Source organism: Staurois parvus, unplaced genomic scaffold, assembly GCF_062004578.1.
Source record: "Staurois parvus isolate SC_StPar_1 unplaced genomic scaffold, SC_StPar_1.0 ptg001051l, whole genome shotgun sequence".
NCBI lineage: Eukaryota > Metazoa > Chordata > Amphibia > Anura > Ranidae > Staurois > Staurois parvus.
The window spans coordinates 2,597,537-2,741,715 of NW_028318847.1; the positions used below are offsets into that span (position 1 = coordinate 2,597,537).

The following is a 144,179-nucleotide window of genomic DNA, read 5'->3' on the forward strand; positions in this document are numbered from 1 at the left end:
CTCCTGGCCCTTTAAGGGTTCTAAAAGGCAGGAGGTGGAGGCAGGTCTTTCAGATCATGTGACCACTGTGATTGGCTGTCACAGCGATCACACGATTGGAAAGCTCCCAACCGCAAGTATGCATTGGAAGCTTACTGATCACTGGTGGCTACCGTGCTGGGAATGTGCAGGGTGTGTACTCAGCACACTAAGTAGTTTTAACAGGGCTGCATATATGTGGCCGGCCTCAACAGGTTAAAACTGTCCTGTCACTGGACAATTTTACACTGCTCTATCCTCTGCAGTACCTTAAGTTTTGCAGTAAAGCCCCATCCTGAGCTTTCTGTTTCTAGTAAATGTGGGCCAAGCCTTGCTATTCAAAATTGAAATGCAGCTGACCAAATTTTACACTACATGTTACATAGCTAGTCTAGCTAAAAAAAGACAAAAGTCCATCCAGTTCAACCATAAAAAAAAAAAGTTATTTGTTCTATGGTTGAACTGGATGGACTTTTGTCTTCAGCCAGACTAAGTATATAATCCTATACCCACAGTTGATCCAGAGGAAGGCAAAAAAACCCAGCAAAAGCATGGTCCAATTTGCTCCTGCTGGGAAAAAAATTAATTCCTGATCCCCCGAGAAGCAATCGGATATTCCCTGGATCAACTTTACCTATAAATGTTAGTATCCAGTTATATTCTGTATATCTAAGAAAGAATCCAGGCCTTTTTGAAGCAATCCACTGAGCTGGCCAGAACTAACTCCAGAGGGAGTCTATTCCAAATTTTCTTTCCGTGTTTGCTTAATCATCTGCAATCTCCTACATCTTGTAGCAAAACACCTGTACTTTTTTTTCTAGTACATTTTGGCCAATTCTCCCTCAATAAAAAAGTCCTACTGGTGGCAATTTTTGCATTGCTGTATCATCTATGGTCTCCTTAACGAAAGCTTGACAGAAATTGACCAGTAGCAGGACCGTCAGTGAGAACAGGGAGAAACACAGTGAATTACTGACAAACTCTATTTTGAAAGTGGGTCTATTATTGTTTGATGCAAAAGCCTGTAACTACTAAAGCTATCTGAAAAAAAAACTGAAAAGAAACTTTAACTGAAAGAAACAAGATTAGGGTGCTGCTGCCAAGCTAATTGTAAAATAAAAAATGTGATTTTTGTATTTACCATTTTGCTTGAGGTGATTGTAGCCGTATTAGTGCACTTGTGACAGAAGTGAAATTTCCTTTAAGAACACTAAAACAAGGATGAATCTGCACAGACATACCATCAAGGAACATAAAGAAGATGACCTTTGCACACCTGTGGGACACCATTTCGCACAACCAGACCACATTATGGAAGACCTCAATATTTTAGTTCTTAAAGGAAATTTCAAATCCACTCAGTAAAGAAAAACTTTTGAGCTAAGAATGATAATTCTATTTGACACAAGAGATAATGGCATTAATTTGGACATGGGATTCCTCAATCATTATCCAACATTTTTATGACTCCCTCTGTGAGTGTTGTTCTCCCCCCCCCCCCCCCCAGTCTTTGCTTTTGCTTTTCTGTGTCTTATCTCTAGGCTAACCTTAGGCTTGTGTTTCTTTCCGCTTTTTTTTTTTTTCTCTCAATCCTCACATATCTTCTAACATTCTGCTAAAACTTTGTAACAGTACTGCTTGGACCTTGAAGAAGGGGACACTCCCCAAAAGCTTGTCCTCAAAATTGTATGTTAGTGCAAATAAAGTATCACGGACAGTACTGAATTGTTTTTGTATTTACCATAAAATCTTTTTCTTGGAGGCTATTGAGGAACACAGGAATTGAGATATGGTTGGGTATATTGCCACCTATAGGAGAATTGGTCACCGGCAAACAGTTTAACTGTATTCAGATACAGTCAGGATGTACAAAAGCAATCCAACTGAGGGGTAGGAAACAAAGAAAAAAAAAGAAAAAACAAAAACTATGTGCCTCACTAGGAGGACTGGGGACCACCTGCAGCAAATGAGTGATCTGAAGGACCAACGTTGGAAACTGATTATATGAAGTGGAACCCCATACCAGATAAGGGAATCTATCAACACATCTCAAAGAGAGAGCACAGAGAATCAAGTTGATGCTGCAGACTAGGACAGAGCAGGCCAGCACCAGAGAGGAATGACTAAACACAGAAGGGATCACTAGGCCTAAGACAGCGAGAAGCTGATCAACCAGAACAGGTGTAACTACCACAAATTCACAAACAGAGAAGAAAGGACCCACAACCTGATATGGCCAGCAGAAAAGACACTGAGGACAATCCCTAGATGGAACAGGTTCTAAGAGGGAACCTAGTATGAAAAGCAGGCCCAGACAAGAAAGACTACATAGAAAGGCCTACAGCCTCACACTCCTAACACTAGGGTTATAGTTACATAGTCTGGCTGAAAAAAGACAAATGTCTATCCAGTTCAACCATAAAAAAAAGTTATAATCCTACACCCACAGTTGATCCAGAGGAAGGCAAAAAACCCAGCAAAGCATGATACAATTTGCTCCCGCATGGGGAGGAAATACCTTCCTGATTCCCCAAGAGGCAATTGGATATTCCCTGGATCAACTTTACCTATAAATGTTATTAACCAGTTATATTCTGTGTATCCAAGAAAGAATCCAGACCTTTTTTAAAGCAATCCATTGAGCTGGCCAGAATCAATTCTTTAGGGAGTCTATTCCACATTCTCACAGCTCTTACTGTGCAGAAACCTTTCTATATTTGGAGATTAAATTTCTTTTCCTCCAGCCGTAAAGAGTGCCCCCTTATCCTCTGTGATGACCTCTATGGTGAATAACTCTACACCGAGTTCACTATATGAACCACTGATGTAGTTATACATGTTGATCATATCCCCCCTTAATCTCCTCTTCTCAAGAGAAAATAAATTCAGTTCCTCTAATTTTTCCTCATAGCTGAGCTCCTCCATGCCTCTTATCAGTTTGATTGTCCTTCTTTGTACTTTCTCCAGTTCCCCAATGTTCTTTTTGTGAATTGGTGCCCAAAACTGAACGGCATATTCCAGATGAGGTCTTACTAATGATTTGTACAGGGGTAAAATGATATCTCTCTCTCTGGAGTTTATACCTCTTAATACGAGAGGATTTTGCTTGCTTTAGAAACCGCAGTTTGGCATTGCATGCCATTATTAAGCTTGTGACGTACCAGAACTCCCAGATCCTTCTCCACTATTGACTCTCCCAGTTGTACCCCCCCCCCCCGGTATGTATGATGCATGCATATTCTTAGCCCCCAAGTGCATAACTTTACATTTTTCAACATTAAACCTCATTTCCCACGTAGCTGTCCAATTAAACAATGCACTGAGGTCAGCTAGTAAGTTGGAGACATCCTGTAAAGATGTTATTCCACTGCACAGCTTGATGTCATCTGCAAAGACTGAAATTGTATTTTTAATCCCAGACCCTATATCATTTATAAATATATTAAAAAGTAAGGGTCCCCACACTGAACCTTGGGGTACACCACTAACAAACCTAGACCATTCAAAGTATGAATCATTAACCACTACTCTCTGTATACGAGCCAGTTTTCTTACCATTTACATACAGATGTTTCCAAGCCTGTAGACTTTACCTTACACATTAGCCGTGTGTGGGGAACTGTGTCAAATGCTTTTGCGAAATCCAAGTATAACACGTCCACCACCATCCCTCTGTACAAAGTTTTGCTCACCTCCTCATAAAAAGAAATCAGATTTGTTTGACAGCTTCTGTCTTTCATGAATCCATGCTGTCTGTTGCTTAAAATATTTTTTTCCAAGGACTGATCTGTGGTCTTTTATTAAACTTTCCAGTATCTTCCCAACTACGGAAGTTAACCAAACAGGTCTATAATTATTTGGTAAAGATTTTTACCCCTTTTTAAATATTGGTACCACATTGGCCTTATGCCAATCCAGTGGTACTATGTCAGTCATTAAAGAGTCCCTAAAAATTAGAAGGGTCAAGGGGATAGAAACCATTAACTAAAGGGGATTGCCTAACCATATAACCAGTTGTGCTAACTGCACAACAGATAATGTACAGTATTAGTACAACTTAATAGCCCACACGAGCATGAGGTGACTCCTGTGACCATTAGAACTAAAGAGTCTTCATGCCAGAAAAAGGTAGGGGCATGGGTCCAAACCCATGAGGGTAGACAGAAATGGAAGGTAGACCACAGCCCCTAACTGGTCAGATAGGAAGCACCAAATTGCACCGAAGATGAAAGTAGAACATCTTCTGACACCCCAAAGTGATGCTGGGGCCTGAAGAAGAATGCTGCAAAGCTTGCCTAATTCCAACCCTAGCAGTAAGTCTAAGAAGCTCCTGATCCCCCCCCCCCCCACACACACACACACACACACACACACACACACAGAGGTACTGCAAAGTACAGGAATCTTACCCAAAATGCCGAGAGCATGAAGAACAGCAGGACAAAGGGAGGTATAGTTTTTTTTTGGTGGATGGAATACCCCCTAATTAAGAGGAGTCAACACATGAATGAATGACAATAGCTGTAGCAAGGGTGGGATAGAGAATGATCAGCTCTGCTGCTTGCTTATCAACCCAATATGCACTTATATACTTCTGAGTGATGGTGGAAGGTCAATGGAACAGTTCCCCCACTGACTGACATATGCAAGGTTGATATGCATGTGCATAAATGCCTGATGGAAGGATGAGTACATCCTGTTGACATATAAAAATGCTTTTCCCAGATCCAGCATCAGAATATCTAAAGGCAGTATTACCACTACCTGGGACTTTGATAAATAATATGCAGGTTTAAGTACATTCTATGGGGATATAAGACTAAGGCAAGCCATAGATGATTCAATTTTATTTCCTGCAACTAGAAATTGCTCGATTCCCCCATTAACACAGTCAATGTTAATGGGAAAATCCCTCCTGCAGCGCTAATGATGATAATGGTGACCCCAAATAATGATAATTGATTAGACTTCACTCCTGGATTTGCCGGATAAGTCACACCTTGCTTGAGAAGGTGAACATCCCTAACGGGACACAGAGAGCAATACAAGTTGACAGGTGTTCTAATCCATCACCACTCGTTCCAAAACTAAAAAAAAGTTTTGCCTTTAGTTATACTTTAAAAGTAGTGGGGGATCTAAAGTTGGTTGGGAAGTTATTTCCCAAGGCAAAGTCTTTGGCAATATGAGTTGATTACTGTACCAAACTTACTGCTAAAGTTTTTCCTGTTTGCACATCGCATCAAAGCTTTTTTCTTCTTTGATATGAGTAATAAACATTTTTTTTGTATTCCTGAATATTACCAGTATACTTATTTTCTGACATTTTTACCAGTTCCTGGCATTTTTCTTATACATAGTTCTTTTTGGTAGATAGAGTACCCTCCTAATTAAAGGGAGTCAACACAAGCAGATCTTAGGATATTTTTATGGATTATTATGTTTAAGTTATTTAAGAAGAAAACCAATTCCCAGGTGAAAGGTCCCATTATGTTCTCCAGACATACTCTATACCCAGTGGAGAGTTAGAGTGTTCTGTGTACTGACAATCCAAGAAAGCACAGGGCCCACCAGCCTGCTGCATAGGATTTGAGGTGCACCCAGCTGCACAAACCTTGCTTTTGGTGCAAAAGCTGGTTGTTAAGCGTTTAGTTTCCTAGGCATTATCTTTAGGAAGGTCAATACAAACAAGTCTAATATTCTCAGCATCATCTAGTATAGGGGCAAGCCAAATTTTCCTGTTGTAGGGGAGACTTCAACTCCTTCCCAGAGGCAAAGGCACTGCAACATCTGAATGGTGTTCAACAGAGTCTGATGCAGGAAACTTGGCCAAGGCCCTATACCCCAATGAGGAGGGAACTATTTGTTCACAACCCAGTTATGGGGAAAATAAATTATCCCAGATGTCTGAAGAGGCTGAAAGATTATGGCACAGATGACTTGGTCTGCAGAGACAGGTCCATAAGGCCTACTTATAACCTGGGCCACCACCACAGATAGGGGGAGCTGAAAGGAACAAAGAAAAACATAGGAAAGAAGGAGGCCATCCTGAGGGGTGTTCCCCAGTGCTCTAACACCTCCTTTGATAGAGGAGAAACATTTGTCTCTGTGCGTGGATGTATGTGTGTGTATATATATATATATATATACATATATACATATATATATACACACACACACAGTTGTGCTCAAAAGTTTGAATACCCTTGCAGAAATTGTGAAATGTTGGCATTGATATTGAAAGTATGACTGATCATGCCAAAAAATGCTCTTTTATTGAAGCATGATGATCATATGAAGCCATTTATTATCAAATAGTTGTTTGGCTCCTTTTTAAATCATAATGATAACAGAAATCACTCAAATGGCCATGAGCAAAAGTTAACATACCCTGGAATGTTTGGCCTTGGTACAGACACACAAGGTGACACACACGGGTTAAAATGCCAATTAGAGGTTAATGTCCCACATCTGTGGCTTTTTAAATTGCAATTAGTGCCAGTGTATAAATAGTCAATGAATTTGTTAGCTCTTATGTGGAAGCACTGACTAGGCTAGATACTGAGCCATGGGGATCAGAAAAGAACTGTCAAAAGTCCTGCGAAACAAGGTAATGGGACTTTATAAAGATGGAAAAGGACATAATAAGATGTCCAAAGCCTTGAATATGCCAATCAGTACTGTTATAGCTAGAGATGAGCGAATCGAACATGACGAAGTGGAATTCGTTCCGAAGATTTGGAAAAATTCTATTCGCGACGAATCTGAAGATTAGCAAACTTCGGATGCACGAATCGAATTTTCCCAAAAATGGCGGCGACATGTGTGGCGACAAGAGAAAATGGACAGAGAAGATGGGGCGGGGATCTCTGGGAAGGCGCGCAGACAAGGCGCGCTGACCCATAATGCATTCATGAGTCATGAATCATGACATGTGATCGCATTAGCCAATCAGCAGCCAGCCAGCCAGCACTGTGTAATGGTGGAGCTATAAATCGCGGCCATCTTAGAATTCTCCATTAGCCTCCGGTCATTCAAGAGAGACAGACCTCTGTGTATTGAGGGACAGAGTTAGGGCCACAGAAACTTTAGGGCCACAGAATCGTTACTCAGGGACACAGAATTGTTACTCAGGGACACAGAATTGTTACTCAGGGACACAGAATCGTTACTCAGGGACACAGAATCGTTACTCAGGGACACAGAATTGTTACTCAGGGACACAGAATCGTTACTCAGGGACACAGAATCGTTACTTAGGGCCACAGCTATCAAAGAATCAAAAATTTAAAGTGACATACACCACTTTTTTTTTTTGGTGGCTGTCGTGCACAGTTGGTGCTGCAGTTTGCCGATTGTGTACAATAAACTGACTTTCTGCTTCACAACCACTATTGTACATTCAAAGAGTTAAATCCATTTACACGCCGGCTGGCGGTAATATTTTTTGGGTGATTAGTGCATTCCAGTGACAGAAACGTACAGTTTCTAGCCAACGGCAAGCTGCAATTGACCGATTGTGTACAATAAACTGACTTTCTGCTTCACAACCACTATTGTACGTTCAAAGAGTTAGATCCATTTACACGCCGGCTGGCGGTAATATTTTTTGGGTGATTAGTGCATTCCAGTGACATAAACGTACAGTTTCCAGCCAACGGCAAGCTGCAATTGACCGATTGTGCTAAATAAACTGACTTTCTGCTTCACAACCACTATTGTACGTTCAAAGAGTTAGATCCATTTACACGCCGGGTGACGGTAATATTTTTTGGGTGATTAGTGCATTCCAGTGACAGAAACGTACAGTTTCCAGCCAACGGCAAGCTGTAATTGACCGATTGTGCTAAATAAACTGACTTTCTGCTTCACAACCACTATTGTATGTTCAAAGAGTTAGATCCATTTACACGCCGGGTGGCGGTAATATTTTTTGGGTGATTAGTGCATTCCAGTGAAATAAACGTACAGTTTCCAGCCAACGGCAAGCTGCAATTGACCGATTGTGCTAAATAAACTGACTTTCTGCTTCACAACCACTATTGTACATTCAAAGAGTTAGATCCATTTACACGCTGGGTGGCGGTAATATTTTTTGGGTGATTAGTGCATTCCAGTGACAGAAACGTACAGTTTCCAGCCAACGGCAAGCTGCAATTGACCGATTGTGCTAAATAAACTGACTTTCTGCTTCACAACCACTATTGTACGTTCAAAGAGTTAGATCCATTTACACGCCGGGTGGCGGTAATATTTTTTGGGTGATTAGTGCATTCCAGTGACAGAAACGTACAGTTTCCAGCCAACGGCAAGCTGCAATTGACCGATTGTGCTAAATAAACTGACTTTCTGCTTCACAACCACTATTGTACGTTCAAAGAGTTAAATCCATTTACACGCCGGCTGGCGGTAATATTTTTTGGGTGATTAGTGCATTCCAGTGACAGAAACGTACAGTTTCCAGCCAACGGCAAGCTGCAATTGACCGATTGTGCTAAATAAACTGACTTTCTGCTTCACAACCACTATTGTACGTTCAAAGAGTTAGATCCATTTACACGCCGGGTGGCGGTAATATTTTTTGGGTGATTAGTGCATTCCAGTGACATAAACGTACAGTTTCCAGCCAACGGCAAGCTGCAATTGACCGATTGTGCTAAATAAACTGACTTTCTGCTTCACAACCACTATTGTACGTTCAAAGAGTTAGATCCATTTACACGCCGGCTGGCGGTAATATTTTTTGGGTGATTAGTGCATTCCAGTGACAGAAACATACAGTTTCCAGCCAACGGCAAGCTGCAATTGACCGATTGTGTACAATAAACTGACTTTCGGCTTCACAACCACTATTGTACGTTCAAAGAGTTAGATCCATTTACACGCCGGGTGGCGGTAATATTTTTTGGGTGATTAGTGCATTCCAGTGACATAAACGTACAGTTTCCAGCCAACGGCAAGCTGCAATTGACCGATTGTGCTAAATAAACTGACTTTCTGCTTCACAACCACTATTGTACGTTCAAAGAGTTAAATCCGGTTTTATTTTTGGGGTGCTTATTGAATTAAAGAGTATGTCAGACAACACGCAGAGGAGTGGCAGAGGAGGCAATGTTTCAGGAGCGAGCAGACGTGGCAGCAGAGGAAGGGGTCGAGGCAGCACTAGTCGCAGCCAGAGGCCAGTGCTCCCGGTGTCATCCAGCGGTCGTGTCTCCACCGACAACCCTGCCGTCATCGATTGGTTGACTCGGTCGTCTTCCTCTTCCCAGGTCACCTCTGACACCTACAGCCAACGGTCGGTGGGTACGTCAGACACAACCGTTAGTTGGCATGGCCCGGGAGCAAGCCCACTGAAATCACCTGTCCTCGACCTGCCCCTGTCCTTTGGTGTTCCCTCACCAAGCGAAGTATCGCATGCTGTGGGCTCAGCCCCACTGTACAGTGAGGAAGAGCTAACAGAGGGCGGTCAGGAACGGGGGGAGACATCCGCCACTTCAGCAGCCAGGCGAAGAAGTACTGGCGAGGAGAGTGGCTCGGTAGCCGGTCTAGAGACAGGTCTGTCTCCTGACCCACACGCAGCCGAGGGGGCTAGTAGTGACGCGGAGACCCTAATTGATGATGATGATCATCAGGCTATTGCTTCCGCATCATCAGGAGAAGAGGGTGCCAGCTTGCCAGCGGGCAAAACAGTCGGTGGGTTGCCCAGGAGGCAGCAGGGTCGCAGCAGTGTCAGTGGAGCCAAACGGCCACGGAGTAGAGCACCAGCTCCACTGCAGCCTACCACCACGGCCAGTAGTGGTGCCGGTGTGTACGGAGGAAGTAGCAGTCAGCCAGTGAGGAGTAGCGGGGGCAAAGTTTCCTACTCGGCGGTGTGGCAATTTTTCGTCAAGCCGCCCGAGGAAGTAAACGTAGCCGTATGTCGACTATGTGGCCAGAAAGTCAATGTTGGGACTACAGCGTTGCGTCAGCATATGCAGCGTCGCCATTCGGTGGCCTGGGAAAACCGTGATAAAGATATGGCGGTTCTGCCTGCCCCAGCTCCATCACCCGCTCCGTTACTTGCTCCGTCACCCGACGTCAATCGCCCTCTATCAGCCAGTCAAGGCTCTAACACCTCTGCTGAGGGGAGTTGTCGCTCGTTGGCATCTTCCGCTCGTTCAGATGCTCCTTCTCCTGCTACTCCTCTTCACGGATTCCGTCAGCAGTCTTTCTTGGAATCCGTTTCCAAGAGACAACAGTTTGCGAGCACGCACCCGACGGTGCAGAAGCTGAACGTCCTCCTGTCCAAGTTGCTGGTGCTGCAGTCCCTCCCTTTCCAAGTGGTGGACTCAGCACCTTTCCGAGAAATGATGGCTTGTGCCGAGTCGCGGTGGAGAGTGCCAAACCGGCATTTCTTCGCCAAAAAGGCAGTGCCAGCCCTGCATTCACATGTAGAAGAGATGGTGGGCCAGTCTTTGAGCATGTCGGTCTCTGCCAAAGTGCACGGCAGCGCCGACGTGTGGAGCTGTAACTACGGTCAGGGACAGTACATGTCATTTACGGCCCACTGGGTGAACGTGGTGCCAGCACAGCCGCACCAGCAACTTGGACAGGTCACGCCGCTTTTGCCTCCACGTTTGCACGTCCTTGGTCCAGCAAAGATGTCCGCCTCTACCACCTCTTCTTCCGCCGTGTCCTCAGCCGCCACCCCCGTGCCAAGTCCCATTACCCGACCGGCATATCACATGTGCAGGGCGCAACGGTGTCACGCTGTGCTGCACCTGGTATGCCTTGGCGAACGTAGTCACACAGGGGAGGAACTTCTGAGTGTAATGAACAGAGAAATCGATGGCTGATGGCTGTCTCCGCGCAAACTGAAAATCGGAACCATGTTGACCGACAACGGAAAGAACATGGTGTCTGCTCTGCGTCAAGGAAGGTTGTGCCATGCGCCATGCATGGCTCACGTGTTCAATCTGGTTGTCAAGCGGTTCCTAAAATCCACCATCCCACTGCAAGACATCCTTAAAATGTCACGTAAACTTTGCATGCATTTCAGCCATTCCTACACCGCAAAGCACACCCTCCTTGAGCTGCAGCGGCAGAACGGAATTCCACAGCATCGGCTGATCTGCGACGTTGCAACAAGGTGGAATTCAACCCTACATATGTTAGACCGCCTTTACGAACAGCGAAAGGCCATCACCGATTTCCTGATGTTACAAGCGGATAAAGGTACTCCCCTGTGTAACTTAGATGTCAGCCATTGGCAGCTCATGCGTGACACCTGCCGCTTGCTCAGGCCCTTTGAGGAGGCCACGCTATTCGTGAGTCGGCAGGACTATGGGATGAACGACGTCATTCCTCTGTTGCACGTCCTGGAACAAATGCTGTTAACAATGGCTGGTCAGGGTGCGGTAGACGTGGCGCACAGATCTCAACGCCACATGACCCCTGTGGGGGCAGGACAGGAAGAAGAGGAGGAGGTAGAGGAGGACATTGGTGCTCAGGAATTATTGAGTGAAATGGGTGGTTTTTCCACTCAGCGGACAGGAGTGGAGGAGCAGGAGCATCTGGTAGAGGAGGAGGAGGAGACAGAGGACCCAGACGCACCGTGGCAGTATGCTGTGGAGATGGAGGCAGGGAGTCCCTCGCATTCCTTGGCACAAATGGCCCATAGCATGTTCGGTTGCTTGCGTAGCGACAGCCGAATAATAACCATCAGACAGAGGGATGACTTTTGGCTGTCCACCTTGTTGGACCCTCGCTACCGTTCAAAAATGGTGGCCTTTTTCACACCTGCTGAGAGGGAGGCCAAAATAAAGTACTATAAAAACCACCTATGTAGTCAGTTGGTCTCTGCCTTTCTGCGCCAACGTCCATCCTCAGACACTGTGGGCCCTGTGCGCTCGCGTTCCGCTGCCATGGCAGCAGGGGAGGGGTGGGGTGGTAGGAGCAGTGGCAGCTCCACCAGCAACGGCTGCCTCAGTCTGCAGTCGATGATGAGTAGCTTTCTTCACCAGCGCAGTGAGGAAACTACTAACCAGCCGCAGCAGCAGCAGCATCAGGTGGACCTGGAGCAGGACCTCAAACAACAGGCTTGGGCCTACTTGGACAGCACCCTGCCAACCGAGGTAGACAATCCCCTTGACTACTGGGCAACGAAACTTGACCTTTGGCCCCAACTAGCTGAATTTGCCCTTGAAAGGCTGTCATGCCCGGCCAGTAGCGTGGCATCGGAGCGCGTGTTTAGTGCGGCAGGAGGTATTGTAACTCCGCGGAGGACACGACTGTCCACCCAAAGTGTGGAGAGACTCACGTTTGTAAAAATGAATCAGGCGTGGATTAGTCTGGATTTCAAACCACCAGTTCCTGACACAACTGACCTAATAACCTAGCCGTTCAGGCCGCTCCCTGAACACCTCGGGAATTGCTTTGTATATCTGTCGCCTTAGAGGCCGCTGTCTGAACAGCTCATGAATTGCTTTCTATATGTGTCGCCTTTGAGGCCGCTGGCTGGACAGCTGATGAATTGATTTGTATAAATGTACCTTTTGTCCGCTGTCCGGACAGCTCATGAATTACTTTTTGTATATAGCCTTCCAAACCACTCTCAGAATAAGTCATGATATTCATGCTGTGTATAGCCTTATAGGCCAATGGTCAATCAAGTCATGATTGTTATAGTGTGTATAGCCTTATAGGCCGCTGTCTTTACAACTTTATAATTCCATGCAGTATATAGCCCTATCGGCCACTTTCTGGCATCCAGTTGCTGTAGCCCCCATCACCACACTGTGCCACGGGCCCCTGTACCGCCTTCTCATACTGCTGCCAGATCCATGCTCTGCCATGTGTGTCTTTGTCGTCTGCTCACGCTGCTGGGTTCCAGTTTTAAACCTAGGCCTGTGTATGGCTTCCGAATACTGCTGCCTCCACCGCCACCCTGCGCCATGTGCCTCTGTCGTCTGCTCACGCTGCTGACGGCTTCCGCTTTTTAACCGAGGCCTGTGTTTGGCTTCCGAATACTGCTGCATCCACCGCCACCCTGCGCCATGTGTCTCTGTCGTCTGCTCACGCTGCTGACGGCTTCCGCTTTTTAACCTAGGCCTGTGTATTGCTTCCGAATACTGCTGCCTCCACCGCCACCCTGCGCCATGTGCCTCTGTCGTCTGCTCACGCTGCTGACGGCTTCCGCTTTTTAACCGAGGCCTGTGTTTGGCTTCCGAATACTGCTGCATCCACCGCCACCCTGCGCCATGTGTCTCTGTCGTCTGCTCACGCTGCTGACGGCTTCCGCTTTTTAACCTAGGCCTGTGTATGGCTTCCGAATACTGCTCCCTCCACCGCCACCCTGCGCCATGTGCCACTTTCAGGTCTCCTTACACTGTTGGTGGGTTCCATTTTGTGATAGGGTGCTGTATGGCCTTCCATTGCTGCTGCCTCCACCGCCACCCTGCGCCATGTGCCTCTGTCGTCTGCTCACGCTGCTGACGGCTTCCGCTTTTTAACCGAGGCCTGTGTTTGGCTTCCGAATACTGCTGCATCCACCGCCACCCTGCGCCATGTGTCTCTGTCGTCTGCTCACGCTGCTGACGGCTTCCGCTTTTTAACCTAGGCCTGTGTATGGCTTCCGAATACTGCTGCCTCCACCGCCACCCTGCGCCATGTGCCACTTTCAGGTCTCCTTACACTGTTGGTGGGTTCCATTTTGTGATAGGGTGCTGTATGGCCTTCCATTGCTGCTGCCTCCACCGCCACCCTGCGCCATGTGCCTCTGTCGTCTGCTCATGCTGCTGACGGCTTCCGCTTTTTTACCGAGGCCTGTGTTTGGCTTCCGAATACTGCTGCATCCACCGCCACCCTGCGCCATGTGTCTCTGTCGTCTACTCACGCTGCTGACGGCTTCCGCTTTTTAACCTAGGCCTGTGTATGGCTTCCGAATACTGCTGCCTCCACCGCCACCCTGCGCCATGTGCCTCTGTCGTCTGCTCACGCTGCTGACGGCTTCCACTTTTTAAACTAGTCCTGTGTATGTCTTCCAAATACTGCTGCCTCCACCGCCACCCTGCGCCATGTGCCACTTTCAGGTCTCCTTACACTGTTGGTGGGTTCCATTTTGTGATAGGGTGCTGTATGGCCTTCCATTGCTGCTGCCTCCACCGCCACCCTGCGCCATGTGCCTCTGTCGTCTGCTCACGCTGCTGACGGCTTCCGCTTTTTAACCGAGGCCTGTGTTTGGCTTCCGAATACTGCTGCATCCACCGCCACCCTGCGCCATGTGTCTCTGTCACCTGCTCACGCTGCTGACGGCTTCCGCTTTTTAACCTAGGCCTGTGTATGGCCTTCAATTGAAGCTGCTTCTGCTCCGCCACTCTGCCATTGGACTCTTGATAGTCGTCTCCCCACGCTGCTGCTGGGGGGACTTTTTAACATAGGCCTCTGTATGGCCTTCAATTTTAGCTGCTTACGCTCCGCCACTCTGCCATGGGCCCCTGTACCGCCTCCTCATGCTGCTGCCAGGCCCGTAATCTGCCATGGGCCCCCGTACCGACTCCTCATGCTGCTGCCAGGTCCAGAGTGTGTCATAGGGTGCTGTATGGCCTCCCATTGCTGCTGCCTCCACCGCCACACTGTGGCTCCACACTCTGGTTTTGGCCCCGTGACTGCCCAAATGAGTGAAGTGTGCGGTGATTCTAAGATCGACGGCACTCATCTGCATGTCATACTGACTGACAGTATTATTTCTCTTCCCCAGCAGACTCCAAGGGCATTTAAATTAAAGGTACAGTGTTCTGCACTAATATAAAGGCTCTCTGAAGCCTAGAAACACCCTTTTTATAAGTTAAATTCGCAGCGAATATATTCGGCACAAAGCGAATTTAATCGGCGAATCAGCCGAACCGAATTTTTGAATAATTCGCTCATCTCTAGTTATAGCCAAGGTCAGGTAGACCAAGAAAGATTACAGCCATAACTGCCAGAATTGTTCGGGATACAAAGGGAAACCCATAGGTAACCGCAAGAAAAATACAGGCTGCTCTGGAAAAAGACAGTGTGGTTGTTTTGAAGGAGCACAATATGATGACACTTGAATAAAAATGAGATGCATGGTCAAGGTGCCAGAAAGAAGCCTTTACTGCATCAATGACACAAAAAGGCCTGGTTAGGCATGTCAAGGTGTTGTCAGGGCAAGGTATTGTAACTGGGCTTTTTTGTGGCATTGGTGCAGTAAAAGCTTTTTTCTGGCACCTCAACCAAACAGGTAATTTTTGTTCAAATATCACCATATTGTACTCCTTAAAAACAACCACACCATCTTTTTCCAGAGCAACCGGTATTTCTTTTGAGGTTACCTGTGGGTTTTTCTTTGAATCCTGGACAATTCTTCTGTCAGTTATGGCTGCAATGTTTTTTGGTCTACCTGACCTTGGCTTGGTATCAAGAGATCCCAGAACTTTCCACTTCTTAATAGGGGATTTAACAGTACTGATTGGCATATTCAAGGCTTTGGCCATTTTTTTATGTCCTTTTCCATCCTTATTAAGTTCCATTATCTTGTGTCCACACTTACAAATAAGGGGCTTATTTTGTATCCTGGCAGGTCATTGGATCTTCCCGGTAAATGGCTGTGCAGGGGATGTATCAGCACAAATCTGATCATTGGAGGACAAGAAGGCTGTTCTCCCAGCACAGCCAGCAATATTACCACACTGAGATGGGTGTGCTCTCATGCCTAACATGCTCGGTTTGAAAATAGGAAAGCAGGGTAACTGGCAGGAACACCAGGTATTTCACACAAAGGAATCAATACAAAGAGAACAGGATACTTTTTAATGCAAGTACATGGGACAACACATCTGGAATATGAAATGTTGGTTGTTCAGAGAGATTAGCTGGCCTCTGAGTCCTTCAGGGTGACTGAGAGCCATTCTCTGAGAGCCTAAGAGCACCTACTGCAGAAGTAGATAAAGAAGAAGGTTTGGATTCAGCTGACCTTTCTCAGGACCAATCTGTACTTGTTCATCTTCAAAAGAGTGCAGAAGTGATATTAGGTGGCCTAATAGGCCCCAGATGTCACCCTAAAAAGAACATGTCACTATGCTATCATATAGGAGACTACAAAAGTTAAAATGTGATAAAATAAATAAAAAAACAAAAATTGTAAGGCCCCATGGGCATATGAATGCAGCTGTCCACACAAAGGGTATAGTAATTGTGCCACACATACTAGGTATCACCGTGCACGCAAACAAAAGGTCCCGGCCATTATTCACCGTTAACTCTAAATGGATGGCCTGTAAAGGCTTTCAAAACATCTAAAGACAATTTTAGGTACTGTAGTTTTTTACTGTTTCATGGGAGTGTACAGATTTAAGGCTTGACATATTTGGTATCTATTTTACTGTTAACTTAGTTTGTGTGCACTAAAATTGAGTGCATTTTTAACTGGAATATGGGTCTGATAAACCGTTGTGCTAATATAGTGTGACATAAAATATTTGCAGCTGTCACTATTTTATCCTACAGGGTCTATGTTTTCAGAAAATATATAACTTTGGGGGTTTAAATTGAAACATTACCCATAACAACTTGATGAAAAAAAATCATTTTCTTTAGCAAGAAACATACATTCCACATTAATAATTATGCTATCAAAATTAGTGCGTGCTGTAAATTGCTTCCATGATTGCTCCTGTTTCTTGCTGGAGGCTGCCATGTTGCTGAAGCCCAGAGCCACTGAGCTGCAGTAAATCTTTAGGCTGTCAGCAGATCAACCTGAAGTGACTCTGATTTTTGGCACAGTGACAAAAAATAGGGAGCAACTGAGCATGTGCAGAGCACAGTGAGACAGTGTATTACTGGATTTTAAACAGTATAGGTACTTATTTTTAATGTTTTACATAGCTATACCTGCAAAAGGTAGCCAGCCTGAAGTGATCTAGCATAAATTAATTGTCTGACTAATGTTTCACTTTAAGTGGTTGCAAAGGCTCAAAGTTTTTACCTTCATGCATTCCATGTGCAGTATCCCCCCTAATACTCACCTAAGCCTCCTCTTGATACAGCGATATGCACTGGAGTCTTGGCTATCCCGTGACTCCCTCTCCTCATTGGTTGAGACAGCAGCGGGAGCCATTGGCTCCCAATGCTGTCAATCACTGCCAGCGAGCCAATGAGGAGAGAGGGGGAGGGGCCGATTCACAGCTATATGTGTGAATGGACACATGGAGCATCGGCTTGGGAGTACGCATGTTTTGGTGCCCCCACAGCAAGCTGCTTGATGTGGGGGCACCTGACAGGAGGGAGGTGCTAGGGTTGCCGGCGGGGGACCCAAGAAGAGGAGGATCCGGGCTGCTCTGTGCAAAACCACTGCACACAACAGGTAAGTATAGACATGTTTGTTATTTTTGTAAAAAAAAATGTAAGTGCTTAAAATCACTGTAAGTAATCTTTGACTCGAAAATGTGCATTTTGACATGTGGCAAATCAAACCCAGGTAAATTCTCCACAGCTAGTTACTTTTTCAGGAGGTTTCACTGTTGGGTTTACAGGTGGAAAACATAAGAAGTCACATTCGATATATAGAAATCCTGATCTGTCAGAGTATCACTACGAAGAAGTTCCTCGGAGCCACCTAGCAGAATCAGTGATGGTTTGTATGTTTTAAACTTACAAGTAAAACATGAAGAAATACAGAGGAAAGAGCATGTTACAGACTTCAGGAAGCAAACCCAGTGATCCCACATTTGAGTATCTTTCTGACATCTGACTGCAGGGGATCACATAGAACACAGATTATTGCCCCATATACACGTTTAGGATATCAGACGAATGATCGTCCATTTTTTTCTGCATTCTAGTCTCATATCAAAAGAGAAGAGGTTACTAAAGTTACAAAAATTCTTTGACAGAATAAAACTTCTGAAGAATGTAATGTATTTTTATTGTATTTTTGAATGACTACTGTACTGGTTAAATGAATATCGTATGATCAAAATTTTTGTGCTTGTCCCTTCTATATCTTTCGGACGATTGCTGTGAACAAACGATTAGATTTTCATACAATCGCTTTAAAAGCAGCATTTTTCATACGATATTCTGATCGTGTGTACGGGGCTTAAGATGGATTGTGTGGACGTTCTGATTTTGGTAGTAGCAGTGTCCTCTAGATAGCATTAGTGGTTTACTGATTATTGTGCATATGAAAAGACTGTAAAATCTACTCTCAGATCCTGGTGATTACACCTACTTGCATAGGCACAGTGGGGATAGGAGAGTGGAAAGCATATGGGGTACACCCATATGGTCAGCTGTATGCTTATTCACTGAACTAGGTCTAGACCTTGGTTCAAACCAAAACTCTACAGCTTGTGTGTGCAGCACTGACAGAAAGCACAGGATGTTATCAAGATTTCTAGCAGGACCACTAGGTAATTTTTGCATTTACTGGACAGATGTACATTGCTATATTTACAGACCCTAAGGGACCAAATAATAGATGTTAATAGTTAAAGTTTACGTACACTTCTGTAAGCTAGTGTTTTGCTTTGAGGCTTACTCAAAAATGCCAGTTTTGCCAACTTCCTTATACAGGCTGGGTTCTCTGAGGGAGAAGTGATGCAAACCATCCAATTCTCAAGCACCAATGCTATTAGTTGGCATTTCCTATCACTTACAGTCCAAACACTAAACATAAAATTAGCTGCGACTCTGCAGTTGGATGAATGGGAGCAAAGTATACATTTTTCTGTCTTCTGTATTAGGATTTTTCCTTCTGCTGTTTTATTTATTTCAGGTACTTATATAGCGCTGTCTATTTACGCAGCGCTTTACACAAATATATATTGTACATTCACATCAGTCCCTAACCCTCAAGGGACGTACAATCTAAGGTCCCTAACTCACATTCATACATACATATACTAGGGACAATTTATACAGAAGCCAATTAACCTACCAGCATGCCTTTGGAGTGTGGTAGAAAACCGGAGTACCCGGAGGAAACCCATGCAGGCACAGGGAGAACATGCAAACTCCAGGCAGGTGGTGCCGTGGCTGGGATTCGAACCGACGACCCTAGTACTGCCAGGCGGAAGTGCTAACCATTTAGCTACTGTGCTGCCCCATAAGAACATTCTGATCTGTCAGCTCACCTCATTGCTCATCCACCCATCCAGTTCTACAAACTGTTACAGTCATTATAGGCTGGTAAGGACTCCTGAACTCTTCCACCAGTAAAGTCCACAACGATCTAATATTAATTCAGACTCTGTGTTATGCTGTACTTTTGGGGCTCCAGAAATGTCTAAAATGAAATGTCAAAATGGCTTAACTAAAATGTGAGATTATTCCTTAAATAGGCAATTGGTAAGAATTTGTTGCTAGTTTTTCTAGTAAGAACGCATGTGGCTCCAGCCCTAAGCAAGGCTCTTTTCTCCACTGGTAAGGTTACCAAAGGTGAGGTCTTCCCAGAGAGGCCTTCAACCTTTGGAACACTTCACCTAAAGTTCTCATGAGACTGCCAACTTCTCAAGTTGCATCATGCTTTAATTCATCACTACAAAATCAGTCCTACAGATTAAACATAGCAATAGTGCAATATCCAATTTGAGGGCAAGATTCTGTTGTGCCAAACCATGGACAAAGCGCTAATATTACCTTGCAATATAGGCTCCTGTCTTTTTTTAGGGGGCGGGGGGTTGCAGTGCCTGGATTTATTTATGTAGGTGAAAAGCAACCAGTGCCGATATCGTTATCTTGGTAGTGAAAGAGGGGGACTAGCTACTCCCAAATGACCTCTCTTATGAATACCTCCAAACTCCTGTGCTCCCCTCCGCACCAGAAATGTTTATGGTTTTTGATATCCGGTCTTCATTTGGATTATCAACCATTTCCAGTACATTTTGAATGTGCTACTTTATCCAAGATCTGTCTCCAAGGTATGAGGATTCATAATTTTCTTGGCAATGTTTACTTCATGGCCTTTGAATCTCATATTTGATCACACAGCCAGCAAAATCTGAACAGTCCTGATTAATTAATCAAAGCCATATCATCTCTTGATAGTAACCAGTGGGTCCACAGGCTCTTTCCAACACAGTCCAGGACTTGCTATATTACTCAGAGCACAAAATGGTTTAGATGATCAAGGCAGTCCAAGGCTCTTGCTATCTACTAAATACCTAACGTGAAATCCCTGAGGAATGTATTTTCAGCCATCCAAATATTTTTAGGTCTAGCTGCCATTACATGTTTCCAACATAATGTCTTCAACAATTGTACAATTAAGACCTCAGTTAGAACATTTTTCTGTCACATCAAGTAAGAAGCATCCTTTCCTGCACTCTTCAACAGCAGCACAGAAGGATCTTGGTCACAGTTACTACAAATTCATGGGTTAATTTTTTCCATTTCCCTAATCACCAAATGTGTTGTCTAAGGGCTCGTTCACAATTGACTGTTTTACCAACGCTTGCCAAACGCCCCTATAGCGTTTGGCAAGTTTTGGTCCGGCGTTTGTGGAGCGTTTTTTAACGCTCCGCAAACGCCACATGCGCGGTTTAGCGGGGGTTGCTAGGTGTTTGCCGAGTGTTAAAAACGCCCCACAAACGCCTATAATGAAGTTTGAATGGTGTTACTGCTCCGCAACTGCGTCGCAACTGCACCGCAAATGCCGGCCGGGCGTTTGCGGAGCGGCACCATAGACTAGAATAGGAGGCTTCAACACCTCCTGACTCGACCAGAGGCGTCAGTTTGCCGCAACGCGACGCTAACGCTCCCGTTAGAACAGCACTATGTGCTGCAATGTGCAGAATTGTCCGAGGCGTTTGGGAAGCGGTAAAAACATTTCCCAAACGCCTCTCTGCCGCCTGCACACAACGCTAGTGTGAACGTAGCCCAAGGCCTGAAGTCTTTATATACTGTTCTTTAGAAAGTTCATTAAAAGTCTTAATGGAGAAGAATTGGGTAGCATCCCACACAGCAAATAAAAGAGGAACCCACAGTACAGTACTGATGACAGAAGGTACCCACATTCTAAACTATTTGGAAGAACATCTAGCTCAAAGAACTCAAAAGGTGGTCAGGGCTTTAGCCTTTCCTTGTTAAAAATTAAGGTCGTTGGATGAAAAATATCTTTCTTCCATGTCTGCCCATAGATCTTATGGCCTTCCAGGGACAATGCTTATCCATTTAAAACTTACCCTCACCTATGGTATGTGGAAGCCAAGAAGCCTTGCCTAGTCTTTCCACCTAACTTATGTTTATTGTTTTATAGCTTCTGTTTGAGAAACTATATGTAGTTTCCCCTGTACCTCTTCCCTGCAAGGAAATCCTTCTAGGTAAAGTGTTACTAAACCCACAACAGAAAAATCAGTCTGTATATGCAGTAAAGCACGCTTGATATACTCACTGTGGAGCCGAAGGGGTTAATCCTCTGCATTGTATAAAACTGCTGATTGATCCTGCCTTCTGTGATTCTCCCCTTCTTCCAGTGTTCCCCTCTTATCTCCTGATAAGACATATCGTTTGGAGACACGCTGCACCTGCTCAGTTTGGTGTGTATTGCTAGAGGTTTTTTTTTTTTTTCTTGGGAGAGTGCATGTGATTAGCACAGGGCCAATCAGCACTGTCCAGACAGAGGTTCTGCATCCTCCTACAAGCTTTAACCAGTGCTCTGCTGAACACTGATAGAAGTCAAGTCACAAGACTGCTCTAACTGCTGATGAGAAAAGGTATTTAGCAGTTTATATTTACTAAAAATAATAGCATTTCCAAGCAGTGTGTACTGTGGAAGACCAGATATAGTGAGCGCAGGGTCCTGGGTTTAGTAACACTTTAAAGGAAACCATAGGTATCCACAACCAAAGAGGCCATCATTAAATTATATCTAAGACCATTATTCTTTTTGCATAGGATGGGAAAGCATTGAAACAACTCAGATGTTATTGCTATCTGTAGTCCCCTGTTAGGGAGATTCATCCTCTCTATTTTCCCGGGGACAATTGTCAAAAGGACAAAGTCATAGGAGATGAAAATCTGTCCTCAGAAAAGGAGTGAGGAAATATTACAATGGGGAGAGAAGAAAGTTTTCCCACACTGGGAAAAGATGTCACTGGTTTCCAATGTGTTTCTGGGACAGGGAGTAAGAGGAAGTCTCCGTAATAGGGCACAGACTGCAAAACCAAAAATGTCCTAATTGATTCCTATTGTATCTTAAAGGACTGAAGCTGCCATGAATATGCTTTACCATATGAATGAATCCTCATACAACATACATTTTCAGTACATAGCAGCAATTTTTGAGAAAAATACAGGGAGGTAGAGGGATTTATTAAAAGGACAACTGTACAAAAGTACCGCTGTCCTTTAAAGGCTCCCCCAACCATTTACCAATACTTCGTCTTATAGGACTTTTTAGGCCTTTTAAAACAAAAAGGAGGAAAAAAACTTTTCACTTTTTAATGCCTGGCTGGAAGATATTCTAACATTTCTTCGAACAGCAATCACGAAACGGTCAAATCTTAGCTTTATCAAGAACCAAAATATTTTCTCTCTCTAACATCACCAGAATCTGAAAACTCTGTTGTTCCTAAAAGCCTATAAAAATCTGGGACCATCTTAAACTCAAAGCCCAACTGAACTTTCGGCTACATGTATCAAAAACAAAAAAAATGTCCTGGGGCTCTCTCACATAAGCGTTAACCTCTGAAGAGCGACATGCGGTGGATCTATTTTCAGAGGGAGTTTGACACATTCCCTGGCGCAGACAGATATTGCGAAATTGTCTCTCATGATTCTGAAAGTGAAGAATGTGCCAAATTCATGTACTTGAATTCAGTTCACGCTGAGCCACTTTTAGAATACATGAGATACTCGCAAAATCGGTCTGAGCCAGTTTTTCTCTCTGCACAGCAAAAGAGAGTTGGTCTTAAATAGCTCCACTTTTGAATGTACTGCATTCAATGCGACACAATGTAAAAGTGGCGCATTTTAGAGCTACCTGAATTTGGTGCATGAGTCTCTGTCAAAAGGGTCACAAATGCTTAATGAATTTCGTGCAATACACAGAACTGTCACAGAAGCATTATTGAATTCCCCTCCATTGTCTTCTCTCCACCTGTTTTAACCTCGAATCCCGTATTGCCATTCTGCAACCATGTTCAGTTGCAGCATGGCCCTATTCACTTGAATTGACTGTTTCAGGCACACACAGCCAGTCAGAGAGGGACACAGCAGCTGTCAATCACCGCTGTCGAGGAGAGGCATAGCTTTCATGCTGGTTGTGTGTGCGGTGCTCTGAACAGCTACACCTAGAGTTGTACAGAGAGGAAGCCTGCATGTTGTGGAAGTTCATCCAGGACTCCACCCAGGGAACAATTAAAAAGGGAAGCTTCAAAGAGGAAATTTAAAAATAAAAATTCAACCACATGTGAACTGTTATTTTTATCTGATTTAGGAAAAAACTGACATTAATACTACTTTAACCAGTTCAACTCTTTGGGCATACGTGGTACATCCAATCAGAGAACTGTTAAACACTAGCTGATGGTTGCAGTAACAACCATAAGCTTGTGCTTCATTTGTTCAGCAAGCTGTGGGCCTGAAAGTGAAAGGGATGCGACAACTCCCTAGCTGCCAATCACTTTCACACAGTGGGCGGCACGCCCCCCCATAGTTTCTGAGCTCTCCCGCACTTACTGGGAGCCCTGGACCGCAACCGCCAGCTTCTGTTGGGAGACACATCTGAAAGTGAGACACATCCTTGCCTCACCTGTAAAACAATGAAACCAGAAGAGATGATGATTTAATCACTTTTGGTTTCAGATCCACTATTTCCTGGCCAGTACAGCCAGAGGACACTTCTAACCAAGCAGATCGGTGCTTGGTTAGATGTTTTTAAGGGCTGGGGAGACATTGGGGTCTATTAGACCCCCTAATGCCTCCAAAAAGAGTACCTGTCACTTGCCCAATGCTATCACATAGGATGACTAGATAAAAAAAAAAAAATAATAAGATTGCCGTAACCCACGTTACCTCGCACACATGCCCAGGATGAGCACGTATATGTAAACCGCAGTCGCACCACATGTGACACATTACCACCAACATCAGAGTGAGAACAATAATTCTATCACAAGAGCTCCTGTTTAACTCTAAACTGATAAGCTGTAAAAGCTTTTAAAGTGTCACTCATGGAGATTTTTAGGCACCATAGTTTTTTCTGCAATATCAAGAGCGCATGTTTGGTATTTACTCAGTGCAACCTTATCTTTTAAATTTTACAGAAAATGGGTAGTTTATTGTGTGTGCTTGCATTAAAATTCATTTTATTATATTTTTTCCTGAAAATCTGCATTTAATAAACAATTGCACAAATATCATGTGACATAAAAATGTACAACTATCATCTTTTTATTCTACAGGGCCTCGGCTTTCAGAAAATATATAGGGGTTCATTTACTAAAGGCAAATATACTGTGCACTGCAAGTGCAGTTGCTCTAGATTTGAGGGGAAGCTCTGAAATGAGGGGAAGCTCTGCTGATTTCTATCATCCAATCATGTGCAAGCAAAATTGCTGTTTTTTTTTTTTTTAATTTATTTTCCGTGCATGTGTTTGGGTATTCTTTGCAAAGTGAAGCTTTACCTCATTTACTAAGCTCTAGAGCAAGTGCACTTGCCTCAAACAGTATATCTGCCTTTAGCAAACCAACCCCAATATGTTTTGGGGTTCAAGTAGTTTTATTGCCAAAAATGAAGATTTTTACACATGTGCAAAAAAAAAATGCAAAAACTTGCTCTAGAGCCGAACTGGTTAAAGTTTCATTGTCGCTCCTTGTCAACTACTGGACTTCATATATTGCGTCACAACCTTTAAAGCCTAACTCCAGGTTTGCTTGAACTTCAAGATTGTCTGGACCAACTTGCTCCAACTGCTATTAGCTTCACTAACAGCTTTGTATTTGGTTGAGGGGGAGGGGTGGGAGGATGAGACCATGCTCTCCGTCTTAGCAAATCAGAAGAAGCCCTGTATTCACTCAGAAAATACAAAGCTGTCCTGAATGGCTTAGCCAGCGCCAATTTTGTTCAAGAAATGGGATGGAAAGTCTTTGTCCCATTGCCGGAACACAGCGCTGTATACTACATGTACAGTAGCTGATGGTACATACAGTTTATACAGCGCTAACAGCAAGCATACCTGTGAAGCAAATAGCTGGTTTGGTCCAAACAAACTATTTAAAGTTCAATCAAACCTGGAGTTAGGCTTTCATGGTGCATAACAGTGTAATAAAACTGAGCCCTGTAGTTAAAAGAAATGTAAATAGAGAGAGGCCTCTGGATTAGTTAGGGTATAAGTAGCCCTAAAATCCAACATCATGGTACTACCACAGCAAGGATAAACCGTAACACCCAACATTAAAATGCATTGTGGATTATGACATAAGGGCAACAGAAAAAAAAAAAAAATTACAGCTAGATTTGAGGTCTGCATGAATAAAAAACATCACACATTTTCCTCCACCGCCTTTTTTAATAAATTTAAGAACACATTTTCTATTATCACCCCCCTCCCCCAAATCCCAAGGCCCTTGGGCCTAGTTTAAAAACCAAAATAAAACAAAACCAAAAGAAGCAAAATAAATGAAAACGGAATTTAAATGACCAGAGGCTACGAGTCATAATCCTCCTCCTCCTCACAGCCAGTGGACAGCAATGGAGCTGGCATAGCGGGCAAAGCAGAAGCTGCTGGGGGCATGACTGGAACAGAATGAAACTGTAGGAACGATGGAGCCGGGGGGGGACTAAAACAGAGAGAAAAAACATTTGCAGTGATCAATATGACAGCTTTCTGGTAAAAAAAAAACAAAATATATACAAATCTGTATATAACAGAAGTAAAAAAAGAAAAACATTAAAAACCAAAATTTTAGAAGCATATATACATCAGAGTTTAACATTAAAGTTGTTGTAAACATCTAACGTGAAATATGAATAAAGCAAATTCCTCTATAGTGTGTACTTGTCTTAGTCCAGAGCACCAAGTCACTGCTGAAAAAGCAGCAAGAAAAAAAAAAAAAAAAGAAGAAAAGTGACAGAGGAGGGAGCTCCAGTACACAGCCTGTAAGTGACAGATTCAGCTTTGTTCCAGTGTGCAGGAGAGTGTGTCCCTTCCCTCCAATCAGCTCTCACTGAGCTCTGCACTGCGTAACGTTAACTCCCTACCCCCTGCTTTTCAGAGCTGAGAGATCCTGTTTACAATCTGGACTTTGTTTATGTGCAACCATCTTTCCTGTACATCCATTCAGACACAACTTATGATCTGCTTCATCTCTTTGTATCACCTGAAGTCAGTCACTTCACTGGGTATATAAGTATTTACAAAGAGGATGCAGGTGAATGGGTAATGTACTGCTCTAATACAGTGGGAGAATGGAGATGAAGAGAATAATATGCACATGTGCATAAAGGAGGTGAATGGTTAATATACAGGTCACAGGGAGACAAGCTGGAGTTTAGATGCATAGGAGAGAAGGGGTTAAGGGTGTATGTGAAAGGGTTAAAAGATCCATATTGCTGCTGCAATCACAGGAACGAATACATGATTAATTCATTCAATAGCTCCTGTTTCCTCTCATCTCTGTTATAAAAGGAGGGGAGGGCTCTCAAATTGAGTCACAAGCCTGTTTACATCTGAGATTGCTGTGACTGGTCTCTTCTATGACTAATCATAGTGATCGGAAGGTGCAAAGTCCTTTAGATCAGCTCTGTACATGGTGCCAGTGAATGGAGACAACCGAGAACAGCTCAGTTCACAGGCATTAATGGAAACAATAGCTGGATGAGAACTATTTTTGGAGTGATGTCTTTTTTTTCTTCTTTTTTAAGAATAAAATATGTTCTGTGATTAGATAAGGGGAAATTAGATATGCCCCTTGTCCAATCAAAGAATGCCTTATATTCATTTTCTTTTCAGGAAGGAAGCAATAGCCAATAGTGGAACAGACATCATTAGAGAAAACACAAACAGAGAGGGCAAAAGCCTAGTGCATTATCTTTGACACTTTATTGAAAGGATTAAGAAGACAAATATTATACTCACCCATTTGAGCTAACGGCATGTAAATGCATAAAGCACACAATGTAAGAGTCCTCTCTCTACCTCCAACTGGAGACAGGAGGACAATGCCTACTGACGCGTTTCAGTGACCTAATCTTCTTCCTCAGAGCTATGGCTTAATGATCTCATTAGAGGTACATTACTGGTACCTAAACTAAGGCCCCAATATTGTTTTTGCCTGGAGAGCTTTAATGTGCAGGAAAACAAGCACCAAACCAGTTGTATAGGGCCCAGGAATAATTAAAAAAAAAAAAAAAAAAAAAAAAAAGGAAGTGACATAGTTGTAGTGGATAAACATGAACAGCGAGAATAAAGTGGATACAAAAATAAAAATAGGAAAATAGGAGATGCAGGGGAAATGATGCAGGGTGAGTACAGAGCATCAGAGTGAAGCAGATACATATGAAGAAGTGATACTGCATACAGATGAAATTCTGTAAAGTTAAATAGAAGGGATAGAGCTAAGAAAACAATGGATACACTTTATATGTATGGTGGGAAAGTAATGATATACAGGTCTAAGAGTAAAGAACAATATGTAAAATACAAGGAGTTGGCAAAAGAAAGATTGTGCACATTTGAGATTGTTGTGACTGTTCTTTTCTATGATCAATCACAGTGATCAGAAGGTGTACAGTAGTTTGGATCCGTGACTAACTCATTCATTTGAATAGGGTGCCTAACACAACAAAAGGGACCAAAAATCACACATGCACCATTTTTGGCAGTGCAGAGCATTGCAAGAAAGTACTTTGTCATCCGTTGCAGTGCGCTGTAAAGCAGCTGCAATGGAGTGCCCTCCCACAGCTCTGCTGTCTGCACAGGCTATACTTTTAAAAGGTAATATCCGAGTTTGCAAAAGTGTTTGATGCACATAAACTGGATTTTTATAATCTGTAGATATTGTGGAATATTTTTAAGTCAAAATTCTTGGGCCCAGAGTTCAGCTTTAAAAGATCCTATCAGCAAGCAACAGAGTGTGCTTTATAAAACCTTTGTTTCAGAAAGTCCTGCTACGTACAGGCTTCCTTCTGAAAATAATTTAACTTTAATACTCTAATGGCTAAGCTAAATCCTGTTTTAATTGGGAAAAAAAAGGGTGGGCATACACTAGCAGAATTTTGTTCTAACATTTTTGTTTTAAGGATGTTTGTTTGATTTTCTAAGTGTTAGTGGTGTCAAATTGGTGTTCATGTTCAACCACAATGATGAGGGAATTCGATGGAGAAGGATGAAGAAATTTGTTTGAGAAAAATTTAACAGTGTATGTGATTTTTGTTTGGGGTATGTGATTTTGTTCTGAAGTCCATTCACTCCAAAATCAAGCAAAATTTTTTTTGTAAGACTTTTGAAAGACAGTCAAATGTTCTGAGGATTTTCTTATGAATATTCATATGAACGTTTGTTCAAAGATCTAAAAAAAAGTATTACCAGCTTTAGCCACATACTGCAGTCAGGCCTTTGTAAAGATAAAAAAAAAAAAAAAAAAAAAAAAGGAACACTGATACAAGCACAAGAAAATCTCTCTTCTTTTGGCAGAATCAATATACACACAAGAATATGGTGTAAATGGAATGAGACACACACACTTATTTAAACAACTACATGGTTCCCACATGGCAGCTAAATTGTCTTTAAAAAGATCTAGTCTGAGAAAGGCACAGGGATTTACCTTTGAAATGTCGCATGTGATTGCATATTTGCAGTTGGAGTCATACACATTTCTTCTTCACCTTCTGTATCTGTGCCTTCAGAATCGTCCTGATAACATACAATATAACATATCAAAAATGACTCGGGATACAATAGTGAATAGGAGATCGCTAGCAACTGGTACTAAAAGAAAAAAAACAAAAACAAAAAAAAAAACAAAAACAATTTACCTCTTGTTCTGAATCTGTTTCAGATTGCTTTTTGTCCTTTCCCTTCATAGTTGTACCTCCATTCTTTCGGCTGCTTCCAGGTTTGCGGCCCCTTGGAGAACATAAAATAAATTATTTTTTTTGTGATGCTCAAAGTATGCTTATAAATCACAGGGAAGGCTCAAAAATAATGCCCAATTACACCGTAAAGATAAGAAATGAAGGTGTGAACATCCTACCTCCGTGATACCCTCTCCCCTTCTGTGTGATTGTCTTCTGTCTCACCCTGCATATCTGGGACAGTTGCAACAAGATCCTTTAAGAAATCAAACTGCTGTTCAAGCTCTATACATTGTTTCCTGTGAAAGGCAGAAAAGAGTAGAATGATGTATGTCAGTGGCAGCCAAGCTGTATACTCCAGGGGCCCCACATTTGCCTCAACTTTTGGAAAGAATGGTTGCATACTGTACAATTTTTCCAAGAAAAGAAAGGAATAACATTGACAAGTATGGTAGCCATGTTTATCAGCCTTGTACATCTGAAGAAAAACTGTGCTGTAAGCACAACCGATGATGAGCTACAGGTGCCAATCCCAACTATGACACTCCTTGCAGTAATTAGTGATGCACTTGGGTTTATACTAAATATCTCTGTATGTCTGTGGCAACGCTAGGTTCACATATAGGTGTAAATCACTAGCATCCTCACACACGCAGGTAAAACATACTGCTTTTTACCAGATGCTCAGGGGTACCATTAATTCTTAATGGCACACCCCTTGCATCTGGAAATGCAGCACATTTTTGGGTGTGGTAAGTTGCTTGTTTCAAAAGCGTCATGTGATTTACATGCGGCGGTGGCACCTATAAAAAGGCACAGGGACTGTTTATCAGTGTTTCCAACAGGTACAGCAGCCCATTGAAATGAATAGGCTGCTGTGCCGCACCAACCACATATGTGCTAACCTAGCCTAAGAAAGCTACAAACAATATGGACCAAAGATGTAACAATTTAAAAGTGCAGGATTTAACAAAAGTAACATACATAGTCACTTAGGTGGGTGCAACATCAATGTGATGCTGCAACTGTCCCCTGCCTGCTCTACACCAAGAACTGAGCCATCAAACACTGCTGACTGCTCAGTTCTTGGGTTCGCTCTGAGCACAGAGCGGTGACTGTCAGTCACCGCTCTGTGCTCTACCCCTCCAGCACTCTCTGGAGCATTGGGTTGTGGAAGGGGGAGCAGATAAAAGGCCGAACCAGCTGCCAGTCAGACATCTGGGCAGATCCCTATTTGGATCCCTGCACAACCTGGCTTGGTGACGTCAGTCAACAGCAGACTTTAGCCAGCTGTTGGCTGAAACTGGGTCACAGGAGTGCAGAACTAGGTGCACTCCTGTGACCCACAGGAAAAGCACAGCCAATTAGAGCATTCGCCAAACTCCTTTAGTGTGATCAGCATGCCCAATTATCTCAAATTAAAGATTTTGTTTTTTTATGCCATTGCCATTACAGTTGATAGATCTCATGAAAACCATTTGCATTATTTAGAAAACTTCCATGGATGCTGTAACAACTGAGCTGTCCAACCCAATTTCGACTTAAAGTTGGCCAATTTGATCTTTATCGGTTTTCCTGTACATGGCCAAAATGTAAACAAAACAATCTACTCACCACCCTTGCTGAACTTCAGATTTCTTAGCGATTATCTTATGATTAGATTTTCCCACTTGAAAGTGCGTCTATACCCAAGTTAGTTGTGCATAGAATGGGAAAAGTTAGAACCCCTGTCAGATTTTACTACAGGGCAGCACAGTGGCTAAATGGTTAGCACTTCTGCCTGGCAGCACTAGGGTCGTTGGTTTGAACCCCAACCACAGCACCACCTGCCTAGGTTTGCATGTTCTCCCTGTGCCTGCGTTGGTTTCCTCCCACAACCCAAAGACATGCTGGTAACATCCTCCTGCTCATGTGCAAGAAAAAAAGTCATTCCACACCAGCACACAGGAGAAGATGCTGGTGCTGGAGAGAGACGGGACCGTTGGAGGAAAGATGAAATATGAGTATAAAAGCTGCCTTTAGTTTCGCTATTTTTCTTCTGCTTGTATTGCCATTAGAGAGATTTCCCCTCACTTCCTGTCTTGGGGGGACAACCTTTTTGACAAGACAGGAAGCAAAGGAAACTCTCCAACAGAGCCTGTGACTGCAATAAATCATGAAAGGAGATCTAATCCTTCCCCACTCTATCCCAAACTAAAATAAAGTTTTGGCTACAGATAGAACTTCATATCGGAGAACAGGAGTTGGAAAGCCCTCACACATGCCCATTATAGGCAAAATAAATCTCAATTAACGTTTTGGTTTACAATTGGCCCATCTTCACATCCTAAACAGACAGTTTATATGTCAATTTTAAAAACAAGCCGATTAATTATAGCATAATTGATTATATCAAACGGTAGGGAATTTTAGCTGCAAAAAAATACTGTATAATATATAGACTAAACAAGCAGATGTCACAGGCAAAATAATAAATCCATTGTTTATCTCCAAGTATCTCCTGAGTCTTGTATTAAAAATGGAAACTTGTATATAAAATCAGTGACAGATCATGTCAATCTAAAAAATTACATCAACAATCTTATTTCAAAGGCAGAAAATTCTGAAATTTGGCAGAAGCTGTATATGTATTTTGCCAAAGCAGCATATGATCACTTTACGGGTTATACTTTAGGAGAAAATTAACATGTTTCTGTGTTTTCATTTCAGTAATTTCACCATCTGCATAAATACACATTTAACAAAAGCATCAAGCATTATTTGGACAGCTGATTGTCAAACGGAGGGTGTTAGAGTAAACCTTCGATATAGCAAATACAGAGATTGTCACCACTGACCCCCTTCTGCTACCCCCCATGCTGAGATACTGGCTTTGGACTTTCGGAGCCACTAACCCACAACAAGCAAACAAGAAAAATGGAGACAATTCAGTAATTCTTATCTGCATACATGAAGCGGGTCAGAGGCTCAAAAGTATTAAAAGCGCTAATAAACCCATAACAAAAATAAAATACACTATATTGCCAAAAGTACTGGGACACCTGCCTTTACACGCACATAAACTTTAATGGTATCCCAGTCTTAGTCTGTAGGGTTCAATATTGAGTTGACCCACACTTTGCAGCTATACCAGCTTCAACTCTTCTGGGAAGGCTGTCCAAATGGTTTAGGAGTGTCTATGGGAATGTTTGACCATTCTTCCAGAAGCACATTTGTGAGGTCAGGCACTGATGTCCGACGAGAAGGCCTGGATCGCAGTCTCCACTCTAATTCATCTCAAAGGTGTTCTGTTGGGTTAAGATCAGGACTCTGTGCAGGTCAGTCAAGTTCCTCCACCCCAAACTCGCTCATTCAAGTCTTTATGGATCTTGCTTTGTGCACTGGTGCGCAGTCATGTTGGCACAGGAAGGGGCCATCCCCAAACTGTTCCCACAAAGTTGGAAGCATAAAATTGTCTAAAATGTCTTGGTATGCTGACACCTTAAGAGTTCCCTTCACTGTAACTAAGGGGCCAAGCCCAATCCCTGAAAGACAACCCCACACCATAGTCCCCCCTCCAGCAAACTTTACACTTGGCACAATGCAGTCAGGCAAGTACCGTTCTCCTGGCAACATCCTCATCACTCCAGACAACACGTCTCCACTGCTCTAGAGTCCAGTGGCGGCGTTCTTTACACCACTGCATCTGACACTTTGCATTGCACTTGGTGCTGTAAGGCTTGGATGCAGAAGCTCGGCCATGGAAACCCATTCCATGAAGCTCTCTACTCACGGTTGTGTTAATCTGAAGACCACACAAAGTTTGGAGGTCTTTAGCTATTGACTCTGCAGACAGTTGGCGACTTCTGAGCACTGTGCACTTTAGCATGTGCTAACCCCGCTCTGTCATTTTACGTGGCCTACCACTTTGTGGCGGAGTTGCTGTTGTTCCCAGTTGCTTCCACTTTGTTATATCACTAACAGTTTACCATGGAATATTTAGTAGCAAGGAAATTTCACGGATGAACTTATTGCACAGGTGGCAACCTATCACAGTACCATACTTGAATTCACTGAGCTCCTGCGAGCGACCCATTCTTTCACAAATGTTTGTAGAAGCAGTCTGCATGCCTAGGTGCTTGATTTTATACACCTGTGGCCATGGAGGTGATTGGAACACCTGAATCCAATGATTTGGAGAGGTGCCCCAATACTTTTGGCAATATAGTGTATATTACAGCTTACTAATCATTAAATGTGAAGTCTCCATTAGTTTTCTTTTTTAGGCTTTTCCCACCCCCCAACTGTTTTCCCCTGGCAGTAACACAGCACCTGTATTGGAGTATCCTCACTCTGGATGATGGAATAGACAGCATTGTCAGTTTGGCAGGAGAGGAGTGTTAGATGGACTAGCAGATTTAGAAGCCAAACTCCTGCTAACACTTTAGAAGCAGTTACAGCTGTTTTTTAAACCCCCTTTTGGGATAAAGGTTTTACATAAATAAAAGAGAAAGCTGATCATTTGCACCCCTGTCATTGATAAAAGGTTTGTCCCATTCCTGTGAACTGATACATCTGCAAGGCAGCTTGATCTTTGGAAAAACAACAGACTTACTGGCCAGATCACCAGGAGAAAATAAAAGACTAAAAAAAAACAAAACAAAAAAAAAAAAAAAAAAACTAATGCAGACACCCCATCTAAGATTTGGTAAGCTGCAATACAATGTGTTTGCTTTTGGGTTTAATACTGTCTGAAATAAGAGTCATTTTCAGAAAGTTCAGCAATGGCTGTCCCAATGTTTCTCTCATAACAGGTTTACTTTAAAAATACGAGGACAGTTGCCTGGAATGCACAGAATCTACATAACCTCCTTAACACACACACACACACACACACACACACAAAACTTACAGGTGTGATGTAGTCATGGTCTTGGCACTTCGAGACTGTGTAACCTGACAGGCCTTCTTTAGGAGTGACTCCAGGAACAACTCTAGTGCACGAGCTAGGACTCTGTCAAGGAGTAAATATACCATTTAAACAGTGAACCTTCTTTCAAGATATAATTAACTTGCAAGGGCAAGCTTGCTGAATGCACATGAAAAGGTCTACTGTAACCAGCTCCCCTCTTTAAAGCCATGTTTCAGATTTTAAAGCGGAAAAACACTATGTCCAACCACCACAAGCCACAAATGCTATTTAATTCATTTTTACTATTCAAAGCAAACTCGCTCATTCACCTATCCATCCATGCCTTATTCTACTGAGAAATTGCTTTGAAAAACGTCCCCTAGCAATTCTGCCTGAGACCATTTGTGCAAGCGCAGGTGGTTCATGTAGCAGTTGTTTCTTGGAATCCATCTACCCTTAGCTCAGGTATGCATGCAGAAGGGCATGCTTAGCTGAGAAAACCCCTCCTCCCCACCTGAAAACTTATGGGATGTATGACATCATTTCCCTAGGCCTGAAAACCAGAAAGTAACTAAAGAAATGTACAAAAAAAAGTTTAAAACAAGTAAATATGAAATACTTTCCCATTTACTAGTGCTAGCAGCATAAGGATTAAAAATAGTCAATGTTGATTGAGACAGTAACGTTCTGCTTTAAAACCCCCTGTGACATTATATATTTTCTGAAGGGGGCTTGTAGAATAAATGATAGTAGTTGCAATTTTTTTTCATGATGGTGTTTGTACAACTGTTTATCAATGCTATTTTTTCAGGAAAAAATACACTATAGTAAATTTTATTGCACACACACAATTTAATTCCCACGTTTTTGTACATAACAAAAAAAAACCGAAGAGGTAGTATAGAGGAAAGAGATACCAAATGTGTCAAGCCTCAAAACGGTGTATCTGAAAATTGGTGAAAAATTATAGTACCCAAAAGTTAATGATAAATAAATTAAGTAAATGCCTTTATAGCTCATAGGTTTAGTGTACACCATAAATGATGACCCTAGAATTATTGCGCTCACTCAGACGTTTGATGTGGAATAACATGTGTGGTGCAGTCACAGTTTTCATACACCTGCGCACCCTGCAAGTAACGGTTATTAAGATTTAATTTTTTTTTTTTATTTAACTTTACTACTATCACAAGGAGGCAAGACCCCTACATGATAACATTGGGCAGTGGACAAGTCCCTTTATGAAGACATCAGGGGTCTATTAGTTTCCCCAGTGTATCCCCTGCCCTCTACTGAAGCTAATCAAGCACATATTGTGCTGGATTAACTGTTTCTCTGACTGTAGCAGCCTAGGAATGATAGCTCAAACCGGAAGCCCTAAAAATGGAGTGCTTCCATTTTTCATTTGCAGCAGAGGAGAGCAGGGGTCCCGATGCTCCATTCCACCATTCCACCAGCACTGTGAGAGAACGGGCAACTATATAACTGCCTGAATCACTTGACATGACAGGCAGGAGATGAATGAAAAGAAAAAAAATACAAGCTATGCAATGCAAGAAGTTAAAGCCCAATTGAAGCTTTAGGGCTCGTTCACACTTGACTAATTTCTAACTCTTCCTAAACAACCTATAGACAGGCATTAGACAGGCATTTGGAAAGCGTTTTTTAACACTCCTCAAATGCCCTACGAGTGTTTTTGAGGCATTTGCAAGGCGTTTTCCACCACAAGTGCCTATAATGAAGTTAATGGTATTAATGCACCACAAACACCTTGCAAACGTCTATCAGGCGTTTGAGGAGTGTCACCATAGACTTGAATGGGTGGGTTGAAATGCTTCAACTCCTCCTGACTCGACATGAGGGGTCAATTTTGCCGCAACGCGAAGTGACCGCTTCAATGTGAACAGCACTGTGTGCTGCCATATGTATAACTTTCATAGGCGTTTAAGGAGCGTTAAAAACCCCCCTCAAACGCCTGCAAAATGCCTGACTACAAAGCTAGTGTGAATTTTTTTAGGATATAGTATTTAAATTATTTTTCCCAGGTGTATGTATTTTAAATTGTAAAATACATACTGCTCTCACACAAGGGGTCTCCAGTGGTCTGACATTCCCTGAGAAGTGTTGTTGGCTGGAGCACTGTGCAGTATAAAAAAAAAAACAAAAAAAAGGAGGCTTTAAGATACAAAATACAATAAGATTGTCATCACTAAATTGCAGTGCCAAACCACTTCTAGCTATCACAAGCATCATTTAAAAACAATGATGACAAGATACCTGCTATACTGCAACCCACTTACATAGCAGTGGAAGATAAAAGAACAGCTGTGTGAAAGTAATTTAATAAAATTACCTCATTTTACATTTTCATTCTGCTTCTCCATGAGCCTCAAATGTGACAGCAATATCTCAAGAATGTACTATTTTGCAAGGAGTGGGCAGAAAAAGGAACACCTAATATTCAAATGTTTGATTCAGGCTTTTGTTCTCTTTTACCATTAAAAAAACAAAAAAAACTTATGCAACCTTTCTTCCATTTCAATGCTCCCTGTTTGTTCCTTTTCAAATAAGGGCGTCCCCTATTTGGTAGCCAGAAAGAAGGACCTATATACATGGCAAAACTGGAAGGCAATCCTGATTACAATCCCACTTCCCTACCCCCCTCTTCCCCAACCAGACAAAGGTGAGAAAAACATTAATAAAACCTTCATAAAACGTACATCACTTTGAAGGTGTGCATGGATCTAACAGTGTTCAGGGCCAAAGCAACAGCCAAGAGTGTAAAAAACATCACTAGAGATACATTATTGGTATGTAATGAATGCCCCAATATGTACAAATGGTGTCAGTGAAAATAAAGTAGATACAAAGTAAAATCTGAGAACGGAGGCATGCGAAAGGATGCAAGTGGAGTAGGCAGCATCAAAGAACTGCATGCAGATAAAATGTAAGGTTAAAGGCTCACCTTTCAAAAAAAAAAAATTACAAATGCACATTTTTTGCAGGTAAAAAAAAAAAAAAAGAAGAAGCTTTGTACCCATGATCTGCAGTCTCAGGCTCCTGCAGACTTTCAGCGTTAGCTGTCTGCTTGTACTTCGTACAGGCAGGCAGTTACTCGATGACAGGAAGAATCACCAACTCCCTGGCAGTTCATTAAGAACTGCAAGCAGTCAGCTGCAAAGGCTGTTGGTAATTGTAGTTCATACACAGAACTCTGAGAATTAATGACTTGGCCATGTGAGCGGAGCCCCGCACGGCCCCGTTCTTTTCAAATTGTGACAGTTGGTGCAGGGAAAAGATAAGATCCCTGGCCTGCTTTCACAATTAGAAGGGGGAATCGGAGAGAAACTGAAGGAGTGGGAACATGTTACATGTTCCACCCTAAAAATGGGTGGAACATGTAACATGTTCCAAAAGGTGAACTTATCCTTTAATTAGCAGGGATAGAGCTGAAAGGAGAATGGGTACACTTTATACTGGTAGTTGTGAAAGTTACATAGTTAGTTAGTCTGGCTAAAAAAAAAAAAGACAAAAGTCCATCTAGTTCAACCATAATAAAAAAAAAAAAAAAGTTATAATCCTACACCCACAGCTGATCCAGAGGAAGGCAGAAAACCCAGAAAAGCATGATCCAATTTGCTCCTGCAGGGGAAAAAAATTCCTTCCTGATCCCCCAAGAGGCAAATCGGATATTCCCTGGATCAACCTTTACCTATAAATGTTAGTAACCAGTTATATTCTGTGTATCTAGGAAATAATCCAAGCCTTTTGTAAAGCAATCCACTGAGATGGCCAGAACCAACTCTTGAGGGAGTTTATTCCACATTTTCACAGCTCTCACTGTGAAGAAACCTTTCCGTATTTGGAGAATTAATCTCATATCCTCCAGACATAAAGAGCGCCCCCTTGTCCTCTGTGATGACCTCAGGGTGAATAACTCTACACCGAGTTCACTATATGAACCACTGATGCATTTATACATGTTGATCATAACCCCCCTTAATCTCTTCTCAAGAGAGAATAAATTCAGTTCCTCTAATCTTTCCTCATAGCTGAGCTCCTCCATGCCTCTTATCAGTTTGGTTGCCCTTCTCTGTACTTTCTCCAGTTCCCCAATGTTCTTTTTGTGAATTGGTGCCCAAGCTAAACTACATATTCCAGATGAGGACTTACTAATGATTTGTACAGGTTTAAAATGATCTCTCTCTCTGGAGTATATACTTCTTTTAATGCAAGAGAGGATTTTGCTTGCTTTAGAAATCGCAGCTTGGCATTGCATGCCATTATTAAGCTTGTGATCTACCAGAACTCCCAGATCCTTCTCCACCATTGATTCCCCCAGTTGTACCCCCCCTAGTATGTATAATGCATGCATATTCTTAGCCCCCAAGTGCATAGCCTTACATTTATAAAACATTAAACCTCATTTGCCACATAGTTGCCCAATTAAACAGTGCATTGAGGTCGGCTTGGAAGTTGGAGACATCCTGTAAGGACGTTATTCCACTACACAGCTTGGTGTCATCTGCAAAGACTGAAATGGTATTTTTAATCCCAGATCCTATATCTTTTATTAATTTATTAAAAAGTAAGGGTCCCAACACTGAACCCTGGAGTACACCACTAACAACCCTCGACCATTCAGAGTATGAATCATTAACCACTACTCTTTGAATATGATCTTTTAGCCAGTTTTCTATCCACTTACATACAGATTTTTCCAAGCCCATAGACTTTACCTCACACATTAGGCGTGTGTGGGGAACTGTGTCAAACGCTTTTGCAAAATCCAAATATACTACGTTCTCATAAAAAGAAATCAGATTTGTTTAACAACTTCTGTCTTTCATGAATCCATGCTGTCTGTTGCTTAAAATATTTTTTTCCAGCAAGAACTCATCTGTGTGGTCTTTTATTAAGCTCTCCAGTATCTTCCCAGCTATAGAAGTTAAACTAACAGGTATATAATTACTTGGTAAAGATTTTGACCCTTTTTTAAATATTGGCACCACATTGACTTTACGCCAATCCAGTGATACTATGCCAGTCATTAAAGAGTCCCTAAAGTAATCATAAAAAAGAAAAAAAAAGAAATAGTAAAAGTAAGAGGAGGACAAGGCAAAAGACAGATTGTAAAAGAAACGTTTGCTGGTTTACTAGAGACTGGAGCAGGTCTTCCCATATAGTACTGGCCTTTACCCATTATAGTGGTTCCAAAGGCAGGACATTTTTTACCTTAATGCTCTCTACAAAAAAATTTGAGCTTTACAATTACTTTAATTTTTTCTCAACGATTGCTCTTTTCTTTTACTATATCTTTCATCTGCCATGTCCACATATTTTACACACCGATTTATACTTTCAGTCTTGATGCACTTGGCTGTACAGTGTGCAGAGTATGCATATTCACTCTCCCAGGACTGGCAGCTGATGCGTACAGCCATCCATTGAGATGAATTAGAAGATGCAATTGTATGTAGTTATGTGGTAGGGGGTTCTGTAAATCGCTTGCATTGATGTATTTTCCAAATGTACACTTTCTGCATTTGGAGCATATGTCCAAGCACATGTGGGTACTTTACACAACACCTGGCTCATAACTGCATTCAGTCACATTTCCAAATTCATCTCAGTAGGCGGACTGTACGTGGCAGCTGTGGGCCCCAGGACAGTCATTACATTCACGGTTATCCAAATAAAGTGTATTAATTACTATGTTTTTTGAGACAGCTGCAAAATATACTGTTTTCATTAATTATTATCTATTTACTATTTAAAGTGATTGTAAAGGTTTACATATTTTTTTAAAAGAAAACAACAAACATGTTATACTTATCTGCTCAGTGCAATGGTTTTGCACAGAGCAGCCCTGTCCCTTCTTCTCTTGGGTTCCCTGTAAGCAGTCTTGGCCCCTCCCCCCTGCTGGTACTCTTGTGCACAGCGCTGGATCATGGTGGGCCCGGATGAATATAAGGAAGAGGGGAGGATTGAGGAGGAAGCTGAACACTACAGGTTTTTTACCTTCATGCATAGTAAAAAAAACCTGCAGCCTTTACAACCACTTAAAGTTAGAAATAGATTTTAACCCTAAAGTAAACCATATCAGCTATTAATTGTATGTTTTATGTAATCTTTTAGCCCTATTAAAGGGGAACATTCAGAACTCCTGAAAATGTGTTGGCTTTCTACTGAATAATAATTTATATTAAAAATTTCTAGTGCCTAAAAACTAGATGCCACTTTCCTCCCTGAACATTAAACTGATATGAGATACACAGATATATAAAAAGGCAGCGCTGTATAGTATTTACAAATGTAGATGACAGTAGTAAACTAAAAATAGAAGATCACACAAGGAATACAGTCCTGTATTGGTGCTCGTTGTTTTTCCAGTGCAAATGATAGAAATGCGCACTAACCAGAAGCGTATAGATAATACGCAGATATATAATTAACCTGAAGATTCCCCTCTTTTTCTAGTCAGAGTGTAGATTAGGAACTGGAAAATGTAAGGATGAAGCGCCCTCGTGTGGTGAAGATGAGATCCAACAGGCCAGAAGTGTCCTTGCAGAGATGCATGAAACGTTCCCCCTCTCTGGAGCTGGTATAAGGATCACACCGTGGCTGTAAAGGTTGAAAAGCTTCTCACAGGAGACACAGGGAGAAACTCATAGTGTAGTATGTAAACCAATGTTTTATTCATCAAATAGGCATGGGTAAAAGAATCACAATAGTGCCAAATGCATGTGAATGACTGACCCTTCCAAGATCAAAGATGGCCATCGGGCCTCCATGTGGCGCCGGCGGCGTGATGTCACAACGTCCTGGGCTCCACTGACGCGTTTCTACCTCAGAAGTGCGTGTGCACGAAACGCGTCAAATGGAGCCCAGGGCGTCGTGACATCACGCCGCCGGCGCCACGTGGAGGCCCGGCGGCCATCTTTGATCTTGAAAGGATCAGTCATTCACATGCATCTGGCACTATTGTGATTCTTTTACCCACGCCTATTTGATGAATAAAGCATTGGTTTACATACTACACTGAGTTTCTCCCTGTGCCTCCTGTGAGGAGCTTTTCAACCTTTACAGCCCCGGTGTGATCCTTATACCAGCTCCAGAGAGGGGGAACGTTTCATGCATCTCTGCAAGGACACTTCTGGCCTGTTGGATCTCATCTTCACCACACGAGGGCGCTTCATCCTTACATTTTCCAGTTCCTAATCTACACTCTGACCAGAAAGAGAGGGGAATCTTCAGGATAATTATATATCTGCGTATTATCTATACGCTTCTGGTTAGTGCGCCTTTCTATCATTTGCACTGGAAAAACAACGAGCACCAATACAGGACTGTATTCCTTGTGTGATCTTCTATTTTTAGTTTACTACTGTCATCTACATTTGTAAATACTATACAGCGCTGCATTTTTATATATCTGTATTTATATTGGGATTTTATGTGCGTTTTCCTTTAATGTTCAGCTGCTGACAGTTTGGAGCGCTCACTGTAGCATTTCTTTCTATGATCTGAGATACAAGCGGTACTACAAGCGGTACTACAGTCCTCATCCTCCATAGAGTCGCCTAAAGTAACTTTTTCCCCACATCAGGTATAATTGGACACCTACATGGATTAGGAGATGCTGCTCTCCACATCTCTCTTCCTTTTTAGTAATAAAAGCATGACAGAGGTTGTTACCATTATATACATTAAAAAGCGTACAACTTTTGTATAACATAATGGAAATTTTTTTCTAAATCTTCATTCTTACATACTTTTTTAAACAGCAAGCCCTAAAACATAATGTTTATCAATACACAAGTCAAGCATATCAAATGGATACAAATTATGACAGGAACAGCAGCAGCAACTTTGCCTATTTCTTCATCCGTTTGCATAATCTTCTTAATTCGTGCCTGCAAATAAAAAAACAAAAAACTGTATATCAGAGTAATGACAAAACTAACCTACAATCAGAAGTAACAAAAAAATAAATAAATAAATAAAAAAAGCGCCACACTATATAACAATAATGAACTGTGTACTAGCAGCAAGACCCAACCAAAAAATATAAATAATTTTGGCAAAGTGAACAATATATTATATAAAGGCATGCGCTAAATAAAAATATATATCACCATATAACTAAGTGTCCATAATAAATCTGTGCAAGTCCAAAACAAACTCAAAATATCATCTGTGAATTCATAACACTGTGAATAATCCACCACCAAATGAATTAGATGGACTCACCAGAACTAGATACTGATCAAATTATAGACCAGCACTAGCGCTTGTGCTCTGGGAGCGATGGGTAAACGATGTCCAGATTATAGATGTAGTAATATTCGCATATCCAGGTGATCAAGAACAGTAATCAGCATTAATGAACAGCATCTCACTACCAGAAGCAATGCTCTGCAGCCAAAAATCTCATGATGAATCTCTCCATATACCACCGTATCTCCATGTAAGTATGAGGCACACTCAGGTACAAAGGAAAAGAAATGATGGTGCAGCACATTTAAAACACATATATATTTATTAAAATAACCAAAACACTCACAAAAGGTGTGTCCAAACAGACACCAGCTTAAACAGCAATGCACAACACTGAATAGTGGACGATCCCCGCTCACCGTGGATCACCTCCGACACACACTGGGAAAGGAACGTCCTGACGTCAACACCAAGTAGGTCACGCCCAGCGCGTTTCGTCACCACATCATCAAGGGGCGGTACCACCCCTTGACGTGGTGACGAAACGCGTTGATACGGTGGTATATGGAGAGATTCATCATGAGATTTTTGGCTGCAGAGCATTGCTTTTGGTAGTGAGATGCTGTTCATTAATGCCGATTACTGTTATTGATCACCTGGATATGCGAATATTACATCTATAATCTGGACATTGTTTACCCATCGCTCCCAGAGCACAAGCGCTAGTGCTGGTCTATAATTTGATCAGCATTTAGTTCTGGTGAGTCCATCTAATTCATTTGGTGGTGGATTATTCACAGATGATATTTTGAGTTTGTTTTGGACTTGCACAGATTTATTATGGACACTTAATTATATGGCGATTTATATTTTTAATTTAGCGCATGCCTTTATATGACATATTGAACAAAAAAAAAAAAAAAAAAAAAAAAAAAAAAAACAGGGAATGCATTAAAAAAAAAGTTTTGGAATTTTTTTTTTTTAATTATACTTACTTGGATGCAGCACTGATCCAATGCTGTGTCTGTCCCCCACCAGCTCTAAGGGTGAGAGCTGAGCGATCAGACACTGCTGATCGCTCAGTTCTCCCTGCCTCTCTAAGCAGAGAGCAGTGATTGTCAGTCACTGCTGTCTGCTCTGCGCCCCTTCCCACCCCCCCAGCGCTCACTGGAGAGCTGGGCTGTGGAGGGGGCAGGAGCGGCAAGCTCAGGCTCTCAGCGGATCGCCGAGAGGCTAAGCTATGTGCCAGTCCAGGCTCCTGGGTGGATCTTGTTGGGATCTTTCCTCAGCCTGGACCGGATGAATGACTTCAGCTGGCAGCAGACTTTAGCCCGCTGATGGCTGAAAACGGGTTACAGAAGTGCAGAACGAATTGCACTCCAGTGATACACAGAAGTACAAACAAGCTTTGGTTTTACTCCTCCTTTAATGTAAAAAAAAAATGTTTAGACTTATAACCACTTTAAAGTGGCTGTAAACCCTATACATACTATATGCCCAGTTAAGTGACTGGCCTCAGGTGTTACACAGCAATGAATCAAATCCTGCTACATAGGTGGAACTGTTTATTTGCAGCCCTTTCTTTTCTACATCAGTGCAAAATACAGACTTTACAAAGCTTGTCTGAACTTCAGAAGGCAGGGATCTGTCATTGCACGCTCAGAGAGGAGAGCTGAGTTGAGAGAAAAAATGCACAGCTGAGGCTATCAATCACAGGCTATGTGCTGAGCTCCCCTCCCCTCTATCTGTAGGCGTTGGAAAAACCTTTCAGCAGTAAAATTTGCTTTTATTTGCAAATAGGAGGATACTAGACAGAAGACAGAAATGACACTCAGTGCTTTACATTGAGACTAGTGCACACTATAGAAGGACATGCTTTTATATATGTCAGAAGTTTACAAACACTTTAAAGCCATAATTTGTTATAACATACATTTTCACATACATTTTCTAAAAACTAGGGGATTGCAAGTGATGAATTGTAAATACGGTCTGTGAAAATCATATGGACTTACCAAAAAAAACATCATGCTGCCATCACAAATAATCCCCATTAAGGATGAGCTCAGGCTTGTTCCAATCCAAGTCTAAACCCGCAAGAACTATCCTGCCAGGAAGCTGTCACTGCGCTCTGCCAATCATAATCTCCTGAGGTATTCACCACCTCGCAGCCACATGCACAAGCTGCGTGTATATGTGCGGCTGCGAGGCAAGCCTCAGCCGCTTATGATTGATGAGGGGCACAGTAACTGCTTCCTAGCAGGATAGCTCAGGAGGGTTCAGACTAGGATCCGAACATGCCTGTGCTCATCCCTGATCCTTGTTATTCAGCTTCGCTTAAAGAGTAACTCCACTTATGCTGGGAGAAAAGACCCTTCTGGGTGATCTACATACATTGCAAGGATCTTAAAGTTTGTTGAAGATTCCTACCTGTTTCTGCTCTTAAGACATACAGTGCCTTGAAAAAGTATTCATACCCCTTGAAATTTTCCACATTTTGTCATGTTATAATCAATAACGTAAAAGTATTTTATTGGGATTTTATGTGATAGACCAAAACAAAAAATGGCACATAATTCTAAAGTGGAGGGAAAACGATAAAATGGTTTCAGAACTTTTTACAAATAAATATCTGAAAAGTGTGGCGTGCATTTGTATTCAGCCCCCCGAGTCAATACTTTGTAGAATCACCTTTCCCTGCAATTACAGCTGCAAGTCTTTTTGAGTATGTCTCTACCAGCTTTGCACATCTAAAGTGAAATTTGTGCCCATTCTTCTTTGCAAAATAGCTCAAGCTCTGCTAGATTGGATGGAGAGCATCTGTGAACAGCAATTTTCAAGTCTTGCCATAGATTCTCAATTTGATTTAGTCATGGACTTTGACTGGACCATTCTAACACATGAATATGCTTTAATCTAAACCATTCCATTGTAGCTCTGGCTGTATGTTTCGGGTCATTGTCCTGCTGGAAGGTGAACCTCTGCCCCAGTCTCAAGTCTTTTGCAGACTCTTAACAGGTTTTCTTCTAAGACTGCCATGCATTTGGCTCCATCTATTTTCTTTGTCAATTCTGATCAGCTTTCCTATCACTGCTGAAGAAAAGCATCCCCACGACATGATGCTTCCATTGCCATGTTTCACGGTGGGGATGGTGTATTCAGGGTGATGTTAGTTTTCCGCCACACATAGCGTTTTGCTTTGAGGCCAAAAAGTTAAATTTTAGTCTTATTTGGCAACAGCACCCTCTTCTACATGTCTGCAGTTTGAGAGAAGCCATGTGGGGAACACAGCAAACAGGACTTCTTATGGCTTTCTTTCAGCAATGGCTTTCTTCTTGCCACTCTTCCATAAAGGCCAGATTTGTGGAGTGCAGGACTAATAGTTATCCTGTGGACATATGCTCCTATCTCAGCCATGAATCTCTGCAGCTCCTCCAGAGTTACCATGGGCCTCTTGGCTGCTTCTCTGATTAATGCTCTCCTTGCCCAGCCTGTCAATTTAGGTGGACGGCCATGTCTCAGTAGGTTTGCAGTTGTGCCATACTCTTTCCATTTTCAGATGATGGATTCAACAGTGCTCCATGTTGAGGTTCAAAGCTTTGGATATTTTTTTTATAACCTAACCCTGCTTTAAAAGTCTTCACAACTTTATCCCTGGCCCGTCTGGTGTGTTCCTTGGCCTTCATGATGCGGTTTGTTCACTAATGTTCTCTAACAAACCTCTGAGGGCTTCACAGAACAGCTGTATTTATACTGAGAATAAATTACACACAGGTTGCCTCCATTTACTAATTAGGTGACTTCTGAAGGCTATTGGTTCCACTAGATTTTAGTTAGGGGTATCAGAGTTAAGGGGGCTGAATACAAACGCACACCACACTTTTCAGATATTTTTTGTAAAACAATTTTGAAAACCATTTATTATTTTCCTTCCACTTCATAATTATGTGCCACTTTGTGTTGGTCTATCATATAAAATCCCAATAAAATACATTTACGTTTTTGGTTGTAATATGACAAAATGTGGAAAATTTCAAGGGGTATGAATACTTTTCAAGGCACTGTAGCTACTTGTTTTGTGCAGATTCAATCTAAATGGGAGTGAAGTTTCCATTGTTCAGCTGATGCACTTGCAGTGTTCTAATGAGGAAAATGCAACGCCTGCATTCCATTAGAAGTGATAAACCCTTTGTGAGTATCTCACCACAAAATACATTTTTGCTGCAGAGGATGCCTAAAATCTGATTTGTATTTCAGTGCAGACTTCTAAGAAAATCAGGGATTCAATATCACAACTAGGAAATTACATTTATGGGGAAGTAGTCTACACTAATGATGTATGGACACCTCCAGGTTGCCATATTGCATTCCATTTTACAGAAAATTACAGTGCTGCTAACTGAAAAGGAAGCTGCTTTTTAATAACATTAAAACTACAATATAGCTTGTGAAACAATTGCATATGCTATATATTTATTTGCTAATTTTTCCCGTGAAAATGGAGTTACCCTTTAAGGACATGATTTATTATAGCATAACCTTTTCACACACATTTGCTACAAGGGATTGGAAGTGATGAACTGTAAATAAGTACTTTATGAGATGAATTAGATGACTGCAGGCCTGTGAAAATTGTATGGACTCACCAAAATAAAACATCAAGCCGCCATTACCAATAATCCTCATTAGGGATGAGGCCAGGTGTGTTGGGATCCTAGTCTGAACTCAGCTCAGCTATCCTGCCAGGTAGCGGTCATTGTGTCCTTCCAATCATAAGCAGCCATGCCCCCTGGCACACCCATACAAGCTGCGTATATATGTGCAGCTGCGGGGTCTGCCTCGGACACTCATGATCGAGGGGGTACAGTGACAGCTTCCTGATGAGATCTCTCAGGTGGGTGTAGACTGGGATCCGAACATGCCTGAGCTCATCCCTGATCCTCATTCAGTTTTAGTTAAGGCTCTGTTCATACCTGTGCGATGCAGGAACACAAGCAAAATCATGCATCCTTTTTTATGCAGACATATTACAGTGCCCTTAATTGTTAATAGCACACTGACGCACCTCGATAAAGTATGGGAAAACACATGGTAACAAAGTGACATGATGTGGTGCGATTTATTTGAAAAAAAGTGCTTGCACTTCTCTTGTGCGATTATTGTGTGTAAGACAGCCCACGGAAATGAATGCCACACCAGCACAGAAGTGATCAGAACACAACAGGCGACCACAAAAAAATAGTTATTCCAGTATTAAACCTGCATAAGAAAAAACTATTAATAAATGCTGTATTACAGGCTGTTCATACTCACTCAACTATGAAATTCGTTTTCTGTGTTCTGCAAAAAACCTGGTTGATCCTGCTGTCTCCCCCTCCTGTCCATGTCTCAACTGAATTTGGGGATTTTGCAGAGCAGTGTTGGCAGCTACTGCACATGCTCAGTTTTCAGTGTATTTCTGCCCTGAGCATTTCCTCCCTAATACATCTGAGCAGCCCATGTGACTAGAGTCACACATGTGGGTGTATACACAGTGGTGAATGACAGCCCACTCCCTCCCTCCCTCCTCCTTCATGCCCACTAACCAGCTAGAGGGGCATGACACAGCCTGTGATTGGCAAAAATCTGCCCACACCATGTATTGTAAAAAAAATAAAAAAATAGATTTCAGATATATATTTGTATGATGATTTCAAACAGTTTATGGATATTAATTCTATATTTTTACTCTGTATCCCAAAAGCGCATTTTTTAAAAAATGTTTTTATTATGATGAACATATGACCAGCAGCAGAAGACTTATTAAAAAAATTTAAATAAATGACAGTGCCATCATCCCCATACAGAAAGAGAAGGGACTAAACATGGAGCACATGGATACACAATGAGTCAGCAGCTGTGGCAGCTTTGAATGAGGGAGTATTATCAATCAAAGCCATCTACCCAACATACACTGATCAACCATAATGTTATGACCACTGACAGGTAAAGTGAATAACATTGATTATTTTGTTACAACAGCATCTGAAAATCAGTGGGGTATATTAACCGCTTCCCATCCGCCCTATAGCAGAAATACTGGTACAGGCCGGCTCGGGTGTATACATACGTGATTTTGCAGTTGCGGGTAGGGGGTGCGCGAGCACACGATTAACCCTTTGATCGCCCCACATGTTAACCCCTTCCTGCCCAGTGCCATTAAAACAGTGTCAGTGCTTTTTATTAGCACTGATCACTGTATTGGTGTCACTGGGGATGTCAGTGAAACAACGTCAGTTCCCCCCAGTGTCAAAATGCCTGCCACAGTCCATCAATAAGTCACTGATTACTGCCATTACTAGTAAAAAAATTCCAGTATTTATACCGACATTTGGAAACGCTATAACTTGCACTTAAACCAATTAATTTACACGTATTAGGGTTTTTTTTTTTAGCAAAGACATGTAGCAGAATACATTTCACGCAAAATGTATGATGCAATTTGATTTTTTAATTGGACATATTTAATAGCAAAAAGTGAAAAATAGTTTTTCTCAAAATTGTCGGGCTTTTTTGTCTATAGCGCAAAAAAAAAAAAAAAAAAAATGCACAGGTGATCAAATACCACCGAAAAAAGCTCTATTTGTGGGGAAAAAAATGACAAATGTAATTTGGGTGCAGCATTACATGACCACGCAATTGTTAGTTAAAGTAACGCAGCTCTGTAATGTAAAAAAATGGCCTGGTCAGGAAGGGGGTGGTAAATCCTCTGGAGGGCAAGTGGTTAAGCAGCAAGTAAACATATTGTCCCTAGTGCTGATGTATTGAAAGCAGAAAAATGGGCATCACAGTTTGTTGTGTATGGGGTTTGAGTAGCCACAAACTGGTCAGGATGCTTATGCTGACACGTGTCCATAGCCAAAAGTACCTACAACGGGCTAATGAGCATCAGACCTGGACCATGGAGCAATGGAAGAAGGTAGCCTGGTCTGATGAAGCACATTTTCTTTTACATTGTGTGGATGGCCGGGTGCATGTGCATCTCTTACCTGGGGAAGAGATGGCACCAGGATGCAGTAAGGAGTAAGGGAAGAAAGCAAGCTGGCAGAGGCAGTGTGAGCCTTTGGGTGATGGGAAATCTTGGGTCATGTCACTGATATGGATGTTACTTTGACAAGTACCACCTACCTAAATATTGTTGCTGACCTAGTACACCCCTTCATTAAAATGGCATTCCCTGATGGCAGTGGCCATTTTCAGCAGAATAATGCACCCTGCCACACTTAAAAAATGGTTCAAGAATGACTTGAGGAACACAATTATGAGTTGCTGACTTGACCTCCAAACTCTTCAGATCTTCGTCCATTCGAGTGTCTGTGGGATGAGCTGGAAAAACAAGTCCAATCCACGGGGGCCACACCTCACAATTCAAGTGGAACTAAATCATTCTATCATTTAGAGCCAAAGAAGCTGCCATCTTAGCTTCTGTTTGATCTGCAACGGTCATGGTCCTACACATGTGAACAGTTATGTCTTCAGCCACTTGATGGTTTGGCAGTTGACTGCACAGGCAAATGTGACATTTATTATTCACCGCATCCCAGGAATGTAACTATTTTTTTTAAACTGATAAACTTGTGGGGTTCAGTTTCCATTTTTAGGATCCATTTACACTAGAACGCAGTGCTCCGTGCTGGTTTCCAATCACACTGCCGTTGGATCTACAGTGGGTGTCAGAGCAAAGTTAACATCACCCCAAAAGCAGTGCACTTGCCCACATTGGACAGCATGGTATTAAAGTACCATGTGATCTGGTTGTAGTGCGTTTCCAAAAGTACTGCATGCACTACTTCTGGTGCTATTTCAGCCCATTCAAAATGCATGGTTTGAAATTGCACTGCACTACATGTGAACTGCACAGCATTCCAGTGTGATTCACATGCAGTCCCTAGTAGCAATGGGTCCTAAGAGAGAAGTGTGAGATTTCCAAAAAAAACAAAAAACAAACATACTCAACTAAGTAGATGCAGCATTAGTCCGGTGCTGCATCTGTCCCTGGCTGCCTCTGCACTGAGTAACGAGTGATCAAATACCGCTGATTGCTCAATTGTTGGTCTGCACTGAGAAGAAAGCCAGCGACTGTCAGTCACCACTCTCTGCTGTGCCCCTCCAGGGCTCATTGGCATGCTAGACTGTGGATGAGATGGGAGCGACAGCCTTGCTGAGAGGCTGACCAACTGCCGATCAGGCATTTGTGTGGATCCCAACATTAAAGTCGGGATCCCTCCAGAGTCTGTACCAGCTGAGTGGCACCAGCAGACAGCAGGCTCCTGTGCACACGTGATTTCCAGAAGAAGTAGGGCGAAAAGAGTTGTGGCCATACTTCTCCTTTAAAGGATCTGCTACGGACAGCTTGGTGTCAGCTACCGCATCATCCCTTCAAAGGTCTAGAGGGCTGTTTTGGGGGGCAAAAGGGGGATCCAATCAATATTAGGTGGATGGTCATAGAGTTATGGCTGATCACCGTATATTATCTGCACTGACCTATGGGGGTTGCCGCCCCCCCCAGTATTGCCCCTTGATGTTAGGAAAGAGGATCATATACAACAGCCAGATACGTCACTGCAACAACAAGGTGTCCCTGAAAATGGAAAAACAGCAGAACACACATAGACTGGGAGCATGGGAAGGTAGGATGAAGGGGAGGGGGCATCTACAAGCCATGACCCAGCTGAAGGGGGCAGGCGGAGAATTACCCCATACAATACACAAGGGGAGAGCACTCGGCTCACAGACACAACACACGAACCAGCCAAACAACACTGCACCGGGAGCCTGAGCACAGCATTTCCGGCATAGCGGTACCAGCAAACCAGAGGAAAGGAAGACGGCCTCCAGTCTCATTACAGGCCTCAAACCCACCGGCGGGAAACGCGCATTGTACTTCTTCTTCTTGCTGGGCATCCTCCACCGATAGGGATCCCGAACACCGAGGAAAGCAAAGGCGAAGAACAATTCACTGACCACAACTGCCGAGAGGACTGTCAGGATTTGTCCGCAAAATGGTGTTTCATAAAGTTCATCCTGTTGTTTAAAAAAAAAAACCCACACACTTCCTAGTGCATTGTAGGGTGAATGTAAGTGCACAATAAAGTTATTCTGTAGAGCGCTTCCGGTTTCTGAAGGCTCCCTTCCGCTTCGACACGGACTTTATAAAAGTATAATTGAGAGGAAACAGAAGGTGTTTCCTGTGTTGTAGAATTTCGCGGAGCTATGTTAATGGACACTTTTGCCTTCAACAAGTTTCCGGTGGAATGGGAATCCCGGTGTTAGTGTATTGTGTTCTCTGTTCTTGTTAATAAAGTTTTATATATCCTCAACCCCCCCTACAATCGATCGAATATGGCTGCTGTCGCCTAGGTAACGGGGCCTACTACTGGAAGTTTGATCTGGCAGACATGACAACGGAGCCTTTCCTGCAGTAAGTCGCCTGTGTAGCTGCGTCTGGGGTCTATGCTGTGGTTAATGGACGGCCTTTTGTTTCCTAGTAGTTGGTGCTGTGCCCAGAAAGGTGCTGTCTGGACTCCACATAGCTAGGGTTAGCACCTCATCCCTTTAAAACGAACACAGGTTCTGAGGCTAATGTAATACAGATAAGGTACTGACTTTAATTACCACCTTCATCAGCCTCAGAACCTGTGTCATCAGTATGTGTTTTACAGGGATGAGGTGACAACACTACACATAGCATGTTCTCATGACATATTTCCAGCATTCCTCTCCTGTGCTGTTTTTCTCTTTTTTTGTCTTATTATCTTTCTGTGTGTCTTGGGTCTCCTGGCCCAGTGCTGGACATTCAGTACTTCACCAGACCTCCTAAGGCCCCTTTCACACGAGTGTTCCATTTTTTTTCATCAGTTCAGCCACGTTTTTTTCTAAGAAAAAACAGATCAGTTCACATCAGTTTGTCGTCAGTTTATGTCTGTTTTCCATCTGTTTACATCCGGTTTTTGTCCGTTTAGCTCAGTTTACATCAGTTCTTTGTCCATTTAGAACAGTTTATATTCATTTTTGGTCCATTTACAACTGTTTTACATCAGTTTACATCCATTTTTTCATCCGTTCCATTTTTTTTTAAGGAAGAAAAATAGGGTTTTCTTCCATTCAAAAAAAAAAAAAACGGATGTTAACGGATGCAGACATTAATGGATGTAAACATGATCATCCATTTACATCCGCTAGTCCATATAAATACATGGGTGTCCGTTTTTCATTCGTAAATGGACAGATGAAAAACGGACATATGAAACGCCCGTTTGAAAGGGGCCTAACTGTCACTTATTTGGAGCCAAAGCCTACTTCCCTCCTCAGCTGACACTTGTTATCTAGTGTGATGTATAAAATTTGCTGCAATCTACCTCCCTCCCATGCTTTTTTTTTTTAAAGCTGACCTTTATAGAATTACAGAAAAAAAAAATTCTTCGTCTGGCTGCACCCCTTGCTGCCATCCCCTCCTAGGCAACAAAGCTGTTTTCTATTTGCTGCCTCCTGGAATACTGACATTAGATATCCTGGCAAGCATTACCATTCATGTACACAGATACAGATCTCATGATGTGTCATTGGGGGACAGGCTACAGGAGCCAGGGTAAGACAGCCAGCTCCCTGTGACATTAACAATGAAGATGGTGGCGCAAGATGGGATCGGGGGGTGGGAAGAAGGCAATGCTGGATCTTTTGCGCTTGTAAGTGCAGTAAGCCCCCTACATACAATCATTCAACTTGTGGCATTTCAAAGATGCAAATACAGTCAGGTCCATAAATATTGGGACATCGATACAATTCTAACATTTTTGGCTCTATACACCACCACAATGGATTTGAAATGAAACAAACAAGATGTGCTTTAACTGCAGACTCTCAGCTTTAATTTGAGGGGATCAGGTGAACGGTGTAGGAATTACAACAGTTTGCATATGTGCCTCCCACTTGTTAAGGGACCAAAAGTAATGGGACAATTGACTTCTCAGCTGTTCCATGGCCAGGTGTGTGTTATTCCCTCATTATCCCAATTACAATGAGCCGATACAAGGTCCAGAGTTCATTTCAAGTGTGCTATTTGCATTTGGAATCTGTTGCTGTCAACTCTCAAGATGAGATCCAAAGAGCTGTCACTATCAGTGAAGCAAGCCATCATTAGGCTGAAAAAACAAAACAAACCCATCAGAGAGATAGCAAAAACATTAGGCGTGGCCAAAAAAACTGTTTGGAACATTCTTAAAAAGAAAGAACGCACTGGTGAGCTCTGCAACACCAAAAGACCCGGAAGACCACGGAAAAACACTGTGGTGGGTGACCGAAGAATTCTTTCCCTGGTGAAGAAAACACCCTTCAGAACAGTTGGCCAGATCAAGAACACTCTCCAGGAGGTAGGTGTATGTGTGTCAAAGTCCACAATCAAGAGAAGACTTCACCAGAGTGAATATAGAGGGTTCACCACAAGATGTAAACCATTGGTGAGCCTCAAAAACAGGAAGGCCAGATTAGAGTTTGCCAAACAATATCTAAAAAAGCCTTCACAGTTCTGGAACAACATCCTATGGACAGATGAGACCACGATCAACTTGTACCAGAGTGATGGGAAGAGAAGAGTATGGAGATGGAAAGGAACTGCTCATGATCCTAAGCATACCACCTCATCAATGAAGCATGGTGGTGGTAGTGTCATGGTGCGGGCATGTATGGCTGTATATTTATTGATGATGTGACTGCTGAAAAAAGCAGCAGGATGAATTCTGAAGTGTTTCAGGCAATATTATCTGCTCATAATCAGTCAAATGCTTCAGAACTCATTGGACGCCGCTTCACAGTGCAGATGGACAATGACCCAAAGCATACTGCAAAAGCAACCATAGAGTTTTTTAAGGGAAAGAAGTGGAATGTTATGCAATGGCCAAGTCAATCACCTGACCTGAATCCGATTGAGCATGCATTTCACTTGCTGAAGACAAAACCGAAGGGAAAATGCCCCAAGAACAAGCAGGAACTGAAGACAGTTGCAGTAGAGGCCTGGCAGAGCATCACCAGGGATGAAACCCAGCGTCTGGTGATGTCTATTCGTTCCAGACTTCAGGCTGTAATTGACTGCAAAGGATTTGCAACCAAGTATTAAAAAGTGAAAGTTTGATTTATGATTATCATTCTGTCCCATTACTTTTGGTCCCTTAACAAGTGGGAGGCACATATGCAAACTGTTGTAATTCCTACACCGTTCACCTGATTTTGATGTAAATACCCTCAAATTAAAGCTGACAGTCTGCAGTTAAAGCACTTCTTGTTTGTTTCATTTCAAATCCATTGTGGTGGTTTATAGAGCCAAAAATGTTAGAATTGTGTCGATGTCCCAATATTTGTGGACCTGACTGTATGTTCACATGTCCAATCATGTAAAGCTGGGTACACACATCCATGCCTTTTTGTTTTTTATTCATTCAACCCAGCAAGCTGAAGGAAGAAATTGACAGATCACCATACCAACACAAGCAATGTTGGTGGGGCAATCTCCTCCGCTGTGCCTTTGTGTTCTGACAGGGGTAACCCCCCTCCCCCACCAGAACACATTAGCTGCACTTGCAGCCATTGTTTGAAAGTGCTGATCTTTGTTGGCTTACGAACAAGCTCCTGGAATGGAACTTGTTCATAAGTAGGGGACTTACTGTATATTGTTGCAGCATAAGAAAAACACCAAAGGTAAATGGGGGAGAAGTAGAATTCCAGGATAACGCTAACTATGTTTAAAGGAGAAGTAGGGCCAAAGCTCTTTTGGCTCTACTTCTCCTGTAGGTCATTTGAGTGCACTTCATTCTGCACTCGTATGACCCAGATTCAGCCAACAGTGGGCTAAAGTCCGCTGTTGTCTGACATCACAGATCTAGTCCATACATTGGAGAGATCCTGGCTTTAATGGGATCCACTCAGAAGCCTAGACCAGCAGCTGTGAGCCTGAGCCAGCCGCTCCCACCCTCTCCACAACCTTGCACTCCAGTGAGTACTGGAGGGGTAGAGCAGAGAGCCAGTGGCTGGCTGCTCACTGAAGAGCAGAACCGAGGTGGATCGATGCTTCATCCACCTAGGTGAATACGTTTTTTTTGGGTTTTTTTTTTTTCAAACCCCATTCTTCTCTTTTAAAAATGTTCACTCCGCACTGCTGCTACCTATGCTGTCTAACCTTTGCAAGAAAGATGCAGATACCTATTTTCAGCCAACTCCTGTCCAGTCACATGATTCAGCTCTCCTGTGTCAATCAGCAGCTGCTACAGTGGAGAGAAGGAAGCACAGTCAAGGGCTGGGACATGGGAGCCTACAAGTGATGGTATGGCTCCTGAAATTCCTACCCATTGTCAAGCACTCCCTCTTCTCCCCTGCAGTCACTGCTCACTAACACAAGGGATCATGTGACTGGACAAAAAGGAAATGAAATTAGGAAGGAATACAGATCTTTTTAGGCAGCATAGGTAGGAAGAGGGAGGAGGGAACATTTTTAAGACTAGTTGGTGTTAGGCAATGCGCAACATAATGTGCACTAAAGTGGTTCTAAAAGCTGAAGGTAAAAAACCTTCAGTGTGCAGCTCCCCCGTCAACCCCCCCCCCTCCTTTATACTCACCTGAGATGTGTACGAGAGAAGCTTTTCTCTAGGTCTCTGCCTCCTCATTGGCTAAGACGCAGAAGCAGGAGCGATTGACTCCTGCTGCTGTCAATCACTGTCAGTGAGGAGAGACAGGGTAGAGCCAAGTCTCGCTCTGTGTGACTCATAGAGCATGCATGCCCGAGTGCCCCCAGAGTAAGCAGCTTGCTGTGGGGGGACAGAGCAGGGAGGAGGGGCCTTGAGTGCTGGCGGGAGATCTGAGAAGAGTTGGATAGGGCTGCTCTGTGCAGAACCATTGCACTGAGCAGGTAAGTATAACATGTTTATTTTTTATTTTAAAAAAAGAACCTTTACAACCACTTTAGGCCTGTATTCACACCTGAGCAGAATGTAACCCTAGTGATTTTGAAGCTTTTTTGGGCATTTTACGAGCATTGTGCAAGTGTTTTTGCATGTGTATTAAAGAGGAACTAAAGCCTCCTATCCTTTTCAGCCAAGAAAGCTGCCATCTTAGCCTCTGTTTGATCTGCAATTGCTCTAAAGCTGCACATGTGATCAGTTATGACACCAGCTATTTGATGGTTTGACAGTTTGTTTGAGAGGACACACAAATGTGACAGTATTGCCAGCATGCTGGGAATGTAACTGTTAAATCAATGGATTTAGTTCCACTTTAAAGCAGTATTAAATCCAAAATCAAAAATGTTTTATATTGCAGCTTACCAATCATTAGATGTGTGAAATATATAAAGTGACATAGAATAGTGATCTGACACCAACTCTGGAGAAATGAGCACAGGACACAGCAGACAGTCCTTGGGGGGTTAGGCTTTCCATACATTATACAATATTCTTTAGAAAATTGCTTTAGATCTACCAAAAAACATATAATATGAGGTCAAACCTAAACAACACTTTCAATTGTATCCAATTAGGCAGGCCCTTGCACTAAGATAAATCTAAAGGAAATTGGGCAGAAATTGGACAGAAAATTGTATAGTGTATGGCCAGCCTTAGTGTTAACTGTATTAGCAGATTTGAATAGAAATAACAAATTGAAGCCAAACTCCAACTGACTCTTTATAATCGGCAAACTTTTTTTTCCTTTTGGGATAAAGGTTTTACATTAATAAAATGATAATTTTAGTCATCCCTGTCAGTGGTAAATGGATGGTCTCATCCATGTAAGCTGATACATTCTGCTAGCACTTGAACATGTGAAAATCAACAGACTTACTGGCTGGATGACCAGATGAAAATAGAAGAAAGAAAGCCAAAAAAAACTAATGCAGCCATCACATCTCGGTAAGCTGCAATATAACATATGTTTGCTTTTGGGTTTCATAATGCTTTAAGGTTCAGATGTTTGTTTCCTGTGCTGTGCAAGAGGGGGAGAGTTTTTTCAGGCTCAAAAATTCATACAAATGTGTGTTGCATTTATACAGGTACTGCCTTTGAAGTCTATACAGGAAAAGATGTCTGAATACGCTCAAAAAAAGCTCATGCACATTTCTTAGTGTAGATGACTGACTGTACAAGTGTGAATAGGAACAATGGGATTCTGCATGTTGAGCGTAGTCAGGCATAGAGAAACAAGCTGAAAAATGCTTTAAACATGAATGGTGGCAAAAACACCACGACTGGGTAGCTGTGAAAGGCCAGTATAAAGGAAAAGCAGTAGTGAAAAAAAGCACTTTTGGGTTTAAAGTGTGGCTGCAGCTTTAATGCAGTTTCACCTATTTCGTAACTTTGCCAACTTTTAGCCCCCCAGTGCATGCTGATGCTGCTTAATCACTTGGCAACCGCTCTATAGTAGAATGACGGCTACAGTGCGGTTGTCCAGTTCTGGGAGGGCATCATATGACATCTTCCTAGATTGCGCGCCCCCAGCGGCCACAGCTGACTACGTGATGTGGTAAAAGGCCAATCACAGCGGCCTTTTACCACGTGATCAGCTGTGTCCAATGACATAGCAGATCACCTGGTAAATACAGTTGCCGGTTATCGGCTGCACTTTCCTCACGCTGTCACAGCGTGAGGAAAGTACTGCAGATGACCAGCAATTGTCAGAGAGCAGTTTGGCACTGATCATAAGTGCCGCCAGTCAGTGCCCATCAGTGCCACCCATCATTGCTGCATATCACTGCAGCATCATCAGTGCAGCCTATCAGTGTTGCCTATCCATGGCAAACTCATCAGTGCCCACCAGTGCTGCCTATCAGTGCAGCCTCATCATTGCACATCAATGAAGGAGAAAAGTTACCTGTTTGCAAAAACTTTTTTTTTTTTCCAATTTTTTGCTCTTTTTTTCTTATAATGAAAAAAATAAAACACCCAGTGGTGATTAAGTACCACCAAAAGAAATCTCTATTTGTGTGGAAAAAAGTATTAAAATTTCATATGTGTACAATGTTGCATGACTGTGCAGTTGTCATTCAAAGTGCGACATCCCTGAAAGCTGAAAATTGGCCTGTGCAAAGGAGGTAAAACTGCCCAGCAGGCAAGTGGTTAAAGTGGTGCTAAAGCCAAAATGTTTTAAAACATAATGCATTCCCTGTGTTAAGGTAAAAAAAAAACATGTTATATCTTGCTGTCCTCTCCCTTCACTGTGTGAAGAGGAAGAGAGGGGAGAAGAGATCCAGCTCTGTACATGGCTGCAACTCTTCTCCCCTCTCTTCCTCTTCACACAGCACTCAAGTAGCAACAGAGACAAATGCACTGAGTGCCTGTGGAATGTGTATATGGAGTACCTATAGAGCATAGCTTCATAGACACACTCGACTCAGGAGCAAGCCTACACTGGGGTAGATTTACTAAAACTGGTGCACTCAGAATCTGGTGCACCTGTGCATGGGAGCCAATCAGCTTCTAACCTCAGCTTGTTCAATTAAGCTTTAGCAATAAAACCTGGAAGCTGATTGATTTCTATGCTGAAGTGAGCCTGATTTTGCACTCCAGCTTTAGTAAATAAATCTTCTCTGTGTGCCCCCATAGCAAGCTGCTTGCTATGGGGGCACACAGAGAAGAGGAGCCAAGATCGCCAGCAGGCCGTTCTATGCAAAACCATTGCACAGAACAGGTAAGTATAACATGTTTATTATTTTAATAAAAAAATTACTTTTAGTAATCCTTTAACTATGCAATGACGGCCAAAACAAGATTTATTGCCAGAACGCACTTTTGCAACCTTGGCATGTGTTGGTAAAACTGTATAAATCTTTGCAACTACTTGTGAATTATACCTTTTTTTTCCTGGTTGAATTTTGCCATTATTTGGTGATAAATGTTAATGACTGTCTTATGAAAACTGGCCAAACAAATAATTTGAACTGTGTATTTCCTGCCACTACCATGACTTACCACCAAGGAACAACTGAAAATAAATTCTCCTACTCCCTCCTGATGTCCATCACGTGTGTATGATATTTGTTGTTTATACCATCAGTCTGGTAAGGGAGCAATATTGCACATTTTGCTGCTTTTTTTTTTTTTTTTCATTTATCCTATCTAAAACTGCATTCACACGACTCTTTGTCGTGGCGGAAAAAACACACAAAGCTCAAAAAGATGCATGAGCTACTTTGCCACATTTGATTCATATTGTGCAGCCCATTAAATTGAATGGGCTGCCCTATGTGTGTAGCTCGACAACGCACACAGTATATGTACACGCTCACAAAATACTTTCATGTGAATGCAGCCTAAAACTCACTAATGGTCCATACACACCAGGTGTGGTGGGACTGCATTGGGTGGCTATTCCAGCACATTCCCACCACAAGACGAGGCAAAATGCTTTGTCTCCTATGTGCCTGGTTCATACTATCGTGTTGCGGTGGTGTGTCCTGAAAAGAGTATGGCTAGTCTCTTTCTCCAGTGTAGCGCACTGCTGGGCAATCCACCGTACTGTGTGGAGGCCAATACAACTGTATTCTACAGTGCAGAATTTAAAATGGAACAAGGATTCTAACTGGTTGTTAGGCGTAACACAAACTTGTTTTATTTGCACACTTTTGATATATAGCTGCAGTAGCCTCATGTGAAGGGCCAGGATACACATACATTTGTAGTATGCTTCTGATAATGGTTTGAGAATCACTTTTTGACTGCTGTGAAGTGCAATGTTTGGATTTGGGTTTGAATTGTGAAAATTGCCACTCATTACAAGTCCAATTGCCTGTGTACACTAATCCTAAAAGTGACAGCACGCATTGCAGAATCTACAAGGAAAACACACCACAGCAAACAATAAAGTGCCATGACTCTTCTTTCATGTCTAAATGTCCTTTTTCCTCTGATCGTCTTCCAGGACAGCTACTTGACAAATGAATGGCTCCACCTTCAACAGGAAACACAAACCAAAAAGAGGTTAAAAGACCCTCCCACCTTCTCGTCCTCCTTTTCATTGTGTTTTCCGACTATCCAGGAGTTCACTTCGAAATGTTTGCTTTGTTGTTTCCCTGGGTCTGATGATTGTGGTCATCAGCACCCCTCTATGTAGTTTGATCACAGTCTCTGAGCTATGGCCTTCCTTCCTACCTGAAGGTTCCTTTTCTGCTGTGTTGGATCTTGCCCTCCTTCCTCCGTGAAGTGTTGGAGGCACTCCATCAGCTTCATTAGCTGTTCTCCTAATGGCTAGGAGAACAAGATGGCGTGTCTTTCCACCTTTAATGAAAGTTTGGTATTGCTCCTTAGGCAAGGTGTATCGGGGCAGACTGGGGTGGACCAAGATGGCGTCCATTTTCTCTTCCTGGATGCCCTTTCTGCGGGGTGACTGAAGCATTTTCTCTTTGTATTAGACTCAGCCACTCTACCAACAGCTCTGGTCTCTCTGCAGCCCCAACAGAATTGAGGAAGGGGAAAGGGCAGATGTATGAGAGGTCACTACAAGGGCAAGATCTGGATCTTCTGCCACCAGATCAGCACTGTTTAAGGTAAGCTTATGCTAATGTAGTCATATGTTTACCTTTAAGGGGGGTTGTTACTGTTTTCTTAAACTTTGGAATATCCCTTCTTTTTCTTTATTATTACTGCAGAAAATACTGTTAAAGAAAAAGCGTGCAATATCAGCTCTCAAGTTTTTACAGTAAGTCCCTAAGGGAAAGCTGCCACTGGTATTAAGAACTTTGTGTATTCCATGCGACCTTAAATCGTTTCTACTCTTTCCCTCCTTCCTATCTATTCTGTCTAGTGCTACTAGGTAACTTTTTCTGATAGAGGAGACTGAAGAATTTCAAGATAAAATGTATAGAGGGTTACAGGAGCAAAAAATAGTTGGACCTTTTCCATCTATCAGTCTCTTTAAGAAATGATGTTCTGTGCATGCAAAGAGCTCGAGAAAAAGCTGTTTGTGTTTAGGTCTTATGAGCACTGTGTTCCTAGTACCCAGCACATCTGCTAGGAGGGTAGGAGACTTGGAAGCCCTGTCATGTAAGAACCCATACTTGATCTTACAAGGTAGGGTAGTTCTTAAAGCCAGTCCATATGTATATTCCCAAGGGTTTTTTTTTAGCTTTCCATAGTTTCAAAAAGTGACTCTCCCAACTTTCTGCAGTACCCCAGAAAATCAGGATGAGCGGTCCAGTTTTTTAGATGTGAAAATGTGTCTGGAGATATTTGGAACTCATTAAAAGACAAGTATTTTTTCTTTCTTTAAATCATACTTGCCTAGGTGGATGCAGCATCGATCCGATGCTACATCTGTTTACCGACACCTCTAAGGTTGAGAAACGAGTGATTAAACTCCCCTCCGCTCTGAGCATCAGTCACCAATATCTGCTCTGCCCCCCTCCAGCACTCACTGGAGCGCAGCGGGAGCTGCTGCCTCAAGCTCTCAGTGGCTTGCTGAGAGGCTGAGTCAGGTGCCAGTCCAGGCTCCTGTGCAGATCCCAACTATATGGCTATGATCCTTCCCCAGCCTGGACCGGCTCTGTGATGTCAGCCGACAGTGAACTGCACTCTTGTGATCCAGAGAAGTACAGCCAAACGAGCTTTAAGGAGTTAAATGGGTCTAGTCATCTTCTAACTCTTTTTAGTGGCTCAAAGAGAGTGCTTAAAGCCTTCATAGATTTCAAAGCCAGAGGGAAGCAATCCTTTCTGTACATAATATGTAAATAATAGGTTTCCAGTCTCCAGGTACAATAAAGGCACATTCCACAAGATCATTGGTTACTTTGTGCACTGATATTTCAGGAACTTCTCGGGAACCGATCTCCAGAGCTATGGTATGGTCAACAAATCGTATTTTTTTAAGCGTTACCGAGCTGAATTGTTTACCAGAGAAGATTTGGCCTTCAGTAGAAAGAAAGGTTTTACAAGCTGTTGTCCTTTCCTGAGGTATGATAAGTTTCTTGTTTTATCTCCTTGAGAAGCTATCCTGGAAGATGACCAGGGAAAACTACAGTTAGACTTGTGTAATGGTATTTCCAGGGGTCTTCCAGGACAGTGTTTATATTCCCACCCATGGTTTCTGCTTTATGGTTTTACGCTTTGGTGTTGGCATGTCATGATTTCCACTTGTGCACTTTGGTGACAGTTCTTACTTATATGACACTGAGGGTGGGAGGGGCTTTTAACATCTTTTTGGTTTGTTTCCTGTTGAAGGTGGAGCCAATCATCTCTCAAGTAGCTGTCCTTGAAGAGTCCCAGAGATACTGTTAATGGTAAGTCTAACTAGTTTTTATGCAGTTACATTACTCCAAAATTAAATATTTTGTGCATCCATTGATTACCCCAGTGTCATATAACCTTGCATCTGTTTCTCAAAATCATTGATTTTTTTCAGAGGTAAAGGAGATAAGGCATGGGAATGACCTATGCTTCTGGCAGAAGACTTTTAAGACACAAAAATATGGAAAAGGTGCAGCCAAGAAGGGTAGCACAATTGGATATTACAGGTCAGATATTTTAGTCATGTACACGTGTGAATACTTTAAGTAGAACTGAAGGCAACACTTTTTTTTCCATTTTGAATATAGTAAAGGAGGGCTATAATGTCTGTCAGGTTTTCTTTTCATTTCTTTTTATGCTATCTGTGTCCCATAGGAAATCTATTTCTTCATTTGCTGCCCCTTAGCCAAAACAGGAGGCGAGAGGAAATCCTTTCAAAATGAGGGAATTCCGGGGTGTCACAGGGTCCCCTAGAACTAGTATCCTTGGAAGATTTCCCCTCTATTACTGTTCTGGTGTCAACATAAAATTTGGGATTTTATTTTACTTTCACTTTTGATGATAATGGTAAACAGGACAAATAGGAACAATATAGACAAATGGAGAAGGTAAATCTCCGTAACATAGGCACAGACAGCAATAAAAACCTGACAGGTGTTTTAATCCCTCTCCACTCTATACAAAACTAAAAAGTGAGTGAATCTTTGGCTGTCACCAGAAATAGTGTCCCCATTAGAAGGCTTCCCCCCTCTATTCCTGTTTTGGTGACAACCCAAAATGTGAAATTTTCTTTAATTTTCACTCTCAGTGATAATAGTAAACAGGACAATAGAGAGGGTGAATTTCCGTATCTAAGGGCATATATGGCAATAAAACCTGACAGGTGTTCTAATCTCTCTCCACTTTATCCAAAAATGGTTGCTGACTGATTTGTAGTTTGAATGAACTGCTGTACTTCATTCACACTGCCTAAAGCTCAGGAACTGTCTGCCTGTGCAGAAGTACGGGCAGCAAGCTCTAGGCATTGTGTGCAGAAGTTTGACATTGCATCTACGATGAGTACAATGCTCTGCAGGCTCCTAAGAAAAAAATAATGCACATTTTTTTTTACCTGCAAAAATATGTGCATTTCTATATTTTTTCAAAAGGTGAACTTAGCCCTTTCAGGAGCTGAGGAACGCTTTACTGGCTTAGAGAAAAGCTTCAAGAAACTTGCTGAAAGCTGTTATTCAAGTTGAAGCCTGTATGGTACAGGCTTAACAAATTCAGCCATCTACACAAACAAAGGTGGATGGGCAAATTCTTCCTCCCTCCCCCACTGGGACATTGTATTCTTTTTTTTTTTTTTTAATATATCTTTTATTAAATTTATTACAATACAACAATCAACCATAAATTGTTTATTACAACATATATATTCCCAAAAATAAGAAAGAAAACTTTAACCCCATTCCCAACCCCCTAATCCCTCCCCTCCCAATACTATTACCCCTGTCTGAGTAGTTGTTACCATCTATTTCCTTCCCTATTTACCAACCTATTTACCAACCTATATCTACAACCCTATATTCTATTATCTAGTTAACCAGTTTGAATCTCCAACTCTGCTACCAGGGCATCGCTTATTTTAAGATATTTTTCTGTTGTTTTGAATTCATACCATCTACTCCAATCTTTTCTAAATTTTTCCATTTTGTTTTCCTCCATATGGTGTAACTCCTCCATCCTATTAATATATTCGATTCTATCTATCCAGTCTCTCATTGTTGGAGGGTTCTGAACCTGTCAAAATTTGTGGATTAAACTTTTTGCCGCACTAATCAGATGGTATAATATACTATTTTTACATTGTTTCACTGATATCTCTGACTTATAAAAAGACACAACCACGGATCCTTCTTAATAGATGTCCCCAAAATCTCCTGTATATTTTGAATTATATCTTGCCAAAACACCTGTATTTTTGGACAATCCCACCAAATGTGAGCCATCGTCCCAATTGCCCCACAACTCCTCCAACACAATGGTGATATTTCTCCTTGTTGTTTATGTGCCACACTCGGTGTACAATACCATCTAGATAAACATTTATAATTCATTCCGACTGTGTTCATAGTCATCACAACGTGCATTAACTTAAACATTTTAATCTTCTGTTGGTCGTTTATTTTTGTACCCAATTCTCTTTCCCATTTATCCAAGAAAGATGAAGATTCAGATCCTATCAATTCAATTAAGATCTTATAAATCTTAGAAGTTATATGTTTGTATACTATCTTGGAACTCAACATTTTTTCAAATGGATGCATGTCCTCTGGCATGATCAGGGGTTGGGGGAGCTTTGAGAAAAATTTCCTAACTGACAGTATTTCAATTCATCTAATACAAAAAATAAATCCTTTTTACTCTTTAATTCTTAAAAAGTGCATAACTTCCCTTTTTATCTACTATATCCTTTAACCGTGCATTTCTATCTTTAAACCATTTCCCTGAAATATTCCCTCTCCCTGAAAGAAAAAAAATCTGTATCCACCAGTGGCAATAATAATCAATTGTACTTCCACTCCATTGACGTGTGCAAACCATCCTAAATTCTCAACACCTCCCCTGTCAATGTGCCACGATTTTCATCTATAACCCAAAACCTTCGTGGGATCCAAATGATTCTCTCTAATTGTGTATTACTTAATATACCTTCCATTTTAACCCAACTTTTCTCTTGTGAATTATGTGTCCAATCAACCACCCGTGATAATAACACTTCCTCATATTTGGCAGATTTAATCCTCCTTTCTCTTTGTTGTAACATAAAGTTTCATACTTAATTATTGGTTTCTTATTAGCCCATATAAACCTCAGTATCAATTTTCTTATTATCCTAAAAAAGAATCCGGTTAAATATATTGGAAGCATTTAAAACTTGTACAGGATTTTTGGGACTGTTACCATCTTAACCAGATTTATACGCCCAATCCATGAAACCCATCCCACTGAGAGTCTTCTCAATTCCTGTAATATCTAATCTCTTACCAACGCCAAAAATTGTTCCAGGGAGAAGACAAACAACAACGGGGATAATGTACAACCCTACCTGGTTCCATTAAACATTCTTAAACAGAATTAAACATAAAACAAAATTAAACAAAAAACAAAATTAAACAAAATTCAAAACATTAACAATAACATATAAAGCCATCTATAACTCTTCCCCAAATTTCAGCACCAATCTTGTCTCCAAATACCACCCAAACCGTACTCTCTGCTCCTCGCACGACCTCCTGCTCTCTAGCTCCCTTGTCTCCTCTTCCCATGCTTGTCTCCTGGACTTCTCCAGAGCTTTCCCCATCCTCTGGAACTCTCTACCCCAATTTATCAGACTATCATCTACACTGCTCACTTTTAGGCAATCTCTGAAAACCTATCTCTTCAGGGAAGCCTATCCTGCCCTCAGCTAATAATGGAATCTTCTAGTCTTCCAACCAGTCCATCCCCCACAGTTACTACCTTTTGTACCACTAGCCCCTCCCTCCTAGAGTGTAAGCTCCAAGCAGCAGGGCCCTCCTATCCCTCTTGTATTGAACTGTATTGTTGCTGTATTGTCTCCCATTATATTGTTAAGCGCTGAGCAAACTGTTGGTGCTATATAAATCCTGTATAATAATAATAATAATTCTAAAGGTCCCTGACGAAGCCATTGACCTTCACAGCTGCTGATGGGCTATTATAGAGCCATTTTATCCAGCCAATTTTTTCCCCTAATCCTATTGCCTTTAACGTATTTATCATAAATCCCCAATCTACCCTATCAAAGGCTTTTTCTGCATCAATTGACAGTATAATTGTCAGCTGCCTGCCTTTTTTTGCAAAAGGAGCAGTGTTCTTATACCATTATCTCTTCCTTCCTTTCCTGTGATGAATCCCACCTGATCTAGATGTATCCACTCCAGCATCAGTTCTTTCATCCTGGTAGCTAGTAGTACTTTTGCGAACAATTTAATATCAGTATTTAATAGTGATATAGGTCTATAGCTAGCGCATTGTGAACTATCTTTCCCCTCTTCAAGAATAATTGTTATATATACGTGCAATGATTCCTCTCTCACTTCTGTTCCCTCCCCCAATGCATTCATATACCTACAAAGTTTAGGGACCAGTAACTCTTTAAATTTCTTGTAATACCCCACCGTATAACTATCAGGGCCAGGGCTCTTTCCTCCTGCCGAACTCTTCAAGGCCGCTTTAATTTCATCCTGGGAAATTACTCGTTATAGGGATGCTAATTTATCTTCTGCAATTCTTGCTAACTCTGCCGCCTTTAAGAATGCTTGCCTACTCCTCCTCTTTTCATCCTCTGTTGCTTTTTGATTTATAAGGTTCACCTCATAAAGTCTACTATAAAACTTTTGAAAAACATCAGCGATACCAGTGGTGGAATAGATCAACTACCCATCGTCATCCTTAATTTTTTATATATAATTTTTTTATTTCTTTTCATCATAAATTTTCCTGGTCTATTCTCCCACTGGTATCTTTCCTTTGACACTCTATTAAAGTATTTCCTGTTCTAATAGGTCCTTCAGTTCTTCTCTTTTTAAGGGTAATCTTCCAACGCAAATCGATATCCTTTAGTTTCCTGTCTTGGTCTCTCTTTTTTTTTTTTTTTGTCCCTGCGGCAATCAAGATTCCCCTCATATAGGCTTTATGTGCCTCCCATATAGTAGCCACTGTTAATTGCTTGGTTTCATTCAGAGCAAAAAATTGCTCTAGCTCTTCCCTTAACCTCTTCTCTATATCGTGGTCTTGTATAAGTGTCCACATAGCCCTCTTATTTCCCTCACCTCCCAACCATAGTCTCGTCGTGACAGGGGCATGATCCAAGATGGACATAACCTCTATGGGACATTATATTCTGACAGCCACTTATGCATCTATTGGAATACACTGATCTGCAGCTGGTTGGCTGCACCTGCTGTTCGAGGAGCATTTTCCAAACAGTCCTTTCAATAGTAGTCGGTCAAACCTTCAATTTCTGTTGTGCAGGAACAACCACAAACTGATGTAAATTCTGCCAGTCCCTGCTGAACCAGCCAAAATTTGTTCAGTGTATAGCCAGTTTAAATTCTTGCACCTCACACCTGCTCAGTTTCACTTAGTGTCCTTGCAAGAATGGATATCTCTTTTCTTTCTACTATATTTTTTGCTTGAATTGAAAGATTTATTTCTACCACCAAAAGCTACTGGTGGATTCAGGCCAGATATTGGAAATCTAACAAGCACGGGTTTTCTCAGTTAATTAAAGGACAAACTCACCTTTAAAAAAATAAAAATAAATGCACATTTTTGCAGGTTAAAAAAAATAGTACATTTATTTATTAGGAGTCGGTAAAGCACTGCACCCCGCGAACTTCTGTTTGTTGGTGCAATCTCAGGTTCCTGCAGACTGTCAGTATATCTGTCTGCTCGTACCTTGTACAGACAGGCAATTTCACAATGACGGGAAGACTCAAACTACCTAGAGTGCTTCCTAGCAACATGGTAGTTCATTAAAAGCTACAAGCCATCAGCTGCAAAGACTGTTGGTACTTGTAGTTCATTAATTCACAGATCTCTGTGAATTATTGATGCAGCTGTGTAGGTGGAGCCCCACAGGGCCGTGTTCTTTTAAAATTGTGACAGCGGGTGTGGCGAGAAGATCCACGGCCCACTGAAACAATGGGGGGAGAGGGGGTTTGGGATCAGGGAGAGGCTGTAGGAGCGGGAACATTCTGCATGTTCCACCCTAAAACGGATGGAACATGTAACATGTTCCTAAAAGTGAACTTGTCCTTTGAGTATACAGGTGTTCTCTTATGATGGTCCTGAAGTCCGTAATGAAAAACCCTTCTGTGTTCCCGTTAGCACAGGACTCTGCTGTTTAGGTTGTGCCAGTTACTGGGACCAAAACTGTGGCAGTTTGTCTGTACCTGTCTCGGAAGATTCATTTGTTAGGGGCTGTAGCAGGTCTCTTGCTATCGGATTATTCTTTTTAATGTATCCAAGTTCTTTTTTTCAGTGTATGTACTAATTCTAACAGAAATGGCTGTAGCTGGGTACTATGCGAGAGGGACAATCCTGTTTCTTCAGCCAGGACTACTTTGAAGGAATTAGCACGCACATGCGCTTAACTCCTTTTCTTCATGCAGTTTGTGCTTAGAGAGCATTGAGGAGTAATTTTCCTCACTTGTGCCATGGAGCTCACGTTAGGTTTATTGCTGGTTTGTGATTAATACAGCCTTTCTCCTCACTGTCCACAGGACAGTGCTGGTGCTAACAGTGCAACAGGCAGTGTTTGTCCACCTTTACTGCTTGCTCATTGCAGCAGAGACAGGCTAGTGGTAGAGGAAACGACCCATCTGCAGTGTCGGTGCTCACATTATCTTGCTCCTGTGTATCATCTGATATTCTCCAGAAAAACTGGAACCAGATAAAACTTATATATCTTTTAAAGTGAGATTTATTTATAGTGAATGTAAAATGACTACACCAGCAGTGCAATAAACATGAAATGCATGAACTAAATGCCAAAATCCAGAAACCTAAACAATTAACTAAATACATTATATTGCCAAAAGTATTGGGATGCCTGCCTTTGCATGCACATGAACTTTAATGGCATCCCAGTCTTAGTCTGTAGGGTTGCACCCAACAGCTTCAACTCTCCTGGGAAGGCTGTCCACAAGGTTTAGGAGTGTGTTTATGGGAATGTTTGACCATTCTTCCAGAAGCGCATTTGTGAGGTCAGGCACTGATGTCAGATGGGAAGGCCTGGCTCGCAGTCTCCTCTCTAGTTCATCCCAAAGGTGTTCTCTCAGGTTAAGGTCAGGACTCTTTTTGGACCTTGCTTTATGCACTGGTGAGCAGTCATGTTGGAACAGGAAGCAGCCATCACGAAACTGTGCTCACAAAGTTGGGAGCATAAAATTGTCCAAAATGTCTTGGTATGCTGACGCCCTAAAAGTTCCCTTTACTGGAACTAAGGGACCAAGCCCAACCTCTGAGAAACAACCCCACACCATAATCCCCCCTTCACCAAACTTTACACTTGGCAAAATGCAGTCATGCAAGTACCATTCTGGCATCTGCCAAACCCAGACATGTCCATCGGATTGCCAGACAGAAGCGTCACTCCAGAGAACACGTCTCCACTGCTCTAGAGTCCAGTGGCGGTGTGCTATACACCACCGTATCTGACGCTTTACATTGCCCTTGGTGATGTAAGGCTTGGATACAGCTCCTCAGCCATGAAAACCCATTCCAAGAAGCTCTCTACGCACTGTTGTGCTAATCTGAAGGTCACATGCAGTTTGGAGGTCTTTGGCTATTGACTCTGCAGACAGTTGACGACTTCTGCACATTATGCGCTGACCCCGCTCTGTCATTTTATGTGGCCTACCACTTCATGGTTGAGTTACTGTTGATCCCAGTTGCTTCCACTTTGTTATACCACTAACAGTTGACCGTGGAATATTTAGTAGCAAGGAAATTTCACTTATTGCACAGGTGGCAACCTATCATGGTACCACGCTTGAATTCACTGAGCTCCTGAGAGCAACCCATTCTTTCACAAATGTTGGTAGAGGCAGTCTGCATGCCTGGGTGCTTGATTTTATCCACCTGTGGCCATGGAGGTGATTGGAACACCTGAATCCAATGATTTGGAGGGGTGTCCAAATACTTTTGTGTGTGTATGTATATATACACACAAATGAAACATGCAAGGAAGGGAAAAATGAGAGGAGCAGATAAGAAGGAAGCAAAAGAAAACTGGCATACTGGGTACAGAGCAACAGCAGGATCAAGAGCTAATGGCAACAGAGTCTGGCAGCAGCATGACAAACTGGGTACAGGGCAGGAGCAGCCAAAACACTGATGCAAGAAGCAATAGCAGCAGTGGAACTTCTCCCAGCCGGTGTGGCCAGGTGGAGCTGATTGCTGGAACCTGTTGACTGCTGGGAGACAACTGCTGGTGTACACTTAGCCCTCGGTCACATCAAAGCCTATTTTGAAATTGTGCGACTTACAGTGAAGTCGCACGATTTCAAAATCGGGTGACCTGCCGATTTCAGTTGGATTTGCAAGACATCTGACATAGATGTCTATGCAAATCGCAACAAAAGTAATGCATGCACTACTTTAAAAATTGGTGTGGCTCCGACCAAGTCAGAACTGCACCGATATGACCGCTCTAATAGTTGACAATAGGATGCGACTTGACATACAATTTGCAAGGCGCATGGCATGCAAATCGCATGTCAAGTCGCACCCCATGTGACCGGGTTGTAAAACTGCAGTTCTTTGCCCAGGAAGCACAGTGCCACCAGCAGGTGAACCAGGCCATGACAGTTGGGGAAATTAGGGAAGTTTGCAAAGCTGATGCATGGATGCTGGGAGTAGCATCATCAGGTTACAAATAGAGTATATCTGTGTTCTCTACTACGTTTTCTTTGCGTTGTGCCTTCCTGTATTTCAGCAGATTGGACCTCCTTTCAGTCATTCAGGGATTGTTGATTCAGAGGGTTATCATCATGTTCCCCAAACTGAATGACTTGTCTGACTTTAAAGTTTCTGATGAAATCTGTTGAGTCAATTATTGCTGCTCTTCTTTGTGAGACTTCTTGGCATCTTACCTTCCCTGTGTTCAGATCTGGTCACCCTATTGTGGTGAAAGCTGTCAGGACTTACCTCTTGGCTACTGATTGACCCATTTCTTGTTTGTTATTCCATAAACTTCAGAATATAATGCAGCATACCAGCCTTTAAATATGATGGCTGTAATTGTTTTTTGTAAGGCTTTCCTCCCCCTTTTTTAACCTGGTAATCCTGTAATTAACAAACTTCTTGTCCCTGGGTGGCTACACTCACTTCTCCTTCTATATGAAGGTAGCCATACCTGCCATCCAGGTAGTACTTCAAACATCACAAACGAACAAAGGATTTCTCAGCACACTTTAGCAGCCAGCCTGCAAAACAACCTATTTGGTTCTGTCTAACCGTGCACACATTTTCAAATACACGCACAAGCCGCAGTCCCGCGTCAAGAGTCCTCTGTATACTGCGGACCTAACGCTAAAATTTCCAGAGCTTCCACAGTCTGAGCACATATATCTGTGGATAGGTTACTTTTTTTTTTTTTATCATACTTACCTAGGTGGATGCAACATCGGTCCAATGCTGCATTTGTCCCCTGCTTGCTCTAAGGGTGAGAACTCTGCAGTCACATGACCACTGATCTCTGAGTTCTTACAGCTACTCTGAACAGAGAGTGGTGACTGCCAGTCACCGCTGTCTGCTCTGCCCCCCTCCATCGCTCACTGGAGCGATGGGCTGTGGAGGGAGTAGCTGGCTCAGGCTCTCAGCGGATCGCTGGGAGGCTGAGCCAGGTGCCACTCCAGATGCTGGGATGGATCCCGACTTTGAAGTCGGGATCTTTCCCCAGCCGGAACCATCTGAGCGACGTAAGCCAACAGTGGGCTTCAGCCTGCTGTCAGCTGAAAACAAGCCACAGGAGTGCAGAACGAACTGCACTCCTATGATCCACAGGAGAAGTACAGCCAAATGAACTTTGGCTGTACTTCTCCTTTTAAGGGAAGGTGTGCCTGGAGGGAGCCCACCCCTCTTTAAAGGTATAGGGATGCGCGTGACACCCAGCTATAGCAAAATGACAGCAAAGGCATCTAGTGTGTCCCTGCATCCAATTCAGTCAACTGTCCAAAAAATAGCAACCATCCAAATCTATAACCAGCCTTGGCAGCAAGATGCACATCACAAACATGCATTATAAAGAGAGCCATTTGTTTGAACACATTTGCATATATATGCGTAAGCTGCAGTCCCGCATCAAGGGTCTTCTGTATATTGCGAGCCTAACTCTAAAATTTCCAGTTAGGTCCCTGCAACCAATTCAGCCAATTGTACAAAAAACACCTGCCCTGAACCTATCCATTGATATGTGCTCCCACTTTGGAGGCTCAAAATTTTAGAGTTTGGTCCACACTATACAGAGGACCATTGACGTGGGACTGCGGCTTACACACGTATTTGCAAATGTGGGTAAGAATAAAATAAGGAACTTTTACAAATATTCATCAATGTATCTGCCGTACCTGTAGGCCATTTGCATTCCCACTGTAGCCTACTCAAAAAACTCTCAATATTCAGCATAGCTCCATCCTGTCTTGTTCCTAGGATGCTGTAGCTGTTGAATGCGTTCCCATAGCATCACACAGGAGCAATAGTTGTCCTTGTTCAGAACCCTGCGCATGTGGATGCATTAATGACCCTCAACACTGGTGTCATTGGATGCAATATTAACCCTGAAATTAGTGTCTGTGGATGCAGTAATAACCGCTAGCATTGGTATCAGTGGATACAGGAATGATCCCCAGCACTGGTGTCAGTGAATGCAATAATAACCCACCACATTGGAGTCAGTGGATGCAATAATAACCGCTATCATTGGTGTATGTGAACGCAATAATACCTCCTCCAGCATTGGCGTCAGTGGATGCAGTAATGACTCCCAGCATTGGTATCAGTGGATACAGGAATGATCCCCAGCACTGGTGTCAGTGAATGCAATAATAACCCACCACATTGGAGTCAGTGGATGCAATAATAACCGCTAGCATTAGTGTCTGTGAACGCAATAATACCCCCTCCAGTATTGGTGTCAGTGGATGCAGTAATGACTCCCAGCATTGATGTCCGTGAACACAATAACAACCCCCAGCATTGGTGTTAGTGAATGAAATAATTGCCCCCAGCATTGGTATTTTTAAACGCAATAATAACCCTAACAATGGAGTCAGTGGATGTAAAAATGACCTCCCACCATTGGTGTAAGTGGATGCAATAACAACCAATAGCATTGGTATTAGTGAACGCAATAATAACCCCCAGCAACGGTGTCGGTGAATGCAATAATTCCCAGAATTGGAGACAGTGCACACAATAATAGCTCGCAGCATTGGTGTCAGAAAATGCAATAATAATCCCCAGTAATGGTGTCCGTGAACGCAATAATACCCCCAGCACTGGTGTCAGTGGACACAATAATAAGCCTGAATTTGGTGTCAGTGAATGCAATGATGGCCCCCAGCACTGAAATTGAATCTCTCCCATGACTACCAATGCAGGGGGAGGAGGTTAAGTTTCACTGCTAAGACTACAAATGCAGAAGAGGGGATATATGTTGGAAAGTGGACTTCTGTAGCCTCTTTCTATACCCATTCCACCATTGCATTTACAATTGGGTGGGAGGATGTATAGCGCTTCCCAGGGGTTGGGAATTGCAGCAAGATCATAGTTGCCAGCTCAGTGTGGAATTTAGGAACACATCAAATTTCTGAAAGGGTCAACAGGTATTTTCCTGTACTAGCAGTGCTTTAAAAAGACAAAACATGGAGAAATGTGCTTATATTGCAGAGATTTATTTATTTTATTTTGCTTAAACTTTTTACATTGTATCTTAGCAAGAAAATGATACTAGTATAAATTCAGCTTTTCTTGCTCTGTTCTTATTACAGTATGGATAGCACTTGGAGAGCTAAAAAAGCTGGGAAGGAAAATAAAACTAAACAGTAATGTAAAGTAAAATAACATCATACACTCACCGGCCACTTTATTAGGTACACCTTGCTAGTGCCAAGAAAATATCCCCCACACCATTACACTACCATCACCAGCCTGAACCGTTCATACAAGGCAGGATGGATCTATGCTTTCATGTTGTTTACACCAAATTCTGACCCTACCATCTGAATGTCGCAGCAAACAGTTTGTCCATTCTCCTCTGACCTCAACAAGGCATTTTCGTCCACACAACTGCCGCTCACGGAATATTCTCTCTTTTTCGGACCATTCTCTGTAAACCCCAGAGATGGTTGTGTATGAAAATCCCAGTAGATCAGCAGTTTTTTAAATACTCAGACCAGCCTGTCTGGCACCAAAAATCATGCCACATTCAAAGTCACTTAAATCCCCTTTCTTCCCTATTCTGATGCTCGGTTTGAACTTCAGCAAGTCATCTTCACCACATCTACATGCCTAAATGCATTGAGTTTCTGCCATGTGATTGACTGATTAGCAATTTGTGTTAGCAAGCAATTGAACAGGTGTACCTATTGTCTAATCTGTTTTATACTATCTGTACTGATTGCGATTAGTGCTTTGAGTGCCGCATCCGCAATACTAAATCCTCATGCTGGACTCCTTCGAGAGCCCTACATGTGGAATACTTATCTACATTTGGAGAGGCTCCATTTTATATCTTCTCCGCTTTCTGTATGCTGATATAGTGACAATTTTTCCTTAGAGTTTATATTGTCATTGGTCTTTAATTGTTTACTCATTGTTTTCTCTTTTTTTATTTTTTTTAATACATGGCACTTAAGTATACAGTTTAATTCTATGTCTTTCCACCAGTACATATTCTGGAATATTCATCGAATCCCTTGTATGTCTTATTCCTGTTGGTCAATGCAATTGTTTTTGACTGATCCTTTGCTCCTATCTATTCTGTAATAAAATTCTTTGTAAAAGAACAGGTGTACCTAATAAAGTGGCCGATAAGTGTATACCAGCAACCATTTTGATAAATTTGAACTGGTCAAAGTAAAGCACACATTGTAAAAAAAAACATGTATACTCATATCTGGTGGCACTTTTGTTGAAACCCCACCCCCAAGTGTGTTAAATACCTGCTCTTCTTTGTACGCTCTGTTGTTTCCTTCCGCTATACGTATGCCACTGCAGGATGTACCAGCAGGCAGGAGGAACCACAGTTCACGGCATTAGAAGAGGGCATAGTTACAACACATGGTTGGCAATAGGAAAGTATCCATACCCCGTTTATGCAGAGTAGGTTTTGTTTAGTAGTAACAGGGTTACTTTAAAGATAACCTGTCGCCATTGAGTAAGAATCTGAATGTTTTGTCTTTAATGTTTACAAAAGACTGTATATTCTGTTTCTTGCATAAGCAGAACCATGACTGTTTTAATCAATGTGTCACATCTTTAAATGACACAAATCACAAAGCCACGCTGAGATTTTCTGTTGGGGTTGATGTAGTAACATGTCAGGTTTGAAGGTGTTACTTCCCAGATAGAAAGCGCAATTAATTGAGATTTGAGCTGCAGTGTAGACCTGTACTGGCAGGCAGATTATGGGTGTTCTCACTTCAGTTTGTTCTGTGTTGCCCAACACAGCTTATTTAGTATATTGCATATCTTCTCATTTAAATGTATAGGATATAAGCAAAGTCACTGACTCACTAAGTAGTAAAACAAAATTAAAGAGAACAACCCTGTGGCATGTACAATAAACTGAAGAACATCCTGCATGGAATCTATTCCTACAGATCAAGGTGCAAGGCCTAAAGCCGAAGGCAAGTCAAAACCTAACTACGCTTAAATCTGCTCCCACCACCATTCTAAACCTAACCTATCTACCCTGTAAAAGGAAAGATGCCTATGATTACTTATTCTGAAGTTTCTCTGGTCTGGTTACATGACTGGCTTTCAGCGCTGGCTTCAGTGTAGAGAAATGATAGCCGACAATGGATGCCCCATAGTAAGCATATGAGTGACATCACTGCCCAGGCTCTGCAGCCATTGTTAGCAATCTCTCGTCTTCAGTGAAGCTGGAGGGATAATGTATTCGAACCAGAGCAACTTCAGAATAGAAATTCAGGTACACAGAATAGGCTTAGAATGGGGGTGGGAGTAGATTTAAACTTAATTAGGTTTTGACTTGCCGTCTGCTTTAACACATCTGTCGATTCAACAGGATCTGCAACTGTGCTCATTTAAATGTCGTCAATAAATGGATTCTAATGCTCTAGCTGAAGAATGCTCCCCATGTGCTGTCTTCGCTTTGAAGTAATTATGTTATAGATAGGAACTTTCAAGGCTCTTGTACTGTGTCAAATAATGTGATTATTATAAATTTACATTAGTGGATTTTATGGGCATTTTACCCTGTTGATTGTAAATCTTAACCACAATCCATATCCAAAATCCCAAAGAGCACCAAAAATGCATCCAGGTATAACTGTATCATAATTTTATCATTCATCATAATTCAAGTGATTATCCAGTTAACACTAATGCCAATAATATTATTGTGCTAAAAATGTAATACACTTAACCACTTGCCCTCCTGAGGATTTGCCCCCCTTACTGACTAGGCCATTTTTTTGCGTTACAGCGCTGCGTTACTTTAACTGACAATTGCACGGTCATGAATTGCACAATTGCACCCAAATGAAATTTACTTCCTTTTTTTCCCCACGAATTGAGCTTTCTTTTATTGGTATTTGTTCGCTTGTTATGGTTTTTATTTTCTTATGCAAAAAAAAAAAAAAAGACCGACAATTTTGAGAAAAAACACAATATTTTTTACTTTTTGCTATTAACCACTTCCTGCCCGGCCAATAGTAAAATGACAGCCAGGCAGGATTCTCGTGGATCCGAGTGGGCGTCATATAACATCCTTCCCGGATCGCGCCTTGCGTGTGCCTGCAGGGCCGCGCTGTGGCGAGATCTGTCACCGGCTGTGTACTTTGGACACGGCCGATGACAAATCTGTGTACCGGCCCCATTCCCAGTACCATGTGACTTGCTGTGAGCAATCACAGCAGGTCACATGACACTTGTAAACAATGAATGGCTTCCTTTCATGCCATTCATTGTATATAAGTGTGTCTAGCTGTGAATGGTCATAGCGGTCACATGCACAGGCTGGGCCAATCACAGTCCATCTGTGCCATGTGATTAGCCTTTAACAAAAAATCACAACAAAAAAGCCTAAATGAATTGATTGCATTCAGTTAAATGCTTGCTTATAGCAAATAAATTATTGGCATAAATTTATGAAGAATAATTATTTATTTACAAACAAAACGGTCTTTCTTTGTTTATTTAGCAAAAAATAAAAACCCCAGTGGTGATTAAATACCACCAAAAGAAAGCTCTACTTGTGTGAACAAAATGATAACATTTTAGCGCTGAAAATTAAAAATTGGCCTGTGCTGGAAGTGGGTAAAAGTGCCCGGTATTGAAGTGGTTAAACATGTCCAGTAAAAAAAATTTTAAAACTCAAATTTCGTCATAAATTTAGGTCAAAATGTATTCTGCTACGTTTGCTAAAAAAAATTCCCAATATGTGTAAATTAATTGGTTTATGTTAAAGTTATAGCATTTACAAATGGCGGTATATATACTGGGATTTTTTTTGTTATTTTTGTTAGTAATGGTGGCAATCAGCGATTTATAGCAGGACTGCAGCAGGCATTCTGACACTGGGCGGAACTGACTTGGTGTCACTGACATCCCCAGTGATACCAATACAGTGATCAGTTCTAAAAAAAAAAAAGCACCGACACTGTACTAATGGCAATGGGCAGGAAGGGGTTAACAACATGACGGGCGATCAAAGGGTTAACTGTGTGCTGTTTTACATAGTGCTGTGTCCTTGTGCTTCACTGCAAGCACACTTCTTTGCATGGCTGTGCTGTGCACAGCCATACAAAGCAGTGTGCACAAGCTGACAGGGAAGAGAACGGTTTTGTTTACAAACAGTTCTCTGTCCCGTCAGAGATCACCGGCCGGGACCCGGTGATTGACAGCCACGGCCGCGAATGGCTATGTGCGCTCCCCTACCCGGAAATGCAAAACCACGTGTATATATACGTGATTTTGCACACCCGTGTCGCCCTTTAGCAGTATATCTGCTATAGGGCAGTCCGGAAGCGGTTAAAGCGGTAATAAACGCAAAAGAAAACCTTTTATTATATTGCAGCTTACCAATTCTTAGATGTTATGGCTTCATTCGTTTTTTTTTCCAGGGTTTCTTTCTTTTATTTTCACCTGGTGATCTAGCCAGTAAGTCTGTTGATTAGCTTTTTTTTCCTTGTTAGCTGTCCTGCAGCTGTAACAGTTAGAGGGTTGAGATAAGCCATTTACAACTGACGGGTGCTTACAACGATCTGCTTTTATTTATTTAAAACATTTACATTTATGTAAAGCTGTTGCTGTATCTGTTTACAAAGTGTTAGCAGGAGTTCAGCTTCAATTTATTAGTGTATTTAAATCTACTAGTACACCTAACTGTCCCCTCCCCCCAAGACTGACAATGCTGCTGTCCAAAGATGTCTTTGTTGCTCCTCCATCCAGAGTGTAGGCACTCTAATACAGGATTAGTGATATGAACGTGCCATTCCATAAACTTATATGTCCAAAACCAACAGACCAATATCCAAGGCAGCTGTCCCTTTAAGTGCAAAATAACACTATATATGTGAACAAATCAACAGAAGTAGGCGCTAGTCCTTCACATATGAAAACTCCCCCTGATACAAATAGTGCACAATGCAAAAAACACATTTTTGATCATGTGCTTTTTGCATTTTGCACTATTTGTGTTCGGAGGGCGTGGGGGGGGGGGTTTATATGAGAAGGACTAGCGCCTACTATTATTGATTTGTTCACTCTAATACAGGAGGGGTGTCACTGGCCAGATCACCAGGTGAAAACAGAGAGCCTCAAAAAACACTAATGCAGCCCCAACATCTAATGATCGGTAAGCTGCAATATATTACATTTTTGGTTCTGGGTTTAATACTGCATTAAATGTATCAGTTTTCAATACATGGACAAAAATAGTGTTAACATGCAAAACACATCATTATTGATACTAAAAGACCTATGACAAATACAACTGCTTATTTTTTTATTTATATTTTAGGCTCCAATCAAAAAAGGGTGAAACATTTTCAGTGAATTTGTGTATATTTGAACAATTTTTTATGGTGTCTTTTGTAACATAAAAATCTAATGAGACTCTCTTCATTAAAAAAAAAACAAAAACATAATTTGGATCAAATGCAGAACCAAACAGCTAATGCACTTCGCACCATCACAAGAGCTGTCACAGAACGGAAGCTCAGGTGGCCAGAATTCATGTAGAAATTTTTGTAATAGTCCAGTTGCTTTTGTGTTGTGATACACTGCAAAAATGTCCACCTGTACAGGCTGCCTGCACACAGCTACACCATACTGTAGAATAGAAAGATAAACAAACATCACTTCATGCTGTATGGGGCTCTGCTGCTTTCTGAAGGAACCTTTAAGCTGGCCACAGATTAATCAAATCTTGGCCGGTTCAGCAGGAACCGGCCAAGATTCAATCCATCCATAGGCAGGCTGGTTGTACTGATGTTGATCAATGGACCAGCCTGTTGGATTTTTTATGCAATCATATATATTTCATATAGCCGCCAGCAGTGATTATCGTAGTTTGCCAGCAGGTAAGGCTCCGCATCGGCAGAACACAATAGTGCAGCGGGAGGGATTCCTGATGGGAAATTCAAGCGATTTTTCTTTCCTTTTATCCATGGCTATCTACCCAAAAAAAAAATCTACTTTAAATGTAAGGCTACATTCACACTAGCCTTGTTTGCTAGCGGCAGAAAGGCATTTGGGAAGCGTTTTTACCGCTTCCCAAACGCCTCGGACAATTCTGCCCATTGTAGCACATGGTGCTGTTCTAATGGGAGCGATAACGTCATGGCGTGGTGCGGCAAAACGAACGCCTCTGGTCGAGTCAGGAGGTGTTGAAGCCTCTTACTCTAGTCTATGGTGCCGCTCCGCAAACGCCCGGCCGGAGTTTGCGGTGCATTTGCGGAGCGGTAACAACATTCAAACTTCATATAACTTCATTATAGGCGTTTGTGGGGTGTTCTTAACGCTCGGCAAACGCCTAGCAACCACCGCTAAACCGTGCATGCGGCGTTTGCCGAGCGTTAAAAACCGCTTGGCAAACGCCAGACCAAGGCTTGCCAAATGCTATAGGGGCGTCTGGCAAGTGTTGGTAAAACAGTCAAGTGTGAACGAGCCCTAATGGGCTCAAACAACACACTGTACACTGCCCTCAGTGCTCTATCTGGCAATTCTTTCTTTTCTTTCTTTTCAGCTGGGTACTATATCTAACAACCAAATTGATTGTTTAGCATACACTTTGATCTGTGATACATGAAGTGAATGTCTGGTAGGGCTCATGCATCAATGCACCATTTTGTATTGCTCCATCTTGCCTCACTTAAGACAACTTTAGGTAACACAAAAGAGCAGTGGATTCTTAAACTACAACACCAGGTCACACATGCACTCAAGATATGACCTCAAGTACAGCAAGTACATTTTCAAGCTTTTGCTTAAGGATATATTTAACCACTTAACATCCACCCTATAGCAGTTTTACTGCTACAAGGCAGCATTCTGGTGAAAAATCACTTGTGTATGTGTGTGTGTGTGTGTGTGTGTGTGTATATATATATATGTGATTTTGCATGTCCGCCACAGGGGGGTGCGTGTTTACATAGATACAGTTCTGTTGTGACGGGGGAGTCATGAAACGTGTATCTCTGCAGAGCTAAGAACATGATCCATCACTTCCTAGATACACACTTAACCCTTGGATCGCCCTAGATGTTAGCCCCTTCCAAAACCAGTGTCATTAGTACAGTGATTAGTATATATTTTTAGCACTGATCACTGTATTAGTTTCACTGGTTCCCACAAAGTGTCAGTGTAAAAATGTCTGCTGCAATATAGTCGCTGATGGCTGCCATTACTAGTATAAAATAAAATAAATAAAATTCCAGTATATGTACTATAGTTTGTAGACGTTATATGATACGCCCACCTCCTTGAGAGTATCCTTCACTTGTCTGGATGCTGTGAATGGGTTTTTCTTTACCATAGAGAGGATCCTGCAATCATCCACCGCTGTTGTCTTCCATGGATGTCCATGCCTTTTTATGTTGCTGAGCCCACCATCACATTCTTCTTTCCTTAGAATGTACCAAACTGTTGATTTGGCCACTCCTAATATTGCAGCTATCTCTCTGATGGATTTGTTTCGTTTTTGAAGCCTTACAATGGCCTGTTTCACTTGCATGGACAGCTCCTTTGAACGCATGATGTAGGTTCACAGCAATAAATTCCAAATGCAAATACCACACTTTGAATCGACTCCAGACCTTTTACCTGCTTAAATGATGAAGAAATAATAGAGTAGCCCACACCTGGCCATGAAACAGCTTGTGATTCAATTGTCCAATTACTTTTGGTCCCTTGAAAAAGGGGAGATGGCTACTCTTAAGAGCTGTAATTCCTAAACACTTCCTCCAATTTGGATGTACATACCCTCAAATTAAACCTGAGAGTGTGCACTTTCAGCCCATATCAATTATATAACTGTAGCTTGAATATGTTTTGGTAAATACCTGAAAATTGTGCCTGTGTCCAAATATATATGGACCTAACTGTATATGTAAAAGCGCTGCGTAAATTGACAGCACTATATAAGCTCCTGTAAAAAATAAACCTAGGATTGTGAGGTGTGTTGTCCTAGAAACTCTTCTTCAATGGCAGTAAGATATGAAAACCATATGTAACTGCAAAATAACAAAGAATCTGTGGCACAAGAACTGCACTGTGTTTATTGCAGGAAAGAGGATGCTTGACCCTTTGGTTCAGCAATTCTTTTTAAAAAAACTGCTTTGTAAAAATTCTTTCAATCTCATACAAATCATGTATAATCGCACATACATGAAATCTCATGATATTACTATTTTTTTTTATTTGCGCAAAAAATGTGGTGTTTTATGATATAATTTATTCTAAATAATTAGGGTGGTGTCCTGATCCCTTAAACAATATTTTGCAGTGCCTCCAGCCATTAAAATACGGCAAATATTTAATAAACCAATAATTTGGACACCTTAATAATAACTTGGTGCAGTCAGAGGAGGTAAATTAAGTTTTTGTTTTACACCTTTGTGATAAGTGAATTAAGCTTCCAATTTAGTTCTTAATATTAAACATCTTTTATTATTATCTATGGTTACTTTAAACATTTACAAAACATTGTTCAGTGACCAAAGTCAGAGAGGGGCAAAGTGCCTACAGTAAGTACTGTATGTGTATGGCAGCAGTGTAATCCAGAGAGGGGGGCAGAGAGTGTGAGCATTGTATATATAAAACCGCAGTTAATACAGACTGGGGGTTGAGCAGGGAGAGGGAGCTAAACCAGGAGGTGGCATCCAGTGTATGGTAGCAAAGATGCAGAATGCAAAGATGGGGAGCACACAGCTGGATGAGACTAAATGTAGCAGGAGGTGAGATCATAATAGCTTTGTGTTATGCCATAAGTGTACATAAAGCTATTATGATCTCAGCGCATGCTACATTTTTCATCCAGCAACGTTCCCCTGCCTTTTGCTCCCCCACTCTGCAGTCTCCATTCAGTGCTGCCATATACTAGATGTCACCTCCTGCTACATTCACCCGCATGCTCCCACTCTCTGCTTCCTCCTTCCACAGTCTGCATTCACTGTTACCATACACAGGATGTCACCTCCTGATCCAGCCACATGTTCTTGCTCTGTTCACTCCTCTCAGTGCCACCCTCTTGAGTTCACAGGAGTCACAACTACAGAGGAGGCATCAGGTATCAATGTGCACTGTCAGTGCGTACTGAAAACAACATTGGGTGGATATACCTCTGCGACACTATAGATTTGCAGTATAACCCCATTTGAGAAACCCTGTGTTTTGTGTTTGCAGAGTGGTGTAGGGAAGTATACTGTTAATTACTCCACTGTTCCCCACAGGTACTCCTGTCTGTACCAGGCTTTTGTATGGGATATCACCTATGATGGATGAGAGGAGGGCTAGCGGGAATCAAGGGGAAAAGGCATATTATAACAGAAGCTTCCCTTCACTGCTCTGCATTTGTTTGTTAAATGTTAGATCTACGGCTCGCTGATCAGATCCAATGTTCCATGAGCTGTAGATCTGAAATTTGTTTCAGGGGTTCCCCCAAATCTCAAACTTTTCACCAAGAATAAAAAGGTTGAGAAACATTGTGTCAATCCAGCAAAGGCAAAGTGCATTATTTTTAAATCACACAACAAAACTAATGCATGTCTTGCCAACTCCATAAATAAACTCCTGGATAAAGATACAGTGAAGGAAGTAAGTATTTGATCCCCTGCTGATTTTGAATGTTTGCCCACACACAAAGAAATGATCAGTCTAAAAATGGAATGGTAGGTGTATTGTAACACTGAGAGACAGAATTGGAAGAAAAACTTAAAAAGAAATTCATGTCTAACAAATTATGCACTGATTTGCTTGTTCATGAGGGAAATAAGTATTTGATTCCCTTCACAAAACATGACTTAGTACTTGGTGGCAAATCCCTTGTTGGTAATCACAAAGGTCAGACGTTTCCTGTAGTTGGCCATCGGGTTTGCACACATTCAGGAGGGATTTTGGCCCACTCCTCTTAGAAGATCCCCTCCAAGTCATTAAGGTTTGGTGGCTGACGTTTGGCAACTCGAACTTTCAGCTCCCTCCACAGATTTAGGTTTAAGGATTAAGGTTTGGAGACTGGCTAGGCCACTCCAGGACTTTAGTGTGCTTCTTCTTGAGCCACTCCTTTGTTGCCTTGGCCGTGTGTTTTGGGTCATGGTCATGCTGGAACACCCATCCATGACCCAGTTTTAATGCCCTGGCTGAGGGAAGAAGGTTCTCGCCCAAGATTTGACGGTACATTGCCCCGTCCATCGTCCCTTTGATGCGGGGCAGTTGTCCTGTCCCCTTAGCAGAAAAACGCCCCCAAAGTAGAATGTTTTCACTACCATGTTTGACAGTTGGGATGGTGTTCTTGGGGTCATAGGCAGCATTCCTCCTCCTCCAAACATGGCGAGTTGAGTTGATGCCAAAGAGCTCGATTTTGGTCTCATCTGACCACAACACTTTCAACCAGTCCTCCTCTGCATCATTCAGATGTTCAGTGGCAAACTTCAGATGGGCCTGGACATGTGCTTTCTTGAGCAGAGTGACCTTGCAGGCACTGCAGGATTTCAATACTTGTCGGCGTAGTGTTACCTTTTGTTTTCTTCGTGACTGTGGTCCCATCTGCCTGGAGATCATTGACAAGATCCTCACGTGTAGTTCTGGGATGATTCCTCACTGCTCTCATGATCATTGACACTCCACGAGGCGAGATCTTGCATGGTGCACCAGACCTAGGGAGACTGACAGTTGTTTTGTGTTTCTTCCATTTGCGAATGATTGCACCAACTGTTGTCACCTTCTTACCAAGCTGCTTGGCGATAGTTTGGTAGCCCAGTCCAGCCTTGTGTAGGTCTACAATCTTGTACTTGACATCCTTGGACAGCTCTTTGGTCTTTGCCATGGTGGAGAGTTTGGATTCTGATTGTTTGATTGCTCCTGTGGACAGGTGTCTTTTATACAGGTAACAAAATGAGATTAGCAGCACTCCCTTTAAGAGATTACGTCTAATTTCAGCTTGTTACCTGTATGAAAGACACCTGGTAGCCTGAAATCCTGCTGAATGATAGGGGATCAAATACTTATTTCCCTCATGAACATGCAAATCAGTGCATAATTTGTTAGACATGCATTTCTTTTAAATTTTTTGTTGCTATCCTGTCTCTCAGTATTACAATACACCTACCATTCTATTTTTAGACTGATCATTTCTTTGTGAGTGGGCAAACATTCAAAATCAGCAGGGGATCATATACTTATTTCCTTCACTGTACATTATCCAGATCAATAATGTGTTTTCCATTTCGGTAGGTATGTTTATGAAATAAAAATCTAGTAAAAATAACAGTGTTTCTGTTTTTGTCATGATAGCTGTACAAAAATGGCAGATTACGAGGAAGGAGAGAGGTGGTCAAAAGGATCAGAAGACCATGCTGCAGAAGCAATGGCTGCTGATATGGACCCCTGGATAATTTTTGATGCAAGAAAGACTCCACGTGCTGAGTTTGAAGAGTGGCTAGAAACGTATCGTCCTTCCAGGGTCTCTCGTTTTGGTAATCCTGAGGAAGGATCTGGACCAGTGGGGTGGTTGGCTGTGTATGGCCCTGGTTATTGTCCACAGATTGAAGGTGGAAAAGAACTTCAGGATGCCTGGGACAAGCTTCAGAGCACAGGACGCAAAATCAACTATGAACTTGTGCGAGAACTGGCGCTTAATTATGGTGTAATATCTGGAAAATGGCTGATGCATTTAGACACAGGCTTTAAAGTTGACCATGCATGGCGTGGAATAGCCACTGCAGTGATAGAAGGTCGCCTTAGCGTAGCAAAAGTAAGTCCTTATCAGCCAGATAGCAAACATGTTATATGTGTGTATACAAGTGACTTTACAGATGAGGAAAGCATCATGCAAACAGACGCTGTTATCCGCAGCTCAGGTGTGAAATGCCTACTAACTTACAAGCCAGATGTGTACACTTACCTGGGCATCTATAGAAACAACCAGTGGCAAATATGTCCCACCATCTATGAAAGTCGATATGATCTGGAATGCATCCCTCGGAGATCCAGAGTTACTAACAAAATTACTAACATAGAAGTGACATAAAGAGCCTTTGAGTGAAACTCTTACCTAATCACATTGAAAACAAGCATACAATCAATTTATTCAATATTTGTGTGGATTGTTTGGTCATTCTTGTGTTCTAAGGACCAAACTACTTTGAAATTCTTATGGTTTCTGACTGTGTCATTTGCTCTACATGTACATGTGCTTACAATAAATAAATATGTGCACTTAATTGAGCTCATTATATATACGCATAGTTTAGTTGTTTATACAAATATAAAATCTATGTTATTAAAAAAAATGTCTTAAAACTCACTAAGCTCATCTACACCTCCAATTACCATATATGTTGGAAAGACTAACAAAACGTAGTCAATCCCCAGATCACACAATTCCACGTTTTGGACCTGTCACCCTTCCTGAAAGCCGCTTTTACTGCTTTCCTGTGAGTAAAGATCTGCCATGTTAAAAAAAAAAGACCTGTTGAGAGTGCTTCCAAGTGTCAAGCAATTGCTTTGGACTGCCAACATATTAAAGTGGTTGTAAAGGCAGAAGGTTTATGACCCTATTGCATTCTCTGTATTAAGGTAAAAAACCTTCTGTGTTCAGCTCCCCCCAGTAAACCCCCCCCCCCACCTCAGATACCTGGGTCTGTTCTCGATCCAGCACTGTGCCCAAGAGCAGCATCTCTCGCTTCTCTTTCTCTCCTTGCTAGATACAGGCAGCAGTGGAAGCCATTAGCTCCTGCTGTCGGTCACAGCCTGTGAGGGGAGAGTGGATGCGGGGTTGAGCTGCTTTGTGTCAAGCTCACATAGCAAGGATTCAAGCTCGCATAGCAAGTTGCTTGCTATGGGAGCACTCAGAAGGGAGGGGAGAGGGGAGGAGTGCCAGCAGGGGCTCCAGAAGAGTAGGATCAGGGCTGATTTGTGCAAAACCATTGCACAGAGCAGGTAGGTATAACATGTTTGTTACGTACCTTTGCAATCTCTTTACGCTGTAAACGTCATTGCTGATAACTTCCAACACATCACAAGTTACTTCTGAGGACTACAGGAATGTTACTTTCATTACTGTTTTTGCACAGTGCACAGGAAAGCCATGCAGTGGTAGCTGGGGTGACATACAGTATTTCTTTTGGTGTGATCAAGTGATGGGTGATATCCATTTTACTATGGTATGTATTCTTAGCACCACCTACAGTGAATACAGTCATGGCCAAAAATATTGCCCCCACCCCGCATTTCTGTCAGATAATGCGCCACTTAACCCAGAAATTATTGCAATTACAAATGTTTAAACATTCTCATGTTTATTACTTTTCTTTGTATTGGTATGACACAAAAAAGTGGAGAAACAAGAAGCCAAATCTAACACGTTCCATTGAAAACCCCAAAAATGGACTGGACAAAGTTACTGGCACCTTCTCAAAATTGTAAAAAATAATTGCCTTCCAAGTTTGTGATGCTCCTGTAACTTCTAATTAAACTCACCTGTATCAATTAACAGATTTTAATGTCCCAGTGTCCACTGTGCGCAACATTGTCAAATAGCCCATGACACTGTATTGCTTTAAAAATGCCTGGATTCTTTCCTAGATACACAGAATATAAATGGATACTAACATTTATAGGTAAAGGTGATCCAGGGAATATCTGATTGCCTCTCGGGGGATCAGGAAGGAATTCTCTTTTCCCTGCAGGAGCAAATTGGATCATGCTTTTCTGGGGGTTTTTTTGTCTTCCTCTGGATCAACTGTGGGTATAGGATTATAACTTTTTTGTTGTTGTTTTTTCAATGGTTGAACTGGATGGACTTCTGTCTTTTTTCAGCCAGACTAACTAACTATGTAACTGTAGCTAATCTCCCTGGACGTGGATGAAAGAGAAAAATTGTTCAAAGATTGCAACGAAGAATTGTTCAAATGGTGGATAAAGAACCTCAACTTCCAGAAAAATTCAAGGTGACCTTCAAGCACAGGGTACAACTGTGTCAGCTCGCACTATATGTCTCCATCTTAATGAAAAGGAATGCTTATGTAGCAGACCCAGGAGGACCCCACTGCTGACACAGAAACATAAAAAAGCCAGACTGCAATTTGCCAAAACTTACCTGAGGAAACCAAGATCCTTTTGGGAGAATGTGCTGTGGGCAGACGAAACAAATTGACAGCTTTTTGGTAAAACCCATCATTCTACTGTTTTCTGAAAAAGAAATGAGGCCTGTATAGAAAAGAATACAGTCCCTACCGTCAAACATGGTGGCAGTTCACTGGTATTTCAGGGTTGCTTTGCTGCTTCAGACACTGGATGACTTGACTGTGTGCATAGCATTATGAAATCTGAAAACTACCATAGAATTCTAGGGTGCAATGTAGGGCCCGGTGTCAGAAAGTTGGGTCTCCATCAGGTCATATGTCTTACAGCAGGACAATGACCCAAAACACATGTCAAAAAGCACCCAGAAATGGTTTCAGACAAAGCTCTGGAGAGTACTGAACTGGGCAGCAATGAGTCCAGATCTCAATCCATAGACCTGTGGAGATGACTTAAAACAGCAGTTGGGAAAAAGGAACCCTTCCAAGCTGACAGACCTGGAGCAGTAGAAGAAAGAACAAAGAAGAATGGTCCAGAATTCCAGTAGAGAGGTGTAAGAAACTCATTGATGGTTACAGGAAGCGATTGATTTGATTTCAGTTATTTTTTTCTAAGGGGTATGCTACCAAATATTAAAATGAGGGTGCCAACAATTTTGCCCAGTCCATTGTTGGCCTTTTTGCTTGGAATGTGTCAGATTTGGCTTTTTGTTTCTCCACTTTTTTTGTGTCGTACCAATACAAACAAAAGAAATAAACATGAGAATGCCTAAACATTTGTAATTGCATCAGTTTTCTGGGCGAAGTGGTGCATTATCTGACAGAAATGCAGGGGTGCCAATATTTTTGGCCATGACTGTCTCTGCATGCATTGCTTAAAATGTAACCAGGTTTTGAGCCTGCAGTCTGCCACTGCATTGTTGTTGCATTGCATTACAGAAGGAAAAAAAAAAAATTGTGGTGGTAATACTAGTAGCAGACTGTATGATATACAGTTGTGCTCTAAAGTTTGCATACCCTGGCAGACATTGTGAAATTTTGGCATTGATATTGTAAATATGACTGATTATGCCAAAAATGCTCTCTTATTGAAGGATGATAATCATATGAATCCATTTATTATCAAATAGTTGTTTGGCTCCTTTTTAAATGATAATGATAACAGAAATCACCCAAAACGTTTACATACCCTGGAATGTTTGGCCTTGGTACAGACACACAAGGTGACACACAAGGGTTAAAATGCCAATTAGAGGTTAATGTCCCACATCTGTGGCTTTTTAAATTGCAATTAGTGTCAGTGTATAAATAGTCGGAGTTTGTTAGCTCTTACGTGGAAGCACTGACTAGGGTAGATACCGAGCCTTGGGGATCAGAAAAGAACTGTCAAAAGTCCTGCATAACAAGGTAATGGAACTTTATAAAGATGGAAAAGGACATAAAAAGTATCTAAAGAGTATGTAAACTTATGGCCATTGGTGTGATTTTTGTTATCATTCTGATTTAAAAAGGAGCCAAACAACTATTTGATAATAAATGGCTTCATATGATCATCATGCTTCAATAAAAGAGCATTTTTTGGCATGATCAGTCATATTTTCAATATCAATTTCTGCCAGGGTATGCAAACTTTTGAGCACAACTATATATGTTATTGATTTAACCTATAGATACTTTAATTCTGTTGAAAACCAGTGAAACCTGTTTCAGCTGTCCAAGATTGCAGGAGCAAGGGTTGCAAATATACAGTAAAAGGATCTCCTAGAGCAGTGATGGGGAACCTTTTTGAGTCAGAGTGCCCAAACTGCAACACAAAACCAACTTAGTTATTTCAAGGTGCCAGCACTGCAATTAAATCTGAATAATGAGGTTTTAGTTTAGAAAAAACAACTCTTACAGTTGTTCGAACTAATTAACATATTTTGTCTTAAAAGAAAAACACAATAACAGACTTTTCCATGCTACAAACAGTTTTTTATTGAAAATAAACATCAATTCTACATGTGCGTGAACGTTTGGATATGTGATATTCTACTTATAATACGTTTATATGCCAGACTGAAATTGTATCTGGTAAGCCTTACTCCGGGTCCTTTCCCTGCTTCTACAGGTGTTGGATTAGTAAAAGTCAACCTGAATTAGGATGAGCAAAATAAACTTGCTTAACACACTTTAACTGGTTGCTGACCAGCCACTGCGCAAAATCACATATATACGTAATTTTGCATTTCGGGTAGGGGGCGCACGCGATTGCCTTACACGCGCCACCGATCGTGGCTGTGGGTGTCAATCACAGGGTACCGGCCGGTGATTACGGTACCCGCCGGAGCCCGGCGATTACCGGCAAACACTGACATGGAGGGACAGTGAGCACACTGATCCGCTACTCTGTGCAGAGCTGTCCGGAACAGTGTGTTACTGTGGAGAACGCCCCCTAGTAAAACACTCCCCTCACACAGTTAACCCTTTGCCTCCAAATGTTAACCCCTTCCTCCCCAGTGCCGTTAGTACAGTGTCAGTGGTTTTTTTTTTGCACTGATCACTGTATCGGTGTCACTGGGGATGTCAGTGACCCCAAGTCAGTTCCCCCCAGTGTTAGAATGTCCGCCACAGTCCCGCCATAAGTCGTTGATCGGCGCCATAAGTCACTGAACGCCGCCATTATTAGTATAAAAAAATTCCAGTATATATACCGCCATTTGTAGACGCTATAACTTTCACGTAAACCAATTCATTTACATATACTAGGATTTTATTTAGCAAAGACATGTTGCAGAATAGATTTTGGCTTAAATTTATGACGAATATTTAACCCCTTGATTGCCAGGAAGACGCTCATACACAAACCCCCATTGCTAGTATAGTGTCTGAATGGATCAATATCTTTGATCGGATATAGAGAAAATAAGAAATCCCAAGGGGGAATTTGTACATTCAACCAAGGATATTGCTAGAACATTTAGAGAATATTATAATGAGCTGTATAATATTATACCCCAGGATACGTTTAAGAAAATCGAAACAGTAAATAGAGGGGAAAGAAAGAAATATCTAGAGGAGGCAGGCCTACCGAAAATTAGAGAAACACAACTGAACTCTTTAGAGGCAGAAATAACTTCAGAGGAAATAAAAATAGCATTAGAAAGCATGGCGGGAGGGAAAAGCCCAGGTCCGGATGGATATACGGCCAAATACTATAAAAAATATAAAGAGCTTTTAATACCTAAAATGAAGACCTATATGAATGCCTTGGGGAATGGGATAGAGATGAGGGGAGAGTCTTTACAGGCGAATATAGTATTGATACAGAAGGAGGATAAAGACCCCTCGCAATGTGCGAGTTACCGCCCAATAGCGCTGCTGAATGTAGACACTAAAATATATGCAAAGTTTCTGGCAAATAGACTGAAAGAGCTGATGCCTGAGTGGATACATGGAGATCAGGTGGGGTTTGTCTCGGGAAGAGAGGGTAGAGATAATGCTTTGAGATCATTGTTGCTTATACAGGAGGGCAAAAAAGGGAAAACCCCAATGATACTGATGTCGATAGACGCTGAGAAGGCATTCGACAGAGTGAGTTGGGGTTTTATGATGGATACTCTGGAAGCATTAGGAATGGGAGATAGAATGAGAGGGTGGATTAGTGAGTTGTACAGAGGGCCTACCGCTACCATAATGGTAAATGGAGGAAGATCAGAGTACTTTAAGATGTCAAATGGTACAAGACAGGGATGCCCATTGTCTCCATTGCTATATGTGTTATCACTGGAGCCCTTACTGTCCATGATTAGGAGGAATATAGACATAAAAGGAATAAAGATAGGTGATAGAGAACACAAGGTAGTGGCTTATGCGGACGATCTGATGTTTTATGTAGGAAACCCTAGAACATCACTTCCAAATTTAATGAAAGCATTGAAGGAGTACGGAGACCTGTCAAACCTAAAAATTAACCCGACAAAGACCGAAATCTTAAACATAAATCTCAAAAATAGTGAAAAAGAAAAACTACAAGAGGAATTCCCTTTCCTTTGGAGAGATAAAGAATTAAAATATCTAGGAATAAAACTATCAGCCTCAAATAAGAACCTTTATAAAGCCAATTATATAACGCTATTAAATGAAATCAAGGAGGAGTTGAGAAGAGTGGGAAATGGAAATCCATCGTGGATAGGTCGCATAAATTTGCTAAAGATGGTAATAGTCCCCAAAGTATTATATAAATTTCAAGTGATCCCAATCAAACTCCCAGAGGCATATTTTAAAGAACTGAGGAAAATGATAATAAAATGCATATGGAGGAATAAAAAGCCTAGAATAGGTTATGAAACGCTGACCAGAAGCAAAGAAAGAGGAGGATTGGGGGTACCAGATTTTAGGAGATATTACAAAGCAGGGATTATTGCAAGAATCTTCGACTGGATTCATAATCCGGAGAAAACTTGGGTTAAAATTGAGAAAGCACTGAGTGGAAAAAGTTTGAGTAATAGTATCTGGGTCCCTGCACAATATAGAGAATTAGAGGAGAGCACAAGCACGTACACTCTTAATGTTTTAAAAGAATGGGATTTATTACACAGACAAAAGGGGTGGGTTTTTAATTCACAACTAATGCCACTTAGGAACACAAAATATTTCATCCCGGGAAAAGATAGTATAGCAGGGAAATGGATAATAAAACAGGAGGCGCAATTGAGAGATATAATGGTAGGAGAGGAAATGGGGTCATATAAGGATATGGAGGAAAGAAAGGGTGAAGTCTTTAATAAGATGGATAGACTAAGATATTACCAACTGAAGAATTTCTTTGAAAGCCTTCCAAAACCAATAAGAACTAGAAAAGACTGGAATCCATTTGAGAGAATCTTTGAGTCATGGGGAAATGGTAGACACGGTATGGCAAAAATACACAAGATATTAATGGAACTTGATATAGACACAAAATTAATGCACATAGAGAAATGGGAAAGAGATATGGGAAGAAAAATAGAGGAGGAGGAGAAGAAGAAGATGTTCACATTAATTCACGAAAATATTAGTATGAGAGAAGTGGAAATAAACTATAAGTGTTTGAATAGATGGCACATTACCCCCTATCTGGAGCACAAGATGAATACAGAAATCTCACAGATGTGTTGGAGAGGTTGTGGAGAGGTGGGCACGTGGTATCATGTGTGGTGGGAGTGTTCAGAAATACAGGTGTTTTGGCGGAGGATAGTTTATTTGATAGGGAAAATCACAAAAATCAATATAGGATTAGATCCAGAAGTATGTCTCCTCCATATCTCAGAACTCTCAGTGAAAACATATAAGAGTTCTGGGATATGGCATTACTTGACCGCAGCGAAGAGTTTGATACCCAGGTTCTGGAAGAAAAGAGAGGTGCCAACTGAGGAGGATTGGATGTCTAGAGAAAATCAGATCTCAGGGACAGAAAGATTGTATTACACGCACGAGGACAAGCTGGAGTTATATAATAAAAAATGGAAAGGCTGGGAAGAATACAGAGAAAAGGTGAAATATATGAAGAGATAATATTCCTGGAAGCTGGCTTAGAACTGAGATTTAGAAACAACAGAATAATATGGAGTTAACGAGAGTAAAAAGAATGTTGAGCGTGGGAGGGGTTGGAGGAGAGGGGGGGGGAGGGCAAGGAAAGAAAGTCATATACAGGGATAATTTATGTAAGAAGAGAAAACATTTGGGATAATTATTTTAATAGAAATGTTGAAATGTTTTGTATATGAATTGGAAAAATTTAATAAATATTTATAATAAAAAAAAAAATTTCTTTGATCAGATCAGCACTATACCAGCGTTCACATTAGTATAGTGTCCCCAAAAATGCAGCATTAGCAGGATCAGCCCCGGTACCTGCCAGCACCTGCATTTAACCCCTACACTTACCCCAACTTCTCCCCCAGCAAGTGCAGTGTCAGTAGGTCACTGTCACTTGATACATTGCACACAAAACCACAGTGTTTCCAGAATCAGGCCTGATCTCTGTTAACACTTGCTGGTAAATTTTGATAACTCTCATTATCAGCAGAGTGCCAGTACTAGTGCCGTGCTACTTTTTGGTGAACTGGCGAGCACCAGTGGCCTAGTACATCCTGGTCTTTGACATACCAGCACTGCAGTATCACTTGGTGACGTGGAGAGTCCCATAAGTGCAGTACAAGCTGGTGCAGTGGCAAGCACAAGTATTGTCCCGCAACCACCAAGAATTCGCACACAGGCCCATAGAGCCCCTAGTATCCTTCCGGATGTGCTTGCAAATCCCGATTGGCAGCCCACAAATTCTGGAGCACCCGTACTTCCCCCATTCACTGCCCAACCTGAAATTCAGGTGAAAACAGCAAATTTAACTACTCCCCTTAATTTTTTGGAGCTGTTTTTCATGGAAGATCTGTATGCATTGATTGTGGATCAAAGCAATTTATATGTACAACCGATCTCGGTTTGATTAGATAATGTAAGGGCAGAGGAGATATCTAGAGTCTGATAGAGTTTTGATTTCTCAAAAAAGAATATATGACAATGCCCATTGAAGTTATTTGTATTCCCTGTGATAGCATTAAAAGTGATAAAAAAAATGAAAGAGACAGTGTAAAAATAATAAAAAAAAAAAAGCACCCTCGCCCCCCCACAAGCGCACACCTGAACCTGTGCCGGTGTGCAAACAGCGGTTCCACCATGCATGTGAGATATCGCCATGAACATCAGATCAAGGGCAGTAATTATAACACTAGACCTCCTCTGTAAATCTAAAATGGTAGCTTGTAAAGGCTTTTAAGATGTTGCCTATGGATATTAAAAACGTATGCAGTTTGTCGCCAATGCACGGGGCATGCGTAGTTTTAAATCATGTCATGTTTGGTATCTATTTTCACGGCATACCATCATCTTTTATATTTTACCAAATAATTGGCCAATATATTGTGTTTTTGTGCATTAACAGTAAAAAAAGTGTTTTGTTTTTTTTAAATTTTGTTTTTGAAAAATTGCTGCGCAAGTACTATGTGACATAAAAAATTGTAGCATCCACCATTTTATTCACTAGGGTGTCTGCTTTAAAAAATATATATAATGTTTGTGGGTTTAAATTAATTTCCTAGCAAAAAATACTGATTTTTTTCATGTGAACAAAAAGTGTCAGAAAAGGCTTGATGTTCAGGTGGTTAGAAGAGTGAGTGATATGTGGTATAAACTTCTAATGCTGGGCATAAAATGCCCCCCCCCCCCCCCAAAACGACCTTTTTTTAGAAAGTAACAAACAAGAGATACCTGTGCTCAAATCCCAACAGCTAGTGCATGTATTTATCCATCAGGTGCTAAAGGGGTGTAACCACATATTTACACTAGAAATTCTGAAGGACCCTCTGCACACTGGTATATACCCTTTCAAGCAGACTATGCAATAAATAGGGATATTTAGTTCATACATATTGCAATACATGCTTAAGCTGGCCAACTGCGCCAAAGTAATCCCTCTATGGCCAGTCCAGCAGAGCAGAGTAAGACTGGCCATAGAGGGATTACTTTGACGCAGTTGGCCAGCTTAAGCATGTATTGCAATATGTGTGAACTAAATATCCCTATTTATTGCATAGTCTGCTTGAAAGGGTATTTACCAGTGTGCAGAGGGTCCTTCAGAATTTTTAAGAAAGTAGACACCCCAAACTATTTGCTGACAGGCATGTTGAATCAATAGAAGAATTTATTTTTTTACCACAAGTTTTTGGAAAATGACAAAAATTTTTTTTTTTTTTTTACACAAAATTGTCAAATGATTTACTGCTCACACATGCCATGGGTATATGTGGAATTACTCCCCAAAATACATTCTGCTACTTCTCCCGAGTATGGGAGTACCACATGTGAGAGATGTTTTGGCAGTCTAGCCAAGTAGAGGACCCCAAAATCCAATAAGCACCTTCAGGCCTTTAACCCATTGCCGCCCGGCCTATAGACAGATGGCGGCAGGGCGAACATCTTGTCCCTCCGGGTGGACGCCATATGACGTCCTTTTTGGAGCTCGCATTGTGCATGCCTGCAGGGCTGCGCTGCAGTGCGATCTGTCACTGGCCGTGTACCTCGGACACGGCCGATGACAGATCTGTGTACCAGCCCCGTTGCCAGTACCATGTAACCTACTGTGACCAATCGTATACAATGGATGGCTTCCTTTCATGCCATCCATTGTATACAAGTGTGTCTAGCTGTGAATGGTCACAGTGATCACATGCACAAGCGGGGCCAATCATAGCCCAGCTGTGTCATGTGTATAGCCGTGGCCAAATCACAGCTAATCACAAAAAAACCCTGAATCAATCGATTTCATTCAGGTAAATGCTTGCTTATAGCAAAGTAATTCTTTGCTATAAGCAAATTGTGTAAAAAAAAAAAAAAAAAATACTGATCACTTCCCCAAACTAGTACAATGTTACTATGGTAACATTATACTACTTTGGTCATAGTGAAATATGAAAAAAAAATCTTAAAGAAAGAGAAAAAAAATGTAATAAAAAATTAAAAATAATAAAAATATTTTTTTTTTCGTACTGTCACCAGTGTCCCTGTTCACCGCAATGCCAGTTATATGATGACACTGTACTGCACTGCTGACAGTATGTAAAAAAAAATAGTGAAAATAACTTTTTTAATTTCTTCATTTTCCGTAAAATTATGAAAAAAAAATTACAAGTTCAAAAAACTCGCCATGCCTGTTATGAAATACGTCTGACTGTCTGCTTTGCAAAAAGGGGTCATTTGGGGGATATCTGTACTGTTCTGACATTCTTGGACCTCAAGAAATTAGATTGGCTGTCAGTACTTCAGGATTGATCAATTTTCAGATATCCATAGTTTGTGAACTCTATAACTTTCCTACAGACTAAATAATCAATACTAATTTGGGTTATTTTCACCAAAGAATTGTAGCAAAATACATCTTGGCCTAAATTTATGAAGAACAATTATTTATTTGCAAACTTGTATAACAGAAACCAAAAAAAAGTTTTTTTTTTTCAAAATTTTCAGTCTTTTTTTGTTAATTTAGTAAAAAAGAAAAACCCCAGTGGTGATTAAATACCACCAAAAGAAAGCTCTAGTTGTGTGAAGAAACTGATAGCATTTTAGTTTGTGTACAGTGTTGTATGACCGCGCAATTGTCATTCAAAGTGTGAGAGCGCTGAAACCTGAAAATTGGCCTGGGCAGGAAGGGGGTAAAAGTGCCCTGTATGGAAGTGGTTAAAGGGCTTTATTTCCTCATTACACTTCCTGAATACCTATCACAGTTTCGGAGGCCCTGAAATGCCAGGATAGCACCAAACTTCCCCAAAAGACCCCTTTTTGGAAAGTAGACACCCCTAGGAATTTGATAAGAAGCATGGTGAGTATTTTGCAGATCTCGTTTGTTGCCACAAGTTTTTGGAAAATGAAGAAAAAAAACGCACCTTCAGGCTTTCAAAGTGGTCATTGGATTTCAGACTCCTGTATGTGGCTAGGCTCCCAAAAAGTCTCACGTATGTGGTATCCCCATACTCGGCAGAAGTAGCAGAATGTATTTTGGGGTGTAATTCCACATATACCCATGGCTTGTGCAAGAAATATATCATTTAAATGACAACTTTGTGTAAAAAAAAAAAAAATGTTTTTGTAATTTTCCAGAAACTTGTGGAAAAAAATAAATCTTCCATGGAATCAATATGCCTCTCAGCAGATAGCTTATGGTGTCTACTTTTCGAAAAGGAGTTATTTGGGGGTGTTTGTACTATCCTGGTATTTTAGCACCTCAAGAAATGTGATGAGCAGTCAGAAACTAAAAGCTGTGTAAATTCCATTATCTATACCAGCAATGGGCAAACTACGGCCCGGCGGACCTTTTAATCCGGCCCGCGGATCTAGGCTCCCGCTAGGCTCCTCTCACAGTCCGCCCTGAAGACCGGTGTAGCATGAAAATCTGTCTCCTATGAGGATCTGTCCCCCTCGACGTATCTGCGCATGTGCCAGAGATCGCCGATCGGCTGCTAATGCCTGAAACTGGCACATGCGCAGATACGTCGAGGGGGACAGATCCTCATAGGAGACAGATTTTCATGCTACACCGGAACGGCGCGGGAACACGGCGAGAGGAACGCGTGGAGCAAAGGTAAGTGAATTGACACAGGGGGGACTTGGGGACTTAATATGGGGGATGAATTAATATGGGGAATGAATTACTATAGGGGGGGATGAATTACTATGGGGGATGAATTACTATATGGGGGATGAATTACTATAGGGGGGATGAATTAATATGGGGAATGAATTACTATGGGGGGGATGAATTACTATATGGGGGATGAATTACTATGGGGGATGAATTACTATGGGGGATGAATTACTATATGTGGGATGAATTACTATGGGGATGAATTACTATGGGGGATGAATTACTATGGGGGATGAATTACTATATAGGGGATGAATTACTATGGGGGATGAATTACTATATGGGGGATGAATTACTATATGGGGGATGAATTACTATGGGGGATGAATTACTATATGGGGGATGAATTACTATGGGGGATGAATTACTATGGGGGATGAATTACTATGGGGGATTAATTACTATGGGGGATGAATTACTATATGGGGGATTAATTACTATGCTTACTATGGGGGAATATTACTATACTTACTATGGATGACACATACACATCATTCATCTACTCTTGGTCCGGCCCCCGGGTCCAATATATGAACCCATTGCGGCCCTCAAATCAAAAAGTTTGCCCACCCCTGATCTATACCATAGTTTGTAGATGCTATAACTTTCACACAAAGCAATAAATATATACTTATTGGGATTTTTTTAACCTAAAACATGTAGCAGAATACATTTTGGCCTAAATTTATGATGAAATTTTAGTTTTTTTGGATATTTGTTATGACCGAAATGAGAAAATCTTTTTTTTTTGTCTTCAAAATTTTTCTTGTTTATTGCGCCAAAAATAAAAAGTACACAGGTGATCAAATACCACCAAAAGAAAGCTCTATTTGTGTGGAAAAAAAAGGACATAAATTTTATTTATGTACCATATTGCATGACCATGCAATTGTCCGTTAAACTAGTGCAGCGCTGTATAGCAAAAAAATGGTGTAAATTGCAGTATCTATACCATAGTTTGTAGACACTATAACTTTCACACAAAGCAATCAATATTCACTTATTAGAATTTTTTTACCAAAAAACATGTAGCAGAATACATTTTGACCTAAATTTATAACTAACTTTGAGTTTACTATATATATTTTATAGCTGAAAGTAAAAAATATTGTTTTTCTTCAAAATTTTCTGTCTTTTTTGATTATAGCGTGAAAAATAAAAAGCACACAGGTGATCAAATACCACCGAAAGAAAGCTCTATTTGTGTGAAAAAAAGGACTTAAATTTGGCTTGGGTACAGCATTGCATGACCGTGTAATTATCAGTTGAATTAGTGCAGCGCCGAGTAACAAAAAGAGGCCTGGTCATTAAGGGGGGTAAATCCTCTGGAGGGCAAGTGGTTAAACAACTCCTAAACTAGTGTCTTGGAGGGTAAACACTGCATTAGGTAAAGGTTTGCATTTGGCATGCTTTTGCACAATCAGTGTGATTTTTGATGTTGTATGCATGCTGATAATTTGTCAAACCTTGGCTCATACTTCTATACCAAAAATATTATTGTCACATTTACTAACCCCACCCATATAAGATATACTGTTGATGTTCTCAGAATATGGCTATATGTAAGTCCGTAGCTCAGGGCAAGCCTCAAGGAGAGGTTGAAGCAGTCTCCAGGTAACATGCAAGAGAGAATGCTATAGAGGTGCAGACTGATAAAAAAGTATTTATTAATCACATAATTGTAAGAGAGCAACTCTCATTTTTGTAGACAGATATAGGCATTGTCCAACGTCCTGTGGAACAACAAGGCACGCGAGCCCGGGGAAGAGAAATCCTCATGGATACCGCTATGCCACTGGCGACACCGCTTTGCTGGGTCTTGAAGCTGGCTGTGTGCGTAGAAGGATCCAGTGTCAGACGCGATGACATCACTGAGTGAGCCCCGACTCATTTCTGAGCTTGTGCATTGGTGATGGCCGGTCAGTGTGCGCTCCTTTCCGAGGTTCAGCTGCTGAGGTGTAGCAATCCGGCAACTTGGCTTGCGTGCCCACAGAGAGGGCTCTGTGTGTCAGCTGTGGAACGCATGCCATAGGTTCTCCTTTGCTGTCCTAGAGCCAGCCTGACTTGCAATTAACTTTCTCACTAATTTGCTTCATATGTCCCCTGATATGTGTACTTAGTAAGCCTAGTTTTGGTGAACCTGATCCTCCATAAGCATTTCATTGGTATTGTCTATATCTGAAAGGGATGGATAAAGGAAACAATATTATGAATCTTAATAATGACCAAGGGTTTAAATTTGCAGTAAAACTGAGATGGAAAACTTAGTGTTACTAAACCCACAAGAGTAAAATCAGTCTGTATATGCAGTAAAGCATGCTTGTTATACTCACTATGGAACCTGAGGGGTTAATCCTCTGCATTGTGTAAAAAGGCAATTTGATCCTTTCTTCTCTGCCCCTACTCTTGTTCAAATGTCCACCTGATAAGACAGACTGAAACCTTAGCCACATGCTCAGTTTAGTGTGTATTGCTAGAGAGGTTTTTTTTTTCCTTGGGAGAGTGCAGGTGATCAGCACATGGCCAATAAGCACTGTCCAAGAAGAGGCCAGGGGTTCTATATCCTCCTAGAGCAGAAACAAAACTCCTCCTACAATCTTTAACCGTTTTTTTGTTGTTGAAAAATATACTTTATTTTTTACATAAGTATAAAAAAAACCACAATACTCTTAGTCGGGGTACATCTCACCCTGTACTGCGACACAGCGCTTAATACACCACAATACAATACAGATCCAGTCATACAATAAATACATACAATAAGTACATTCACTCAGCGGTATGATGCCTAACGTGATGTGCATGGCGGACGATTCCCCAGGCCATCACGTCATGCATAACGCCGCTTACCCCAAGACTGTTTGTGGCCCCCTAGGTTACCCCCAGAAGCGCCACCACATGATAAACATAGCATGCAAAAACTTTTCAGAATAAACAAATTCAAACACATACAAACTCAAACAAGCATCGGGTGTGTGGGGGGGGGAGGGGGGCAGAGGCAAAGGGGAAGGGGTTCACAGGCCTGAAGCTTTATTGATGGGACAAAGACACGCAATGGGGAGTAGGGGGAAGGGGAGACCTTCAGACGTCCTCTTCCTCCTTAAAGTCCATCAAGTTATAGTCTCTGAGCAGACTGAGGATCAGTCTGCGACAGTCCTCAATGGACATCCTCTCCTGCTGGTGGATGAGGCGCTTCCTGGGGCACCATAAAGCGTCCTTAAAACAACACAGCACCCGCCAGGCGCCGTCGATGTCCTCCAGGGTAAAAGTCCCACAAAAAAGTCCGTTCAACACCCCAAAGTGTGTGATGGCTGTCTATGGCACAAAGTCCTTGAGTTCAGGTCCAAGGCCCTCAACAGGTCCTGAGCAAAAGAGCACTCCCAGAAAACGTGCTTAGCTGTTTCCTCGTGGATGATGCAAAAAGGGCAGTGTCTGTATCTGCTCAGGTTTCTGGCATGCATAAATGTCCTCAGTGGCAACCCCCCTTGGATTGCCATCCATGCCAGGTCCTTGTGCCTGTTGGTGAGGCTCACAATCTTTAGCCGTTGCTCAGCTGAAGTCAAAAGACTGCTCTGCTGATGAGAAAGGGTATCTAGCAGTTTATATTTACTAAAATAATTGCACTTCCGTGTTCTGTGTACTGTGGGAGACCAGATATAGTGAATGCAGGGTCCTGGGTTTAGTAACACTTTAATTGTGTGTAAAACCGAGATGAAATTTGTAGATCTACTACTAATGTACATTGGCCAATATGTCGCTAATATGTTTTTTAAATATGGATACAATTGTCTAGAATTTCAAAGTGTCCAATGCAGACCATTTCTAAAAATGATTTACAAGCAAATTCAAAAGGATACATAAAAATACACACACAATTGTGATTCCCCATTTCTCCAAAACATTCTGTATAGCTTTACTCCTCCTTTTTAGACTGTCAACTCTCATGGGCAGGGTCCTCCCAACAATCTTGTTTTCAATTGTATTGTAACACAGTCGTCTCCTTTTATTTTGTAAAGCGTTGCACAAACTGTTGGTGATATATAAATCATGTATAATAATATTATTATTATACAGGATTTATATAGCGCCAACAGTTTGCACAGCGCTTTACAAAATGAAGGTAGACATCACAGTTACAATACAATTTGATACAAGCGGAAACAGAGGATATAATATATTAAGCGCAAAATACACAGACATGCACATACAAATGTGATTCTAAAAAGGGACCTCAAGTATTTAAAAAAAAAAACAATTCCGCAAAATGAAGTATTAAAAAACACTTCTAGATAGTGTCTGCAAAAGGGTCCAGAAATATTCATTAAGGACTGTCTTATTTCTAAACTGAAAGAAAACACACAGGGCATATACACTATATTGCCAAAAGTATTGGGACACCCCTCCAAATCATTGGATTCAGGTGTTCCAATCACCTCCATGACCACAGGTGTGTAAAATCAAGCACCTAGACATGCAGACTGCTTCTACAAACATTTGTGAAAGAATGGGTCGCTCTCACGAGCTCAGTGAATTCAACCGTGGTACAGTGATAGGTTTCCACCTGTGCAATAAGTCCATCTGTGAAATTTCCTTGCTACTAAATATTCCACGGTCAACTGTTAGTGGTATTATAACAAAGTGGAAGCAACTGGGAACAACAACAACTTAGCCACGAGTGGTAGGCCACATTAAATGACTGAGCGGGGTCAGTACATGCTGAAGCCCACAGTGTGCAAAAGTTGCCAACTGTCTGCAGAGTCAATAGCTAAAGACCTCCAAACGTCATGTGGCCTTCAGATTAGCACAACAACAGTGCATATAGAGCTTCATGGAATGGGTTTCCATGGCCGAGCTTCTGTATCCAAGCCTTACATCACCAAGTGCAATGCAAAGTGTCGGATGCAGTGGTGTAAAGCAGGTCGCCACTGAACTCTAGGGCAGTGGTGACTTGGAGTGACCAATCAGGCTTCTCTGTCTGGTAATCCGATGGATGTGTCTGGGTTTGGCAGTTGCAAGGAGAACAGTACTTGCCTGACTGCATTGTGCCAAGTGTAAAGTTTGGTGAAGGGGTGATTATGGTGTGGGGTTGTTTTTCAGGGGTTGGGCTTGGCCCCTTAGTTCCAGTGAAGGGAACTCTTAGGGTATCAGCATACCAAGGCATTTTGAACAATTTCACACTCCCAACTTTGTTGGAACAGTTTGGGGATGGCCCCTTCCTGTTCCAACATGACTGCACACCAGTGCACAAAGCAAGGCCCATAAAGACTTGGATGAGCGAATTTGGGGTGGAGGAACTTGGCTGGCCTGCACAGAGTCCTGACCTTAACCCGATACCTTAGGGATGAATTAGAACGGAGACTGCGAGCCAGGCCTTCTCGTCTGACATCAGTGCCTGACCTCACAAATGCTCTTCTGGAAGAATGGTCAAACATTCCCATAGACACACTCCTAAACCTTGTGGACAGCCTATCGAGAAGAGTTGAACCTGTTAAAGCTGCAATGGGTGGGCTAACTCAATATTGAACCCTACAGACTAAGACTGGGATGTCATTAAAGTTCATGTGCGTGCGTCCCAATACTTTTGGCAATATAGTGTATTCAAAGCTGTGAATGTGACATTCACCGCAGGTGAAATGTCCTGGTGCATGTGTTTTGAATTAACCACTTTATGCTTTATAAATATGCCCATCTGGATCTCATTTGATACTCTCTACATTTAACAGTAGAGAAAAATTAAAACCGAAAGACATTTTTATTACAGGATATTCCTAAAGAAAATATTCCACCAAGAAAACAAAATTCATATTTATGAGGTTTAGGACGCCTTAAAGCAACAAGCAGAGTGGATAATTTAGCTATTTAGAACTATAAGGTAAATAAGACTATAAAATAATTACGCTTTAGATGGGAAGACAATAGACACCTCTCCTCAAGATGCTTTAAAGCTGAATTCTGGGTCCGTCAGTGACGATCCTGGCCATGGTTGTTCCCAGCCCACAGCACTCTTTCCTCCATAAAGATAGTTCTGGCATATATACAGGTGTGCTCAAAAGTTTGCATACCCCAGCAAATTATGTGAAATTTTGGCATTGATATTGAAAATATGACTGATCTTGCCAAAAAACTGTGTTTTATTTAAGGAGAGTGATCATATGAAGCCATTTATTATCACATAGTTTTTTGGCTCCTTTTAAAATCATGATAACAAAAATTGCCCAAATGTCCCTGATCAAAAGTTTACATCCCCTGGAATGTTTGGCCTTGCTACAGACACACAAGGTGAAACACACGGGTTAAAATGGCAATTAAAGTTTAATTTTCCACATCTGTGACTTTTTAAATTGCAATTATTATCAGTGTATAAATAGTCAATGAGTTTGTTAGCTCTCATGTAAATGCACTGAGCAAGCTACTTACTGAGCCATGGAGAGCAGAAAAGAACTGCCAGGACCTGCCTAACAATGTAATGGAACTTTATAAAGATGGAAAAGGATATACAGTAATTATATCCAACGCCTTGAATATGCCAGTCAGTACTGTTCAATGACTTGTTAAGAAGTGGAAAATTTGGGGATCTTTTGCTACAAAGTCAAGGTCAGGTAGACCAAGAAAGACTGCAGCCACAAATGCCAGACGAATTGTTCAGAGTACAAAGAAGACCCCACAGGTAACCTCAGGAGAAATATGGGCTACTCTGGAAAAGAAGCAAAATACGATGATACCTGAACAAAAATGAGCTGTATGGTCGAGTTGCCAGCTGTTGGTTCATAAAGCTTGTTGCCTAAACAACGAGCACACATAACATTACAAACACTGCAAGGTACGTCTTTATTTCTAGCACCAGAAACTTTAACTGAAGTGACTACCTCATCAGCCCAGTCCTTAACAACACAAACCCTCACATTTGTTTCAACCTGCTAGGGACAGAAATGCTCCTCAACAATCACATCTCTGCCTCCATTTCTCTGTTCTGAAAATTGATGGCAAGATGAATGTAGCATGTTATCAGAAAATACTGGCAGACGATTTGCATTCTTCTGCACGAAAACTGTGCATGGGATGCTCTTGGGCTTTCCAGAACAACAATGACCCTAAGAATAAGGCCAAGTTGATCCTTCAGTGGTTACAGCAGAAATAGGTGAAGGTTCGAGAGTGGCCATCATAGTCTCCTTAATGTCATCAAGCCACTTTGGGGAGATCTCAAACATGCGGTTCATGCAAGTCTTTGGTTGCCTGACCTGGAGGCATTTTGCCAAGATGAATGGGCAGCTTTACCATCTACAAGAATTTGAGGACTCATAGACAACTATTAAAAAAGACTAACTAAAAAAATCCCAGCGCCAATCAAAGAAAGTATACAATTATGCAGCTGTGCACCAGTGAAAACCACCAATAATAAATAACACAAAAAACAGGGCAAAAATTAAATAAATAAAAATAATCACAAATAAATAAATGTCCGTGCAAAGATATATATATAATATTTCAAACATAAGTCCTTATTTTCCCAAAAGGATTTTCAAAACAATGTTCCAAAATGTGCTTCCACCTAATCACCACGTGAAAAATAATATTGACCGCACTCACCAGATGGAGGTGAGCAATAAGCCTCACAGGATATAAGGGATCCCACAGCCCCCCAGGAGGAACTCAAATCGCCTCCACCCTGCCCAGACACAGCAATCGACTCCACTCCACCCCTCCACGGAATCCCCAATAGTGTGCAAGGAAAGAAAGGCTACATAGTGCAATACTGCCACTCAATACCATACAAATCGATAGAATAAGGACACTCACATGTTTCAACAAAACAACAGGCCCTGTTCAATAGCCTCAAAGGCTTCAAAGGAACAAGCTTCCAAATTGCAAATATAGGGATCTCACGCTTTAAGGATCACTGTAGAGGATGACCAGCTTTCCACCTCAAAAATGGCTGCTTGAACCGCAAAAGTCGGCGTGCGTTCCAAATACCGGAAGTGATGTAGGCCAAGAAGACGGCAGACCGGAAGTGCATCAAAACACGTTTCGCCCCACCCACAGGGCGTTTTCAAGACCTGAAAACGCCCTGTGGGTGGGGCGAAACGTGTTGACGCTATTGAACAGGGCCTGTTGTTTTGTTGAAACATGTGAGTGTCCTTATTCTATCGATTTGTATGGTATTGAGTGGCAGTATTGCACTATGTAGCCTTTCTTTCCTTGCACACTATTGGGGATTCCGTGGAGGGGTGGAGTGGAGTCGATTGCTGTGTCTGGGCAGGGTGGAGGCGATTTGAGTTCCTCCTGGGGGGCTGTGGGATCCCTTATATCCTGTGAGGCTTATTGCTCACCTCCATCTGGTGAGTGCGGTCAATATTATTTTTCACGTGGTGATTAGGTGGAAGCACATTTTGGAACATTGTTTTGAAAATCCTTTTGGGAAAATAAGGACTTATGTTTGAAATATTATATATATATCTTTGCACGGACATTTATTTATTTGTGATTATTTTTATTTATTTAATTTTTGCCCTGTTTTTTGTGTTATTTATTAAAAAAGACTGCACGTTGTCATTGATGCTAAAGGGAGCAATACACAGTATAAAGAACTAAGGGTAAGCAGACTTTTGTTCAGGGGTAATTTCATTTGTTTACTTGTTGCCATGTTTTGTTTTATGGTTGTGCCATTCTGTTATGACCTACAGCTGAATATGAATTCCATAGGAAATAAAAGAAATGTGTTTTATCTGCTCAATCATGTTTTCTTTAAAAATGGACACACTATTAGCAATTTTCCAATGGTATGCAAACTTCTGAGCACAACTGTATATAATACCTGGTTGTTGTTTGGAGACAGGTGTACTCCCATAAGAAGATAAGAAGTGCTCTACTCAGGGGACAGTACACCATGTTGGAGAGATTCCTTACTCATAGCTGAGGAAGTCAAGACAGCTGAGCGGGTCTGGGAGAGCTGAGGCGACTAGTACTGGGAGGAAAAAGGAGTCCCTGATCATTACTTCTAATGCTGAAATATTGGAATTCATGAGCATGTGTTGTATGTTCTTGGTCATTTTGAAAGGGAAGGAAATTGGATTATCATGGTCTGGTTAATCTCCTGTTTTCATTAAAAATGTATATTATGCCAATTTTGCCAACCATGAGAGTGGGAGGCAATACTTGCTGGTGAATGTACACCTGAAAGGGGGGCACCCATTATTTTTCACAATATATTTTTTCACGTGGTGGTCATCCTTTAAGAAAGTCTTGAAGAACTTTTTGGTAAATTAATTTATTTGGACTCTTTTGGGACTATACACTTCACTTATTTTTATAAATATATATATATATATATATATATATATATATATTATATGCATATATATATATTTTGTTTATTATTTATTATCTTATTTATTTTTTCATTTACATATACAGTTGTGACCAAAATTATTCAACCCCCAATGCTGTAAAGGGGTTTAGGGACTATAGTGTACATTTGGAATTGTATTCAGAATCAAATCCTACAAGGACGTTGTAACTACCCAAATGCAACTAAAATGACATCAATTGTTTATGTAATACAGTAGTAAATGGTTCTTATGTGGTTTCTTCATTGCCACAATTATTCAACCCCTTAAAGACTACCACTCTGAAGAACAGAGGTTCATACAGGTGCTTTCCATCAGGTATTGAAAACACCTGTGGATGTCACCGAGCAGCAATCAAGCATAATAAGCACCAATTAGGCAGCTTTAAAATGACTGTGATACTCAGCTCCTTCTAGACATTTACTGGTGTGGTTACAAACATGGTGAAGGCAAGAGAATGGTCCAGGAAGACAAGAGAAGAGGTGATTTCTCTTCACAGGAAGGGCAATGGCTATAAGAAGATTGCAAAGATGTTAAACATACCAAGAGACACCTTAGGAAGCATCATTCGCAAATTCAAGGCAAAGGGCACTGTTGAAACGCTACCTGGTCGTGGCAGAAAGAAGATGCTGACTTCGACTGCTGTGCGCTACCTGAAGCGTAGAGTGGAGAGAAGTCCCCGTGTGACTGCTGAGGAACTGAGAAAAGATTTGTCAGATGTGGGTACAGAAGTTTCAGCCCAGACAATAAGACGCACACTGCGTAATGAAGGCCTCCGTGCCAGAACTCCCAGGCGTACCCCCTTGCTGTCTCCAAAGAATAAGAAGAGTCGACTGCAGTATGCCAAAAGCCATGTGGACAAACCACAAAAGTTGTGGGATAGTGTTCTGTGGACTGATGAAACAAAATTAGAACTGTTTGGGCCCATGGATCAACGCTATGTTTGGAGGAGGAAGAACAAGGCCTATGATGAAAAGAACACCTTGCCTACTGTGAAGCATGGTGGAGGGTCAATCATGCTTTGGGGCTGTTTTGCTTCTGCAGGTACAGGGAAGCTTCAGCGTGTGCAAGGTACCATGAATTCTCTTCAGTACCAGGAGATATTGGATGGAAACGTGATGCAGTCCGTCACACACCTGAGGCTTGGGAGACGTTGGACCTTTCAACAGGACAATGATCCCAAGCATACCTCCAAGTCCACTAGAGCATGGTTGCAGAGGAAAGGCTGGAACATTTTGGAGTGGCCATCGCAGTCACCAGACTTAAATCCGATTGAGAACCTCTGGTGGGACTTAAAGAAAGCAGTTGCAGTGCGCAAGCCTAAGAATGTGACTGAACTGGAGGCCTTTGCCCATGAAGAATGGGCGAAGATACCCGTAGATCGCTGCAAGACACTTGTGTCAAGCTATGCTTCACGTTTAAAAGCTGTTATAACTGTAAAAGGATGCTGTACTAAGTACTAAGATTGAATGTCACTTGGGGGTTGAATAAAACTGATAATGCTGTGAGCACAGAAAAGACATTTGTGGTTATTTCATTATAACTGTTATGTTATACAGTCATGGCCGAAATTGTTGGCACCCTTGATATTTTTCCTGAAAATCAAGTATTTCACACAAAAAAGGTATTGCATTAACACATGTTTTGCTATACACATGTTTATTCCCTTTGTATGTATTGGAACAAATATAAAACAGAGGCAGAAAAGCAAATATGACATAATGTCACACAAAACCCCAAAAATGGGCTGGACAAAAGTATTGGCACCCTTAACTTAATATTTGGTTGCACACCCTTTGGAAAACATAACTGAAATCAGTCGCTTCCTATAACCATCAATAAGCTTCTGACACCTCTCACCCGGAATTTTGGACCACTCTTCCTTTGCAAACAGCTCCAGGTCTCTCTTATTGGAAGGACACCTTTTCCCAACAGCAATTTTAAGATCTCTCCACAGGTGTTCAATGGGATTTAGATCTGGGCTCATTGCTGGCCACTTCAGAACTCTCCAGCGCTTCTTTGCCATCCATTTCTGAGTGCTTTTTGACGTATGTTTGGGGTCATTGTCCTGCTGGAAGACCCAGGATCTTGGACGCAAACCCAGCTTTCTGACACTGGGCCCTACAGTGCGACCCAAAATCCTTTGGTAATCCTCAGATTTCATGATGCCTTGCACACAGTCAAGGCACCCAGTGCCAGAGGCAGCAAAACAACCCCAAAACATCATTGAACCTCCACCATATTTTACCGTAGGTACTGTGTTTTGTTCTTTGTAGGCCTCATTCCGTTTTCGGTAAACAGTAGAATGATGTGCTTTACCGAAAAGCTCTATCTTGGTCTCATCTGTCCACAAGACGTTTTCCCAGAAGGCTTTTGGCTTACTCAAGTACATTTTGGCAAACTGTAGTCTTGCTTTTTTATGTCTCTGTGTCAGCAGTGGGGTCCTCCTGGGTCTCCTGCCATAGCGTTTCATTTCATTTAAATGTCGACGGATAGTTCGCGCTGACACTGATGCTCCCTGAGCCTGCAGGACAGCTTGAATGTCTTTGGAACATGTTTGGGGCTGCTTATCCACCATCCGGACTATTCTGCGTTGCAATCTTTCATCAATTTTCCTCATCCGTCCACGACCAGGGAGATTAGCTACAGTGCCATGGGTTGCAAACTTCTTGATAATGTTGCGCACTGTGGACAAAGGCAAATCTAGTTCTCTGGAGATGGACTTGTAACCTTGAGATTGTTGATATTTTGCCACAATTTTGGTTCTCAGGTCCTCAGACAGTTCTCGTCTCCTCTTTCTGTTGTCCATGCTTAGTGTGGCACAGACAGACACACAATGCAAAGGTTAAGTGAACGTCTCTCCTTTTTATCTGCTTTCAGGTGTGATTTCTATATTGCCCACACCTGTTACTTGCCCCAGGTGAGTTTACAGGAGCATCACATGCTTGTAACATTCTTATTTATCCGCAGTTGTGAAAGGGTGCCAATACTTTTGTCCAGCCCATTTTTGGAGGTTTGTGTGACATTATGTCGAATTTGCTTTCTTTCCTCCCTTTTTTTGTTTTGTCCCAATACACACAAAGGGAATAAACATGTGTATAGCAAAACATGTGTTAATGCAATACGTTTCGTGAGAAATACATGATTTCCTGGAGAAATATCAAGGGTGCCAACAATTTCGGCCATGACTGTATTTGTCTGAACTACAAGTGCCTCTTTAATGTAAATGTAAGCAAGATGACTGAATGATCAAAAGCAATGTCAAACTGGCCAAAACACTCAATTTCAGTGGGGGTTGAATAATTTTGGTCACAACTGTATATTTGTAATTTTTTACACGGATAAGAGTTTATGCGCTACTTGATCACTTGTTAAGTGCTTTTATAGGTGTATATAATACCTATACAACAGATGCCAATATCAAATGCATAATAACTATTTCTTAGACTGTGCAATTTATAATAGGTCTGGATTCATAAATTGGGAATGTTAATTTGTAGACTCAACAGGAATGTAGGCTCTCCCTTTTAAAGTACAGTCTTCCACACTAGTCACTGTTTACATCTGTTTTTCATTCGGAAGAAACACTCCACGATTCAGGTAAGGGTGGGGGGTTGGGGAACGTGACCATGTTCCATGTTATACCCTAATATGGGTGTAACATGAAATATGGTCCGAAAGGTGAACTAGGCCTTTAAAGCACAATAAAGGTTCCTGAATGATGGCCTAAACAAGTATCAATGCCAGATTATTTGATGCATAAGCCTCAATAAAGCAAACAAAACATTTCTTTTACCTCCTCTGTGCCAAATCCTCCTTTGTACTTCCCGCCGAGACACTGTAGTCTACACTGGGAGAGCTTCAGGAACAGAGGCAATGCTATCAATCTTAAAGCCATAGGCAAGAGTAGGTGTGGCAAGGTGCGGATTGACAAACTAGACTTGTAAATCATCAGAGACCATTATGATAGCCACGCCCTTTGCAATGCCTCCTTATCCCACTGTAGGTAAGTTACAGCTCTTAAGAGTAGCCATCCCCCCTTTTTCAAGGGACCAAAGGTAATTAGAAAAATGAATATAATCATAAATAAAATGTTCATTTTTAATATTTTGTTGAGAATCCTTTACTGGAAATGATTGCCTGTAGTCTGGAACCCATGGACATTACCAAAGATTGGGTTTCCTCCTTTCTGATGCTTTGCCAGGCTCTAACTGCAGCTGTCTTCAGTTGTTCTGTTTGTGGGTCTTTCTGCCTTTAGTTTTGCATTCAGCAAGTGAAATGCTTGCTCAATTGGGTTGAGATTAGGTGATTGACTCAGCCATTGCAGAATATTCCATTTCTTTTCCTTCAAAAGCTCCTGGGTTGCTTTTGCACTGTGTTTTGGATCATTGTCCATCTGTACTGTGAAGCGCCGTCCAATCAAATTTGCTGCATTTGGCTGACTCTGAGTTGACAGTATATCTCTAAACATTGCAGAATTCATCTGGCTGCTTCTGTCTTCTGTCACATCATCAATAAACACCAATGTCCCAGTGCCACTGGAAGCCACGCATGCCCATGCCATCACACTGCCTCCACCATGTTTTACAGATGAAGTGTGCTTTGGATCATGAGCTGTTCCAAGCTTTCTCCACTCTTTTGTCCCATCATTCTGGTACAGATTAATCTTAGTTTCATCCGTCCAAAGCATGCTTTTCCAGAACTGGTCTGGCTTTTTTAGATGTATTTTGGCAAAGTCTAATCTGGCTTTTCTGTTCTTCAGGCTTATGAAAGGTTTGCACCTTGTGGGGAACCCTCTGTATTTGCTCTCATGAAGTCTTCTCTTGATTGTAGACTTTGACAATGATACTCCCACCTCCTGGAGAGTGTCCTTCACTTGTCTTGATGTTGTGAATGGGTTTTTCTTTATCATAGAGAGGATCCTGTGATCATCCACCACTGTTGTCTTCTCTGGATGTCCATGCCTTTTTACGTTCCTGAGCTCACCAGTGCATTCTTCTTTCCTCAGAATATACCAAACTGTTGATTTGGCCTCTCCTAATGTTGCTACTATCTCTCTGATAAACTTGTTTAGTTGTTGAAGCCTTACAATGGCCTGTTTCACTTGCATGGAGAGCTCCATTGAACGCATGATGTAGGTTCACAGCAATAGATTCCAAATGCGAATCCCAAACTTAGAATCAACTCCAGACCTTTTACCTGCTTAATTGATGAAGAAATAATGGAGTAGCGGGGGCATGTCCGAGATGGCGACCGGAGCGGCCCCATAATCCGGAGCTCCGGTGCCGAATTTCGGAATCCGCTGCCATCCGTGCAGCAGCGGATCACAGTGGAGCAGCGGGGGGCCCTGGTATCATCCCGGATACCTGGGAGGTAGACTCCGGGCGACATTTCCGCCCTTCGTGGTGGCGGACGTCCGCGGCCTGGTGCGGCTGCGTGGGCCGGGGCTCCGGCGCCTTCTATCCACACCCGCTGCCATCCGGGCTGTGGGGGATCACCCGAGGACGTCTGCAGCGTCCTCTGTATCACAGAGGCTGAGAGAGGGACGCCGCTGAGTGTTGCTGCTCCCCGCGGTGGCGGCGACGTTTGCGGCCTACACCTTCTGCCAGAGGCCTCTTTTCACCTGGTCACAGTGAGTGGGGGGTACAGGTGGCATCCTGTCATTATGATCTCCCCACAGTGCTTTGGGGAGTGGGCCTCATATTAATAGCCCCAGAATCCATCATCTTCTGTGACTGTGGCCCTTACTGGGCTCAGAGGCCTACTGGGGCCTTGATACTGCCCCGGAGGGTGTCTCCCTGCGGGGCCCTGTGCTCAAAATTGGAGGTCCTCTGCTTCCTGCTTCCCACCCGTCCCTCTCATGTCCTGAGTTGGGATCCAGTGCCATCATCCTGCTCCACAGTGAAATTTTTGCAGGATTGCTGCGACTTATGTTCTACCTACCCTATCAAGGCTTGTTGAATATTTTTACAATATAATGTTATCGCAGATGGGTTTGACAGCATCCATGTAACTACAACCCTGAACCTATTTTGGGCGCTATAGGTCCCCTGGGGTTATAATCTTCACTCACTTTCCAATTTTCAGTTGATCACCCCCGGGAGATTCCTTGTATGCCGTCCACCAAGAAAAAAAAGGGACAAGCTCAGAAGTCCCTCACGACATACCTACTTAAGGCTCACGAGATTTGCGGCATGTCTCCAGTCAATACAGAGCAAGCATCCCTGTCCGATCCCGCACGGGATACCACCGCTCCCTTATCGGCCTTGGTCAGCGAAAATACACAGCAACTCACAAAAGGGGACTTGGAGTCCTGCTTGGAATCTATGTACGCCAAACTAGCTGCCAAATTTCAATCAGAATTGCATAAAAGCACTAATGTTCTCTCTCAGGAAATAGCCACGCTGGGCTCTAGGACAGACCGCTTGGAAACCAAACACGATGAACTTAGCCTGGCCTATGGTGAACTTTCCAGAGAGCATGATCATTTACAAACGGCCTTTTCACAACTGCAGGAGCAGGTCGAGGATCTTGATAATCGCAATCGCAGGAATAATCTGCGAATCAGGGGAATCCCGGAGTCTATGTCAGTTCTTTCATTAATTATAACCAAGTTATTCAAGTCACTCCTTCCAGATCGTGACCCTGGATCTTTTGCTTGTGACCGCATCCACAGAGCCCTACACCCTAAACCTCCTGCTGACAAGCCGCCTAGGGATATTGTCTTGTGCATGAAGGATTTTCTGACCAAGGAAGAAATACTCAGAGCTGCTCGCAATACTCCAACGATCTCCTTTGAGGGCTCGGTTTTACAAATCTATCCTGATGTTTCCCCGGCTACGTTGGAGAAACGTAGAAAAATGAAAGAAGTTACAACTGCCCTGTTCTCAGCTCGTATCCGCTATAAGTGGGGCTTCCCTTTTAAGCTGATAGTTCCACATAATGGGAGCACATATATAGCTACATCCCCTCCTGAAGGTAGAGTAATCTTGGCCAAATTAGGCTTGGCGGATGCCCCATCACCTCAACGTCCACCCTCCACCCCTCGTATCTCTCCCATTTGGCATACCCCTTCCCCACGGAGGGATAGAAGGAGAGTCAGACAAGAACCGGGTTGACGTGTCCATTCTCACTTGCCTAATACTCATTGTCTTGATAGTCTTTGGTCTGGTCTATTGTTTTTTATGACTTTACTAAGATTTGGGACACAGGGATTTTGCTCTCTATTTTTTATATTGTCAGGTTGTGTATTTCTGTGGTTGCTGCTGTGATATTTTTGCAATACTGAATATTTTGTATGCCTTGCATTGATAACTGGACGAGTTAAGGTATAACAAGGGTCATTGGACCCTCCTAATTGCGCCCATTAATTCATGGTTGTACTACTCTTTGACACGTTACCCCACCCTGCCTCCTGACATGGCCAGAGGTGTCGCCGCCCGATTGCGGGGTGGCAGCTCTGTTTTCCATGTTCTAAGGAGACAGGGTTTGGGCCCATGTGGCCCCTTAATGTTTGAACTTTTTGTTTTATCAGGTATGACGACTTTTCTGCCTGATCCACGTTCTTCAGTTACCCTTTCAAATATAGAAGATGTTAAAGCTTCTTCTCCATTGTTTTTCGCTTTTTCTTTTCTTAAAACTTTAGTGCATGTGGATGGTATTATGTCGGTCTGTGGACGTCTCGACCCCTATGTTGGGGTCTGGAGGTCCCCTAGGCTGATTCTGCCACCTGTATGTCTGTCTGATGCAGACCTGCGGGTTTCTATGCCTAGTCAAATAATTTTAGGGGATATCCTTGTAATGTGTACTTTTATGATGATAGTGGCAAGCTCTGTTTATTATGGTAATTCAATGTATTTCACATAATGTCCAGGGTTTCAATTCGCCAAATAAGCGCAAAACAGCCTTTCTTCAATATAAAAGATTAGGAGCAAAAATCATCTTATTACAGGAAACGCATTTTGCAGCCGCAAAACACCCGACCTTTTTTCATAGATCCTATAGGCAGGGGTATTATACCCTACATTCCTCCAAGAGTAGGGGAGTGGCCATCTTTCTACATAACTCATTTCCCTTTGAGGTTCAACATGTGTATCGTGATCCAGACAGTAGGTTTATCATTCTTAAGGGCACCCTTTCAGGTCGAGAACTTACAATTGCTAATGTCTATGCACCAAATTCGGCACAGGCTACCTTTTTTTCTAAATTTTTTGGTGCTCTGGATAAATTTTTGTCCCCCCATCTATTGGTGGGTGGTGATTTTAATCTGGTGGCAAATCCTCTTTTGGACCGTAGCTCCTCCTCGCACACTTCCCAAGCTTTCCCAAAATCCCTTACTAAGAAACTAGATGCCCTCCAGTTGGTGGATGCCTGGAGAGCGCACAACACGGGAGCCAGGGATTACACATTTTATTCCCACCCACATGACTCTTATGCTAGACTAGACTATATCTTTTGTACCCCTATTTTGCTAGCTAATTCTAGGATAGCTAGTATTCATTTGAGCACCTGGTCGGATCACAGTATTATGGCCTTATCTATCACGTTTGTGGGATTGGCACCTACTCCCTTTTCATGGAGACTTAATGATTCTATGCTAACTGATACTGACTCTCGCCAGGAGGTGGTTACGTCTCTTAACCCCTTCACGCCTAAGGGTAAAACAAATCTAAAGGCCTAAGCACAATTCTGCACCGTTGACATGTGATAGCAAAACCGTACATATCATCACAACTACTTTGCACATCCAGGTGGATTATACCTTGATTTTTTCAGGACAAATTGGGCTTTCATTTGGTGGTAAATGGTAATGGATATCTCCTGAAGGAAAACTGGCCCAAAATAGTAAAAAAATCCTTTTTTTTTATTTAGCTGTGTTTCTTGTTATGACCATAACCTACCACCAAAGAGCAACCCAAAATAAATTCTCCAGCTCTTGACGATCACAGCGATACCATATATGTGTATGTTATTTGTTGTTTGTACCCGTAGTACAGCCCAGAAACCATAGTGCGCATTTTGTTTTTGTCTTTTTTTTTTTTTTTTTTTACCTAAAACACACTAACACTAACTGACACTGACATTAACACTAGAGATGAGCGAATTATTCAAAAATTCGATTCGGCTGATTCGCCGAATTTGCGGAATAAATTCGATTTGATGCGAATTTATTCGCTGCGAATTTAACTTATTAAAAGGGTTTCTAGGCTTCAGAGAGCCTTTATATTAGTGCAGAACACTGTACCTTTAATTTAAATGCCCTTGGAGTCTGCTGGGGAAGAGAAATAATAATGTCAGTCAGTATGACATGCAGATGAGTGCCGTCAATCTTAGAATCACCACACACTTCACTCATTTGGGCAGTCACGGGGCCAAAACCAGAGTGTGGAGCCACAGTGTGGCGGTGGAGGCAGCAGCAATGGGAGGCCGTACAGCACCCTATGACAAAATGGAACCCACCAGCAGTGTGAGGAGACCTGAAAGTGGCACATGGCAGAGTGTGGCGATGGAGACAGCAGCAATGGGAGGCCGTACAGGGACCCATGACACACTCTGAACCTGGCAGCAGCATGAGGAGGCGGTACAGGGGCCCATGGCAGATTACGGGCCTGGCAGCAGCATGAGGAGGCGGTACAGGGGCCCATGGCAGAGTGGCGAAGCGTAAGCAGCTTAAATTGAAGGCCATACAGAGGCCTATGTTAAAAAGTCCCCCCAGCAGCAGTGTGGGGAGACGACTATCAAGAGTCCAATGGCAGAGTGGCGGAGCAGAAGCAGCTTCAATTGAAGAAGAAGAGGATGAGGATGAAGAAGAAGAAGAAGAGGATGAGGATGAAGAAGAAGAAGATGAGGATGAAGAAGAAGAAGAAGAAGAGGATGAGGATGAAGAAGAAGAAGAAGAAGAAGAGGATGAGGATGAGGAAGAAGAAGAAGAAGATGAAGAGGATGAGGATGAAGAAGAAGAAGAAGAAGAGGATGAGGATGATGAAGAAGAAGAAGAAGATGAGGATGAAGAAGAAGAAGAAGAAGAAGAGGATGAGGATGAAGAAGAAGAAGAAGAGGATGAGGATGAGGAAGAAGAAGAAGAAGAAGAAGAAGAGGATGAGGATGAGGAAGAAGAAGAAGAAGAAGAAGAAGAGGATGAGGAAGAAGAAGAAGAAGAAGAGGATGAGGATATGGAAGAAGAAGAAGAGGATGAGGATGATGAAGAAGAAGAAGAGGATGAGGATGATGAAGAAGAAGAAGATGAGGATGATGAAGAAGAAGAAGAGGATGAGGATGAAGAAGAAGAGGATGAGGATGAGGAAGAAGAAGAGGATGAGGATGAAGAAGAAGAAGAAGAAGAAGAGGATGAGGATGAAGAAGAAGAAGAAGAAGATGAGGATGAAGAAGAAGAAGAGGATGAGGATGAAGAAGAAGAAGAAGAAGAGGATGAGGATGAAGAAGAAGAAGAAGAAGAAGAGGATGAGGATGATGAAGAAGAAGAGGATGAGGATGAAGAAGAAGATGAGGATGAAGAAGAAGAAGAGGATGAGGATGAGTATGAAGAAGAAGAAGAAGAAGAGGATGAGGATGAGGAAGAAGAAGAGGATGAGGATGAGGATGAAGAAGAAGAAGAAGAAGAAGAGGATGAGGATGAAGAAGAAGAAGAAGATGAGGATGAAGAAGAAGAAGAAGAAGAAGAAGAAGAGGATGAGGATGAAGAAGAAGAAGAAGAGGATGAGGATGAGGAAGAAGAAGAAGAGGATGAGGATGAAGAAGAAGAAGAAGAAGAAGAAGAGGATGAGGATGTAGAAGAAGAAGAAGAAGATGAGGATGAAGAAGAAGAAGAAGAGGATGAGGATTAAGAAGAAGAAGAAGAGGATGAGGATGAAGAAGAAGAAGAAGAGGATGAGGATGAGGAAGAAGAAGAAGAGGATGAGGATGAGGAAGAAGAAGAAGAAGAGGATGAAGAAGAAGAAGAAGAAGAAGAAGAGGATGAGGATGAAGAAGAAGAAGAAGATGAGGATGAAGAAGAAGAAGAAGAAGAAGAGGATGAGGATGAAGAAGAAGAAGAAGAAGAGGATGAGGATGAGGAAGAAGAAGAAGAAGAAGAAGAAGAAGAAGAGGATGAGGATGAGGAAGAAGAAGAAGAGGATGAGGATGAAGAAGAAGAAGAAGAAGAGGATGAGGATGAAGAAGAAGAAGAAGAAGAGGATGAAGAAGAAGAAGAGGATGAGGATGAAGAAGAAAAAGAAGAAGAAGAAGAGGATGAGGATGAAGAAGAAGAAGAGGATGAGGAAGAAGAAGAAGAGGATGAGGATGAAGAAGAAGAAGAAGAAGAAGAAGAGGATGAGGATGAAGAAGAAGAAGATGAGGATGAAGAAGAAGAAGAGGATGAAGAAGAAGAAGAAGAGGATGAGGATGAGGAAGAAGAGGATGAGGATGATGAAGAAGAAGAAGAGGATGAGGATGAAGATGAGGATGATGATGATGAAGAGGATGAGGATGATGAAGAAGAAGAAGAAGAGGAGGATGAGGATGAAGAAGAAGAAGAGGATGAGGATGAAGAAGAAGAGGATGAGGATGAAGAAGAAGAGGATGAGGATGAAGAAAAAGAATGAGGATGAAGAAGAGGATGAGGATGAAGAAGAAGAAGAGGAAGAGGATGAGAATGAAGAAGAAGAAGAGGATGAGGATGAAGAAAAAGAAGAAGAAGAGGATGAGGATGAAGAAGAAGAGGATGAGGATGAAGAAGAAGAGAATGAGGATGAAGAAGAGGATGAGGATGAAGAAGAAGAATAAGAAGAAGAAGAGGATGAAGAAGAAGAAGAGCATGAGGATGAAGAAGAAGAAGAAGAAGAAGAAGAAGAGGATGAGGATGAAGAAGAAGAAGAAGAAGTAGGATGAAAATAAGAAGAATTCCAGTACAGCAAAAAGTGTATCTGCAGAGAGCTCCGCTATTTCTGACAGTTCTCTGACAGTTCCTTCACATTTACAGCGGTTGAAACATTGTATCTATTTGTTTCCGAATAAAAACATCTGTATCCTAAATGGAAACAAATAGATACAATGTTTCAACCGATGTAAATGTGAAGGAACTGTCAGAGAACTGTCAGAAATAGCGGAGCTCTCTGCAGGGACACTTTTTGCCGGCTGTAGAAGGGATGAAAATCGGCCGATCGGGGAAAATTCGATTCGTGCATCCGAAGTTTGCTAATTTTCGGATTCGGCGCGAATCGAATTTTTCCTAATATTCGAAACGAATTCCACTTCGCCAAGTTCGATTCGCTCATCTCTAATTAACACCAACTGACACAGATACCAATTTTTTTTTAAATCTTGACCTTTGACCCTGACCTTTGACCTTGACCCTGACCTAAACACTAACCCTGGCACTGAACTAGATCAAACCTTGATCTAGGTATTTTTTTTTATTTTTTCTTTTATTTTTTTAATATTTATTTATTTATTTATCTTTTTTTTTTTTTTACAAACTTTTTTTTTTCTTCTCTCTGACAGGAGTTCGAGAGATACAATGTATCTCTCTTCTCCATTCATAGAGAGAGAGAAAGAAAAAAACAAGGGGGCCGGGCTGCACAGTGACTGATCACTGTGATAGCCAATCAGAGGCTATCAAAGCGATCATGTGACCCGGGACCGGGAGTCCTGGGTCCCGATCGTTAGCACGGGACCCGGTGCTCTCAGTGACACCGCGCTGAGGGGCGCGCTCCCAACACAAAGACAGGTACGCAAATATGCGGCCCCACGGAAAAAAGCCCAGGTCCGTGAGGCCGCATATTTGTGTTACGTCGGCGTCAAGGGGTTAAGGAATACTTTCAATCTAATTCAACCCCTGATATTTCCCCAGCCACACTCTGGGTAGCCCACAAGGCGGTCCTACGGGGCCGACTTAACTCTATGGCTTCGGCCAGAAATAAAAAACGTTGGCAGCAGATACTACTTTTAACCCGAGAATTAGAAGCACACTATAGAAGCCATGTAGCTGATCCATCTTTACTCAATAAACAGCTATTGTCCCAAAAACGCTTGGAACTGAATGCCCTACTTTCCCAAAAAACTGAAAAGGCCCTCCGCTGGTCGAAGGCCTCATTCCTATTACATAGCAACTCAGCATCTACCATGTTTGCAAGGAAATTGAACCATTCTTTGCGCCCCCCACATGTGTATAAATTGCGTACTAATTCAGGTGCTATCTCATCTTTACCTCAGGAAGTTTTGGGTATTTTTGAAAATTTTTATTCTAAACTACTGGCTTCTCCACAGTCGGATTCTGTTTCTCTATCAGATTCATGGCTAGATTCTATACCCCTTCCTGCTCTCACACCTTCTCAGATTGCCTCTCTTAATGCCCCCTGTACTTTAGAGGAAATAACATGTGCGATAGGCGCACTGAAACGCTCTACTGCACCGGGTCTTGATGGATTTACTGCTAGCTATTATAAACATCTTACCTCTATATTGGCTCCATACTTGATAACACTATTTAATGATGTTTTACAGGGGGGTAAGTTCCCCGAGGAGATGTTGTTAGCTAACATGTCTCTAATACCCAAACCACAGAAAGACCACTGTTTGCCGCAAAACTATAGACCAATCTCAGTAATGAATAACGATCTGAAGATATTTAGCCGCATTTTGGCGAACAGGTTGGCTCCTATTATCTCCTCTTTGGTATCTCCAGACCAGTCGGGTTTTATTCCCGACAGATTTATTACTGATAACATTCATCTCACTCTAAATGTTATTCAAGATGCCAATTTACATTCCAAAGAGGTTCTGTTGATGAGTTTAGACATAAACAAGGCCTTTGACAGCGTTCTTTGGCCCTACTTGTTCTCTTTGCTACAGAAAATGGGCTTCAGTGATGGGTTTTCGGCAGGCATACATGCCCTATACGACTCTCCTAAAACAAGAATAAGGCTTCCTGGCTGTAACTCTGACTTTTTTACATTGGGTAGAGGTACCCGTCAGGGTTGTCCTCTTTCGCCCCTTTGGTTTGCGCTGGTGTTGGAACCTTTGGCATTGGCGATCAAATCACATTCGGATATTTCTGGCTATTCGTTATTAGTTTCACATTTTAAGCTGAGCATGTATGCTGATGATGTTATGCTTTTTATTACTAACCCGTTGACTTCTTTGCCTAATTTGTGTGTCGTATTGAATGATTTTGCTAAAGTGTCAGGTCTTACCGTTAATTTTACCAAATCGGTGATTATGCCTGTTAATGTTCCTGACTCCCTAAGTGCATCTCTCCGTAGTTCTTTTCCATTTCGCTGGGTCAAGGACAGGATATTCTATTTGGGGATTAATCTTGCTCCCAGATACTCGGATATGTTTACGGCTAATTATCCACCATGTGTGTCACGTCTCTCTACTCTACTGAAGATTTGGCATGGTTATCATTAGAGATGAGCGAATCAAACTTGGCGAAGTGGAATTCGTTTCGAATATTAGGAAAATTTCGATTCGCGACGAATCCGAAAATTAGCAGACTTCGGATGCGCGAATCGAAATTTTTCCAAAAATGGCGGCGACATGTGCGGCGACGGAGCGGGGATCTCTGGGAAGGCGCGTAGACAAGGCGCGCTGACCCATAATGCATTCATTCATGACATGTGATCGCATTAGCCAATCAGCAGCCAGCCAGCCAGCACTGTGTAATGGTCGAGCTATAAATTGCGGCCATTTTAGAATTCTCCATTTGCCTCCAGTCATTCAAGAGAGGCAGACCTGGCTGTATTGAGGGAGAGAGTTAGGGACACAGAAACGTTACTTAGGGCCACAGAAACGTTACTTAGGGACACAGAAACGTTACTTAGGGCCACAGAAACGTTACTTAGGGCCACAGAAACGTTACTTAGGGCCACAGAATCGTTACTTAGGGCCACAGAAACGTTACTTAGGGCCACAGAAACGTTACTTAGGGCCACAGAAACGTTACTTAGGGCCACAGAAACGTTACTTAGGGCCACAGAATTGTTACTTAGGGCCACAGAATCGTTACTTAGGGCCACAGAAACGTTACTTAGGGCCACAGAAACGTTACTTAGGGCCACAGAATCGTTACTTAGGGCCACAGAAACGTTACTTAGGGCCACAGAAACGTTACTTAGGGCCACAGAAACGTTACTTAGGGCCACAGAATTGTTACTTAGGGCCACAGAATCGTTACTTAGGGCCACAGAAACGTTACTTAGGGCCACAGAAACGTTACTTAGGGCCACAGAATCGTTACTTAGGGACACAGAATCGTTACTTAGGGCCACAGAAACGTTACTTAGGGCCACAGAATCGTTACTTAGGGCCACAGAAACGTTACTTAGGGCCACAGAAACGTTACTTAGGGCCACAGAAACGTTACTTAGGGCCACAGAATTGTTACTTAGGGCCACAGAATCGTTACTTAGGGCCACAGAAACGTTACTTAGGGCCACAGAAACGTTACTTAGGGCCACAGAATCGTTACTTAGGGACACAGAATCGTTACTTAGGGCCACAGAAACGTTACTTAGGGCCACAGAAACGTTACTTAGGGCCACAGAATTGTTACTTAGGGCCACAGAAACGTTACTTAGGGCCACAGAAACGTTACTTAGGGCCACAGAAACGTTACTTAGGGCCACAGAATCGTTACTTAGGGCCACAGAAACGTTACTTAGGGCCACAGAAACGTTACTTAGGGCCACAGAAACGTTACTTAGGGCCACACAAACGTTACTTAGGGCCACAGAATCGTTACTTAGGGCCACAGAAACGTTACTTAGGGCCACAGAAACGTTACTTAGGGCCACAGAAACGTTACTTAGGGCCACAGAATCGTTACTTAGGGCCACAGAAACGTTACTTAGGGCCACAGAATCGTTACTTAGGGCCACAGAAACGTTACTTAGGGCCACAGAAACGTTACTTAGGGCCACAGAATCGTTACTTAGGGCCACAGAATCGTTACTTAGGGCCACAGAAACGTTACTTAGGGCCACAGAAACGTTACTTAGGGCCACAGAAACGTTACTTAGGGCCACAGAAACGTTACTTAGGGCCACAGAATCGTTACTTAGGGCCACAGAAACGTTACTTAGGGCCACAGAAACGTTACTTAGGGCCACAGAATTGTTACTTAGGGACACAGAATCGTTACTTAGGGCCACAGAAACGTTACTTAGGGCCACAGAAACGTTACTTAGGGCCACAGAATCGTTACTTAGGGACACAGAACCGTTACTTAGGGCCACAGAAACGTTACTTAGGGACACAGAATTGTTACTCAGGGACAGACACAGAATTGTTACTGAGGGACATAGAATTGTTACTGAGGGACACAGAATTGTTACTGAGGGACACAGATTTGTTACTCAGGGACAGACACAGAATTGTTACTCAGGGACAGACACAGAATTGTTACTCAGGGACAGACACAGAATTGTTACTCAGGGACAGACACAGAATTGTTACTGAGGGACACAGAATTGTTACTGAGGGACACAGAATTGTTACTCAGGGACAGACACAGAATTGTTACTGAGGGACACAGAATTGTTACTGAGGGACACAGAATTGTTACTCAGGGACAGACACAGAATTGTTACTCAGGGAAAGACACAGAATTGTTACTCAGGGACAGACACAGAATTGTTACTCAGGGACAGACACAGAATTGTTACTGAGGGACACAGAATTGTTACTCAGGGACAGACACAGAATTGTTACTCAGGGACAGACACAGAATTGTTACTCAGGGACACAGAATTGTTACTGAGGGACACAGAATTGTTACTGAGGGACACAGAATTGCTACTGAGGGACACAGAATTGTTACTCAGGGACAGACACAGAATTGTTACTCAGGGACAGACACAGAATTGTTACTGAGGGACACAGAATTGTTACTGAGGGACACAGAATTGTTACTGAGGGACACAGAATTGTTACTCAGGGACAGACACAGAATTGTTACTGAGGGACACAGAATTGTTACTGAGGGACACAGAATTGTTACTCAGGGACAGACACAGAATTGTTACTCAGGGACAGACACAGAATTGTTACTCAGGGACAGACACAGAATTGTTACTGAGGGACACAGAATTGTTACTGAGGGACAGACACAGAATTGTTACTCAGGGACAGACACAGAATTGTTACTGAGGGACACAGAATTGTTACTGAGGGACACAGAATTGTTACTCAGGGACAGACACAGAATTGTTACTCAGGGACAGACACAGAATTGTTACTGAGGGACACAGAATTGTTACTGAGGGACACAGAATTGTTACTCAGGGACAGACACAGAATTGTTACTCAGGGACAGACACAGAATTGTTACTCAGGGAAAGACACAGAATTGTTACTGAGGGACACAGAATTGTTACTGAGGGACACAGAATTGTTTCTCAGGGACAGACACAGAATTGTTACTGAGGGACAGACACAGAATTGTTACTCAGGGACAGACACAGAATTGTTACTCAGGGACAGGCACAGAATTGTTACTGAGGGACACAGAATTGTTACTGAGGGACACAGAATTGTTACTCAGGGACAGACACAGAATTGTTACTCAGGGACAGACACAGAATTGTTACTCAGGGACAAACACAGAATTGTTACTGAGGGACACAGAATTGTTACTGAGGGACACAGAATTGTTACTCAGGGACAGACACAGAATTGTTACTCAGGGACAGACACAGAATTGTTACTGAGGGACACAGAATTGTTACTCAGGGACAGACACAGAATTGTTACTCAGGGACACAGAATTGTTACTGAGGGACACAGAATTGTTACTGAGGGACACAGAATTGCTACTGAGGGACACAGAATTGTTACTCAGGGACAGACACAGAATTGTTACTCAGGGACAGACACAGAATTGTTACTCAGGGACACAGAATTGTTACTGAGGGACACATAATTGTTACTGAGGGACACTGAATTGTTACTGAGGGACACAGAATTGTTACTCAGGGACAGACACAGAATTGTTACTGAGGGACACAGAATTGTTACTCAGGGACAGACACAGAATTGTTACTCAGGGACAGACACAGAATTGTTACTCAGGGACAGACACAGAATTGTTACTGAGGGACACAGAATTGTTACTGAGGGACACAGAATTGTTACTGAGGGACAGACACAGAATTGTTACTCAGGGACAGACACAGAATTGTTACTGAGGGACACAGAATTGTTACTGAGGGACACAGAATTGTTACTCAGGGACAGACACAGAATTGTTACTCAGGGACAGACACAGAATTGTTACTGAGGGACACAGAATTGTTACTGAGGGACACAGAATTGTTACTCAGGGACAGACACAGAATTGTTACTCAGGGACAGACACAGAATTGTTACTCAGGGAAAGACACAGAATTGTTACTGAGGGACACAGAATTGTTACTCAGGGACAGACACAGAATTGTTACTCAGAGACAGACACAGAATTGTTACTCAGGGACAGACACAGAATTGTTACTGAGGGACACAGAATTGTTACTGAGGGACACAGAATTGTTACTGAGGGACACAGAATTGTTACTCAGGGACAGACACAGAATTGTTACTGAGGGACACAGAATTGTTACTGAGGGACACAGAATTGTTACTCAGGGACACAGAATTGTTACTCAGGGACACAGAATTGTTACTCAGGGACAGACACAGAATTGTTACTGAGGGACACAGAATTGTTACTGAGGGACACAGAATTGTTACTCAGGGACAGACACAGAATTGTTACTGAGGGACACAGAATTGTTACTGAGGGACACAGAATTGTTACTCAGGGACACAGAATTGTTACTCAGGGACACAGAATTGTTACTCAGGGACAGACACAGAATTGTTACTGAGGGACACAGAATTGTTACTGAGGGACACAGAATTGTTACTCAGGGACAGACACAGAATTGTTACTGAGAGACACAGAATTGTTACTCAGGGACACTGAATTGTTACTGAGGGACACAGAATTGTTACTGAGGGACACAGAATTGTTACTCAGGGACAGACACAGAATTGTTACTGAGGGACACAGAATTGTTACTCAGGGACAGACACAGAATTGTTACTCAGGGACAGACACAGAATTGTTACTGAGGGACACAGAATTGTTACTGAGGGACACAGAATTGTTACTCAGGGACACAGAATTGTTACTGAGGGACACAGAATTGTTACTCAGGGACAGACACAGAATTGTTACTGAGGGACACAGAATTGTTACTCAGGGACAGACACAGAATTGTTACTGAGGGACACAGAATTGTTACTCAGGGACAGACACAGAATTGTTACTGAGGGACACAGAATTGTTACTGAGGGACACAGAATTGTTACTCAGGGACAGACACAGAATTGTTACTGAGGGACACAGAATTGTTACTCAGGGACACAGAATTGTTACTGAGGGACACAGAATTGTTACTGAGGGACACAGAATTGTTACTCAGGGACAGACACAGAATTGTTACTGAGGGACACAGAATTGTTACTCAGGGACACAGAATTGTTACTCAGGGACAGACATAGAATTGTTACTGAGGGACACAGAATTGTTACTGAGGGACACAGAATTGTTACTCAGGGACACAGAATTGTTACTCAGGGACACAGAATTGTTACTCAGGGACACAGAATTTTTACTCAGGGACAGACACAGAATTGTTACTGAGGGACACAGAATTGTTACTGAGGGACACAGAATTGTTACTGAGGGACACAGAATTGTTACTCAGGGACAGACACAGAATTGTTACTCAGGGACAGACACAGAATTGTTACTGAGGGACACAGAATTGTTACTGAGGGACACAGAATTCTTACTGAGGGACACAGAATTGTTACTGAGGGACACAGAATTGTTACTCAGGGACACAGAATTGTTACTCAGGGACAGACACAGAATTGTTACTGAGGGACACAGAATTGTTACTCAGGGACACAGAATCGTTGAATTAAAGAGTATGTCAGACAACATGCAGAGGAGTGGCAGAGGAGGCAATGTTTTAGGAGCGAGCAGACGTAGCAGCAGAGGAAGGGGTCGAGGCAGCACTAGTCGCAGCCAGAGGCCAGTGCTCCCGGTGTCATCCAGCGGTCGTGTCTCCACCGACAACCCTGCCGTCATCGATTGGTTGGCTCGGTCGTCTTCCTCTTCCCAGGTCACCTCTGACACCTACAGCCAACGGTCGGTGGGTACGTCAGACACAACCGTTAGTTGGCATGGCCCGGGAGCAAGCCCACTGAAATCACGTGTCCTCTACCTGCCCCTGTCCTTTGGTGTTCCCTCACCAAGCGAAGTATCGCATGCTGTGGGCTCAGCCCCACTGTACAGTGAGGAAGAGCTAACAGAGGGCGGTCAGGAACGGGGGGAGACATCCGCCTCTTCAGCAGCCAGGCGAAGAAGTAGTGGCGAGGAGAGTGGCTCGGTAGCCGGTCTAGAGACAGGTCTGTCTCCTGACCCACACGCAGCCGAGGGGGCTAGTAGTGAGGCGGAGACCCTAATTGATGATGATGAGGCTGATCGCACTTGGCAGCCTCGTCGTCATCAGGCTATTGCTTCCGCATCATCAGGAGAAGAGGGTGGCAGCTTGCCAGCGAGCAAAACAGTCGGTGGGTTGCCCAGGAGGCAGCAGGGTCGCAGCAGTGTCAGTGGAGGCAAACGGCCACGGAGTAGAGCACCAGCTCCACTGCAGCCTACCACCACGGCCAGTAGTGGTGCCGGTGTGCATGGAGGAAGTAACAGTCAGCCAGTGAGGAGTAGCGGGGGCAAAGTTTCCTACTCGGCGGTGTGGCAATTTTTCGTCAAGCCTCCCGAGGAAGTAAACGTAGCCGTATGTCGACTATGTGGCCAGAAAGTCAAGCGTGGCCAGGGGGCCCATGTTGGGACTACAGCGTTGCGTCAGCATATGCAGCGTCGCCATTTGGTGGCCTGGGAAAACCGTGATAAAGATACGGCGGTTCTGCCTGCCCCAGCCCCCGCTCCATCACCCGCTCCGTTACTTGCTCCGTCACCCGACGTCAATCGCCCTCTATCAGCCAGTCAAGGCTCCAACACCTCTGCTGAGGGGAGTTGTCGCTCGTTGGCATCTTCCGCTCGTTCAGATGCTCCTTCTCCTGCTACTCCTCTTCACGGATTCCGTCAGCAGTCTTTCTTGGAATCCGTTTCCAAGAGACAACAGTTTCCGAGCACGCACCCGACGGTGCAAAAGCTGAACGTCCTCCTGTCCAAGTTGCTGGTGCTGCAGTCCCTCCCTTTCCAAGTGGTGGACTCAGCACCTTTCCGAGAAATGATGGCTTGTGCCGCGCCGCGGTGGAGAGTGACAAGCCGTCATTTCTTCGCCAAAAAGGCAGTGCCAGCCCTGCATTCACATGTAGAAGAGATGGTGGGCCAGTCTTTGAGCATGTCGGTCTCTGCCAAAGTGCACGGCAGCGCCGACGTGTGGAGCTGTAACTACGGTCAGGGACAGTACATGTCATTTACGGCCCACTGGGTGAACGTGGTGCCGGCACAGCCGCACCAGCAACTTGGACAGGTCACGCCGCTTTTGCCTCCACGTTTGCACGTTCTTGGTCCACAAAAGATGTCCGCCTCTACCACCTCTTCTTCCGCCGTGTCCTCAGCCGCCACCCCCATGCCAAGTCCCATTACCCGACCGGCATATCACATGTGCAGGGCGCAACGGTGTCACGCTGTGCTGCACCTGGTATGCCTTGGTGAACGTAGTCACACAAGGGAGGAACTTCTGAGTGTAATGAACAGAGAAATCGACAGATGGCTGTCTCCGCGCAAACTGAAAATCGGAACCATGTTGACCGACAACGGAAAGAACATGGTGTCTGCTCTGCGTCAAGGAAGGTTGTGCCATGCGCCATGCATGGCTCACGTGTTCAATCTGGTTGTCAAGCGGTTCCTAAAATCCACCATCCCACTGCAAGACATCCTTAAAATGTCACGTAAACTTTGCATGCATTTCAGCCATTCCTACACCGCAAAGCACACCCTCCTTGAGCTGCAGCGGCAGAACGGAATTCCACAGCATCACCTGATCTGCGACGTTGCAACAAGGTGGAATTCAACCCTACACATGGTAGACCGCCTTTACGAACAGCGAAAGGCCATCACCGATTTCCTGATGTTACAAGCGGATAAAGGTACTCCCCTGTGTAACTTCGATGTCAGCCATTGGCAGCTCATGCGTGACACCTGCCGCTTGCTCAGGCCCTTTGAGGAGGCCACGCTATTCGTGAGTCGGCAGGACTATGGGATGAACGACGTCATTCCTCTGTTGCACGTCCTGGAACAAATGCTGTTAACAATTGCTGGTCAGGGTGCGGTAGACGTGGCGCACAGATCTCAACGCCACATGACCCCTGTGGGGGCAGGACAGGAAGAAGAGGAGGAGGTAGAGGTGGACATTTGTGCTCAGGAATTATTGAGTGAAATGGGTGGTTTTTCCACTCAGCGGACAGGAGTGGAGGAGCAGGAGCATCTGGTAGAGGAGGAGGAGGAGGAGACAGAGGACCCAGACGCACCGTGGCAGTATGCTGTGGAGATGGAGGCAGGGAGTCCCTCGCATTCCCTGGCACAAATGGCCCATAGCATGCTCGGTTGCTTGCGTAGCGACAGCCGAATAATAACCATCAGACAGAGGGATGACTTTTGGCTGTCCACCTTGTTGGACCCTCGCTACCGTTCAAAAATGGTGGCCTTTTTCACACCTGCTGAGAGGGAGGCCAAAATAAAGTACTATAAAAACCACCTATGTAGTCAGTTGGTCTCTGCCTTTGTGCGCCAACGTCCATCCTCAGACACTGTGGGCCCTGTGCGCTCGCGTTCCGCTGCCATGGCAGCAGGGGAAGGGTGGGGTGGTAAGAGCAGTGGCAGCTCCACCAGCAGCGGCTGCCTCAGTCTGCAGTCGATGATGAGTAGCTTTCTTCACCAGCGCAGTGAGGAAACTACTAACCAGCCGCAGCAGCAGCAGCATCAGGTGGACCTGGAGCAGGACCTCAAACAACAGGCTTGGGCCTACTTGGACAGCACCCTGCCAACCGAGGTAGACAATCCCCTTGACTACTGGGCAACGAAACTTGACCTTTGGCCCCAACTAGCTGAATTTGCCCTTGAAAGGCTGTCATGCCCGGCCAGTAGCGTGGCATCGGAGCGCGTGTTTAGTGCGGCAGGAGGTATTGTAACTCCGCGGAGGACACGACTGTCCACCCAAAGTGTGGAGAGACTCACGTTTGTGAAAATGAATCAGGCGTGGATTAGTCTGGATTTCAAACCACCAGTTCCTGACACAACTGACTAAATCCACCATGAATCATGCCCCAAACATGTGCCACTTTCAGGTCTCCTCACACTGCTGGTGTGTTCCATTTTTTGTCATAGGGTGCTGGCAGATTACGGGCCTCCCATTGCTGCTGCCAGGCCCGTAATCTGCCATGGGCCCCAGTACCGCCTCCTCATGCTGCTGCCAGGTCCAGAGTCTCTCATGGGTCCCTGTACGGCCTCCCATTGCTGCTGTCTCCATCGCCACACTCTGCCATGTGCCACTTTCAGGTCTCCTCACACTGCTGGTGTGTTCCATTTTTTGTCATAGGGTGCTGGCAGATTACGGGCCTCCCATTGCTGCTGCCAGGCCTGTAATCTGCCATGGGCCCCTGTACCGCCTCTTCATGCTGCTGCCAGGTCCAGAGTGTGTCATGGGTCCCTGTACGGCCTCCCATTGCTGCTGTCTCCATCGCCACACTCTGCCATGTGCCACTTTCAGGTCTCCGCACACTGCTGGTGTGTTCCATTTTGTCATAGGGTGCTGGCAGATTACGGGCCTCCCATTGCTGCTGCCAGGCCCGTAATCTGCCATGGGCCCCCGTACCGCCTCCTCATGCTGCTGCCAGGTCCAGAGTCTCTCATGGGTCCCTGTACGGCCTCCCATTGCTGCTGTCTGCATCGCCACACTCTGCCATGTGCCACTTTCAGGTCTCCTCACACTGCTGGTGTGTTCCATTTTTTGTCATAGGGTGCTGGCAGATTACGGGCCTCCCATTGCTGCTGCCAGGCCCGTAATCTGCCATGGGCCCCAGTACCGCCTCCTCATGCTGCTGCCAGGTCCAGAGTCTCTCATGGGTCCCTGTACGGCCTCCCATTGCTGCTGTCTCCATCGCCACACTCTGCCATGTGCCACTTTCCGGTCTCCTCACACTGCTGGTGTGTTCCATTTTGTCATAGGGTGCTGGCAGATTACGGGCCTCCCATTGCTGCTGCCAGGCCCGTAATCTGCCATGGGCCCCTGTACCGCCTCCTCATGCTGCTGCCAGGTCCACAGTGTCTCATGGGTCCCTGTACGGCCTCCCATTGCTGCTGTCTCCATCGCCACACTCTGCCATGTGCCACTTTCAGGTCTCCTCACACTGCTGGTGTGTTCCATTTTGTCATAGGGTGCTGGCAGATTACGGGCCTCCCATTGCTGCTGCCAGGCCCGTAATCTGCCATGGGCCCCTGTACCGCCTCCTCATGCTGCTGCCAGGTCCACAGTGTCTCATGGGTCCCTGTACGGCCTCCCATTGCTGCTGTCTCCATCGCCACACTCTGCCATGTGCCACTTTCAGGTCTCCTCACACTGCTGGTGTGTTCCATTTTGTCATAGGGTGCTGGCAGATTACGGGCCTCCCATTGCTGCTACCAGGCCTGTAATCTGCCATGGGCCCCTGTACCGCCTCTTCATGCTGCTGCCAGGTCCACAGTGTCTCATGGGTCCCTGTACGGCCTCCCATTGCTGCTGTCTCCATCGCCACACTCTGCCATGTGCCACTTTCAGGTCTCCTCACACTGCTGGTGTGTTCCATTTTTTGTCATAGGGTGCTGGCAGATTACGGGCCTCCCATTGCTGCTGCCAGGCCTGTAATCTGCCATGGGCCCCTGTACCGCCTCCTCATGCTGCTGCCAGGTCCACAGTGTCTCATGGGTCCCTGTACGGCCTCCCATTGCTGCTGTCTCCATCGCCACACTCTGCCATGTGCCACTTTCAGGTCTCCTCACACTGCTGGTGTGTTCCATTTTGTCATAGGGTGCTGTATGGCCTCCCATTGCTGCTGTCTCCACCGCCACACTGTGGCTCCACACCCTGGTTTTGGCCCAGTGACTGCCCAAATGAGTGAAGTGTGCGGTGATTCTAAGATCGACGGCACTCATCTGCATGTCATACTGACTGACAGTATTATTTCTCTTCCCCAGCAGACTCCAAGGGCATTTAAATTAAAGGTACAGTGTTCTGCACTAATATGAAGGCTCTCTGAAGCCTAGAAACACCCTTTTATAAGTTAAATTCGCAGCGAATATATTCGCATCGAATCAAATTTATTCCTCGAATTCGCCGAATCAGCCGAATCGAATTTTTGAATACTTCGCTCATCTCTAGTTATCATATCTCCTTTCTGGGTAGAGTCACGGCGGTTAAAATGAATATCTTGCCCAAACTGCTTTATCTTTTTAGAGCACTTCCAGTTCCGCTTTCAAAAACGTTTTTGGATCATTTTCAGCGGACTATTAACAATTTTATTTGGGGAAATAAGCATCCACGTTCTGCCTCATCCATTTTGTATCGCTCACAACGGACGGGAGGTCTTGGTCTTCCCAACTTTTGGCTATATTACCTCTTGGCTCGTTTTGCGCAATTATCACAATGGGCTACTATTAACTCTCAAATCCCATGGATTAAGTTTGAGTCTCAGTCGATACGTCCTTTTTATTTACCGGGAATTTTATGGTCTAAAATCTCCCCCCGATCGCTTACTTTTCATAACTCTATAGTGACCCACTCACTGACACTTTGGTCCAAATACAAGGTTAAGTTGAGTTTAGTCTCTCATATTCCCCCAGGTGTTTCATTTTTTGGTGATCCTACTTTTGTTGTAGCCTTTTCTTCCCCTCACATGTTTCGTTGGTGGTATGATCGATCCTTTATCAGATTATCTGATTTCCAAAGAGGAGGATCTTATATTACCTTCGATATGCTGCGCGTGCTATTTGATGTTCCTCTTCGTGAGTACCTTCGTTACAGACAGATTAGGCACTTTTTTAATGCGCACTTTGGCCTTACCCCGTCTTCTCCGATCTCTTTTTTTGAGCGTGTCAGCCGTGACTCTCCTAGAGGTAGGGGTCTTATTTCAGATCTTTATCACCAATTTTTGATCTGTCTTTTTCATGCTCCTCCTATGTACAGACAGAGGTGGGAGGAGGATTGTGGTATCACTTTTTCGGATGAGGATTGGGACTCCATGGTGGATAATATATGCAAGAGCTCTAGATCTCTTTCGGTTCGTGAGACAGCCCTTAAAGTTTTAACCAGATGGTATTATACTCCGTCCAGACTACATACATTGTTTCCACAAACATCCCCTTTATGTTTCTGGGGCTGTGGCCGCACAGGTACTTTGGTCCATATATTTTGGGATTGCCCGAACATATCTTTGATCTGGCGAAAGATATCTGAGGTGGCTACCTCACTATCGGGCAACCCGATACAATTGTCCATACAGACCTGTTTATTGGGGGTTCATATCCCAGGGGTCCCTGATGCCACTCTGAGATTGCTACATACATTATGTATTGCCACTTTATGGTCCATTGCCCTGCATTGGCGGTCCAATGTTGTACCCTTGGACTCCGTTTTACACAGAATTGACGCTGTAATGCTTATGGAACGTATTCATTATACACTACTGGATAAGATGCACTTATACGATAAAAAATGGGAGTCATGGAAGGATTGTAGACATTTATTGCATGATTGACAACATCCCCGGTAAAGAATGGCTGACATATATTGTTGATAGATGTATCACTCAATCTATTTTATCATTTATGTATCTCATGCACTCATAACTTTCTTTCTTCCTCTATCTTCTTTTTTATGTTAATATACTTTTATGTATTGTACATTTCAAATGTGCCTTATTTTTGTTGACAATATCACTTTCATACTGTGCTGTTGTTTTACTGTCTACTTATGTACAATAAAATCGTTTGTAAACAAAAAAAAAGAAATAATGGAGTTTCCCACACCTGGCCATGAAACCTCTTTTGATTCAATTGTCCAATTACTTTTGGTCCCTTGAAAAAGGGGGGGTGGCTACTCTTAAGAGCTGTAATTTCTAAACCCTTCCTCCAATTTGGATGTACATACCCTCAAATTAAACCGGAGAGTGTGCACTTTCAGCCCATACCCAATATATAACTATAGCTTGAATATGTTTTGGTAAATACCTGAAAAAACCTAAAATTGTGCCTGTGTCCAAATATATCTGGACCTAACTATTTTTGTTAGCGAGGTCTCCAGAACTGTAGATGTGCTCTAAATGAGGTCTAACGAATGATTTATATAGGGGAATTAGGAAATCCTTCCTCCTGCTGGTGAGCCCTCTAGGGATGCACCTCAGAATTCTGTTCACTTTCCCCATTGCCAGACCTTACTGTTTAGGGTGCTTTTTGTAGGATGACAGCAAAATGATCAAATCTTTTTCTTCTGTATTTTTGGCCAACACTGTGCCTCCAATATTGTACTTTATCAGAAGATTTTTTTGCATTATTTTGCATTTAAAAAATAACATTTTATTTTTTATGTGACAAAGGTTTTAAGTTTTTTGTTATTTTAGTCATTTAGTTTTAGTGTAAATGTTGAAAAAAAGTCTTCATTTTTGTGCAGATAACTTTGCCCTGTGTTGTACTACAACAAAATTTCTGTTCCAAAATAAACTAGAGAAATTGAGAATAGAGATGAACATTTTATATTTATATTAACATTTGTTTTTAATGTGTTAGTAGTTGAACTGCAATAAAAGAGTATTGTTTTCTCTACCGCTAACTTACTTTGTTAACCAAAGTAAGACCGCCACTCAATAACCAACCCCATTACCTCCCACTTCTTATCTTTATGGGACAAATTGAAAACCTGCTATCTTCTCCAATCGCCACATAGCCCCTTGCTCTTGTTTCTTCAAAACCCAGCCTTTCCCCCGGCTTGGCAGACACCTCTCCTATTCCAAGCATGGACCTCTGCTAACCTGCTCTGTACACACCATTTCCTACAGCGGAATAAATTTAAATCCTTTGCCTCACTACGGGAAACATACAGTCTTCCAGCTTCCGAAATTTTTAGATACTTACAGCTACAGCACTTTTACGCCCCCTACACAACAATAACAAACCAACCTAACTCCATGTCTCTCTTTGAACGGGCATGTTGCAAGGACCCCCACAGACGTGGCCTCATTTCATGCCTATATTCCTCCTCATAACTCCAGCCACCATGTCCACCCCCAATACACCCGTAAATGGGAAACTGACCTAGGCAGGCAATTAGACTACTCTGAGTGGGACCATGTATGGACTAATACAAAATCATCTTCGCAAAACATTGTAGCTCTAGAAACCAATTATAAAGTCTTAACACGATGGTATTTAGTCCCAGCGAGAATTGCTAAATACACCCCCAACTACTCGCCCAACTGCTTTAGAGGCTGTGCCGACCTAGGAACACACTACCATATATGGTGGAACTGCCCGGTAGCTCAAACTTTTTGGGTGGAAATTTTTGACATGTTATCCATACTTTGCACTACTAAACTACAACCCAACCCGATAACCGCCCTACTTAATCAACGCCCTCCTGGCTTCTCTAACTCGCAATTCAAACTCCTTCTGCAAGTCACCACAGCGGCCAAACAGGTCATTGCGAAATCCTGGAAATCCCCCTCATTAAATATTACAGCGGTTAAGACCAGAGTCACGTAAGCTATAATACATGCAAAAGTGGAGGCCATAATTCTTGACACGATTCCTAAATTCTTAAATGTTTGGAGCCCCTGGGTAGAATGTTTTCTCCCACCTAACTTTGATGAATCTCTTCTTCTCCCCTGATTTGTCTGTAGTACGCCTTAGACACTGCCCGTGTTTCACCCCATACGATGCATAGGTGTTGCCATGTTCCTACCTACCGCTCATGGAGTCATTACTATTACCCTTCCTCTCCCCCCCCCCTTTTTTTTTTTTCCCCATTCCCGCCCCCTTTCGATCCCCCCCTAAATTTCTACAACCTTTCATAATGTTTCAGTGAGCCATTACCCTAACTGATCAACTTCACAACATCTATTGTTAACAACTCCCACCCACTAGTAAGCACCAAAAACTTAGTATTGTTTTTGTGATCCTCTCTTTCCTTCCTAACCATAAGGACACTGAAGTTGTGATTTTTTATTTCTTATGTTTTGTTGTCAGTACAATGCCTATATTATATTGGTAATGTCTCTGTCCCTGTTACATTGCTTCGTTGTTAATAAAATGTTTGAACAAGAAAAGAGTATTGTTTTCTGTTTTATTTATTTCAGGTACTTCTATAGCTCCGTCAATTTACGCAGCACTTTACATACATATATTGTACATTCACATCAGTCCCTAACCCTCAAGGAGCGTACAATCTAAAATGTTAGTTATTTTTTCCCTTTAAAATATACAGAAATTGAAAGAAAAAAAAACAATTCCACCAAAAGTCAGCCCTATTTATCCTCAAAAATGATTTGACTTCCTTCTAAATTATAACAACGGTATTTCTGGGGTCTATACCTGAAAAATAAAAATGGCTCTGGAGCTGAACCAGTTAATAACTGGAATGACACTTTTTGAAACTGGTTTTAAAGGGGTTGACAATAAATTGTATTATTCAATGAAGTGATGTTAGAACAATAACTAAAAAAAAAAAAATCCTCTTTGCAATTACAAGTGTAGAAGTCTGCTGCCCTCTACTGTCTATATTTATAAATAGCTGCTGCGTATCACAACATTAAAGTGCTTGTAAACCTCAGACATGAAATGTGAACAAAGTATATCCCTCTATAGCACCCTAGGGTGCCTTCTGGGTTCCTCAGGGGTGCCTTGGCAAAGTGCCTAAAAACATTGCCCCTAATTGCCCAAAAATTACAAGCCAGCAGGTGGATCAAGCCTGCCTTTATGTTACACAAAGCCATAGGTTTTCCTTGTGCACCATTTACAGCCTTGGGCACTGTACTGGCCAGCTGCTGGCATTCTAACAACCAATTATGTAATTGGTTGATATGGAGGACATTGAGTGCCTGCACAGCATCCTCATTTGCCCCTCCCCTATCCCTCTCCATCAGCACTGGGGTCATGTTAGCTAAATGAAGAGAAGCCCCGGGATGCTAGTGAATACCAGTGTGCAAAGATATATTGGTTTGTCAGAATAAATCATCTCTAATGTTGGGTGTCCTTTGTGTGTGGATGCTGCTGCATTATGTAAATTGATTAATTTAGTGCTTTACATTTTAGAATGTGGTGCCTTGAGATTGTGCAAAAAAGGTTGAAAAACATTGCTCTATAGTGTGTGCTTGTCTCTATCCAGAGCACTAAGTGCTATTTCTCTCTGCTGCCTTGTTCCTCTGTTATCTGCATGAGTTGCTTCTGACAGGTTTTCCTGACACCAAGAGAATAAAGGTGACAGGGGAGGCAACTCCAGCAGATTGACAGCCTCAGCTCTGTTCCTGTGTTAAGGGAAGTGTGTCCCTTCTCTCCAATCAGCTCTCAGAGATCTTCATTGCTCTGACCCCTTTTCTGACAGCTTAGACAAGCTTTATAAATTATCTGCAGTCTGCTCTACATCATTCAAAGCTTATATTTAAACAGGAGAATTAGTTTTATCTCGTGTATCACTTGAAGCTAGTCACTTCAATGGGCATATGTAAGGGTTTACAACTACTTTAATTATTCCTATCTCTGGGTTATTGGGATGGAAACCCCAGTAGGAGGTTCTGTCTAAGGGAGTACTGTTGTTGAATCCAGACCAGAATACAGGTATTATTAGGCAAGTGCTCCTATGTTAATAGTTTACTATTGTTGCCATTAGCTTCTCAGTGTACAATGTATATACTGTATATATTTAAAGACTGATGACAAAGTATATCTCACATGCATTACAATAGGTAACATTGTCTGCAATATGGTGCGCATGTGGAGTGGTCACCTTATTGTATGTTAGTAGGCAAATCTGTTTACTGCAACATAGTTTATATGCAGATCTTGTTATTCTAGTTAACCTTGTCTCTTCTGGTTTGTGAATAAATAATAAGTTATAGCTCAGGGCTCAAAAACCAGCATAGGCTAGAGCCAGCTTAGGCATCCGACAGCCACCTGGTAGGTAAAGGTTCAGGTGCATGAGAGATTAGAATCTACTAAGGAGTAAGATGCAGAGTAGATAGGTTGACAGAGTTCTAGTGCCATCCCACAGTTTCTGGTGGTGAGAAGCTGCGTTCCAGGCTGGTTGGAGGATCTCCCAATCACTACTGATCTTGTATTCTGGTTTCTGACACTAAGACGAACACCGCATCATGATCATCCTCAGGGGGCCCTGCAACTGAACTTTGATGCAACATACATTTGGAGGTATCTTTATTAATATTATCTTTATTAATAATTGCATGTACTCAGGTACATGTGCACAATTCCATCAGGACTCCTAGCAGGTCCTTTGCTGTTATCTCCTGTTTGTACATTGGCTGTGTGTACTATTAATAACCTTTTCGTATATAAAGCTTATATTATTTCTATACAGGTATGCATCTATTTATTTATAGTTAATGTTATATGCTAGTTGCAGTAGTTCCTGCTGCCAATTCCTTTGATTAGTTTTCTGGCTAATTTCCCAGGAAGGGAATCCTCTCTGTCCTGCGTGGAGGCACTGCCAACTCTATTATCAAACCCGCTCTTCCACTTGGCAAAAGTTCTGTTATTTACTTACAAGTTTAGCACAATATCCTGTCTGGGGAGAGCCATTTCTCATAAACCCCCCCCAGCAGAGCAAACAGACTGATGGCCAGTGGAGGATACAAAAGGGATTGATTCCCAAGGAACTTGCAAATATTTACAAGTGTAGACAAATTTGTTGGTAGTCTAATAGCTCATTAAAACAATGCTTCATTCCTTCCAAAGAGTGATATTTAAAAGGACTGGCACAGGCAAATTTTACAAAAGTGTCTCTCATGCATTCTAAAAGTGGTGAAGAATACACCAAATTCATGTACCTATCTAGAACTTGTCCTTGAATTTGGCTCATGCTGCACCACTTTTAGAATGCAAAATCTGTCTGAGCGAGTTGTTCTCTGTATGCCATTAAAGTTGGTCTTAACACCTTCCTGCCAGGGCTAAAGCAGATTGATAGCAGAGCGAGACGCTCCTCCTGCTGAGTGGATGTCTTATGACATCCTGTTAGAAGGTGTCACTCACAGGGCCATGCAGTGGCGCGATCTGTCACAGGACACAGCCAGTGACAGATCACTACACAGACCCACTGCCAGTGTCATGTGACCAATCACAGGAGATCACATAATAATTCTATACAATGGGTGGCTTCCTTTCATGCCATCTGTTGTATACAATTGTGTCGCTAGCTGTGATTGGTCACAGTGATCACATGGTACAGACAGGGCCAATTACAGCCCATCTGTACCATATGATGAGCTTTGTCCATTCACAGCTAATCACAACAAAAGACTGAATGAATAAGTTTAATTCAGTAAAAATGGTTGTTAATATCAATGGAATACATTGGTATAAGCAATCAACGTGTAATAAAAAAAAAATAAAAATCCTGATCACTTGCCCAGAGTAGTACAATGTTACTATGGTAACATTGTATTGCTCTGGTCACAGTGTTTTGAAAAAAAAAAAAAGAAAAAAATGTATTTATGCATGTTTTATTTTCACATACTGTCACTAATCACCATGTCCCTGATCACCGCCACACTAGTTATATGATAACACTGTACTAAACTGGTAACAATATGTTGAAAAAACAAAAAAAAGTGATTTTTTAAAAAAATTTAATTATTCTCCAAAAAATTACAACTTCAAAAAACTCGCTATGCCTCTTACTAATCACCTTGGACTGCCTGTTTTCCAAAAATGGGTCATTTGGGTGGTATTTGTACTGTCCTGGCATTTTCAGGCCTCAAAAAATGAGATTGTCAGATATATATACACACCATAGTTTGTAGACTCTATAACTTTTCTACGGACTAATTAATATACACTAATTTTGTTTCTTTTCACCAAAGAAATGTAGCAGAATACATTTTGACCTAAATTTATGCAGAAAGGTTATTTATTTGCAACATTTTATAACAGAAACTAAGAAAACCGGGTTTTTTTATTTAAAAAAAGCTTCATTTTTTTCTTGTTTATTTAAAAAAAACGAAAAAAACTCAGTGGTGATTGAATACCACCAAAAGAAAGCCCTGTGTGAAAAAAATATAAAAATATTTGATGGGTACAGTGTTGCATGACTGTGCAGTTCTCATTCAAAGTGCGACAACACTGAAAGCTGAAAATTGGCCTGAGCAGGAAGGGGGTTAAAGTGCCCAGTGTTGAAGTGGTTAATTAGCTCCACTTCTACATTTGGTGCATTTACACGCATATGGTCCAAAGGCGGGACTTCCTCAGCAGGTTACCTACTGAGGAAGTTCTGCCTTTGGCCGATACACATGCAGGGGGCGGACCCACACATATGACATCATTATGAGGCCATCTTGTTGGATTGTGGAAACATGGATTTCTTTGCTTGTAAACCAGCACCGTGGAGTGCCTTTTATTGTCAGTATATTCCCATTTCTTTTATTAAATAACACTATGGGCCCTTTTTCTATTCTATAATGGATTAATATTACTTGGAGTGTGCAGGAACGTGGAAGAATAAGATCTGGAGTCTCCATATGCCCTTAAAGGGAACATGCATTTGACTGCCTGTTGGTTAAGGAGTCAATCCCTGAAGGTGAGCGGCCAATTCTACTGGTGGAGGTGTTTTTTCACATTGGTGATTACAAGGACTGTAAAGAATCATAAATCAGTGATTGGGCAGTTTTTCATATCACATGGATCTGTTGCTCCTTTATTTATTTTAAAAAGTATTGCACATATGTTTTATGGTTATCTTATTTATAACTTAATTTTACACATTTGGTTGTGCACAACTGCACCACATATTGCTTTTTGGGCAACAGTGGGCTTTGAAGAAGACAACCCAAAAAGATGACACTTTTGAAAGAAAACAAAACAAAACAAAAAAAACCAGAATGGAATTTGTTAAAATTCATACTGACAAGCCACGACAGTGCTTCTGTTTGGACAGATGAAACAAAACTAAAACTTTCTGGCAAATCTGACAGCATTATGTTCACAGAGAAAAAAAAAGATTAAATAAAAAATGTTTTGGGGCTACTTTGCGGAATCTGTCACAGTGTGTTGAATACGTGTAGAGCATAATAAAATCTCAAGACTATCAAGGACTTCTAGAGTGAAACATACTTCCCCATTTTGGAAGTCTTGGTCTCAGTCATAAGTAATGGGTCCTCCAACAGGACAAGGGCTCAAAACACACATCTAAAAGCAGCCAAGAATGGCTAAGAACCAAAAACTAGACTATTCCAAAATGGCCTTCTATGAACCATAATCGGAATCAAGCTTCTATGCAAGGAGCTGAAACATGCAGTCTGGAGAAGGCACCCTACAAACTGCTAAGACAGAAAGATCAATTTGCTCAAAAAGAGTAGGCCAGACTAACTTTGGCAGGCACAGAAGAATTATTGGGAGCTACAGAAATCACTTGCTTGCAGTGATTGCTTCTAAAAGTTGTGCAACAAAAGCATAGGTTAGAGACCCATCAATGTTATCCATGCTATGTTCATTTGTTTTATTATTTAAAATTTCCTGCTGAAGCAAAAATCAAAAGCATTTGATTTTTAATAAATATGGAGTTAAAAATGATTCATTCCAATGCCTTTTTTGATCGGTTTTAAGTTGTGAGCAAATTGTAGATTTTTTTGTGGAAGGGTATCAATACCTTCATCTAAGTCTGCATAACAACCACCATACGCCCAGGTGAGCAGCTTTAATCATTTTAGAATTGTAGGGTAAAAATACAGTAATAAACATTTAAAAGGTACCCTCTATCCTTTGTTTCCATTCTCCATGGGTCTAAGCCTAGGAACAACATCTTTTGAGGCCTGTGCATACACTTAGTTTTAACACCAGACCCTTAAAGTGGAATTTCAGGCTTCATTTAAACTTTCCATCATTCTTTTAGACAAAACAAACTATTTCCTTCACCAATACATGGGCCCCTGGGAGAGCTGTATAAACAGTATATACTATGAGCTACATACATTATACAGTGCTTTGTTCTGTCAGCGGTACACGCATATATACATGCTTCAGAATTGATACGCAGAAGCAATTGGCAGAAAGCACTTTGTGTCTTGTATTTGTGTTTTTGAGCTCCACATTATGAAGCCCAGCTTATGGGTGGCAAAGCAGAGCCCAGTTATTACTGGCCCCTCTGCAATGTCATCCCAATGTCATTCTCTTCCAGCAGCTCTGTCCTCCTGCAATCATTCCTCTTCCCCTATCCCCCTTTTATCTCTGTTCTCTTGTTCTCCTGATATTCTCTTCTAGCAATGAGATCTTCAAAATGGAGGCACCTGGCAGTACCTGTCATCCTTTATAACCACCTCCTAAACAGAAGGGTTAGAAGTGGCACCTGTCACAGTTGTGGCGGCTGCCCAAACCATGGAGGTAATTGATAACATGCAAGGTAGTACTAGCTGTTGAAAAGCTTGAGCACTTAACAATAATCAGAAAAAGGTATGTACCAAGCACAGTAAAGAATGTTCCATTCTTGTTGCTCCCCCCTAAAAAATTGTTAAATAGCCTTTGTACTACATAGTTGATGGTAAACCTAAAGGGCATTGAGCAGAAAATAAGTTTGGCACTGTGGGGTCATTTGTAGATGAAGTTCCTGGGAAACATTTTTTTTTTTTTTTTTTAAACTAAAGGCTTCCCATTGGATGAGGGGCATTGCCCACTTCCAGTCGCTGTCACTCAAATAATTATATAATAAACTCCTTGAAAGTAGCATGGCTGAAGAGTGGTGGGGAGGTACAGTCAACCACGCTAGCTCAGCATACACCTAGAAAGATAGGACAAAGTGATACACCCACTTTATCTCCTAGGGGGGCAGAAGTAAATAGGAAAATGCCTGGTGAGACACCTTTGTTAAGATTGGTTCTTTATTAGTTTGGTGTAGGAATGACCACAGTATCGCTAGGCAGGGCCTACATTCATCAGCCAAGCCAAAATGTAGACCATGCCTAGTGGTATGCCTTCATAACATTTATTTATATAGCCCTCCTTTTTCAGAGTCAGACATAGGTGGCAAAAGTATAGGTTGCACTGTTTGTTACTAACCACCCAGATTTGTACCACCCCAGCCTGCTTGAAGTTTAACCTGCCTGACAAATAGGACCTCATATATTTTCCAATGGTCTAAATATCCTCAAATTGGTGCCAAAATAGAGTTGCTTGAAGCTTTTCAAAGGCTGTGAAAAAGATTGATATATGTATATATCAGCCCTTGACTCACTAGCGCCTTTAACCAGACGCAACATCAGACCCCGACCGCTCCAGCCCTGGCAGACTGATCACACCAAAACCCTCAAACGACACAGTCGTGCCCTGGAGCGACTATGGCGCAAAACCAAATCCCAAC

General features: G+C 42.4%; 2 protein-coding genes across 9 annotated transcripts; one reads left to right on the forward strand and one right to left on the reverse strand.

The window, feature by feature from the left end:
* Positions 1-25,509: 25,509 nt before the first annotated feature.
* DRAP1 (DR1 associated protein 1) lies at positions 25,510-51,237 on the reverse strand. Of its 2 annotated transcripts, XM_089658058.1 has the most exons (7): positions 51,051-51,233; positions 41,773-41,845; positions 33,930-34,023; positions 29,218-29,337; positions 29,000-29,090; positions 28,789-28,877; positions 25,510-25,800 (listed from the first exon to the last, which is right to left on the reverse strand). In XM_089658058.1, the coding sequence occupies exons 1-7, from the start codon at positions 51,090-51,092 to the stop codon at positions 25,668-25,670; spliced, it is 642 nt and encodes a 213-aa protein (XP_089514184.1). In that variant the 5' UTR covers positions 51,093-51,233; the 3' UTR covers positions 25,510-25,667. The 2 variants fall into 2 exon arrangements, with proteins under 2 accessions (XP_089514184.1, XP_089514185.1); XM_089658059.1 differs by lacking the exon at positions 29,218-29,337 and having other exon boundaries at positions 51,051-51,237.
* Positions 51,238-51,298: 61 nt separating this feature from the next.
* CUNH11orf68 (chromosome unknown C11orf68 homolog) lies at positions 51,299-86,145 on the forward strand. Of its 7 annotated transcripts, XM_089658052.1 has the most exons (7): positions 51,303-51,609; positions 60,574-60,708; positions 60,811-60,860; positions 61,967-62,110; positions 62,378-62,436; positions 62,559-62,670; positions 85,217-86,145. In XM_089658052.1, exon 7 carries the CDS (start codon positions 85,227-85,229, stop codon positions 85,950-85,952), a length of 726 nt encoding a protein of 241 aa, XP_089514178.1. In that variant the 5' UTR covers positions 51,303-51,609; positions 60,574-60,708; positions 60,811-60,860; positions 61,967-62,110; positions 62,378-62,436; positions 62,559-62,670; positions 85,217-85,226; the 3' UTR covers positions 85,953-86,145. The 7 variants fall into 7 exon arrangements, with proteins under 7 accessions (XP_089514183.1, XP_089514178.1, XP_089514177.1 ...); XM_089658051.1 differs by lacking the exon at positions 61,967-62,110; XM_089658057.1 differs by lacking the exons at positions 61,967-62,110; positions 62,559-62,670 and having other exon boundaries at positions 51,299-51,609.
* Positions 86,146-144,179: the final 58,034 nt, after the last annotated feature.

Excerpts from the sequence above, each read along its gene's own strand:
- CUNH11orf68 (XM_089658050.1), top strand. The coding sequence starts at position 51,587 with ATGACAACGGAGCCTTTCCTGCA. Across the intron at positions 51,610-85,216 it reads ACAACGGAGCCTTTCCTGCA|CTGTACAAAAATGGCAGATT; the intron begins GTAAGTCGCCTG and ends TTGTCATGATAG.
- DRAP1 (XM_089658058.1), bottom strand. The coding sequence starts at position 51,092 with ATGCCCAGCAAGAAGAAGAAGTACAATGCGCGTTTCCCGCCG. Across the intron at positions 29,091-29,217 it reads GGGGAGAGGGTATCACGGAG|GGGCCGCAAACCTGGAAGCA; the intron begins GTAGGATGTTCA and ends ATGTTCTCCAAG. Across the intron at positions 28,878-28,999 it reads AAACAGATTCAGAACAAGAG|GACGATTCTGAAGGCACAGA; the intron begins GTAAATTGTTTT and ends GTATGTTATCAG.